The sequence below is a fragment of the Nymphaea colorata genome, chromosome 5 (genome assembly GCF_008831285.2).
Source record: "Nymphaea colorata isolate Beijing-Zhang1983 chromosome 5, ASM883128v2, whole genome shotgun sequence".
NCBI classification, from domain to species: Eukaryota; Viridiplantae; Streptophyta; class Magnoliopsida; order Nymphaeales; family Nymphaeaceae; genus Nymphaea; species Nymphaea colorata.
The window spans coordinates 23794070-23908878 of NC_045142.1; the positions used below are offsets into that span (position 1 = coordinate 23794070).

Here is a 114809-nt window from a genome sequence, read left to right on the forward strand (position 1 = left end):
AAGCCATCCAAGCAACCGACAGCACTTTATCATGCTCCTGGTGCACAAAAATAGGCATAGAATAGACCGAAGTTCCATCGATCCACATTCATTAAAGCAGACAGCAGCTGTAATCAACTTGCTTGTGCATTGATTGCCTAAAATATATGCATGTACCATTGAACTACATTTGCATATACATGGATGTGGATGTGTATGTGTTATCTACATGAGATTCTCCACATTTTTTCCATTTTTCAAAAGAAGCATTGATTTAGTCAACCTACTAGTATTGCAGAGCAGTTAAGGTGGCTTGACAAATCGGTGACCTAGGATCGTAATTCTCCCATGCGCCAATGGTGTGGAAATCTGCTTCCAAAATTTGCTGCTTCAGTATGACAATCTCAAGGTAATGATGAACTCATAGTAGGCCATTTTGCATCCTATAATCATGCCCAGGTAATGCTCGAAGAGCCTTCTTATCTCCGTTTGGTCATACATCTGCTTCTAGAAAAACTACATACTTTTTATCTGTATAACTTATCTCTCCATCATGACACCAACAGTTCTTTTCGTCTTTAGCAAATCATCCCCTTAAAATACCCCAGGTTCTCAGCAACCTTGGTTTTCCAATATTTTCTAACCACGTATATCCAGAGGGCATTCTACAATCTGGTCTAAGTGGCATTACTGCAAGGCACGAGATTTATGTGATCGTTGCAATAAGAAATGCAGCAAAGAAAATTCCAAGCTTGCATAAACTCAAAATACTGTACCTCACCTTGGATAAGTCAATAGGAACATCAAGATAGTGATCAAGAAAATTTGCATTTTGCTCCGGATCAAGAAGCTCAAGCAATGCGCTTGCTGGATCCCCAGCATGACCCCTCCCTAGCTGTTTAAGGATTCACAATTTCATAGAAGAACCAAGGTCACCAATTAAACATGGGAACTCAATCTGACCATGCAGATGACAAGAAGAAACTAAAAGAACGAATTCCAAAAGAAAAAGTAAAGAAAGACATCAAAGCGAAAAAGGTAAAAAACCTTGTCAATTTCATCAATTAGAACAAGCGGATTAGCTGTTCCAACACTTTTCAAGCACTGCACCATTTTTCCTGGCATAGCCCCAACATATGTACGACGATGTCCCTGAAGAAATTATACCAAAGGTGAATACTCCATATACAGCAATGTTGTCAAAGCTTAGAGAATTAAAAAAGGAAATTACCTTAATTTCAGCAACATCAGCTAAGCCTCCCACAGAAAATCGGTAGAACTTCCGATTTAGTGCACGTGCAATTGAATGGCCTATGCTAGTCTTACCAACCCCAGGAGGTCCAGAAAGACATATGATTTTACCTGTATGACATGAACATGAAACCAATGGCCGGTTAGGGGATTCAGGTACTGTAATATTAAAAAGTAACAAAAAATGGGTGTTATTTAGGGTTACATGAACACAAGCACTGATGGAAGTACTCTAAAGTCAAATTGTGCAACTATCTAAACATTAAGGTCTCCATGAAACATAACATTAGATCTTTTTGTGCAAGTCAAACTTGAGATAGTTTAATAAACAAAGAAAGATAAATGATCGCAAGTATTGCCTAAGCTATCCAAGAAGCTCCTTTTGAAGGACAGGTAAAGAAAATCATTCTCTTTTTAATCGTCAATTTATCATTATTCATTACAAGTGTAACTGGTCTCAGAAGTCCGAGTGTAGAAAATGAAAATGGAGATTGACATTTCAAAGTTTCAGTTAGCAATTTACAGCAACTTTATAATTGACTTTAAAAATCACATCTGAGAATTCACTTGCAAAATTCAAACTTCTTCAAGCAACCTATAGAAGAAATATGTGAAAAAGTTGCTAGCATATTGATGTGCTTGTTAAAGTTAACAGGTCTAATTCTGCTCATATCAGTCAAAGTTTATTTATGCCCACCCTACTCTAAAATGTTTTAAAACTTAGTTTAATGTTTTAGCCCTTGTAAGTGAGGTCAGTCTTTTCTTAAATAAGGGTAGCCTTGTACTTACTGTTTTTAGTAGAGTATTAAGTTAGGTTTTGTCCCCTATTGCTGTAATCTTTTCTTTCCTTCAGAAGTAGAGTATGGCGTGAAGAACAGCTGGTGCTGATGTGCACTTGTGCAGAATGAAATAACATTGAATCTTCTTGTTTTCTATGTTTGGGTTTGTCGGTTTTAACATGAGATGGATATGCACTAGCTTCCAATAGTTATTATATGTTTCAGTAACATCCTTATCATATGTTGAATAACCGCCTCCCTAAGAGTTATTCAATGACATGAGATGGATATGCACTAGCTTCCAATAGTCATAGGAAAAACCAAAATATTAAGAAGATCCAGGTTACACATTCTAAAATCATTCTTCATTCATTATTTTCAGAAATGTTATCCACACAAGTTCAACATTTAAGATGTTAACACCCCAACTTAGGTCGAGTTTTGAAGATAAGACAGTCTGTATAGAACTTTCATGTTTTGAATAGATTTGGCACCATTCCATGTAACTTTTTAAAGAATACTCATGATCTAGTCTAGCAAATTCAAGTAAATTTCTTAGTTGTCAAAAACCAACTAGTTGAATGAGTGTCATCTACTGACTTGTGTTTCAACTTTCAACCCAGCAACAAGTTGGTCAGACTAGTCAATTAATTTAACCTAGAGATTCGTCAGTCAACTAATCCTTTACCTATAAATATATATGTGTACCCTTTGTGTAGATATATATGTTTCTGTATCCATTTCTGTATGATAGGGTATTTATTCATTTGTAGTGAATAGACTTGGACCAGGTTGAACTAGTCCCTATCAGTCTTCAGGGTCTTGAAGACTCTAATTTTGATAATTTAGCCAAATTTCATGCCAAGTAACACCAACACTATAAAGAACTTGTGAAATTTCATATCCAGATGACATCATGAACAAAGCATCAAAAAAAAAAAAATCGGGATGGATTCTAGATTATCATATGCAAATTTCAGCAATGGACTGTAAGCTTTAATCTAATGACCAAAAGAGGGACAAAAAGGAATGATCATGTGACATGCCTAAAAGAGAAAAGCATAACTAAAATAAGGTAAACCTAGTGTAGCAAAATTTGCACAATGAGATATAACAGTAAACCTTGTGAGGTCCCTCTGAGTTTTCCCACAGCAATAAACTCCAGTATTCTCTCCTTAACATCAGACAATCCATAATGATCCTCATCTAATATCTTCTGGGCGTGATGAACATCAAAATTTTCGTCACTGCATAACAATGACAATAGTATTAGTGAGAATTAAATTGCACCAATATAGCTCCACCTAAGCAAACAATTTTCTGAAAGGCATGTGAAAGTTGATTATCTGCAACCACAATATGTTCTGCACAGCAATGGTACATCTAAAATGGCTGACAAGAGGTAACTTGCTTTACAGAGATGGAAAATCAAAGCTTCCAAATATCGATACTGTATAGAAATACAGTCATAAGAAGAATAAAAATGTATGCTTTCTTTGAGAATTTGCTCCAATCCAAGAGATGGAAACATGTACTAGTCAAAAAAGGGAAAAAAGAGAGAGAGAAGTATGACCATATTCTGCGGAATGCTGAAAGCCCACAAATTAAGTTGTGACAGACTCTAGACAATGTTGAGCTGACATAAAATTCCAGTGAAAGTGCATTACCATAAGATAACCCACAATTCAACTAAGAATAAGCGCAATAAGTAAGATACTAGGTCTATTTCACCCACCATTCAACCTTAAAGGAGGTAAATATTTTTGACTTCAAACCCCAGAAGACAGAGACACTAGCACCCAACTACTTTTGGAATCAAAAATGTCTTCCATCTGTTTCTAGTAAGTAATAAATAGAATTCATTCCCTCACTACATTTATTTATACTGGACTTCCTGAACACCAAAATGCCACCTAGATCTACTTTTTATTAACAAAATAAAACTCCGACGATCTGCATTTGCATATAAGATCTGACTACAGGGAACATATATTGGGTCAGACAAATGCAGGAATCTAATGCTCATAAGTTCCTCATGCAGCAATGGGCAACTAGCAGCATGTTCAATGTTAGTGTGTGGGAGAGAGACAGAGACTTCCAAACAAAAGACATATAACAAATGCATGGAGAAAATATATTCCACAACTGCAATTGGATACATTTCATGTGCATGTTGAAAAACATTCCAACCCCTCACAAACATAACATCAACACATATTGCAGAAGTCTTGAGCATGGAAACAAAAAGTTGCCATAGACGAGTATCACAGCCAAAATACAGCACAGAATGTGTGAGTCAGAAATAGAAGCGCCATAGTGTCCAAGATATAAATACATGTACATGCACCTCCAGTTGTACATCAGAGCAAACAAGACTAACAAACACCAGGCATCCATCAGAATATGCATTTGCAGGAACCTTGCGACACAAATGAATTTTCTGCCAAGAAACTAACCTATAGTCTCCCCATGGCAATACAGTAAGCCAATCTAGATAATTACGGGTTACATTAAACTCGCTTGAGCTAGCTTCTAAAAGTTGCAACTTTGTGAGTTCCTCTTCAATAGCTTGAAAAACATGAGGAGGACACTTGTCCTTCTTTTGTTCAATTCTTTCCCTAAACTTTGCTGCAAAAGGTTAAGACAGGAAAGGAAAGGAAAGGGTGAATAAAAGGATTGAATGACAACATATCCCAGGAAAAAGAAACGTTAGCTAAGACAAACCAGAAAGTGCAGTCTTGTCATCTGTCTCCAAACCAAGCTCCTGTACCAAGAAACACATAGTCATATTTGTAACTGGGTGCATATGGAACAAGAACCAGAACATAGAATTACCATAGGCAACAACTGCATGTAGTTCCACAATTTTTGAAAATAACAATCTACTAATAAAAAAGAAATTAGTAATAAAATGCTCAAATTGATCATCTTAGTAAATTCATTGGCCAACAAAGGTAATGTTTCTAACCAAAGTAAAACTGTAAAACTAACAACTACAAGAACAAAGAAAAGTAACAAACGAACAATCAATGGAAACAAGAATTTGAAGAGAAAACAACCACTAGCATAGACTATACAAACACAACTGACCTTCTTTATTGCCTTCAGTTGCTCATTAAGAAGATAACGTCGCTGTTCACCGCTTATTTTTTCCTCGATTGCCTTGGCTATTGATTCCTAGAGAGCAGAATTTGAAAAATGAAAATTTGACATGCACCAAGCAAGAATGTTAAAGAGGAAACCATGCGAAATTTTTTGTTCACCTGTATTTTGCTTATCTCCATCTCCTTCTTTACAAGTTCTAATGTAAGACTCAGCCGTTTATATACCTAGGTTGGCACAAATAATACAGTTATAGCATATAAAGATAAAAACAAAGTGAACAGAATCTCAACAAGGGACAAGTGGAACCAGATACAACAGTATATACAATTAGAGAAACCCAACATCTAGTTTCGTCCAGTGTTCCATGCATTATTTCAAAAATCATATCTGACCACATGTATGCAGAATGTTTGAAAATATAGGAATGAGAAAAAAATCCAATATCTAAATCAGATTTTATGAGCCAAGAAAATTAAAACCATTAATCTTAAAACCTTATAAAATCCAATTTACATCCAGTGTTTTCATGGCTTTATTTTATTATACAGCTCTGGGCATATACCACATCCATCTATAAGTTGGATTTGTGAAAACCAACCTAGGAAACCTGGCTTGGAGGCCCCCAGACGGCAGATAAATATGGATGACACCATTGGTGGACTCCATATAGTTTCATACCTCATAAAGACGACAACTAAATGTTGAACAAGCAATCATGGATAACATTCATTTATCCCACGGTATTCATGTTTGGTGCAATTTTGTACAAACAGAAAAATCAAGCAATTTGATCGTAAACTTATTTTTAGAATTGCCTAAGAAGCAGAATACCAAATGCAGACCGAAAATTTCTTCCACTGAAAATATGTTCTCTAAGATTAACACATTAGCAACAGACTCACAAACTGAGCATACCAAAATCATGCTGTTTTTAGATATTTAGATTAAGTAGTTCAATGAACAGTTAACAAATTCAATTGGTAGAGAAACACTAACATATACTTTTGTAAAACCAGAAAGAAGGTAAAGAATCAAGAAAATTAGCTAAATAATATGATAAAAGCATCAAAAATTTTCTGCTGTGATTTTCTGACGTTAGTTGCTAAACCTCAGGTATAAGTGAATATGATACAATTGAAATATCATTTCCCACTCCGTGAACAACCAGTACAATAATATGATAAAAGTTTCTGCTGTGATTTTCTGACGTTAGTTGCTAAACCTCAGGTATAAGTGAATATGATACAATTGAAATATCATTTCCCACTCCGTGAAAAGCTAATAAAGCATCAAGTTTTTATCAAAAGACGCAATTCAGTTTAGGTCTTTTTAATAGTTTCAGACCAGCATGCAAGAACAACAAGCTTTTTTAAAAAGCACAAGATATAAACAGATTTTCTAACCATAAAAAGTTGCCTTACATCTAATTCTTCAAGCACTTGCTGGCACTGCAACTTGTTTGCACCAGAAAGAGCAGCACCAAAATCAGCCAACCTTGGATAATTAAATTCGCCAATATGCTGCACAGCACAAAAAAAGTAACTTCAGCAACTCCCAAACCTTACAAGAGAAACTTGCAAAAAGTTGAACATGTCCACAAGTCACAATCAATAGACACTTCAAACTTCCAAAGATAATTTTAATAAAATATAACTACATAGAGCAAACAATGAAAACGTTGTCAACCACAGAAGCTGGAAGTATCTCCATTTTCTGCCCAAGGTGGCAATTTAGCATATCAAGTTCATATATATTGTATCCCATATCTTCATCTCTTTTTATCAATGTGGGTCAGGGCTCATAGCCATGGATGGGGCAAAGAACACTCAACAAAGCCACTGCTCGCTGCCGACGTGTTCTTTTCTTGGTGATTAAATTGTGGCTACGGTGGGTTTAGCTGATCAATATGTATGGCTGTCACCAGCTTAGGCCATTAAATGAATTTCAGGAATCACTTTACAGACTTTTGGAGATTTAAACAGTACATGATTCTGCAGAGATCTTTTGGTGCCCTCAGCATAGCCCCTACTCCAGTTCTCTCATTTTCAGTATATCTTGCAGATTTCAGTATATCCTTATTCTGCAGGTTAAGATTCACCAAGAAATTATATTGCCTAGATGAACACAAAAACTGTTTTCCGTGTGAAACTCTGAACAATGACTAAAAAATGAAGCTGGAGTACAAAAGTTAATAACCTTCAGCTCTTGTATATTACTCCAAGTTTGTTGAAATTACCAAAATGGCTTGCAGGAAGGACAAGCAAAGCAAGTTAAACATTAAATGATCATCAATTCATAAAATAGTTATCCACCTGAGTGTAAGGTTGAACATGGTCTTTCCAGAGAGAACCTGTCTTGAGAATATCACGCAATGTTGCAATGACTTCGAATGAAGTTGCTTTTATGACATCATCATCCTTATTGTATGGTTTTTCCTGCACAAATTAGCAAGTTGACACCTTATAATCATGAAAACTGTAATTCACTAATGGCATCTTCATAGTACAGTAGAACAACTACAAGCGTCTAAAGCACCAGACTTTGAAAAGAAAAACTTGAGGACATTCAAAAAATTATTGAACATTATGACAAATTTGAACAGCATATTTTTTTGTTTAAAATGATTGATAATCAGAAATTGCCACTTGCCCAGTCAATGACCAGTTGACCATAAAAAACTAGATCTCTGAAACATGCAACAAAGGATTATTTTAGTTCACAATGTACACAAAGTACAAACTTCTTGTGTTGAATGCACTGGATGCTACCAAACAACATTGTCTCGTTTTCTTGGAGTCCTTTTACTTTGGCTGAAGAGTTTAATGAACAAATCAATAGTTAAAATAAAATGCATCACTAGATCAAATAGGTGGCTTTCACAAACATGCATGGAGTCATTTCCTCTTATTTTAAAAATATACCATAAGCATGTCTCAAACTTGCAACCAAAACAAGTCCTCTTTCCTGACAATTTTTCGTATTGTGTTCCAAACCACAAAGACAACTAGACAAGCTATGAGCAGCTCAATATGTAGGGAAAACTCTCTTCATAATGTGCTTAGCTACTCATGAACAGTTATAGCAGTTGATTAGGTGGTTACTTAAGTTCACTTAAGGCATTCTAGGATCCAAGCTAGAGTCAGTTTTAAAGCGCAAGAAAGGCAAACAGCTGGTCAAATGAGAAAGTAATGAGTCAAATTTGTACTTGGAAAGTTTATTATATGGGCTTCAACTTGAAGACTTTCTGAACCTTACATGTACAATGAAATTGGAATAATATATCAAGACAGTGACATTTGACATATTGCATTTCCTTACAAGATATGTTGGATTTTTGGTGAGCATCATGATAACATCACAACAATCTCAAACTGTTAGAATACCGTGTAATACGGAACCCGGGTCCGGATATGGACCCGGTACCCATGGCGCGGGAACCGAGGACGGGCTCGGTTCCCTAGCCGGGCCTCTCTTCCTCCCTCTTTTATTCTAATCACTTATTGTAATTGTTGATTAAGTGAATTAAGATTTCTCTCTCCTATGGTTGCGGTTTTGCCCCTATGTTAGAGCTTCCCCGTGGTTTTTCACCTCGTTCCGAGGTTTTCCACGTAAATCCTGTGTTTGTTTTCCTTTCTCTTCTTCCGCTGCGTGTTTCTACACAAACTATTGCTGATAATAGATAAGATATAAAATAGAACATGGAAATACATGACAAACAAAGGATATTTATACACATTAAACAACAAGATGAGAAACAGTCCCGTGAGACCTGGGAACTGATGAAGGAACTTGATGAAGCAATATCTCTACCATCAAGTTGAAAATGTCAATTAGATGCAATTGGAATAATTGGCTGACTGGTTGTCAAAATCAGTGCATAGCAAACTTGATGCATTGGTATAATGGCCAGTTTTAGGAGTTTATGTGTGATCGTGTCATTGTGTGGGCAAAAGATACGATGAACCTCGTCCGACAAAGGGGTAAAGAGTCCCGTGAGACCTGGGGACTGCTCAAGGATGTGGATGAAGCAACGTTCGCTCCATCAAGTTAAAATTGTCAATTAGTTGCATTTGAAATAAATGGCTGACTAACAGACACAACCAATGCATGGCCAACTTGATGCATTGGTATAATGGTTAGTTTTAGGACTTTATGTGTGATCGTCTCATTGTGTGGGCAAAAGATGCGATGAACCTCGTCCAACAAAGGGGTAAACAGTCCCATGAGACCTGGGGACTGCTTAAGGATGTGGATGAAGCAACGTTCGCTCCATCAAGTTAAAATTGTCAATTAGTTGCATTTGAAATAATTGGCTGACTGAAAGACACAACCATTGCATGGCCAACTTGATGCATTGGTATAATGGCCTTTTTTATGATGTTATGTTTGATCTTCACGTTATGGGCGCAAAAGATGCGATGAACCCTGTTCAACAAGATGGGAAACAGTCCCGTGAGACCTGGGAACTGATGAAGGAACTTGATGAAGCAATATCTCTACCATCTAGTTAAAAATGTCAATTAGATGCAATTTGGAAAATTGGCTGACTGGTTGTCAAAATCAATGCATAGCCAACTTGATGCATTGGTATAATGGTCAGTTTTAGGAGTTTATGTGTGATCGTCTCATTGTGTGGGCAAAAGATACGATGAACCTCGTTCGACAAAGGGGTAAAGAGTCCCGTGAGACCTGGGGACTGCTCAAGGATGTGGATGAAGCAACGTTCGCTCCATCAAGTTAAAATTGTCAATTAGTTGCATTTGAAATAAATGGCTGACTAACAGACACAACCAATGCATGGCCAACTTGATGCATTGGTATAATGGTTAGTTTTAGGACTTTATGTGTGATCGTCTCATTGTGTGGGCCAAAGATACGATGAACCTCGTCCGACAAAGTGGTAAAGAGTTCCATGAGACCTGGGGACTGCGAAAGGATGTGGATGTAGCAACGTTCGCGCCATCAAGTTAAAATTGTCAATTAGTTGCATTTGAAATAATTGGCTGACTGAAAGACACAACCAATGCATGGCCAACTTGATGCATTGTTATAATGGCCAGTTTTATGATGTTATGTATGATCTTCACATTATGGGCTCAAAAGATGCGATGAACCCTATTCAACAAGATGGGAAACAGTCCCGTGAGACCTGGGAACTGATGAAGGAACTTGATGAAGCAATATCTCTACCATCAAGTTGAAAATGTCAATTAGATGCAATTGGGAAAATTGACTGACTGGTTGTCAAAATCAATGCATAGCCAACTTGATGCATTGGTATAATTGTCAGTTTTAGGAGTGTATGTGTGATCGTCTCATTGTGTGGGCAAAAGATACGATGAACCTCGTCCGACAAAGGGGTTAAGAGTCCCGTGAGACCTGGGGACTGCTCAAGGATGTGGATGAAGCAACGTTCGCTCCGTCAAGTTAAAATTGTCAATTAGTTGCGTTTGAAATAAATGGCTGACTAACAGACACAACCAATGCATGGCCAACTTGATGCATTGGTATAATGGTTAGTTTTAAGACTTTATGTGTGATTGTCTCATTGTGTGGGCAAAAGATACGATGAACCTCGTCCAACAATGGGGTAAACACTTCCGTGAGACCAAGGGACTGTTCAAGGATGTGGACGACGCAACGTTCGCTCCATCAAGTTAAAATTGTCATTTAGTTGCATTTGAAATAAATGGCTGACTGAAAGACACAACCAATGCTCCCAAGTTTTGTTTTGCCTTAGAGTTTCTAGCTCTTTGTTCACAGCCTTCCTCCAATTAAGATCACCTTAATCCTAATGAAAGGACTTGGGCTCTTGAATGCTATCAAGATTTCTAGTAAACTTGGCAGGGTAGTCAGAAATTTGATTGTACGACACATACTTGCTGATTGGGTAGGTTTCATAATCAACTAGGCGTGAAGGAGCTCGCCTAATCCTTTTTGATCTTCTGATAAGTGTTGGCTTGTTCTCTACATCTTCAGTAGTTGTTGCAAGTTCATGATCATTTGTGAGGCACTCATTCTCAGCATGAGTTTCATTAGTAGCTTCATGTGCATCAGCCACAGACTTATTTTTAATGCATATTGAGTTTCAATCATTTTATAAAAGGTTTAAAAGTGAGAGAGCACTTCAGACTTATTTTTCATAAAATAGACCCATGTAGACTCAGAAAAATCATCAATAAACAACACATAGTAACAAAATCTATCCATAGAATCAATAGGCGTAGGGCCCCAAACATAAGAGTGTATCAAATCAAATGGTGTTTGGCTAATGGAATCAAATAAAGTAAATTTAGGTCTAGCCATTCTAGCAAATTTGCACATTCCACACTCTCTACAATTGAAGCACAGATTAGGAAATAAGTAATCTAAAACTCTAGAAGATGGATGACCCATTCTTTGATGAATTTTGTGCAGGCATGTCTATCTTGTGACACCAAAGGCACCTTGGGCACCAGCCTTGACATGGTATATTTGCATGTTTTCCCACATATGAGGATGCATGAACATGTCCACCCAGGCCACCTATCAGACTTCATAAACATGCATCTAAAATACAAGACCAGGTAATCAAAATCTGAAGAACAATCCCCAGCCAATAGAATAGAGAATGTCTATGAATATAACATGCCTTTATATGGTCTACTTTGACAGTAAGTGGATCCTCATCAACCTGCAGCCAAATAAAACTGATAATAAATTATCACCTTAAAAAATGGAGTGTGTAGTAGAAGGTCTTTTCATGTACTAATTTTATTGACAAACCATTTCAGTTATCTTCAGCCGTCGATGACCCAAAAGCACCACTTGCTCTCCTTGTATGTTGGTAATCTGTTTAAGAAGCACAAGTTAAAATTGAAAAAAAAAATTATTAGAAGTCCTCTAGCCAGAATGGATGATGGGTTTCAACTTTCCACTAAGAAATAATCAAATATGACATAGCATCAACTATGTGCTACATAGGAAAAACTATTTTGAGACTTTTCTGGCCTTTCCAAATGATAGATACCTGTGCTAGAGTACCAACTTCATGGAGACGTTTAAACAACTCTTTTCCCTTCAAGTCATATATACTTTTTTCAGTCTCAGAACTCGTCACAAGGCTTGGATCAGTTCCAGGCTCATCTTTTACAAGAAAAGCACCAGCATATCGTACTGATCTCTTGTAGTTTTCCACCAAAGCTGCTAATAGTTTTGGATCCTGCGGAAATCCATAAATTTTCACTGAGGCTTCATTTAACAAAAACGAAGAAATCATTTGTACTTGTGTCTAAGATAAATGACCGTAAAAGCAAAACTAATTCGTTCCATTCAATAGAGTTGTTAGATAAATCTCAAAGTTATGTGATATATGGCAGGATAGGACAAACAAGTTTGAAGGAAAAATATATGTTTCAACATCAGAGTATTTATGAATAAAGCAAATAACAAACCATTCACTTTAGAAAATCAAAAAGAGTCAATTTCAAGTAAACATCCAAACCAGAATATAATGGAAGCCCCATCAAAATTTGTATCAGAAAGATTGCCTACGATACCTTCACATATATTGGCATGTAAAATCCAGGAAACAACGGCCTATGTGCTAAGGGCAACGCCAAAACCTGCCATGAAAAGACAAGTGACATTGAGATCTTTTATACCTATTGAATGACAGATATTTTATACCTACTGAATGACCAGATAACAAAAAAACGCATAAGCAACAGCAAACGTCGAACTAAAAAATGCCACACAGGAAAAAAAATATTACATAATGCAGACTTGGCAAGAAAGCGTGCTGGAATGGGCACAAAGCCCTTCATGAACAAGAGAACACGCAAGCACACAAAAGCGCAAATAAGGCAGGCTTTGTGTTACATGACACTGTGCTACAGCGAACAGGATTACATACAGTTCAGACACCAAGATGACCAAATCCAATCCCTCTACATATCGAAGCCTCAATTCAAACCACACATTTACCCAATGAATCCTTCTACGTAGACAAATACCAGTTCAAGTCTAAAATTTATATAGGTTCAATCCCTCTGTATCAGAGATGCCTACTTCAAATCCCATATGTCAACAAATCCAATCCATTTACACAAAGAAAAACCCAATTCAATCCTGAACTTTCCCAAATTCAACCTCTCCACCTAAACAACCCAAATTTATCTATCCCTTCCTTTCATACACACAAGATAGAGGGCAGGACGGCCAAAGGCAAACTTTCCAACTACATCAACGATAGACGAGAACCAACTAACCGTCAAGTAGTCCTCTGGCTTTGGATTAGTGGGCACCATTGCAGTCGACGACTTCGAGGCCGCTTCCTCGGCGCCCTCGGCCACCGGTTCCGCCTTCGCCTCGGCCGTCTCCGACCCCTCGTTAGCATCAGAACAGAATGCCCTCACTCTAGAAGCAGGAGTTACGCCATTGTTGCCTCTCAGAGCTCCCAAAACCCTAAATAAAGAACGTTGGCCCTGTCCAACATTGCTCGTATGAAGGGAAAGGCCGGAAGGGAGCCTCTGCAGACGTCCCCGCAAAGAAGGGGCAGCTAGAATCTTCAACATCGCCAATGGCTGCTGGGTTGTGGACGCCAGGGAGTGAAAAACAATACTACCCACATACAAAAAAATCAAAAACTCCGACTTTGACAAGCTGGGGCGGGTGGCAAACTTGACTGTGATCCCAAAAACGGGATTCAGAGGAAATGGGGAGCTTAAGAAACCTTGAACGTGGGTTCTCAAGGAATCTGCTAATTTTCTTTATAGTAACGAACATCGGCCAACCATAAAGATGACGAATTTCCTGTTGCTTGCTCAATTGGAAATGCAGGAACTATGTTTTTTTTGGAGAGATTCAGAATTAGCAGAGAATGTAGAGAGAGAATGAGAGTCTGGGACTCTGGAGTTCCAAAAACTGCCATCTCTCTCTTAAACCCTACCAAAAAAGCCTTCCCATATTTGTGATATTTGACTGTCCGGATCCTTCTTTGTCAACGAGCTCGCACAAACGGATCGGATGTGATCGTCCAGTCGATCCGAAAACTCCGGCCCGTTCAAGATATCAAACTCACGCCGAATAACCCAATTCAGGATCCAAGTCCAATAAGGCTTGGAGCATGTAAGAGAGCAAATCCGAATCCGATGGTACCACAAACCTCTAACTTAGTTTATGATGTGTACGAATTGATCCTTTGATTGGCTGAAGATTTGGATCTCTTGAGATATCCAAATCTTTTGATGCCAAATGCTTCATGATTAGAACTCAAACCCGATCCAATGGCTTTAACTGATGTATCCGATCCAGCAAACTGGCACCAGATTTTCAGGCTGACCCGATCCGTCCCGAGGTCATGTTGTTATTCAAGTAGCCCTCGTTCTTTTGTTAATTACCTTTCCACCTGCTCCTCGTAACAATTCGGTGGGCACGTCCCTCGTCTTAAGATTACTCGGTTCTTCTACGGCTTTGGCACATTAACCGCTTTTGATTGTCGGAGGACTTCCTTTCTTGCCACTCAAGCAACAAAAACTAAATAAAAATAAAAAAAACATCCATCCCTAATTTTTTATTCAAAAAATAAAAATGTCAATTTTTCATATAAAATAGATATTGTCTACATAATATATTTATTAACTTAGTATATAATCGTGTTCATTAATATCTATATAAGGAGGCGATGTATCGATGTACATATAAAATATCAAAAATCTTATAAGTATTCCATAAGAATTGTTCAATGATGTAGAGCTTTTTTTTTTTTTTATTCAACATTAAAGATTTGATTATTTGTAGACATGTTCTTCAAGATTTCGTATCTAATTTTAAATTATCATTGTTTACCTAAAAGTTAAAACCATTCCATACTTTAAATGTAAGTAGGGTTGCTAATTTATGATTTAATGGAATGGTGTAAAAGCAATTATATATAAGCTTATGTGAATAAATAATACTGCATGCATACCTTTCTAAGTCACACGCTATTGAACAATTTTATGAATGACGTTCATTTTATTATAAGGTACTATAGTCTGTAACAATTAGCATTTTATTTTGAAATATTTGTCTTTAGATATAATGTGATTTATATGTCACCTATATGTTGTTGCATTTTTGCCCAACTTTGAATGTTAATGAGTTTCGAACCAAGTTCCTCGTCTTCTTGCAAAACTTAGATATGTGGGAAAGGTCGGACCACCCTATGTCGAAGATTTCGGGTCTTTTTGAGGATTTGAAATCCATGGATTTTAGTTTCTTCGTTTGATGGAATCGTAGATGAGCAGAGATTTCAGACTTTTTTTGAGGATTTGAAATCCGTAGATTTCAGTTTCTTCATTTGATGGAATCATAGATCGACAGATATTTTAGGCCTTTTTGAGGATTGGAAATCCGTGGATTTCAGTTTCTTCGTTTGATGGAATCCTAGATGGCCAGAGATTTCAGGCCTTTTAAGGATTTGAAATCCGTGGATTTCAATTTCTTTGTTTGATGCAATCATAAATGCAATAATAAATCGACAGAGATTTCAGGCCTTTTTGAGGATTGAAAATCCGTGGATTTCAGTTTCTTCGTTTGATGGAATCATAGATCGACAGAGATTTCAAGCCTTTTTGAGGTTTGGAAATCCGTGGATTTGAGTTTCTTCGTTTGATGGAATCGTTGATCGACAGATCTGTGATCGGAGTGTAAGAAATCAAAATGAAGAAATAATTAAAGGGACAAAATTTTTTAAAGTGGTTCAGCCAATAGGCCTACGTCCACTAATCTATCGTTTCTTGCTTGCCTTCCTTTGGTGGAGATGCTCATTTATATAGAGGAGTTACATAAGGGGTCTCTAGTTCCCAAGAGACATGACTTTTCATCTTTCAACATACATGACTTTTCATCCCTCAAGAGACATGACTTTTCATCTCTCAAGAGACATGTCTTTTCATTTCCTAAGAGACTTGACTTTTCATCTTCCAACAGACATGACTTTTCATCTCTCAAGAGATATGACTTTTCATCTCCCAAGTAATACACATTGAGAGCCTTTTTAGTGTTTCTGTTAACATCCCCCGCAAGCTCAATGCTCCAACAATGAGATTGAGCTTGTTAATTATTTGATAATGGTGTTGCTTACTAAGTGGCTTAGTTAAAATATCAGCAACCTGATCTTTGGAAGAGATGTACTGAATTTTCAAATCTCCTTTAGCCAATTTTTCTCGAACAAAATGAAGGTCAATCTCTATGTGTTTGCTGCGACTATGATACACAGGATGAGCTGCAAGATACGCTGCGCCAATGTTGTCGCACCATAATATGGGAGGTTGTGATTGATCAACACAAAGTTATTTTAATAAAAATTGTAACCACATGATTTCAGCAGTAGTATTGGCAATGGATCGATACTCAGCCTCAGTGCTAGAACGAGAGACAACTGACTGCTTTTTAGCACTCCATGAAACTAGATTGGATCCAATAAACACTGCATATCCACCTGTAGAGCGTCTATCATCAAGACATCCTGCCCAATCTGCATCACTGTAAGCATTAATATTTAAAACTGAACTAGGTCTAAGAACAAGGCCATAATCAATAGTGTGCTTCAAATATCTTATGATTCTCTTTACGGCATCCCAATGGGCATCAGTAGGATGATGCATGTATTGACAAACTTTGTTGACAGCATAAAAGATGTCTGGACGAGTCACAGTAGAGTATTGAAGAGCGCCAACAATGCTGCGATAAAGAGTTGGATCATAAAAATTTGATCCAGTTTGAGCAGATAAAGCAGGGGAGCATGCCATGGGAGTTGAAACTCCCTTAGCTCCAAGCATATTTGTTCTTTTGAGAAGCTCGAATATGTACATCCTTTGAGACAATATTAGCTTATTGTCAATTCTTTTTGCTTCTATGCCCAAAAAGAAATGAAGCTCACCCATATCTTTAATGGCGAACTCACTTTTGAATTGACAAATAATTTTATGAATATATTCTGGTGAGCTTCCTGTTATGATCATGTCATCCACGTATACCAAAACATGTAGAAGTATTTCTTTTTTTCTCAAAATAAAAAGAGATGAATCTGTTTGAGCCCCTTTAAAACCAAGATTTTGGAGGAATTGACTAAGACGGGCAAACCATGCCCTAGGAGCCTGTTTTAAACCATATAAAGCACGTTCAAGCTTGCATACATGATTTGGGAAAGAATGATTTTGAAATCCGGGTGGTTGAGCCATATAAACTTCTTCTGAAATAGATCCATATAAGAATGCATTTTGAATATCCAGCTGATGTATTTTTCATTTGTGACTAATACAAATAGTCAATACTGTCCGAATTGTAGTAGGCTTCACAACAGGGCTGAAGGTTTCAGTATAGTCAATTCCTTCTTTTTGACTATATCCCTTAGCGACGAGTCTAGCCTTGTATCTTTCCAATGATCCATCTGCCTTTCGCTTGATTTTGAACACCCATTTACATCCTACAATGTGTTTGGCTTTTTTCTTTGGAACAAGTTTTCAAGTATTGTTTCGAATAAGAGCATCATATTCTTCTTGCATGGCCTTCCTCCAATTTTCATCTTCATATGCTTCATTGAAACTTGAGGGTTCTTTGTCTTCAAGAAGAGTGGAGACAAGAGCTCTTGGAAGAGAGTGTTTGCTAGAAAAATATGTATGGAACTCATTGTATTTAAAATTAGGTTTGAAGATTCCCACTTGAGATCTAGTAGTCATAGGATGGACTCGTTCTTGATTTGGTTCATTTTCATTGGATTGGGTAGGCTCCTCATTTTCAAGAGTTTCAGGTTGAGATTCACTATTTGTTTCAGATTGAAGTAAGGGTTCATCTGAAGTTGTGGAGGTACTAGATGATGGTATTGTAGGGTTTGAGAACTGATATTCATGAGGAGAGGTTAAAATTATAGCTTGGTTTTGAGTTTCTAGATCTTGAGTTCTAGTTTCTTGAGTATCAATAAAAGGAAATTTTTTTTCATTAAATTTGACATGTTTCGAAATATAGATTTTACGGGTTCGTACACCCAAACAATAATATCCTTTATGTTGAGGAGCATAACCCAAGAAAACACATTTTTCAGAATGGTAATCTAATTTATTTTTCTGATAAGCTCTTAAACAAGGAAAGCATTCACATCCAAAGATTTTGAGGAAGTCATAGTCAGGTTTCTCTTTGAACAATTTTTCCAAAGGAGAAGCAAAATCAAGAATCTTGGTTGGCATTCGGTTAATCAAATATACAGCAGTACAAAAAGCATATGACCAAAAGTTCTTAGGAATATTACCTTCTGCCATTAGAGATAAACCTGTTTCAACAATATGTTTATGTCTCTTTTCAGCTGCTCCATTTTGTTCAGGGGTATGAGGACATGATATTCTATGTCCAATCCCATTATCGACAAGATATGATTGAAGCCCTTGAAATTCTCCTCCCCAATCTGAGTGAAAATATTTTATCTTGTGCCCAGTGAGATTTTCAGAAAGTGCCTTGAAAGCTTTAAAAACATGACTGACATCTGATTTTTTTTTCATCAAATAAATCCAAGTATATCTTGAAAACGCATCCATAAAAATCACATAGTACTTAAAACCATTCACACTCTCCACTGGAGCTGGACCCCATACATCAGAATAAATGAGTTCAAGCGGGCGTTTCACCTTACTTGAAATAGCATTAAATGGAAGTTTATGACTTTTAGCCTTTTGACAAGCTTCACACAAATAATTTAAACAATCATCATAATAAGACAAATCATACTTGTTCAAAACCTTCTTAACAATGGAAAATGAAGGGTGACCAAGTCTTTTGTGCCACTGCCCAATAGTATGTCTTTCTCCAAGTTGTGCTTCCTTTTTTCTGCTACTAAGGTCTATCTTATATAGCCCATCACTGCTCGTTCCTTGATGAAGAATTTTTCCCATTTCCTGAACGTTGTACAGATAACAAGTTTCTTGTTATTTTGGGCACATGAAGGAGATCATTTAAAACTAAATTTTGAGATGTCTTTGAAGAACCAATATGAAAAATTCTCAAACCTGATCCATCTCCGATTTTTACTGCATCTCCACCTTTGTATTTGGCATGAATGGACAAGTTATTGATATCATTGGTGATGTGATGAGTCGCACCGGAGTCAGGATACCAATTGTCATCTCCAATGTCTTGATTCAGAGTGCTAGAAGAAACGGCATGATATGCTTGAGGAGGCGTTGTCTCTTTTTCTTTAAGCAAGTTAGTATATGACCAACAAAACTTTGCAATATGACCAACTTTTCCACATATTTGGCACACAAAACGATCACCTTTGTATTGATCACATATTTGGCACACAAAACGATCACCTTTGTATTGATCACTTTTCCGGACTCCTCCTCTAGATTGATAGTTGTTTCTACCACGACCTCTGTAGTTGGTTTGCTTGTTGTAAACTTGTTTTGAGGCAATATTCGCAGCTGGCATAATAGATTCAAAAGTTTGAGAATCATCTTCTTTTAAGTTGGCTTCTTGTATGAGAAGAAGCCCATGAAGTTCGTTCAAAGAGACAGGATCCTTTCGAGTTTCCATACTGACTTTAAAAGCAAGATATTCACTTGGCAATCCTCTAAAAATTTGAAGAACAAGATCATCTTCATCAACAGGTTTGGATGCAATGGCTATTTGATGAGCAATAGATTTTGCTTTGTTTATATAAACATCCATAGAACTAGACCCCTTTTTCAAATCTTGAAACTGTGATTTTAACTGCATTATTCGAGCCCTAGATTGAGTGACATATGACTGCCTAAGAGCGCTCCAAACCTCTAGAGAGGTTTTTAAACCAATAATTTGGGTATGTATTGCTTCAGATAGAGATGACTTAATCCAACTCAAAAGTAGTTGATCATTTCTCAACCATTCAATATATTCTGAACTAATTTCAGTTGTTCCACTTCTAAACATTGATGGAGCATGTTTGCTTCCATCAATATATCTCATGAGATCAAATGAGATCAAAATTGAAGTAAATTGAGATTCCCAAATAAGATAATTTTCAGCATTTAACTTGATGGTGAGGAAATGCTGTAAATTGCTTGGGCACTGAAGAGGAGAAGCAAGAAAATTCATACTCGTATCAGAGTTGACTCCTGTATTTGATGATGCTTATTGATTTGCCATGAGAATGAAACGCGGCAACACAAGATGTAATCCTTAGGATCTAGCAGCAACACTAACAAGGACCAGTGGCTCTGATACCATGTAAGAAATCAAAATGAAGAAATAATTAAAGGACAAAAATTTTTAAAGTGGTTCAGCCAATAGGCCTACGTCCACTAGTCTATCGTTTCTTGCTTGCCTTCCTTTAGTGGAGAGGCTCATTTATATAGAGGAGTTACATAAGGGGTCTCTAGTTCCCAAGAGACATGACTTTTCATCTTTCAACATACATGACTTTTCATCCCTCAAGAGACATGACTTTTCATCTCTCAAGAGACATGTCTTTTCATTTATTAAGAGACATGACTTTTCATCTTCCAACAGACATGACTTTTCATTTCTCAAGAGATATGACTTTTCATCTCCCAAGTAATACACATTGAGAGCCTTCTTGGTGTTTCTGTTAACACGGAGATGGGTTATCAAACGTAAGATAGAACGAGTGCTCACATTCCAGAGCCAGCATTGTAAAATCTATCCGACCCGAAGTTTGACTCAACAGGTCCAGAATCGAAACCAGTGTTTGGATATGGATATCCGAACCAGACGCTGGGAGATGCGTCCGGTTCGTACTCAGATCGAAAGACTCGGAACCACACAAACTTGCGTCTCAGTAAAAGCAGTTCAGTTCAAAAGTTCAAATCCATAAAAAGGGTTCCCGATCCGATCCATCTCTCAGTTTTTTTCGTTTCGCGCGTTTTGCTTCCTTTTCTGTCCGAACTAAGAGGAAAGCGGCCGCCCGTCTCTCCCGCGCCCGGCTGGAAAACTTCTGGCGAAACTTCCGTCGCCGGGACGCCGTCACTAACCCCGCTGCCTTCTCCTCGCTCCTTTCATCTGATAACGAGCTGAAGGCCAAGAAGAAGAAGAAGAAGAAGAAGAAGGCAAGGAATGGAAGACGAGGCAGTTTCTTCGACGATTCCTCTATCGTCAGATTTAACCGACGAGTCCACCCGAATCCCTTCGTCTACTGCCATGTCGGGAGAATCAACTACAGACGCCATCTTGCCCATCTCCAATGGAGGTCCCCATCCCAATCCCTCCGTTAGCCGCAAGGAAAACCCTAACCCTAACGCTAACCCCCAGGGCAATGCCGCGCCAGCAGAGACGTCGCTTCTTGATCGAAATCCTCGTCCTTCTTCCTTCTTCTCGAGTATGTTCCCCGATTTCCAGAACCCCACGCCATTGGCGATCTTCTCTCAGAAGGTCCAGAATCCTAACTTCCTGTTCCCCTCCCACCTCGCCAACCAAAACCCTTTATTTCACAATCCCAACCCTCTAGAATTCTTCAACTATAATCCTTTCAAGCGGCCCGCTGCTCCGATTAAGTTACCCGACGAAACGCCTATCTCCAAGCCCGCCAAACTGCAACGAACGGCCCTCCGGAACGGTAAAATCAGTTCAAGGATCCCTGAGCCGTCTACTAGTTCCGTGAATCGGTATCCTGCTTCCAAGTCTCCCTTCCAACCGACGACTCTTGCAAATCGCAATGCTGATCAGCAGAACCCAGCCAATTCGCTGGCTGCATTAGCTCAACCATTCTTCACGAGTAAGCGCAAGCGGAGCGGCCTTCGGCGAAGAGCTGCCTCTCTGTTGCCGCCTTCCGTTCGGGCAGATAATCAAGGTGCTTCGGAGTCTTCTGGTTCTGCAAATGGTGGTACTTATTTTCTTAGTTCCAGCATGGTTTCAAGTAGAACTACTAGAGCAGCTAAGATAGAGTCAGGCGACGAAATAATTGTTATAAACAAGGATCCAACTGCAGAGGCACTCATTGCGTTAACTGCTGGTTTTCCGGCGGATACTCTCACAGAGGACGAAATAGAGGCGGGAGTTGTCTCGTTAATTGGTAGCCTCGAACAAGTCAATTACACTATTATCAGAAACCATATTATCAGTAAATGGAGAGAAAACATCACCAGTTGGTTGTACAAAGAGGTTTTTGATGCTATAATTCCTGCCAAGTTCAAGAAACTGTTAGATTCCGCCTATGACTTTTTGGTTTCTTATGGGCACATAAATTTTGGAGTTGCTCCTGCAATCAAAGAGAAGATTCCTAGCGAGCCAACTAGATCTAATGTAGTCATAGTAATTGGTGCTGGATTGGCTGGATTGGCCGCAGCGAGGCAGTTAATGGCGTCGGGCTTTAAGGTTGTAGTTCTGGAAGGTAGGAAGAGACCTGGTGGAAGGGTTTATACCAAGAACTTGGAAGGCAACAATAAGTTCGCGGCTTCAGATCTCGGTGGCAGTGTGCTTACAGGGACCCTAGGAAACCCACTTGGGATATTGGCGAAACAACTATCCTACCCTTTGCACAAAATTAGAGACAAATGCCCTTTGTATAAACCGGATGGCCTGCCTGTGGATCCTGTTGCAGATGCAAAGGTTGAGGGCTCATTCAATCGTTTGCTGGATAAGGCTAGCAAGTTGAGGCAGTTGATGGGCGATATATCAGTTGATGTCTCATTAGGTGCAGCTTTGGAGACGTTCAGGCAGGTATATGGTGGTGCAGTCAGTGAGGAAGAAATAGGTTTGTTCAATTGGCATCTTGCAAATCTTGAATACGCCAATGCTGGTCTACTGTCAAAGCTGTCTCTTGCGTTTTGGGATCAGGACGATCCTTATGATATGGGTGGCGACCACTGTTTCCTTCCTGGGGGGAATGGACGCTTGGTACAAGCTTTAGCTGAGAATGTGCCTATTCTTTATGAGAAAAGTGTGCATACAATTCGATACGGTGATGATGGTGTGCAGGTGCTCGCTGGTAATCAGGTGTTTGACGGAGACATGGTCCTATGTACAGTTCCTCTTGGTGTGTTGAAAAGTAATTCTATCAAGTTCACTCCGGAGTTGCCTCAGAGGAAACTTGACAGCATAAAGAGGCTGGGATTTGGATTGCTCAATAAGGTTGCAATGCTCTTTCCAACTGCATTTTGGGGAACTGATTTGGACACTTTTGGTCACTTGTCTGAGAAACCAAATCGTCGAGGGGAGTTCTTTCTCTTCTATAGCTATGCCACTGTTGCTGGAGGTCCACTACTAATAGCTTTGGTTGCTGGGGAAGCTGCAGTTGAGTTTGAAGCTATGGATGCTACTGATGCTGTTACCCTAGTTCTCCAAGTTCTCAAGGGTATGGAAATTACTCATGATGTATTTTATGATCTGACAATGTTCTTCGTCTTACATTTTTGTTTTTCATGCGATCTCATGGTTCACTGTTTGACTTTCTTTTTTGGGGTAACGGATGCTAGGTATCTTTAAGCCACAGGGAATCGAAGTTCCTGATCCCATCCAAACAGTTTGTACAAGATGGGGTAACGATCCCTTCAGCTTAGGATCCTATTCAAATGTTGCAGTGGGTGCATCAGGGGATGATTACGATATCCTTGCAGAAAATGTTGGAGAAGGAAGGCTTTTCTTTGCAGGTGAGCATACCACTAGGAGATACCCTGCAACAATGCATGGTGCATTCTTGAGTGGCGCACGAGAAGCTGCTAATATATCAAACTATGCAAATGCTCGCACTTCAAAAATGAAGGTTGGGCATGGTCTGTCGAAGAACTTACAATCTTATGCTTCTCTTCTTGCCGATCTGTTTAGACATCCTGACCTAGAATTTGGGAGCTTTTCTGTCATATTTCGGCCACAATCAACTGAACCAAAATCAGAAGCTATCTTAAGGGTCACACTTGGAGGTTCAAGAAAAAAAGGTAACAGTGAGGGGTCAAAGCCGGACCAACAACAGCACTCCAAGAAGCTACTCTTTCAGCAGCTTCAATCTTACTTCAATCAGCAGCAACAACTTCATATTTATGCCTTATTGTCAAGACAACAAGCACTTGAACTGAGAGAGGTCAGAGGTGGAGATGAAGTAAGGCTAAATTACTTATCTGAGAAATTAGGTGTGAAATTGGTAGGAAGAAGGGGCTTGGGGTCTGGTGCAGACTCCCTTATTGCTGCCATCAAAGCAGAGAGGGGAAATAAGATATCTGCTTCTTCTACTACTGCATAGGTCTGTGGCAGTTTCGTCTTGGGAAATAGATTATCTCGTGTACTTCAAGCTGGTGTAGAGGATGTTGTTTTGGACCATTTATTTTTAACAGCTTGTCCAGAACCAGAAAACAGTTGGAAACTCAATCAAAACATAGTTTCATGCACATGAGTGTGGGAGAAAAGAATAGCATTTGGACCAAGTTTCTGGAAAATGGGTTCAGGAGCACAAATCAAGCAAGACCCAGTTTTTTAGGCTCTCAGACGGCCGGAATATTTGATCCGGTGTTCATTTCCTTATTTGCTCCTGTTATTTTTTTAAAGCCACCTAAGCCTGTGTTTTAGTAGCATAATGTCAAGCTGGCAAGAAAAGTTCTTCTGCCTATTGGAGTCCGAGGAGTATATGAAGATGAAATTGAGATTGGAAGATCAGAAGAGGTAAATCATATCTTTTGATGGATGACAAAGAATTCTTTAGTCACTTGTCTTTGGTGTTCATTGAAATATTATGACCTAGAAGCTGGTTTTTCTCTATAGAGGAATAAAAAAGTTACTCCATCTGCATATTTGTTGGATTTGGTGTTTGTTAATGATGTTGAGTTTCAACGATCGTGGAGACCCACCTGTTGTTGTTGTGCATGGTTGTTATAAGGAAAGTTGCTCATTCAAATTTAACCTGATTCCTGGGTTATTATACTGTTAAAATTGTCTACATTCTGTTCATGATAATGCCTCCATTCTAATCTCCTTGATTCATAATGTGTTGGGCTATATAAGACCAGCAAGCACATGGGTTGCAGTAAGTTGGTAATTGGTATGGCTCTTTCCAGTAGCTTCATGCAATGAGGGATTCCATATACAATCTGGTCTGGTTGTGTGCTTGTTGCTTGATCACACAACTGAACTTTGTGTTACTATGCCATCTGGCGACAACGTAGAAACCACAGAATGCTACCATGGCCTTGGCGGTTTTCTACAACCGATCAAGAGGATTAATCTGACAATAGGTTCTTTTGTAAGGCAAAAGTTCTGCCTTCTGAAGCTCATCCTGGACATCATAATGGTCTTGTGCATGGACTGAGTTCATATAGAGAAATATTTTTTAGCAGACTAGCAATCTCATTCATTGGACGCATGATTTTATGGATGATTTTCAGTTGGTTTAAACTTTAAACTATAACTTAAACTTGAGTTATATATGTAGTTTTGAGTTGTTTATGCATATTCTTTGAGAATGCTGCCAAGGCAGATTGAAGTTTTAATCACTTGAGTTCTTGGTCTTCTTTCCCCTCCCTAGCTAGCTTCAGTGAGGTGCAACAGAAGTGGGGACATGGAATCGCCTGGAGTCAGGTCGGATTTTCATCTGGTTGTATAGGAAGCTTACAAAATTATTGGGCAAATGTATCTTTGATTCTTTGCTTGTGCTTTTCGATCCTCTCTTGCGCCACATAACTACATGTAGTACTGCAGATCCATAACAGAATCTTCTGTTTTTAGACTTCGAGATATGAGGCCGTTTATCAATGTAGGCATCACCTTTATTCTCTGGTTCACATCCTACTTTAATCACTTACATAAGATATTCGTGATTTTATGTAAATGTCATATATATATATATATATATATATATATATATATATATATATTGCTATCTTGCTGAATCCTTATCTCGTCTGTCTTATTGAGTATTAATTGCCTAATGTGTGTTGCCTACAGTCCTTGACTATGCTTTCACCAGCAGGAATGCTATATATTCATTTTTCATAACCAAGCAATAGAGGTCAAGTTAGTTGTCAGAACCTTCATATAGCAACCTCTGTGACTCGAAAACTTTATTGCCTTCCTTTGGAATTTGTGCTGTTCCTTTACCATGATTACATGTGCAAATCTTTGCTTGTCTTTCACTCCACAAGAAACTGGAGGTCATTGTTTAACTGCCAAAGTCATGGGACAACTGAGAGTTGGATAATGGTCCAACTGTGGTTATCTGAAGTCTGAAGCCATGCTTCTGAATTTAAGGAAAAACTGTGAAACTAGGAACGTGAAGCTTGTGTTAAAGCATAGATAGCTCTACAGGACTGGCAGATTGATTGCCAAAGTTGTGTTTGTCAAAACTCAAAAGCTTGTGAAATGTTGATACATTTTATTTGGAGGATCATAACAATGATACCCCCTATAGTCGTCGGCATATAAACTTCCACTGAGAGTCTGCATCCTGAAACTGTTTTTCTCCTGGAGCTCTGGATATGAACATAGCATACACAACAAGAAATTCACAATTCATTGTAATCTGGTCTATAAAGTACTAACGCCGGAGGACATGCAATATAAGGCTATAAAGTTTCAAAGAAGTTCATGACAGTCACAGCTATTGTCTTGCCAACTGCAGTATCTTTCTGTGAAGTTTCACTGTATTGTTGATGTGCTTTTATCATTTGATTATGGCATCTCTGGTTTGCTTATGCCTCAATTGCTGCCTCTCTTTGAAGAAGGATAAAATAGACAATCTCTGCTAGTGTTCTACATTTTCATTTCTGTATATTGGAAATTCAGTTAGTTTCAAATTCTTATTCCTGAAAATGAGCCTTTCTTTGGGTTCTTTTAAGTCTAGCCTTTTTACCTTTCTGGGTTTCCTACTGACTAAAGAAGGGTGTACATGCATAGCTCAGTCTGTCTAGAGCAGGGTTTGCATGCATATCTCAGTCCGTCTCTGAGAGAAAAAGGATGAGGTGCAGATGAATCACTTGATGGCATTTTCTTCTTGACGAGATTCTGTCTCAAAAGTGCATTGCATCTCGAGCTTTTCATGTTCTGCCATGGTGACTCTTAATGCTCTTAGCCTTTTACGCGTCTGAATCTCATGTTTGCTTTGAAGTTTGAACAGTATCTCTAGGATGCTTGTACTACAGCTGCATAAGTGTATGAATGTATGCATCCCATAGCAATCATTCGGATATATTCAATATCGAAGATTAATTATTCTTTTAGAATTTGTCATGTGGCATCTAACACTAGGTAGTGAGAAATTCATTTCATTCAATACGTTATTTTTCATTTTAGCATACAGGGAGACGTTTATTGGCAGGTAAGAAAGATGGTGGTAAATATGTAACTGGTTGTTCTTGGCAGGTTGAAGGTGAACTTTTGGAAGTGAAGAGGTACAGAAAACAGTTTTCTAGAAAGAAAGGCACGTGACATGGGCAAGAGGGTGCATCTAATGTGAGGTTGCCAGCAGACTCGAGTCAGTGACTGTACCAGATGGGCCTGGACTTGAATGAGCTTAGTTCTACAGGAACCGGGGACCTTGATCCTGAACCCTGGGTGGGGCTGATGCGCGGGTTGGTGACAGGCCAGTCAAAGACAGTCTGACCTGTTCAGCCTTGGCCCGTGCGGGGGGAGAACCAATGGGCCGGGACAGGGTTTTCAGTCTGCAAGTGATGTCCTTTTGCTGGCATCCGAACTGTAGACGTTGGTTTTCTTGATTTGAAAACCTTGATTTATAACATGGGCAATTATCATTCTTTGAAAGAACTTTCTAACACTTCTTGTCCACTATTTTGGCCTTCATTTGCAGAAAGGGCGGCTGATTTTGTTTATATCTGAGACTTCATTTGGTATGCTACTTTTTTTTGGAGTTTTTTTCCCCTAATAATTTACACTCTGTTAGCAATTTTTTAAAGTACACGTTTTCTTGTAATTTTTTCAAATGCCCATTCAATTATTTTTAAATGTTAGAGTCCCAGTCACATCCATACTTCTGACCGCCATCATTGAAATAACTCTGGGTGAGAGGTCAAGCTGGCCAGGCTGATAAAGAAAGGTTTTATTCTTCAACCAATATTAATACATCTGAGTTTTTTTTTTTCGTGAAAATAATGGCACGGATGTGATCTTCGTGAATAAAAACTTAGGATTTAATTTGAAAACGATCTGTCTTGATGTACAAATAAGCATTTTCAAGTTGAAAAATTGGATAAGTGATAAGGTAGCGCTTGCATGACACACTAAAAAATATTAGCTGTATGAAAATTAGTTTTTTAAAAGCTGCTTTCTAAAATCAGTTTTTGTTTGAAATTCTGGTTTGTGGTTCACAAGCAGGTTGGGTAGGCTGTTAGTAGTTTCTGTTTTGAATCTTCAGAGAGTCAATTCTTTGTGCTGCAAAAGAAATAAGTTTCATTGGCGTGTAAGTTTGGAGGTGCCTTTTTGAGGTATCAAAAGCAGATCCTATATTAATGGGATGTTTGGGTGAGGGCTTCAGTTTAATGTTACAAATCTTTATGATACTTTGGGTCTGTATATTGGTATCCAGATAAAATTACAATCTATTCCTCGATTTAATTTTGATTCTTTCCGACCAAGGTTTTAAATATTAACTGGATCTGGACTTTTAATCGAATATAAAAGGACCAAATTGGTTTCAAATAAAAAGTTTGCTACCATATCTAATGTATCAGATCTGGATTGATTTGTCAATCCTAGTAAAAATCCAAGGTCAAGTCTAAACATTCTCCTTTTTTATGCTTTGGGGCCCAAACAGTTTACACCAACTCGTGTATATCTAGAGTTGACGACTTTCTCTCTTTTTCTCCCTCGGTACTGGTTGGTCGAACCAGTCCTTGAAGCTTATCGTGTTTGTTACTTCGTTCGAAGGGTTTTTGTTCATGTTCATCCAACTTTCTGGTTATTGCTACGTTCCTTCTTGCTTTGTAGCTTTCTTTTTCTAGTTACCCATTTCATGCCGGTCGTTGATAATCCTAAATGGGTTAAGTATAGAACAAGCAAATCCCGAATATGTTTTACTAATTATACCTCGGGGGGGGGGGGGGGCGCCTAGGTCATGGTCCCACCCCAGCCAATGAAAATTTCTTTTTTATATTAAATTTTTTTTTTTTAATTGCATAATGTATTTTTTTATTACAATTCAGTTTGGTTTTACTCGGATCTAGAGGTCAGACTACCGACCCGCCCTGAAAGAAAATCCTACCTCCGCCTCTGACCTCACATATGATTGATTTGATTTGAACAGATTTGGCTTTTATTGGAGTTTGGCTTAATCATCTCAGGTTTCAACTTTGTTTTTTAATTTGAATTTGGATTCAATTAGCATCTAGCGGGGAGGCCTACCTTGAGGAGGCACCAAAGCAGCTTTGGACCTTAGGGGCTTGGCTGATGAGATTAGCTCTCAGTTACCCGAAAAAAAAAAAAAAAAAAAAAAAAAAAAAAAAAAAAAAAAAAAAAAAAAAAAAAAAAAAAAAAACCATTTTTCACCCAAATCTGATCAAATGGATTTGAATCTTCTACTCACACAACAATATTGGTACTCAACTTGAGTTTTCCTCGTTTGACAGAAACGATGAAGACGTTAATAATAAATAAAGAGGCTAAAGCCCTTTGACTGAAGGAAAACATAAGAAGTTAACAAGGCATCTTTGACTACAAATTCTCTAGGAAAAACGTGGGCGGCTGTAAAGGACGATGATGTTTGGGGAGCCTTAGACAAAGAAAAAAAAGTCTTTTTCTAAAACAGGCTGTTCAAGTTTTTTTTTTCCCTTTAAAAATCCAAAAAACTCCATCTTTTTTATGGACTTTTAAATTTGAATAGTTGTTAAATGAAGAAAAAATAGTTGGGATTGAAAAAAATAAAAAGAGTATTTCATGTTACCTTTCAATAGAGGGCAAAGCCTAACCTTTTCCTGGTATTTAGGATTCATTTGTGTCTTTCAAAAAGCGCCTTATTATGCTTTAAATGATATATCAGTACCTCCTTTTTGCAGCACAAAGAGACCGATGCACCAACTCCTCGTGTTTCCGTAAAAATTAACCTGCTTGCTCCTAGGTATTTCAAGTGAGGTTAATTTTTACCTCTAATTTTTTTTTTACTTATCATCTAAACATCCCAACCAAGTTTGCAAAACTGAGTTTTGAACCAGGTTTTCAAAAACTTGGTGTTCCCTAAACCAAAATTGTTGATAGTGTCATCTAAACGCACCCTTAAAAGTTAGTGGGTAGACAGGAAGAAGAAATGTATCCTAAAACGTCATTTTAAATTAACTGATTTTATAATGTTAAAAAATAAAAAATTTCACGCGCGCATAACATAAGCACGCATACATATTTATAGTTAAGGAATTATAAAAACAAGGAGGCCGTTAGTAAATGGACGGTTTAAATCATGTTCTAGGTTTTAGTAAAAATTTTAAACTTTTCGGCAATAAAAAGAAAATGTCCTGGAAACCAAATGCTTAGATTTTACTCAATATTGCAAGATAAACAAATTCTATCAAGTAGATATTACGTATTACATGTTTTATTAAATTATGTATTAAATCTATCAAGGAAATAATGCATATTTTACTAAATACGAGGAAGGGTGCCTCGATTCCGTGGCTGATCAAGAGTCATCGTGTGTGGATTTCTCATTATTTTTTAAAATTATTTTAATTAGTTTTACACTTTTCCCACTGATTTGATTCTTTTGAAAAGCGACTTTTGATTTATTTCTTTAGGGCCGATTAATAACCTTTTCAGTATATTGGCGCGTAACGGATAGGTGAGGCTGGTAGCTTGTTGGGCATCAAAAACAAACAACAATGAGTCTACTCGAGCTCGACTGGTTAAAGTTTGGCTCTTGAATGAGTTTGAGACGAATCATTTATTTAACGAGTCGAGTTCGAGTTCATGAGTCGACTCATTCAAATAATCGAGTTGAGTTCGAGCTCAACACATAATTGCCGAGTCGAGCTCGAGCTGCTTTTGTCGAGCTATTCTCAAACTCGAACCGAATCGAGCTCGAGGTTTCACTAGTCGAGCCGAGCTCGAGCTCAACATGTAATTGTAGAGTCGAGCTCAACATGTAATTATAGAGTCGAGCTCGACAAACTCGATTAAGGCTTGTGCTCGACTTGACAGTTACGTGTTGAGCTCGAACTCAACTCGATTATTTGAACGAGTTGACTCATGAACTCGAGCTCGGCTCGTTAAGCAAATGACTCGACTCAAATATTAAAAATATTTAAATTGAAAAATATATACAAATCAATAAAAATATTTCTCAATACCTTAAAAATAATTTTGAAAATGAAACATGTCACTACCTACTGATTAGAATCATTTTAAACCAAATTAACCGAATTTCGATAATATTGGTTGTCACAATCAGTCAAAGGTACCCTCCATTAAGCAATCTGTCTTGTTTACATGGGAATATTCCATCGTATTCTTCCTGACACAAAGGGATATATTTTTTTTTCTTCAAAGTTACAACCAAGTTTTTTTTATATTATTTTTCACTATAGGAAGGTGGATTGTGACATGTGCACGCCCATTATCAAGCAAAGGAAGTGCATGTGCTTACGAGTCTGTCTTTTTGGAGCAAGTGGGTGGATTACACACGCAAAGTGGCGAGGCTTAACTTAATTTGGATTTGGATCTTCCTATCATAATATCCAACATTTATACATACTTAGATATTGGTCGAATCCACGTTAAATATCAAACTCATTTAAATTTTATTAGGTTATTTTTGCGGGCCATGTATTTTAAGAGGTTCTTTTTCCTTTCATTTTCTTTCCTCGGACCTTAGATTCATACTTTTTTCCATGTAGCGTGGATTTGAGATCTATGCGCTTAAAATCAGCTTTAAAACTGAGATCCGACGTTATCAAACACTATGATTATCATAAGATTCAACATTCGGAGATACTTCTATTTTTGCGGCATCCAAGTTCAATATTAGGGGTGTTTCATGAGGCTGGAATTATGGAATTCTAAAATTAAAATTCTTTTTCTTTTAAGAAAAAATTAAAATTGTCTGATTCCATAATTTTTATAGGCTCATTCTTGATGCAAAATTCTGAAATCATGATTTTGAATGGGTGGAAGTTTGCTTCCAGAATTTTATAATTTTGTCATCTTTTTTTACGGCACACGGTTTTAATTCATCAATTCTAGACTTTTAATTCATGTTTTAGCAAACAACCCATTTTTAATTCTGGAATCAAAATTTCATACTATCAAACACAAAGAGAAACTAAATTTTGAAATTTTGCCAATTTAATGTGGAATTAGAATCAAAATTCAAAGCCGTCAAACACACTCAAGTTTACTCAAATTCTTCTAGAGCGTGCTTTTTTAGACAAGAAATATGCGGTCCGAGCCTTTTTTCCTTTGATCTTAGATCCACACTTTTTTTTGCATGAGTGTCAAATCGATGCTATTGAGATCTCTTCTTCTTTATTTAGACAGTGAGTTTTACTAAACACAAAAAAATCCGAGGCTATCAAACACTAATCCGTGAAACTGCACACATAATCTGACTTTGATTACTAATCAAATTTGTTTGATAATCCATGAAACTGCTCACATAATCTGACTTTGATTACTAATCAGATTCAAAATTCTTGGTACAGCTGAGACAATCAAACACGTTGGTCCCAGGAGTCAAAATCAATGGGTGGACGGTCAGAGAGCTCTATCCAAAGTGTCCTATTTTAAGGGTTCCTTCCGTCACCCCCATCCCTTCTTTATGGGTTCTTCAATCTTCACCTTATAGGCTGTTCATGAATTTATGTCATACTTTATGGTGTCGTGACCAATAAAGGTGTCCGCATTGGGGGGACTCTTGAGTCACGTTCCACCTCTCGACTGTTCTTCAAATTAAAAAAAGGCGTCTCGAACAACTTTTCCCACTTTTTTTCCAAGAACGGATGCGTTCCAAAGCACGTCTGTTTCGATAATCATAGTTTGGCACAGCGAGTGGAGCTATTCGAGCTCGACTTGTTAAAACTTGGCTCGTGAACGAGTTCGAGCCGTGACACTTGCTTAACGAGTCGAGCTTCAGTTCATGAGTCGGCTTGTTTAAATAATTGAGTTGAGAGCTCAACATGTAAATACCGAGTCGAGCTCGAGCTTTAATCGAGTTGATATATTCAAATAAGTTTACAAGTTTGTTGAGCCTTAATCGAGTCGTCGACTTCGTGCTCAACACGAAACGATGGATATCAATTCTATTCAAACGAGTTCGTCGAGCCTTAGTCGAGTCAAGCTCGAGCTCACTAGATGACGATTGACTCAAGCTCGAGCTGCTTCTGGAGCCGAGTCGAGTTCGAGGTTTCACTAGTCAAGCCGAGCTCGAGCTGACTGAACTCGGGCTCGTATTCACCCCTAACTTGGATTGAAACTCAGATCGGCAAATGACCATGTCATAAGGTTAGCGAGTTAACTCGTCGACTCGATCGAGTTTTAAAATAACCTGAATCAGGCAAGTCCAGCCGAGTCAAGAGCGAGCCATGCCAACCTTGACGCGCAACCAAGTTTTCTAGCAACCCAAGGTAACTCGAGTGATTTCTCAGCCAACTTTGCCAATAACCGATTGACATCGGTCTATTAATGCATATGAGCTCACCCCTAATAAAAGGGATATCTTTTATCCTTTTCTATATACATATATATCACCTTGTACGGATCACTTCTCCTCAAGTTATTTTTATGAATGATCTTATCATCTAGATTGGTCCACTTACACATAGGGGGCGGAGCCGAAAGGCTAGAGGATACTAATAGTAAGTTTTCAAATTTGGACATCAATATATAAATGATAAAATTTACCATAAATATCAACATGAAAATAAGCATTTTTTGTGGGTATGTGAATAATTGCCCATATATATATATATATATATATATAACTTATAATTAAAATTATGAGTAACATGAGGACTTCCAGAGGACCATTTTCTTTGTATTTTAGCTGGTCATATAGAGATTGGCTGGCTGCTGGGGAGAAAGATGATAAGGGAGATTGCTGCCTTTCTCTGACTTTAGGACACAGATGATGTTCTTATCCCTTCCCTTCCCTTCCTTCCTTCCTTCTCCACCCTTATCAGTCTCACTATAGTACTCTCTTTTTTTGACCTTCTAGAAGCTTCTTTTCTTCCCTTTCTTGGTCAATGCAAATCCAAAAAAAAAATTGAGCCTTTTGGTTAGGTGCAAGCTCACTTTTGCTCTGTTGTGGTGATTTTTTTTTTTATTTTTATTTTGTATAAAAACAAGTTGAGTGCCAATTTATTACTTAAAACAAGTAGGGATTCAAAGAAGTTTCTCAAAAGTAAGTCTTTAGATGTTTGGGTGCCATTTTTTTAAAAATGAGTTTAACGAAAACCCTGCTTTGACCAAACTAGGAATTCCAAAAAAGAGAGAAAACTTGATCCATACTTTTATTCATGGAAACTCATTAAAGAATCTTAAAACCTAGTTTTGGAGGCAAAACCTTATTTTGCCTCCAATACTTGGTTTTTGGAGTATTAGCCAAACACCGTTTTGTTATAAATCCGAGTTCTTAGAAAATTTACATGAGGATTTCATCCAAATTCCCCATCAAAATTTGGTTACGACTTGAAATTGAATTAGTAGAAGAAAATGAGTTCAAATGCATATTGAATTTAGGGGTTTGTTTGGTTCACTTTGTGAGTATCTCATGAATCTGTCTCAAAAGTTGAGGCAAGTACATAGAATAATAATTCTAGTGTTCTTGCTCTCATAAGAAATATATTTGAATAACATCATTTTTTTATTTAGAAAACATGGTATAATTATATCTTTATATCCGTTTTACATCCCTATTGGTGGGCTTCAATCTTCATTCGAGCAGTGGAATTTCCTCTCGTTCACCAAATCTAAAATACCATGTCGCTCGGCAAAATGACTTGAAGATATCATAAAAAAGGTTTGTATTTTTAACTCTTTCTTTTAAAGGGCAGTCATTCATTTTATGAAACAATTTCAGTTGACAAAACTAAAGCAAAAAAAGAAAAAATTGAAACAATTAAGTAAAAAAGAGGAACAATTCATGGTAGCAGCAAGGCGTTAATCAATTGACTTTTCAGGTAAGCAAGATGTTATCAACATGCCACTCACAAAACAACCCTTTATTTCCCTTGCCTTTGAGGTCTTGAACCACATCAACTTCAATGATAGAAATACATTACTCGTGAATAGGGACGTCAATACATCCGACTTGAATCGGATATCTGACCGAACCAAACCGAAAAAAATGGATATAAAGAAAAAAATTAATATTCAATTGAGAAATTGGATGAGATTTGAATTTAAGAAATGACATTAGATCGAATTCATATTCAAATTCAAATATACATAAATATTTGATCGGATTAAACAGATATCTTATATCGAACGTGCTTGTATTTTGAAAATAGCAAAATTTGATTTTAAATTCAGATTTGGATTTATATATGAATATAAAAATCACATTCAAATTGTCAAATTGAATTTTCGGTTCGAATTCAAATGACTTTTTTTTATTCTTACTTGAACCCAAACTCGTGAATATTCGAAAAAGAGATATAATTTAAGGTATATTCCATGGGAATCGGATAATAAAGTCGAATTATAAACTAACTTTTTCATAAGTTCATAACGGGACCAGCAGCTACGCTGTAATCCTTCAAGTACAGAATTGATTAAAAAAAAAAAAGTGAAAAATAAAAGAAAAGTTTTGGAGTTGGCTTGACGTTTTTGGTTTGATCTAAGCGCTTACGTCAATGCGTGGTGGGACCACCTTTCGTTTCCTTCATCAAGCAAAGGAAGGTGAATCGGAGGCGAGTGGGACCCACAAAGACCATGAGACAGTGCCGTACGAATCGGCCAGGCTGGTGATTCAGTGAACCGCCCGATTCTGTTACTCATTCGAATCGGGTGTGAAATGAATGGACTTCAAAAAAAATGTTATTTAAACAATAATAAAACTTTAAAAAATATTTAAAACCGAATTAAATTTACATGGAATCCGCGTTATCAACAAAGCGCTACTTATCGTAGCCAATACATTATTTAAATTTTTTAAGGGTCACTCATATGTAAAAAAAAGACGGAGTTAATAGAATTTTTGTATGTAAATAATGTAATTTCTTTTGGGCTGGTGTGGGCAATTTGCCCACACCAGCAATAATGTAGCTCCGCCACTGCATTATAGAGACAACACAATCTTTTCTTATCTCTTACTTTTTAAAATCAAGTTTAAATATTTGAAATAATTTTTTATATTTAAACATAAAAAAAACTAAACAATTGCCGACAAGCAGAAGGAAATGGATCTCCATATGATGTATGACAAAGGATGAAGAAGGGAAAAAAGACAGTGAAAACCCCACGAAATTAGCTACCAGCTAGCAACTCTCAACCTAAGTCAACACTCATTAATACCAGCACGATAGGACCACTCAACTCGATCAATTGCACTATCCATCATTTGGTGAGGAATGAGAGGTAAAACTTCTCCTCGAAGAAGGAACTAGATTGTAAGCAGGAGCGGAGTCAGGATTTTTCTTAGGGACGGGCCGACAGCCCAACCTCTGGATCTGGGTAGGGCCAAATTGAATTCAACTCTAAAAAATACATTACACACTTAAAAAATTATATATTTTTTAATATAATTTTTTTTTTCATTTTTCAAGGTGGGGCCATGGCCTAGGCGGCCCCCCCCTTCCCTCTGCCCCTGACTGTAAGCAACCAAGTTCTGGAACTTGGTCACTTATATCATGATCCTAATGGTAGTTGGATATCTACCCAACAATCTTCGGTACCGTCCATCTTAAGGATGGAGGAGTCTTAGTTTCCTAATTATTCTGTTCTTGTTTCAAACAATTTTGTCTTAATTAAAACTAGGCCCACTAGGGCAAGAAGTAGGGCCGAAAAAGTTGTATACATGATGGCTTTTAAGAAGCCACCAACCGTCCATCTTAAGAATAGAGGAGTCTTAGTTTTTCGATGATTCTGTCGGTGTTTCAAACAATTTTGTCTTAATTAAAGAGTAACTAAGAGGCCCGCCAGGGCCGGAAGTAGGGCCGAAAAAGTTGTACAGATGATGACTTTTAAGAAGCCAGCAACATTACGTTGTCCAGCTTCATTTTTTTTGGAAGATGACAGCTTAAAACACGTTTTCATCTGCTTATCCACACAATAGAAATTGAGATGTGGAGCACTACCAAGTGCAGGGTCATGTGGTTGGAGAAGCGCGTGTTCGGGACCTGAAATGACTAAATTTGTCCTTTTAGAGCATGACAACAATTCATTTTATAGGGGTAAAAAAAGAAAAAAATAATTTTCAAAAGACAAAAGTACCCCTTCTAGTGTCGGCTTTGCCTTTTCCTATCACTTTTGCCGCATAGCACTATATGATTGAAGATTGAAGAAGTAGTTTCGGGGTATCCCTTTTCCTATCACTTCTAGTGTTGGAGAATGCTCTTGTTTGTTAACAAGGATGGGTTATTGGCCAGCATTTTCAAAGTATTTAATTTGGGTCCTATAAAAATTAGAAAAATATATTTGGCACCTGTAAAAAAAGAAAATTGAAATTTTTTTTTGAGGGCCCCTTTGACTACATAGAATTTCATTGTAGAGGTGAAACTTTATTTCAAATTCAATGAAAACATCAGCTGACAAAAACAAGATTATATAGTATTGACTGTTTTGGAGCTATGTTTTGGAGCTATTATGGAAATTTTTTTTGCCGTTGACTTTTTAATACTGGAAACGAAAGTTCTATCAAATCAAACAAATGGGATAAAGGAAAGGTCCAAAAAAATTTCACTAAAAAAAAAAACTTTTCTTCTAATTACTCAGTCCATATATTCAAACAAACCCTGCAAAAGTTTCACTTAAAAAAAAAAAAAAGGAATCCTAGAATTAAAAATTTTCTCTGTTTTGTAATAAAGAAAAGCATATTTAGTCAACTACCTTGTCTAACTCTTCTGCTTTTCTAGAGAAAAAATAAACATCAGTTATGTCCTCTAATGAATATCGCGAAGTTATTTCTTAAAAGAAGTTTTACCTTTTAGTGTACCTAATGATGCTATTTACTAAAAACTTGATTTAAAAATAAAAATATGTTTTAAAAAAAGAATATGACGGAGGGTTAGCATGCTTCGGTAATAAAAAAAAAGGGTGTTGAATAAGAGTTCTTCTCATGAACATATTAATATAAAAATAAAACATGCACAGACGATTAAATTATCCCTTGTCTTCACGTCAAAGCAATTAAAAAAGACTCTTCAAAGATCGTGTTTAAAGATGTCTGCATATACGCAAAATAATAGATAAAGTAATGCGAAGAAATATTATAGTGCCCAAAGGCTTTAGATCTCAATGCAGATTTAGAACAAAATTTATAATATTAAAAATCAAATATAAATAAACTTGTTTCTTTTGCCTAAAAAACTTAAGAAAAAAAGGAAGCGAAAAAAAGAGAGTAAAAGATTAAGAAAAAGGTGAAGTTTGTCTATGGGATTATGATAAAAAGAGAGGTCCACATGGAAGAACTTTTATAGTATTAAAACCGCACGCCTTTTCCCCAAAAAGGCTCCGTCTCCGGTGGAGTCTGCTCTATGGGCAAAGTGGAGTACGGTTTCCTTTTTCCTTTTTTCTCCGGTTCTTTCCGACCGTTTCATTCATCGGTTGAATTCATTTTGTAGTTGTCCACCACCACCAACAATGGAACAATGGGTAGATTCCGTGTTGCTTCCAGAAAAGTTCCTTTTTTTCTTCCCTTTGAACTATAAATAGTTATTATCCAAATCACCGCTACCAAGTCCCGATCTCGAAATATCATTTCTATATAAATAGGTGTTGCCGCACCTGTTCTAACCTTCTTTTCCTTCTTGGTCTTCATCTCTTCGCAGCCGCTCTGCCACCTAACCCATATTCCCTTCTTCTTCCTCTTCTTGGTGCCCTTGGTTTGCCCATTTTGTCTTTCAGGCAAGTTTTTTCATCTCTTTTGTTTGTTTTCCTGAGTTTTCTTGTTTTGTTTCTGATCTTGGTGTTTGGCGCAAGAAAAAGGAGAAAAGACCCAAGTTTCAGAGATTTTGAGGTTTTTTTTTTTCTTCTTTCTCTTGGGGTTTTGTTAGAGGAAGAAGGCCCTGCTTGGCTTTCTTTTGTTTTTCTGGGTGTTATGGTTCTGTTTGTTTTTGTGTTTGGCGTAGGAAAAAGCTGAAAAGAAACCAAAGCAAAAGATTTTGCAGGTTTTTGTGTTTTATTTCAACCCTCTTCTTGTGGTTTTGTTGGTCGTCTGTAGATTTCTGTTTCCGAAGCGAAGACTTTAACTTTCTTCATGACTTGTTTCATGTGGTTCTTCGAATACCTACGTTTTCTCTTTGGTCTTATTTATAGATCTTGCCAATGATTTCCTAGGTTTCTTCTTATTCTTTTTTTTTTTTGTTTTTTCAATAATTTTGTTATGTCTTTGTTTTTTCTGGGTTGGTTCTCTGGATTTGCTGTCTTTTCTTTGATATTTTTTGTTTTTGAGTTTTTTGTTTCTGCAACATCAATCTCTATTTGTAGATCTACTGCATTAGATGCGTAATTTGGCCACCTACTTGATATTTTTGTTGATTATGTCATTTTCTCTCCCAGATGCATTAATTTATCCATCTCTCTTTCATACTATTTGAATTGATTCATCCTTGTATGAGTATGGTGGTTTCCTTGGCAGATCTTTCCTTGAGAAACCACATTTGCTCTTTTCTTTTATTACTTTTCAATGTTCAGTCATCTATTTTCCTTTTGTTTGTGAGATCTGCTAGATTCAAGATTTTGCAGAACATTTTCCTTCTGTTTGTGAGATCTACTAGATTCAAGATTTTGCAGAACCTGGAAATTGACATGCCCCAGTGTTGTGCCTTTGGTTACACATTGCAGAGCAGATTTCCGGATGTTCCTTGGAAGAGCCTACGCACCTGCAACTTCCTACTCGGCTTTATGAACCTCCCCAGTCGCATACGCAGGGCCCATATGGTTCAATCCTTCTCTGTTGTCTTCCTCTATTGGTTCTACGTCTTCTCATGAACTAAAGCTGCACCAATCTGATCGAAGCTTTCCATCTCCTTCCTGTTGATCCTGCAATAAATCATTGAACATTCTTCTCTGAGATTCGGTCATCTATATTCGATGTCTTCCGGTTTCCAATTCAAAGCCACAGATTCTGCAAAACCTGCAGCATCCCCTCCTATGCAGAACAGTTCTGGATCTGAAGGGGATCCTCAAATTGACGACAGGAAGCGGAAAAGGATGATATCGAATCGGGAGTCGGCCAGGCGGTCAAGGATGAGGAAGCAGCAGCGCTTGGATGAACTGTTGAACCAAGTGACTGCGCTTCAGACTGAGAACAATCAGATGATATCCAGGATCGATGCAACAGCACAGCAGTACCAAAAGATTGAAGGCGAAAACGCTGTCTTGAAAGCTCAGCTGGATGAGCTTACTGAAAGGCTTCAGTACCTGAACTCTGTGCTTCATTTCGTGGAGGATTTCAGTGGGATGGCCATGGATATTCCCGAAATTCCAGACCCCCTTTTGAAGCCATGGCAGCTTCCTTGCCCATTCCAGCCCGTTTTTGGATCTGCTGACATGTTTCCAGCACTGATTGTTTGATCTTTGAGTCAGAAAAATCTGAGAAGTTGGTATTTGTTCAGTCTGGTCTTAATCAGTTGTAGCACTGTTTGTCTTCTGTCATTCCTTTTGTTCCCGTGTTTCTTGTCATGGTTTGATGTTAAAAATGAGAATGTACTCTCTAATTGGTCAAGTTCATGTCCTGTTTTTGTTTGTCATTCTGGTTGTTGCACATTGGAGTAATTGGTTCTCTGCATCTGCTGTATAGTGGTTTCTTCTTGGTGATGTTGAGTCAAGTGATTCAGTTTCTGCAGAATTCAGTTTCGTTGTTTGGGAGATGATTTTCAGGTTTTATCCTGCTCAAATAGTTGGTGTATGCATCAGGTGGAGATTGATAAAGTGATTGCAATCCATAAAAGATTAAATGAGAGACATGAAATCTGAACTGCTTCTTGATAATGTAGAACAAGCAATTATTAGAATCAAAATTTTCTTTCTAGTAACTTATGTTAGGCAGATCCCAACGGGTTATGTGAAGAAACAAGCTCGGTTGTCAAACTTTCGACTTCTTCCAAATTGAAGGATATAAAAGCTGATTCTCTTAGGGGGTGTTTGATGATTTAGAATATCTATCGAAGAATGAAAATTTCAGAAACATAGTTCTTTCTCAAATTGAAATGAAACCAAACTTTCAGGTTTCAGTTTCCTAACTTTTGAAACAAAAGTGCCTCATTTGTCTAATAGTTTTAATTTCTTAACAATCGAGCATTGTGATTCTAAAATTCCATGATTCCAGGTATATGAAACGCCTCTTAACTGGATTTATGTGGAGAAATTTGGACCAAATTCTGAACAAAGATCCTGCCTAGGTTGTCAAAGAAAAACTGATCAATCTGCAAACGCTTATTGATTGAGAGGACACAAGGGATTCAGAAAAGAACTGATCAATCAGCACATGTTTAGACAGCTTACTGATTCTGAGGATGTAAACCATTCAAACGAAGATAATTCACATTTATAATAAGTTGGGTCAGTCAGATTCACTGCAACCAAAAGAATCAGAATCTCTAAATCATATTTTAATTGCTTACATCCTTAAGTACAGTAACCCTTCTGCAAAGCTAATCCCAAAATCCCTGGCAACATATGTTCCAATAGAACAAGGATTTCAGCCTTGAAAGATTTGCAACCTTAAAAGGATTCATACGCGAGCTATGTTGTTTCTCTTCCTTGTAAGGACAGAATAGACGTCCGCCGGAATGATAAGGAGAGAGTAAGCAGTTACGACTCTGTCCGAATGCGTCGACGACATTGAATCATAGGGATGCCATGTCTCAATTGTTGGCATTTTTTGAAATATTTGAAGACTTATTGTTTTAAAATTAAGTTTTGATTTTATTATTTATTTTTAAAAGCAACTCTTTAATATTCTTGGCCAATTCACAATCAATTCTGCTGAATTTGTCGATTCAAGGAATCAACAGCCGAAGTGATTCGGTTCAGGAATTGATTTTCACAACGCAAAAATATATATCCATGATGTTTTTCTTGTTTTTATTTGTCTTCGATAAAAGAAAAAAAAAATCTACTGCAAAACAAATTAAGCCGACATATATTACATCCACTCCTTGACAGTACACCGATATGAGTTTATATTTCTTTATAGCTTTTCTTACTTGATTTTTAGTTCATTACTAAGGTCATAATCTTCATCAAAGGAACTAATTCTTTTACAACGTTAGTTTTATAATTATATTGTCATTAACAATGAGGACAGAATCTCAAAGTATGGATCCCAACAATTTTTGACATTGATTAACACGATATATTTTTTATGTTTGGTGGTTTCTAAATTGGTTTTTGACAGTAGTACCCCACTAAGTTTCACAAATTTCTTTGTTTATGTATTGGTTGACTTAAAATAATTGGCTGCCCCTATGATTGGTGAAGAAGGCCTCTCATGACATTTTTGTCCCAAAAATTTATTTCTTGCTATTGAAAGGGCACCTATGACAAAATACCAATTTTTGTTGAAATGTTCTTAAATTGTATTTTGAAAAGTTTTGTCGCTTATTGAACATTGAAGTGATCTTTAATGACTTATAAATGAGGTTGTTAAGTGGTTGTTTATTCCTGTTCATTGCCTTCTTAGAATTGCAACCGAAGCTGTTAGGGCACAAGTTAAGATCTACCAAAATAAAAACTCAAGCCCAGTTAGGAGTGAGTGAGATTGTTACATTTGAGATCAGAGGGGTTCACGACATAAGCATGTGTCTTAAAAGAGGGTGGATTCTAATTTTTCACTTTGAAAAGTTTAGTTATATATTAAAGATTGTGAAATATCTTATAAAGTTGTCAAATGGTTGGTTGTCTTGTTCTATAATCATAATATGTTGAGTTGAAACCAAAACTATTAGGATACAGGTTGGGATCTACGAAACCAAGGGTTTGAACTTGGCGTGAGAGTGAGTCAGGATGTTGCGTAGATAACTAGACAATTTTTTAAAAAGGCGCAGTGTAATCAGGTGGAAAGGCGGATCAAACTCAAGAGGCCTGAGATTCAAATAATGTAGTCATTGTCACACTTACACTTGGGTGTGTTAATCTTTCAGAGTTCAAACGTCCATTCAAGCCCCGAAACAACTCAGGTTAACGATAAAAGTGGTTTATCCTAAGTGAACATTTTGAAAAAACTAGACAATGAAAATCTAGATAAGCATAAATCCCGCCAAAAAACTTGAATAATGGGAACTTGTAAGATCTCAAATTTTCAAAAACTGATCAATTAATTAATTTTATATATTTTCAATTACTTTGAAATACAATTGGTTCACTTGAATTGGCTGATTCACCCAATTGGCATTTTACCAATTCAATTCAAGGCTGCTTGAGCTCAGCTTGAGCTTCATGATCAAGTCCACCTCTGCCATTGCCCAACTACATATAAACTGGTCTGGCAGTTGCCGACACTTTTTTTTTTTCTAAATATCTTACAATTATTTACTTATTTCTATATACTTTAAAAAAATGAAAATTTTTACCGAACTCAGGTCCGCCAGTGAATGAGCTCGGTTCGGTTGGGTACACAGCCCAAGGGCTGTGACCCATAGAATATATCGCGTTAAGTCGATCGATATTTTCGACCAGCTGCACGTGCCGACGGACAATTCCGTCGATTCCAAAGTTCTGGCCGTTTTCCTTCTGCATGAAGGTGTCCTCTTTCCCCGGTGGCTGTCGATTCTCATTCTCCCCTCTGGCCTGTTCTCTTCTCTCCCTGAGGCCGATGAGGGTTTCGTCTCCATTTTGATCGAAGATTAGGGGTTAGGATTTTTTGGTGTTCTGATAGTTCGATTTGGAGGAGACAAGATGTTGGATATCCAGAAGCGGAGGGTCCAGTTGTTTCTCTTCGTCACGGGCCTAATCGCTCTGAGCATCACTGGTACTTCTACCCTTTCCCGATCTTTTCCTGTCTTTACGTTGTCAATGTTTCAATTGATTGGTTGACTGTTACTCTATCTAGTTGAGTATCCGTTTGCTCGAGTTCCTATTTGTTTGGTCTTGAAAAATTTGTGAATTTCTTTGTGATCTTTTTGGCTATCATTTTGTTGAGTAAGTTGTGGAATTGGGTATTGTGTTTCTCGGGAATTGGGAATTGGCTTTTGTTTTTTGTTCTGTTTATGATTAACTCCGTGTCCAATTTGAGGGAATGGTGGCAAAGGAATGAATAGTAATCTTGTGCTTTTTGGTGCATTCGAGTGGAATCGTAGTGCTTGAGAGATAGTCTCGTGGGGGCATGAGGAAGATCTTCACTGTTTTGATTGTAGACCCCAACTAGCGAGGCGGTCGATCTCTTTCAGTGAATTTATTGTCTTATTTTGGTTTTCCAAAAGCTGATTTTGGGTCTGACTTTTTTCTGCTACTTCATTTGTCTATGCTTCCTTGAGTATTGGTAGATTTGAAGAAAAGAATTTATTGAGAGGATTTTGAGTATTCACTCTCTTAGCTAAAGGGGAGCGTCCTTTGTGGGTGGATTCCTGATTCCTGTTTATGTTTGGATTCCTGTTACTTCTCTTCAGTTTTCTGCGGTTCTTTATTCAGTTTTGTGGCCTGTGGTACTTCCCCAAATTCGTTCATTGTCAGATTCTCGAAATGAATATAATTGATGGTGTCATCTACATGCTGTTTGTTTTATGTTACTAAGTCTTGGTTCTTTGAAAAGTTATTTGAATTGGAAGACCGGTTGTCTTTTCTAGAAGTTCTGCTTGACAGTTGTCACTCCTTCTCCAGTCTAAAACATTTGTCTTCTGTTTCACGTATTGCCTCTCATGTGTTTTCTGTTTACTGGTGGTAACGATGGTTCTAGTGGTAACAGCTTTAAACTTTTGACAGTTACTGGCATATCAAGTCACGATGTTTCTTGTAAAATTTTAATTATTTGTCTGCTTTTACTTTCGTCACCACATTCTATTCTTTGAGTTTCTATTTGAAGAGTTCACACCGCGCTGTTTTTGATAACTGCATATTTGGGTTTTGGCCCTTTCTGTTTGATCCATGGTGCATTTTGTGCACAGTCCTAAGAGATGTACAATGTGTAAGTGTAATCAGTGAAAGGTTATTCACGTTCTGCAATTAATGCCTATAGTTAACCCCATCACAAGTCCTTCCCCTTAGCAAGTGCCGGTTTTGAAATGGCAGATGGTGTTGTGAATTTTCATTTCTGAGGTTCCCTTCTATGCCTTATGTGCATCATTACCGCTAGTAATCTACATTCCTTGTGGTTTTTTCTCATTCTTGCTGACTGGCAAGTTTGTTTATTGCGGCAGGAGGCTTCATGAAACTTATTTGGTAGTGAAGTGTCCGAGCTTGCAGGTCATTAGTGTCAGAATGCTTCTCTCTCTCTCTCTGAAAAATATTTGCATATTTCTGGTTCTTTCCTTTTTCCACATTGACTTCCATAGAAGTGTATTTGCAGAAATGTATACAGCTCCCACTAATGGAGACATTGGTGACTTAATGCATAATACCAGACCATTTTCCATCTCTAAGGTGGTCAGCAATTTGCTGCTGGTTTTTTTCCCTTGAACTTGTTTCCAACCACTTTTTCTTTGTCCTGTGGCTGTTAGAGCAAGCAGTCATGTTTTGAAGTTAGGCATGCCTTCTGAATCGAGGAAAACCTCATCTTTACTTCTGCTGTCATGAAGTTTCAGACTAAATCGCTGGATTGGGGCTGGAGTGTTGGGTTGTGGGGTTGTACAGGGTGCATTTAAAAGATCCTCATTGGTCATGGACCTATACTTCTATTTTTGTGGGAGTACCGATGATGTTTTGCTTAAATTTGTATTTGAGCTGGTAATTACCCTTGAATTGTATAGATTTTTGGGTCCCAACAAAACTTTTTGCCCTTCTCTGTAGAGTACAGATTCATTGCAGAATCTAGCTTATAGGTGACAGTTTGAGTTGGAGATGGTTGGATTTACTGTTGCAGAGACAAATCTTGCAGGTGCTTGCTCCATCTGAGCTCGTTGTCAAAGCTGCACGTATTTCTTCCTTTTTTTCTCTCCCAGCATGCACATCCATGATTAAAAGAAAATTATCTCGTGTGTTTGTGCAGCAAGACCTCATTACATCACTAACTCATGTTGTTCTCCAATTTTCCAGTTTGACTTTACAAACCTTTGTACTAATAAACCATAAATTATGGAGAGAAACCGTATAGCTTTCTTGTTAAACTGCCTGAATGTTTGGCTTTACTCTTGAGTCTTGACTATGCTGCAGCTTGGGGCATGAAACTTATTCATTTGAGGATCTCCCCTTGTGCTTTCGGTCATTCCCTTGTTAATCCATGTCCATTGCAGAAGTGATTCAATCTTCTCCTGTTTCACAGCTGAAAAATGCAGACAACTGGTTGGGGAGGAGTCATCATCTAAGAGTGGGAAATTCACGTTCTTAAATTGCTTAGACATGGGTTCTGGAAGTCTGGCATGTGGTGTGAAAGAAGGTGTGAAGCTGTACGTCTACAATATGAGAGCTGCTCATGTGGAAAAGGTCAGGCAGAAGGCCATTGAGGATGCCCTTAATGAGGCACTCTCTGGGGGTCTAAGCGTCAAAGAAGCAACAAAGCAGGCACAGAAACAAGGGGCCAAAGCAGCAAAATTGGCGACTCGCCAAGCGAAACGAATCACAGGGCCAATCATTGCTTCTGGTTGGGACTTCTTTGAAGCAATCTACTATGGAGGCAGCATGACTGAGGGATTTCTTAGGGGCACTGGGACGCTGGTTGGGACTTATGCCGGAGGCTTTCAAGGAGAGCAGAGACTTGGAAGACTGGGTTACCTTGTTGGCAGCCATGTGGGTAGTTGGTTTGGGGGCAGAATAGGGCTGATGGTCTATGATGTAATTAACGGAGTCAACTATATGTTGCAGTTCGTTGTGCCGGAGGACAATGCTGGTTATGAAGCATCATACGATACGCCTACAGATTCAGGAGCTTCTGAAGAATCCTATGACCTATGACATGAGGATATTGAACATATATTAGTCAACTGCCGGTTTTTCTTTTTCCTTCTCACAGTAAAATCACACATTGATATGGACACACACTGTTTGTTTGACAGAATATATTATCTGAATCAGTTGTAACTTCCTTTAATATAACAACCAAGGTTTGCTAACAAGAGCTCCATCAATCTTGGATAAAGTTGCCTAGCAGCTGTAAAACAAAGCCAAAAAGCGGTGTTTCAATTGTGGAGAAGAATGTTTGAGACAGGTTATAGGTTCTATCTTGTCCCTACTCCCTTCACTCAAACACGATGTTACATTTTTCATCAGACCATGTTGCATAAACGGTTTATTTCACAATTTTAGTTGAACCTAGAAAATGGGACAGAAATGATGAAAGAGAACGTTTTAATTGTATTTTGCTTCTCCTTGACGCGCCCTAAGGTTCAACATTAATGTGCCTCTTTGCTATGGAGTGCTCTTTATATGAGAGAGAGAGAGAGAGAGAGTTTATTTTCTTTGTGAGTGAGAAGAAATCCAACATGTCGATTTTATTTCGCTTCTCCTCCTTGATACACCCTAAAGTTCAATATTTGTGTGCCTCTTTTGGTATTATCACTTTCCATATAAGCGAGAGAGAGAATATTTGTTCTCTTTGTGAGCAACAAGAGATCTCACTGCCCGAGTGCAAGTCCAAGCACTCTTAAACTCCAGAGCTGCATTAGTGCCTACTAACTGCTTTGGAGCTTACAGTGCGGATGCGTGACGCCCATGTAGAGCCGTACAACAAGTCGAGCCAGTTCGAGTTTGACTCGAACACGCTCATCAAAGCTAGACTCTAACTTGTCTAGTTTATAAACGAGTCGAGTTCAAATTCAAATATACACTTGAGATGTTAAAGAAGTCGAGTTTGAGTTGTAATAACTCGGCTTGACTTGGCTACATAATGAATGTTTAACTATAATAAGAAAATAGTTAAATAAGCAGCAACTAAACGAGTTAAACAGAATTAACAAGTTAAAAGAAACTAGGCATGCTTGAGTTAAACAAGTTGAGTTCGAGCTCGATGTCATATTGTCGAGTCATACTCAAGCTTGTTCTATTAATCTCTACTCGAGTTCAAAATCAAGTTACTGAGTCGAGTAAAGCTCAAGCTGGCCCAACTCGAGCTCGACTCTACTCGTGTGCAGCCCAATGCCCATGTCACTTGAACTACCAACCAACTACCTACTCCCACTGGCCTAACCAGCTGCACCAACACCCTTTACAGAGATTTGCATTTGGTAATAAGAACAATGGATTTTTTTGAAATGTAATGTTCCACAAATGTGCTCCAATTTTGTCCCACATTCTTGGAATGTTAGGTTCCAAAGAATGCATTTTCCTACTACCAAACACACAGAGAGAGAGAGAGAGAGGAGAGAGAGAGAGTTTTCTTTATTAAAATCCTTGAAAAGGAACAGACAGCTTTCTGTTCCTGTCAAAATTTAGAAATTTAATTTTTCCTTCTCTTATGAAAAATTTTTAGCTCCGCCCCTGGATCCATCCGAATTGAACCAACTTTCAAAGAATGAGTTCTTTGGTGCTTTTGCCCCCACGAAACCCTCACCTATCTATGCCCGTGCTCACCATTGTAAACTGCAAATTTCCGGTGGCAGAGAAGATCAGTATTGCTTCAAATCTTACATACAAAATTTTACAAGTTCAATATTTCTGAATAAAGATCGTGACTACCCGCTACGGCCCGAATAACTCTTTGAAGGCTGGGATGCCAGAACTTGTAAAGAGGATCGTCGACTTTTCGGTACAGAGGAGATAGTGTTGAACCAATTGAATATTTCATCAATCATAGTTTTTCATTTCCTGTCAACTTGAGACGTTATTTCATTTAGTCGTGCTGTGAGCTAAGGGCTTCGGTCATCTATAAGTCGACCTTATACTTGTGCAAGAATATATATATATATATATATATATATATATGTTCATTCTAAAATTATAGGTCAAAATACAATGGCATGCTTCATCCCTGTGGCCCTGTGAATTAATTTTAGTGCTTATAAACATGAATAATTTAAGAACATGTAGCCCTGTGAATGATACCCTAATGTTTTTAAATCATGTTTTAGTTCAAGTCATTTTGTAAGAGAAAAAAGAAGTGAACCTTTTACTATCAAAATTTTGATGTTATAAGAGCTGTCAATTTTTTGATTATTAAAAACTAAAAAGACATTATTTAAGTAAGGTAACTTAATATATGTTTCTCACCAAATTCGTCTTAAGATCATATCTATAAAGTTAGATTGTAAAAGAAAAAAAAACAATTTTAATGAGTTAAAAGCCTCCCTTTTTGCCCTTGGGTCTAACCTATCTTAATGCTTGAATAGAAATTTATGCTCTCTCTCTCTGTTTTTATATCTAGGGGACCTCTTGTCCCCAAATTTTGTTATATATTCCCATTTTATCCGCCCTCTCTCTCTCTCTCTCTCTTCTGACTAGCTCTCTCTCTCTCTCTCTCCCCCTCATCTGGCTTTTGTTCTGGTTCTTGTCCTTCTTGTTTTGTTTGCGAACTTTTCTCTAATCTCCCTCTTATTTTCTTCTGTTGTCTTCCTTGATTGGTGACTCCTTGTCACCAGAACTTGTTTCTCTCTCTCTCTCTCTCTCTCTCTCTCTCTCTCTCTCTCTCTCAATAGCAAGACGATCGCCCAATCTTGTCATGTACTAAAATACCAAATAGTCAATATGAAAGAAGGAGATCCAATTAAGTTTTTGGATCGGATTTGTAAGATTCGACTCATAAATATGTCAAATGTGGATTCAGAAATTTTATGCCTTGCTGAGATGCGTGTAGGGGAATTGATTAAATCCAAAACTTTTTAACGTAAGAATCCTAAAACGTGAACTCACATATTCTATAGCATAGAGCATTAAGAGCTACTCAAGTCAGCCTTGTTGGTTTGGATCCAACTAAAATTGTACCTCTCTCTACCTGCACAAACGGATCAATACATACGGATAAATTCCAGGTGAGGCCCGAACTGATACAATTACATGTAGCAGATCATGGTTTTGATTTGGATCCAGAATTAGACTGATAATTAACTGGAAAAGCAAAAGAAGTTCCCCTAACATTGGATCCAGCTTTCACATGAGTCTGGATTTATATTCCAGTTCTGGATTCAGATACTCAGATTTTGAAAGCAAAGCAGCACGACAGACCAAGATCCAGTTAATCAAGGCTCTTTCTTACATATCTGGAATTCCAAAATTATCAAATCTAATTAAGTTGTTCGAATCCATATCCGACGGGGTTGTCTTGAGATTTACCGTTCATATCTAGCTTCTTCTTTTCCCTCGAGAGGCGTAGCATAATCGATCAGTTTGAGTGTGACATTGGCGACACATCTTCAATTTAATTTTTTGGTATTTTTTTGGACTACAAATAGTGATATGCACGACACTTAAGTTAACAGATGTATCGTAGAACCACCACTCAAATCACGAAGCAGCCTGAGATAAGGAGAAGCGGGATGACTTCACCTCTTACAAAACACCATATCTTGCTTCTCCTTATTTTGTGCCTAAATATTGGATTGAAGATAATGGATTAAATATTCAACAAAGGTCAGATCTATCTTGAACTGGAGATGTGGGGAACTGTCCATGGAAAAGAGCCTTTATCCGTAATGGGGATTTATCATTTGGATCTACTGTTTTCTTTTCTCCCTTTTAATATTAGCCTCATATTTGTTGCTTGGCTAAACAATTTTAATTGAAAATCAGTTCAGTGTAATAAACACCCTTAATTAAAAAGAAAAATGTCGAAAATTTAAAAGTTTTAGATCTGCAAAAAGATATTATTTACTGCCAGGTTTACGTTGTGCAGTTGTCAGCAAAAAAAAAAAAAAAGGAAAGAAAGGAGACCTGCGACAAAGATTTTAAAACTGAAGCTATAATTTTATCAAAAAGATTTTCTCCCACAATGAAAATTTCTACAAAGTATTTTCGTCAGCAGTTCACCATTTCCATGCACCTTTCAGAAAGTGCTGCACTGTGATGAGAACAGGCATTTTATAAAAAACCCGCCAAAGAAAAAACAGAAAAGAAGATAAATATCACCAAAGAGCTGGTAGAGCCCCGGGAGAGGCGATTGGCCATCGTACATTCCTTTCCTTTTGCTTCTTGTCATAGATAACTGACCTCGGGAGAGGGAATCTGCGTCACGGTCGCAACTCAAAAGGGAAGAAGGAAGGCGTCCTCATAATTGTTTTGTTTTTCGGTTTTTGTAATAGGCCTACTTCTCCCATGACTCACATCCTAAATATATGAGAGAAGAGACCATGCTGGCTCACAAAGTCTACCTTTTCTCTCTCCTGCCTTCACTTTCTCCTCCTCCAATCAAGACGCAGATTCTCTCCCTCAATCATCAAGCCCTCAGGTCGTTTACTTTAGTGAGGCGCCCAGGTTTTCCTTTCAGGAGGAGGCCAGCAACAACCATGAAAGGAATGAGGTTCAGTTCTTATTTTGGGGCGTCTTCTGTATCAGCATCTGAGAACGGGGTTAGCTCAAATGGGTCTGTTGGGTCTCTGTCCGGTGCAACTCAAGAAGAAGGTAAACTGCAGAAACCTGTTCTGTTCCTGCCACGGTTTCATCTTTTATGGGTAGTGCCCCTTTCATTTTCTTCCATCCTTTTTGTGCTTTTTGCTGTATAAGTTTTGTATATCGGTACTAAATTAAATGACTTAATTCATCTTTCTTTTTAAGTTTGGATAGTTCTTATTTGCTGATTGCTGTTTGGATGGAGGTCCATCTTTTAAATCTGCTTTTCGAAGCACAGAGTGAAATAATTTTCTTTGACCTCTGTTGTGATTTGCTACTTTTCTTTATTCATTGCCTTCTGCTGTTGTTGAATTGTTAAAATGCCGTGTCGTCCAGCGGAGCTTAGAAGAAGGCGACTCGGAGCCTAGTGTTCATGTTTATAGCTTGACACTATGAACTCCCGGCTAATCCTTGAGCGAGAAATTGTACTCAAACCCTCTTGGCTTTTATTCTATTCTCGGTTTAAGATGAATGGAGGAAGAGTTAGGAGGTTACTAATATCAACCGTTGCTGGGCTGCTTCATTGAACTCAATTTGAATGTTTTCTTCAGATTCCTTACGGTTTATTTGTTTATTGCTGATCTTTACAGTGCCATAGTGGTTAGGTGGTCCTTCGCAATTAGGCTTTAAGTAACCTTATCTGGTTGGAACAGAGCAGGGGTATGACCCCTCGAAATTCTTATTTGCCGTTATATTTTAGCATATGCAATTAGATTGAAGAAAAGGTCCATGAAACTGAGAATTCATTGCTACACTGGACGTTCTTTTGAATGCTTTCGACCAATTCACTTTCTATAGAAGAAATCTTTTACTTCTTGAGATGTATATTTTATGTGTATCTGAACTTGGTTATATACAACCCTCATGTTTTGCTAATTATATTCTATTGGCTTGCTGCAGAAAATTCTCCATTGGGCAATCTATATCGCCTTCCTCCACCTGAAATTAGACAAATTGTTGATGCACCACCTCTTCCCGCATTGTCCTTTTCTCCGCAGAGGGATAAGATACTGTTCTTGAAGCGTAGAGCTTTGCCTCCACTATCTGAACTTGCAAGACCAGAGGAAAAGCTGGCTGGTATGCGCATTGATGGAAAATGTAACACTAGAAGCAGGATGTGGGTATCAGCAATATTGTTTATTTCATTGAAACATCTTAGGAGATAGAAAAAATTTTATTATCTCGACACTTTGTCATTTTTACATTTAATGTTTATTTGCAGGTCATTCTACACTGGAATAGGAATCCATGAGCTAATGGGTGATGGTACTCTTGGACCTGAGAAAGAGGTGCATGGCTTTCCTACTGGAGCAAAAATAAACTTTGTTAGCTGGTAACCCCTGAAATCCATATACTGGAGTGTTACATTTGTAACAAGTTTCTGTGCCAGTGCTACTGATTATTTTTGTTCCTAATTTTCAATTTTTGCTGTATTTTAATTCAACAAAGCCACCTGGGACTCACTAGACGTCTTCTTTAGGAAGTTATTTATATCTTCTTCATCTTTGTTTGAATAACTTAACCGATTTATTGCCATGGCGTGGTAGTATGACTAGGTATATATTTCTTTTCTGGAAAATACCTTGAGATAGTTAGATTGAAGAATTGTCCTTTTGAGATGTGCGCTTGGCAACCTGTTTGAGTGGCAAAGGTTTTCCTTACATATAATGCCTGCTTTTAATCATAATCAATAAATCACTACAATAGTTTTATAGCCAATGAAACTCGATCCACATTAAATAAGATGAGCAGATAGTGAGTTTGAATGTTGATCTGTTTTATACCTGCTTAAAATCATCGTGTCTAATATGTTTTCGTATAATTGGCAAGGTCTCTGGATGGACAGCATTTATCCTTCAGCATTAGATTTGATGAGGTGATCTCTGATGCTTTAGCAATAGCGCACCAGTTGTTTTTTATTGGATATGGTATATCTACCAAACTAACTTGTCCTTTTCAATTTATTTTTTCCTCTTTGACATTTTAGGATGAGAATACAAGCAGCAAACTGAGAGTATGGGTTGCAGATGTGGAGACAGGAAGAGCTCGTCCATTATTTCAGTCACCTGATGTATATCTAAATGCAATATTTGACAAGTATGTGCAAGCTGTGTACACATGATTTATGATATATAAAACATAAAACTTGTTTAATGACTGTTCTTTTCTTGTGGCTCACAGTTATGTTTGGGTTGATAATTCCACACTTCTGGTTTGCACAATTCCTATTTCTCGTGGAGAACCACCAAAGAAGCCCTTGGTCCCGTGTGGTCCAAAAATTCAATCAAATGAGGAAAAGAGTGTTGTACAAGTAAGAACTTACCAGGATTTGCTTAAGGATGCATATGATGAAGATTTATTTGACTATTATGCCACCACACAACTGGTTTTGGCATCTTTAGATGGTTCAGTGAAAGCTATAGGCCCCCCTGCTGTATATACATCAATTGATCCATCACCTGATCACAAGTACCTTCTGGTGGCCTCCATTCATCGACCTTACTCTTTCATTGTTCCATGTGGAAGATTTCCTAAAAGGGTTGAACTGTGGACAGCTGATGGGAAGTTTATAAGAGAAATCTGTGATTTGCCACTTGCTGAAGACATTCCAATAGCCTTCAATAGTGTGCGCAAAGGAAAGCGTTCTATCGGTTGGAGACCTGACCAGCCATCAACACTCTACTGGTATATATGATGTGAATCATTAGAATTATTCAGAGGAAACTGATTATTGTGATTGCTTAATCTTGGTGCTTGATAATAATTATTTAGAATTCTTTACGAAAATTGTGATGTTCATCGGTCAATTAACCATTTTCAGATAAGGGACATCCAAATTGGAATTGTAAACAACCATAATCAGCATTATTTTTGAAATATGTGCCTTGGTCAGAGATGGTATAGGCATGGTTCATGCCCCAATAAAAGAACTTAATCTTACCTTTTTATCTAAGTGGTAATAAGATGATCTAGGTTGGATTGCTGGATTTATTTTATACTCTCAAACAATCATGTGCAATGTAACGACCTTTTTCTTTCAGTGAAGAATGACACTCACATGCCATCATCCATGTGACTAACCTTTCATCCAGAAATGTGAAGGGTAAGTTCTCCCTAATAACTTGAATCCACAATAGCAGAAACATGGTTCTGTTATCCATATTTGTTCCAGTAAATATTTCATGTGATTGCACATTGGACAATCTTTTATCAAGCCCATAACAAAGTACAAGCTCCGATGAAGGTCAAGGAATTAAATTGGAGAACATGACATGATGAAATGCTGAATAGTCACTGTATACAATATCTCAAATATAACAAGGATAACTGTTAATGTGTAACCAACAAAAAGGGTACCCGTTATTCCTCATTGAAAAAGTGGTGAATCCTATAAAATTATAAATAGTTTCTCATTTCTGTGCTTATTTGCACTATTTTATGTACTAACTTTACCAGGGCAGAGACACAAGATGGTGGTGATGCAAAAGTTGAAGTTTCACCTCGTGATATAGTTTATGCGGAGCCTGCTGAACCATCAGATGGGGAAACACCACAGATCTTGCATCAACTTGACCTTCGTTATGGGTATGCACTGGAGTTATTCCTTCTCTTCTTTTTTCTGAACATGTGTTTTCAAACTTTCAGCAAGCATTCTTATGAAAGATCGTCTCATTGGATTTTGCTTCTTTTTTAGCACAAAAAGTAGTTTTGTTGCTTTGCCACTGGTAATGGTTATGATCAACAATCGGTGCATTGCTGGTTCTACGCCGTTGCTCATGTCTATTTTCCAGATCCATTCCACTTGACAGATTCAGTTGATTGGTGACACGGGTGTTATGTAGTTGATATGAGATTGTGTTGATGGCTATTTTGATTGGGTTTGAAACAAATTCTTTTGTTTTTGTGTCCTCTCCATCCCTCAGATGCAACGGTCCGACCAATCCAATTATGGTGCTACTAATTAATGTAGACAAAATTATTAACTTTTTCCTTTTTGGAAGGAGCTAAATTGTTCTTGTATATTTGGCCAGCCTACAATACATTTTTTCTCTCATTATATATATATATATCAGTGTCACAAAAAATGCGTTTTTTTAAAACATTAAAAATGAAAAAAACGTGAAAAACATTTTTTTTTGCTTTTTTATGTTTTTAATGCCAAATATTTTTTTTTCATTTTCTATTTGTTGCAAATCTACTTATTTTTATCTTTGTGATATTATTTTCCCACTTGTTTTATTTTCCCTTCATTTTTAGTTTTTTTTTTTAATTTTACCGTAATTTTTCCCTTTTTTTGAGCTTGCTATATTATACCCGAGAAAAACCTTACCGTTTAAAACTTTGAAATGTTATTTGTGAATACACACACACACACATGCCTTTTTCTATAGAAAATGGTATTTCAAAGTTGTTCCTCCATTCAAAACATAATAAATTATCATTCACCACATCTCATCAATTAACATCATGGTTCGCGCTGCAGTTCTGAGTCAAAAGTTGCTAAATAACACACATTGGTTGTCAGTCTACCATTTTGAGCAAGATGAAATGACTCAAGAAAGAAACAGAAAGTTAAACACCAAGTTCAGGTGCCAAATATGTATTTCAGAAAAAGCTGTAACACACGGATTGTGGGGCACAAAGCTATACAGTTCTTAATACTGTAAAAGGGTTTTGAGAACTTTATGGAGTAACCTTATTTTCTGCCTTTGAATACACATCATATGTGGTGTTGCGAGCCTAGGATAGTTGGTACTCTTTAGTAATGCTACATATTATAATTTTAAGAGGCTAAACTTGCATTTGCAACATTAAAGAAGACAATTGCATTATTTATTCTCTTGTGCATGTTCATTTATATATGAAGTTACTAGCTATAATGCATTGTCACATAAAACACTTTTTATTCAAAAAAAACGCGTATAAAACATGAAAAACAAGTCAGCCATATAAAATGTGAAAAAAACACCAAAAAATAAAAAACACGAAAACAACGCATATAATACACGTTTTGCTCGTGTTTTTGTATTTTTATTAATTTTTATTTTGTTATAATTTTCAGGATTTATTAAATGGTTTAAATTTTTTAAGAATTCGCTGAGATTTTTACGAGATATTCCTGAGATATACAACTTTGCCGTATTATACATGAGAAATTCCTCGCCATATAATACCCGTACACATTTTTTGTGACAATGCTATAATGATCCTAACAATATTTTACTGAGTGAAATGACCACAACTCTCTTAATTGCTTCTTTTCGAGAAACTTTTTTTTTTTTTTGGAGGAAATCTAAAGTAACTTTTGACATTAAAGTGTATATGACTTAACAAATATCATTTCTTTGAGGATGTTAAATCAGTTTTTTCAGCTAATTTCGATGGTCTGCACCCAAAAGGTGCAGATGACGTCCATAAGGTTGTCTAATGTGACATCATGGTGGGAGTCCTCAACAAAGACATTAGGTTTCTAAATATATTTTTTCTTTTTTGTTTCTGGAATCTTGTGTTCTGATGTTTCTGATATTTTCACTTTGCAGTGGCATTTCATGGTGTGATGACTCGTTAGCATTAGTCTATGAATCCTGGTACAAGACAAGGCGTACTAGAACATGGGTTATCTCTCCTGGAAACAAAGAAGTGAATCCACGCATATTGTTTGACAGATCATCAGAAGATGTGTATTCTGATCCTGGCTCCCCTATGTTGCGGAGAACATCTGCTGGAACCTATGTTATAGCAAAGATAAAAAAGAATGATGAGGGGACTTATATTTTGTTGAATGGAAGTGGGGCAACACCTGAAGGAAACATCCCGTTTCTTGATTTATTTGATATGTATGTTATTCTTGCAGTCATAGATTGAAATAACTGTTGCATTATAAGCTTTTCTTACATCATAATGGGAACTAATTTCCTTCTCTTCTCAGAAATACTGGGAACAAAGAGCGGATATGGCAGAGCGATAAGCAAAAGTACTATGAAACAGTTATAGCTTTGATGTCAGACCAACATGACTGTGATTTGCACATTGACCAACTGAAAATATTGACATCAAAGGAATCAAAAACTGAAAATCCTCAGTACTATCTAGTTAGTTGGCCAGATAAGCGAGTTCACCAGATAACTCATTTTCCTCATCCCTATCCACAACTTGCTGATTTACAAAAGGAGCTGATCAAGTACCAACGCATGGATGGTGTTCAGCTTACTGCTACTCTTTATTTGCCTCCAAATTATGATCCTTCTAAAGATGGGCCTCTACCTTGTTTGTTCTGGTCTTATCCTGGAGAGTTTAAGAGTAAAGATGCAGCTGGACAGGTCCGCGGTTCCCCTAATGAGTTTGCAGGAATAGGTCCAACATCAGCACTTCTTTGGTTGGCTAGAGGGTACTGTGATTTGTTCTCTTCATTTTTCATGTATCCTTGTGTCTCTGTATATATTTTAGTAGGATCGTTTAAGTTCTTCTCTTACTGTTCCTTACGCAATACATAATTACATATTGTCCACATATCCCTAGTGCCGATTATCCAGGACACATGATAGAAAGTTTTTTTATTTCTCTTTACATTTTTGGATAGTTCTTGGAGATATTTATAGATGTATCTTACAGGTTTGCTATTTTATCTGGACCCACGATCCCAATCATTGGAGAGGGTGATGATGAGGCAAATGACAGGTAAAATTTCAAGTTGATACCTTTGGATTCACTTTTCTGTCACAGTTCCGAAATGTTCCCCCCTTCTGCTGGTCTCTTCCTACTGGTTTTGGTCTTTCGTATGAGAATAATTCTTGCTCTTTTTAAATCTAATTTCCTGTCCTATGCAAAGTATAATAACTTCATTATGGATGTACTTTGGATTTTAATTTGTTTTGTGTTATTAGATACTTTTAACTGTACATAGTAACTGGCTGCTCTTGTTTATTATTGCTTGCTTTTAGGTATGTTGAACAATTGGTTGCTAGTGCAGAGGCTGCTGTGAAGGAAGTTGTGCAAAGAGGGGTAAGAATTAAAGTATTTCTGTGTCTTGCATCTCAAGTCCGTTATTGCAGTTACTGAAAGGGGCCACTTTGCATAGGTGGCTCATCCAAGTAAGATAGCAGTTGGTGGGCATTCTTATGGTGCATTTATGACAGCAAACCTTTTGGCACATGCCCCTCATCTTTTCTCTTGTGGCATTGCTCGGTCTGGAGCCTACAATAGAACTCTCACTCCATTTGGTTTCCAGGTAGTTTACACATCTATGACCAATTGACAACTTGGAATGCAAATTTTCCATTGAAAAAAAATGCTTGTAAGTTACTGTTCTGTAATATGTATGTGCTAACCATGTGACTCGACAGAATGAGGATAGAACACTCTGGGAAGCAACCAGCACATATGTCGAGATGAGCCCCTTCATGTCTGCTAACAAAATCAAGAAGCCCATTTTGCTTATTCATGGGGAAGAAGATAACAACCCAGGAACACTAACAATGCAGGTATGGATGTTTTAAGACCATTTCTCATAATTAATGAATATTGTAATAATAATTAATTGCACATTGGTTTATGTTTTCTATTTGTAAGGTTTTTCTTGCCTTTATCTCAATCTTTTTGTTGCTTTATCTCTTGCTTCTATCTCTTTAGGAGATATCACTGATCTAGGCAACCATATCCGACTTCCTCATAATACAATTCATGAATATCACAAATAAAATTACTCTAAAAGCATAGTCCTTTCACTTTGATGATGTATTTGTCATCTTATCATTGTGACCATTCACTAGAAGCTCCTTTGATTTGCCTGGTGGAGAATTTACTCTGCACTTCTTGAGTTTCTCTTTCTCTCTCTCTCTCTCTCTCTCTCTCTCTCTCTCACATGCACACATCCACACACACACTTTCCCTAACACGGGCTAGCAACGCATATACATGTGCTTGAATTTAAGCACCCAATTGAAAGTGGACACGTGGTTTCTTATATTAACTATCTGGTAGTCGCAAATTTTATTGTTACTGTTCTAGTTATGGTTATCGTGTACTTGGTGGGTGAAGCTTATTATTTTATTATGTTTTGGCTCAGTCGGATAGGTTCTTTAATGCTCTGAAAGGTCATGGTGCACTTTCCCGGTTGGTGGTTCTTCCATTTGAGAGTCATGGCTATAATGCACGTGAGAGTATTATGCATGTTTTGTGGGAGACTGATCGGTGGCTTCAGACATACTGTGTCAGCTCGTCAGATAAAACTACAGAGGTTGTATCTGAGATTGATGAGAAGAAAACACAGAATGATTCTCAAGGGAAAGTTCTTTCAGCCAGTGGAGGTGGTGAATCTGATAAGGAAGGACCAGAACAAGTAATATTTTCATCTCCAAGGGCTTCATTGTGGTAATTGTAGTTGAACCTTTGGTATTTCCTGTTTCTTAGGGCATAATTCTCCTTCGTGTTCCTTCTTCCTACAAAAGAAATTGTATTGCTGTTCAGTATCATGCTTATTTTTCCCTTTTGATATTTCTGGATGCCCATTCATATCAGGATTTTAAACTTGTCTCATCCTTATGTTGGTTTCAGCTGCAAAGGTGGTTAGCAAAATCCACTTCGGGTCTTAATTTCCATTAATTTATGGTTTCACATAACCAAATTTACATTAAATGGTGGAAACTTTTTTTTTGGCTTGTTCGTCTCATCCTTATGTTGGTTTTAGCTGCAAAGGTGGTTAGCAAAATCCACTTTTACTTTGTTTCACATCCCAGGTCTTAATTTCCATTAGTTTATGGTTTTACATAACCAGATTTACATTAAATGGTGGGAACTTTTTTTTTTTTTTTGGGCTTGTTAGATGAACATAGGTTATGAAATACATCAGAGAAATTAACGTGGAAACAAAAGTCTAAGAGGTAAGGAGTGTAATAACCAAGACTTCATCGATCATATGGACTTGAAGTGGCTTCAAGTAGCAGGGATGGTTTCCATCTTAGGAGGTGTTACTATAGGCATCACGTCCAGGTCCCAGCGTTAGTAAGATGTTACAAGAAGTTAAAAAATTGTGAATGGTTAGCATTTGTACCTCTCTCTCTGTCTCTGTCTCTCTCTCTCTCACCGACACACCTATTACATGCTTACGATATTACAACTTGAGGTCCATTGCAATTGTTGACTCTGAAATCTGAACTGAGGTATGTGTTTACAGATGCTATACAACTATAGGTCTGCATGATTAAAATAAGGATCACAGCCTTTGTCTAACTGATTCATCAGCGAAAATATTTTTGACATGAATTTCCTGTCCTAGGTACCCTATGGGGAGTTTTTGGGGTTAGGTTGGGCATAAACCTCAACTCCTTGGTTACTGCCCATCCTGCTGTTGAGAAATTTGGCCCACCCTGAACACCATGAGCCTTTGCCCCTGCTTCTTTATATTCTACCAATCAATCGCTTGCAGTCTATTGACAATAGTATTTTGAATTTGAACCAACTAGTTAGGCTACTGTTCTCTTTGTGTAATGTTGTCTTTTTCTCTGTTTAGATAAGCTTGCTGTTCTAGTAGCCGCTGGCCCGCTGCAACAACAAGAACTATCGAGATCCTGGTTTGACCGTTTGAACTGGGCAGAAGAACCAAAATGCCAAGTCAAATTAAAAGCGCGGACTGCATGCTGATCCAGCACTTTGAGATGGGTTGATGGAACAATTTTTCATTTCTGTGCTGATTCGATAATTTGTACATTATATATTATTGATTGATCTTATTCTTTCATAAGATCACTCTTGTACTGTCCTGCAGACTGCACAATCAAATAATATCAAACATGTAAGATGGAATAACGATCAATTGTCAGGCTGCAGCCATGTTTCTTTCTTTTTCCAGTTGCTTAGTGCACTGGCAGGCCTGTGGCCATCTTTTGAAATAAGATTGTTAAATGTATGACCTACACAATCATAGTTGCAGGTCACTTCAAGAGTTTCCTTTGGGGACGTGGAAGGTGTTCTCAAGCACTTTTGGTTGAACGAGTTCAAAGGGAAACAAAGGCTTGAACTCACTTGTGAGCAATACCGCACTTCAGGTGTCTTCTTGACCATAGATTGTAAACCTAGCTTTGACTTATGCAAAGAGTGATGCCCATTCACAAATGGATCACGACTGCTTGCATGACAACCATGGCCAAGGCCAAACTGTGCCGACACCGTTTGGTCTATGATGGTAGTCTTCTGTGAACAGGAACTTCCTTGATTCCAACTGTTCAATTTATTTTTTCCTTTATAGCTATGCAATCTCTTGAGGAATATGATGAGGGAGAAGCTTCCTAGAAAAAGGAAAAAAGCCTGATTTGCTGCTTATTCATCAATCTAGGACAAGAAGATTAAGTGAAGATCACAAATGATCAAATTTGACACACTACATTGAATTGACAAATACCAATCAAAATCTCATTATGCAAATCAAGTCTGACGTAAGGGCACAGTGAGGTCCTTTATCTTAGGGATCCCACTGAAAAAAATGTGAGATTCGGATTGCATATTCAACCAAGCTGAACAAGATATCCTTATTGTCAACCTTCTGCGCTATTGCTTCCGGTGCAACTGTGCTGGGTGAGGGGCTCCCGTCCCTTCTTATTACCAAAAAAATATGAGAATACAAGAATGTGCAGCGAAAGGAAGACAAGAAAAAAAAAACATCAACAGCCTCCAGTCAAGAAACACTACGGTAGAAGGGAAGATAATCCCGCTTTGCTGTTGAGTCAGGCTGTTCAACCAAACACAAATGATCAAAAACCTCCTTAACCGGATTACAGTTGAGCACTTTTACAGAGTGCACCTTCCTACCAAGAGGACTACAACCCAAACCTTCTGCACAAAGAAGTTTAACAGCCGTAAGTAAGCTGGAATGCCACTTCTTAGGTGCAACAACCAGCTTAATACTGCCGTAAACTCGCCTGGCCATATACAAAAAAATGCCACCCCATATCCCACCAAGGTAGGGCCTGCTTCGGCCTTGGCCCCACCTTAAAAAAAAATTAAATTTACATACAAATTTTAAAAAACTTCACTTGTTCTATATAAAAACTTTGAAAAATGATATTTCGACTCTAGTCAAAATTTTGAAACTTTAATTCAGTTCTCCTTATGAAAAATTTCTGACTCCGCCCCTACATATCTGTGATGTTTATTCTAGTAGCTCGTGATATCGTACTAATGCTTGCCCTTAAGATGAGTCCTTTCTTTGACTTAAAGATATAAGCAATTTTCCGCCAGCCATTAACATTGACACAAACCACTTGAATCAGAAGTCTGTTTCCTCAAACAATGGCCACGGATCAGGCCTAACGCCCCAAGTAAGGCATAGCTTAATGTCAGATCTAAACTTTACAGACCAGTGTGCATTAAAAGAATCATCCTTTATATCCTCCCATATAACCAAACACAAATGCATAGAATATAGACTGTTAGTATCATGCAAAAAGTGAGTTTCTATATTTCTTGCTCAAGAATATGGCCAAGTTATAAAAAACGGAAGGAGTTTCTATGATCTTTAACTTGGTGTCCGTTGAACATTGTTAACCTTGTGTAGGATGACCATATTGGGGCTTCATGAACTGAGAAAGAAGCATTTCAGAGTGATCATGCAACTGATGCCTTTAAGGGCAAACTACCGGGAGAAGTATGGAGTCAAGCATGCATCATCAGAGCAATTAATGATTGGGGTTAAAGTGGGATGTGCACTCAACCCACATACCTCGCATATTATAAAGGTTGCAGGTAATCATATTTAATAAGCTATCCTTAAGAAAAAGTAACGGCATGATACACTTATTCACAATTTTTTTTTCATAGTGTTCTGTTCTTTTATTCGTTTAACCTTATAGGTACGTTCTCTGTATATTCTTTAGAAAATAAGTTTTAGATAGTGCAATTCTAGAATAAGTATGAGAAGTGCCTACAATGTTAGTTCTTTAGCTTTGAAATTCTACATATTTTATGTCCAAACAATATGGTGCAAAAAGATCATTCTTACCAAACAAACACGTAGATTGCATATATAGAGACTATTGCAAAGGAGGGCCTCCAAGCATGGTTCTCTTCTCTCTCTCTTTCTATATATATATATATATATATATATAAAAGAAAATTGAATGATGACTTAGCTCACTCTAAAAGCCATATGATCCGGACAGTTGAGAAAAAAACAATAAAAAAAAAGCGATAGAATTTTTGGTCATCCTACTATTAGTTCAAACATGCTTTTCTTTGTTTTTTTCTCAATCCCTCATTCACAATCAATCATACAGCCCTCATGATTGAGTGAGGTGACTCTTAAAAAGAATCCGAGTGCCTAATGGGTCCACCTTCTTGGGAAGGGAAGTAGAGGCCAGTGAATGTGCCCTTGACCATCTTGCTTTATGTGCCCAATCCGCAAAATAGCACAGATACATCTGTGTGGCTGTGGGATTTGATCGGTGGTCTTCACATCTAACAAGTTTGTGCCGGCCACGCGCTCGGTCAGAGCGCCTGATGGCTGCCACTTTCACTGCTCAAGTGATGAAAAGGAAACTGCCTTTCTCTTTTTTTTTTTCTTTTTCTCCCACTTTTTTCATATGATGAGTGCAACTTTGAGTGGTGAAGTGATGAAACAAGGACTTTTAGGAAGATATGGTGTAGCACATTTGGGAAAGCTCTTCCTTCTCAATCGCATCTTAGGCGGCACTTTTCGATATTCTTATTATCTTTTCAAGGTAGTGTAGGCCTGTGGCCTTATCAGGTTGTGCTTGTCTGAATGTGTCGGGAAACAAGCACGGCATGGAGAATCAAAGACATGGCATTGACTGCTGAGGAAAAGGATGGCCTCTTCACGACTTCAAGAGCTACCCATTATCTGATGGAAGAAGAAGGTACATAGTCTGCATGCCACTCTCATGATCGAGAGAAAGAGAGAGAGAGAGAGTGTTTCTATTCATACATTAATATATAAAACTTTTATATTTTTGCATGGAAAAGTGCTTGCATATATAAATGAGCAGCCATATTGAACGGAAAGGAGAATTAATCCTTCCTTTGTTAGTTTAACAACAACTGTTGGCATTTAAGCAACTGGAAACTCATTGAATGCAGTTATTTTAGAGAGAGAGAGAGAGAGAGAGAGAGAGAGTGCCAAAAAAAGAAAGGTTATATGCACACTGGAGACCATGCCAGTGATGCTGCAGCCAAATGTGCAAAACCTCAAATACAGCAAACTAAGCAGTTTCTTTGGCGATGAAGTCGATCTTTATTATTTTAGGGCATCTTGCGGAGTAATTACTGACCTGAAGCCTCTCAAAAATCCAGACACGATCTTCTGAAACTTTGTTTACTTCAAATATAAAATCATACTTAAATTCATGATGTTGGAAACGCAATTTAAAGAATTATGGTATATTTTATTTCAAAACTTTCTACATGACATATACAAAATTTATGTAACTTTCGCGTGGTTTCATGCGGTTTTTAATCTTCTTTTCCTATATGCTTCTAAGTGTTTCACACAAAATACTTCCTTCTACTTCACACTTAATTCTTATGATTGAAAAGAGAGAGAGAGAGAGAGAGAGAGAGAGAGAGAGAGAGAACCTATCACGACAGGAATCTTGAAAGGTCAGCAACAGCAATTTCCATCCCCAAGAAGTCACGTATATGTGACTTTGAAAAAAGCAAACGATTTTGAAAATGAAAAGGGAATAAGATAAAAATGGAGAAACCCAACGGTCGGGCGAGATTTTCGAAAATTGTATACGAGACTATTGGTCACAATCACTTGAATGTACACCTCCACTACAGGTGACCAATAATTCTTAAAAGCAAGCCATGACACGCACTGCAAATGGCAATAAAGAACTGCCAAAGGATATGCTCTAGTGCATCTGCAGTCATATGCAATAGAACTTTATATCATTCACTTTCTTTTCCACCCTTACTGCCCATTCACCGCCTTCACTCACACACAATATGCACACAAAGTTTCAGTGGAAGAAGTACCAACTTTATTGAGGAATTCAACACTATGACAACATGAGACCAAGGTTATAGGGATCCAATACGATGCCAACGTGAAGCCAGCGTATATGATAATGTGTAAAATAATCGATTGCATGAACAGTCGATGGTAGATGACAACATTGGTGAGTGAATATATGTCAACATGTTGCATTCAGAAAGCAGATCTTCTGACCAAAGGCTCTTTTGATGAACTAGGCTGCCAAGTAGGCGTAAATAGTGCATAAGGAGAATTTCCATTTGGGAACCAGCCTTTTGTCACTAAACTCAGACTTCGAGTGCTCGAATTTTTCTGTTTTTTACTTGGGTTGTTATCATCCTAGAGAATGGAACCCACTTCTGGAAGAAGTGCTTGTTTTGCATCGTTATGACAAAAGGAAGTATATTGCTATAATTGATTCAATTAAACTAATGTTAGCTGGATTTCAAAAGGTTATGAAAAGGATAAGCATCTGTCTATATTTGATTGATGTGAGTCAGGACTAGAGACAGATTTCTGTCACCATTTCCACCAAGACGCCAAATTCGCGGGATGGAAGTTCAGGTGACCCGAACCATACGAAAGTATGGAACTCATGAAGGCAGGTTCGGGAATTTCCAGGATGTGTTAAGGCTTGGATAAGAAGATGATGGAAAGAGCAGCACAAACCACAAATGTGGTTGGCGGTTTAGACAAACCAAACAGCAGAAGGTAGTTTTGAGCAGAACAAAAATCAGACCAGAAAAATTCAGGAAAAAACTTTCAGCCCTTTTCTTGAGATTTTGGACAAAAGGTTGTCCTGTTAGTAAAATTTCCTCTAACCTTAACCAACTTTTGTCATTAGCACTAAAGAACAAGAAAAGTATCACTGTTATGGTAGACCTTGAGCCAGTACATGATATGACAAAGAATCAAGTGCTACCCAATGGGCCCTACCCCCAGCACCTCTCTTATATAGGACCCTTGTTGATGGTATGTCATTGTGTGCTTCTGAGTGATCCCTTCAGTCCTTAACTCCTTACCCTTTTGCTCACACTGTCAAGATGGGTTTCCATGAAGACTCATTGGTAGACACAATATGTGAAATCTATGTGGACATCTCAAGGCTAGAGTCACTCAAGCCTTCAGTGGATGTCAACATTTTGTTCACAAAGCTTGTCTTGACATGCATTCCTCCATGCTCCATTGATGTCAACAAGTTGAGCAGAAGGGTTCAAGAAATAAGAGCAAAGCTCATTAAGTTATGTGGGGAGGCAGAAGGGCACTTGGAGAGCCATTTCTCTGAGATCCTGACTTCTCACAGTGAGCCTCTGGATCAGTTAACTATCTTTCCTTACTACTCCAACTATCTAAAGCTTAGCCATCTTGAGTTCAATATTCTGTCTGAGTATAGCACCAAGATCCCAAACTCTGTAGCCTTCGTGGGTTCAGGTCCTTTGCCACTCACATCAATTGTGTTAGCATTGAATCACCTTAAGACCACTGAATTTCACAACTATGATATCAACCCCAAAGCCAACTTGCAGGCGAGTCGTCTCATTGATAACCATCCTGACCTCTCTGAGCGCATGTTTTTCCATACTACTGATATTTTGGCTGCTGGTGATCAGCTAGGAGACTATGATGTTGTTTTCTTAGCAGCTCTGGTTGGTATGGATAAACATGAGAAGATGAAAGTTGTGAGTCACTTGTCTAAGCACATGGCACCTAACTCGATACTGATGCTTCGAAGCGCTCATGGTGCTCGAGCTTTTCTCTATCCTGTGGTTGATCCATGTGAGCTTCACGGCTTTGAGGTTCTCTCGGTCTACCATCCAACAGATGAAGTCATAAACTCGGTCATCATTGCGAGGAAGTTGGACGTCAATAATAGCAAGTTAGATGTCAATGATTGCAACATGGAGATCATGGCCAGTGCTGCACACAAGATTCTTCCGAACAAGTGCTTGGAGATTGAAGCTTTTAATCCACTGATCCATGGTGGCATGGTGGAGGAAGTTGCAGTTGAAGAAAGGGTTTCTTGAATGTTTTCCTCCCACGGAGGTAGCATGTCTTGAATGTGACCTATGAGTTTCGTTACTGATTGAATAAAATGTTTGCTTGTGTGCTTGCTTTATATTTGAATACCAATGTCGCTAGTTTAATCTCAGCTTGTGCTTGAGCCTATCAAATGAGTCGAACCTGAGAATTAGCCTCAATCATTTACTTAATGGACTCAAGTTATCAAGCAGCTTCCCTTGAGCCCAGTAAAGTTCGTTCCATGAGAAATTCATCACTTTACACTGTTGAATTAGTGGTTACGTTCTATCTTTTGAAAGAGAATTTATGGATGAATGCCTTCCTGCACCCGTAGCCAAGTTTCTTTTTCTCCTTTTTCTTCCAGCTATTTCAATGATGTAAGCAAAACTGAGCTATAATTTGACTTTGTGTGTGTGCGTGTGTGTGTGTGTGTGTGTGTGTGTGTCTATATATATATATATATATATATATATATATATATATATATATATATATATATAGAGAGAGAGAGAGAGAGAGAGAGAGAGAGAGAGAGAGAGAGAGATTAAAAAACAAGGTGCATGGCCTGCAATGTCATGCTTTCATTCTTTTTCTTGGTGGCAACAATACATGAGTTCGATGTTTTATGTAAGCACAAGCATTTTATGTGCACAACAATCTTATAATATTTCGAGTTCGCAGGTGAGAATGGGGAGAATTTATCTGAATTACGGCACGAATTTGTTTCTAAAGGGCAATTTGATTGCAGTGATAGTTCATCCAGAGATAGCTTGTCAGTTTGAAAACTTGAAATTTACCTAAGACAAGCCATCTCTGAAGTGATTTTTTTTGTGTTTGAAAGAGAGAGTGCCTTAGCAATTGTTAGAAGGCTGGGTTAAAACTTCACCAATGTGAAAGTTGTCCCACCTCCAAGCATCAGAAGATTTTTGTACTTAATTTTGAGGTTGAATAAATGGAAATAGATGATGTATACTAGTTAACATGTGTGTCATCCTAAGAGACAATCCATGGTTGGCCCTGGCCACCATGCCTAAGAGGACAACACCATGGAAAAGCTCAGGGCGTGGAGTTGGAAGACTGAAACTTGAACAAGGGTCTTCACTTGAACACCCTGCACTGGCTGCACAACTGGTTATCAGTAATTCCAGAAACATGTATTCCAAGCACGCAGGACATACATGGGTCTCAAACTAAAAAACGCATTTAGATCTTTATTGTTCAAAGGATGAGTTTCAATTTCTAAATACCTCCCATCAAGTTGCAAACCTTATCAAATGCAAGACAAGCAATAAGAACCGAACATAAAGATGCAAGCAGCAGAATGGTGTATTAAATTGTCTAACAATTTCAAAATTTCCATTTGGCTATGAGAACTGAAGAAGCAAACAGCAAAGTGATGTATTAAACTGTCAAATAATTTGGAATTTTTCATGTGGCTATGAGAACTGAACATAAAGAAGCCAAACAGCAGAGTATAAACTGTCAAATAATTTGACATTTTTTCTGTGTTCTTCCTCAATTTTGATATTTACACATGGTGGGAATGGATCCATACATACAATTTTTTAAGCTCTACCTCACACAGAACAAAGGACATATCCAATTAACAAGCTGGTTTTTTAGTTAAGTACTTTAGGCCTCTAAGCACAAAGTCCCTCTCCATCATGGAAGATGTTCACTTCATGGTCCCAAGCATACTGTTAACTTCAAGATGGCCGATACATTTACAAATCGATGAAAGAGAAACCCGTTATTATGTTCAGTGAGTGCATAATACCAAAAATTCACGTTAACATGAACTTTTCCTCGCATCAGCGACTTTCCTGGGCTCCATTTGGAGGGAAAGCTCGAAACCCAGCAGTGTGTTTGCCATTCAATCATGTTTAGCCCTGCAGTATCTAGCAAATTATCCACGCCAGATCCATTTCTTGATGAGCCAAGCTTGAGACCAGCAATAAGCTTGGCGACTTGAGACTGGACATGATAATCTGGTCATGGGCCAGAAAACATTCTGAGTCCACCGATGAACGCCCAGTGAAACCGACCAAGGATCAATCTCGATGGAGTCAGAAATGAAATTTAAGTATCTGATGCAGCTAGGCTGCAATTCAGGAGACATTTTAGCTGGACAAGCCAGCTAGCACCAATCTGACGCTGTGACTAGTATTAAGGAAAACATTTCAAGCAAAACCATGATGCAAATTTTTGTACGTTTCCATGTTTATATGTTCTAGGACAAATTAGATTCCTGCTAACTGTCAATTTCTCTCATAAATCGCTTTTTTCCATATCCCAAATCTAAAATAGTGGAGGAACGTAACTTGGATTCTCAAACAGATCTTGATTCAATCAGAAAACTGAAAACAGAATTTTCATTTCCATTAGTAATGCACAAAAATTCAACCGTTGTGTTCGCAACCAGCGTAAACTAGGCCTTCAAGAAATTTATCTTCAAAAATTTTACAATTTGCAAAAGTCTGATGCTTTAGCTACAAAACTAAATACATAATTGACATGTTTTGCACAATTGGGTACTTCCAATATATTCCCGCATATATGATACAGTCAAGATTTACAATGATCCAGATCTTCTATATGGGCATTGACTTTACATCTTCAAAACTTTGGAAAGAGCAAGAACCAAATAGCAAATCAAACATGTCATCTGGGCTTAAAAGAGTTGTACCACCAACAAGTAGTTCCGCACGGGTATTTCCACTTTCAACCAATGCTTCCCGGGCTTCCCGAACCTAAAAGTAAGAAACAGGACGTTCAACAACAATTCTCTAGGGGGCATTTGATGGGCTGAAAAAGAAAAGTTCTTTTATCGTAAGAGGTTTCTGGGAACAAAGGAACTAGAAGACCCTACAGATTTCATGGTAAAAAGAAAGATATTTCAACAAGAAATTTTTCAGTGCTTGAAACCTGGGTTTACAGTTGAGATAAACTTCTCTAACCAAGTACACTTGGAAAACTTTTACATGCTCATTAAACAACCCTTAGAGGAAATGATAGCTATAACTTTTGCTTGAATAGAAGTTCGGTTTTTCTAATGCAGATTGAAGAACTAGAATTACAAAGAGCTCAAAGAAATCTTCATGCATATTTTATGTCCAGCTCCAAAATCATACCTCCCTTGCATTAACTCCTCCCACTACAAAAATTATAAGAATGCTCTGGTCTCCAAACCTCGGTTTTGCCTGAACTTACAATGCATTAGTTTAGAACCACTAAAACTAAATTACAGCATCATAAAAATCTATTTGGTGAAATGCTTACCTGTACAAGCCCAAATCGACCAAACCCACTTTTAAGAATCCGTCCGACTGCTGAAGAATGGTATTCCAAACCAGGTATATCATGCTTTCTGAGCAGCAGGCTAAGAAGCTTGTAAACTAAGCCTCTATCAACGGACGAATATCCACTATAGTCTCTGATTAGTTGCCCTTCTCTGAAAGATGACTCCCTCTTCAACCTTGATAATTTGTGAAAAACCTTGAACATGTTATCTATTCGGTCCCGCAACTCTAGCTTCAACTGCATGTCTCCGTATAGCTGATCTTCATTATTTTCGGTCTCATCATCCTCCCAACTACCCCACTGCTCATCAAAATTAATAACTGGCTGTGCTGTTTGAGTTTCCTCTGGTTTTTGAGATTTCAACTTCTCGTGGTGTTCATGCAGTTGTTCTTCAATGTCATGAAGGAACCTAAACTTGGCAATATCTGGAAATTCAAGTATTGCATCAACAATTGCTTCTTTCAGTGAACGCTCCTCTTCCCAAGAAAAAGGACTACCTAGCCCAGATGTAGTGAAGTTTTCACCAGCTAAGATGTAACCAACAACAGTTAAAATAATGGCATCTTGAAATGAAAGAGGTCCTGACGTAGCTCCAGCATGTCTTCTCTGAGCATGAGAATGTTGAGATTGCATTGAGATGCTTTTACACAGGAGATCATGAATTTGACTAGAAAGAGTTTGACTATCCCCAGTGCTGACGCTTAGGATTCTCTCAGCACTTGCTAATGCATCCCAGTGGGAGCTTTGAGGCTCACTTAAAGCCAGTTTGATGGCAAGTGCTACCTGAATAATACCCTTGTTCCTTAATAAGGATGCTTGATTTGAAGCAATAGCTTTGATCATGGACATCAGTTCATTGGTATTAGGAAATCCTGGTCGAATTTTTACACTGGAATTTGCCCTCTCATGATACAGAGTTTCTTGAAGCCACTTCTTTATCAGCAAGGCTCCATCTTTTGTTCCTTTATCAAACATTGCTTCTAAACAATTTTCCCCCAGATGGTTTCCAGTGGAAATGAATGATCCATGCATGGCAAAAGTATTAAAGTCGCCAACACTATCACTGGTATATTTGCCGTCTTGCTGGGGTATATCTGTGCTTTCCAATTCAGAGTGTTTCAAACTCCAGCCAGAGATAAAAGACGTAATGCATTCAGACATGAACTGAGTCCCATTTGTTGGGCATTCTTCTCCACAGAAAATACTGTCAAAAGGTATTCTAAAATCAAGTGGAGCTCGCATCAAGCCAGAAGAGATAGATTTATTTTGGAGCTGGGAGCCTTTCACTTGTGGACCAAATGTTGCTCTCTCGCTCCTCGGCAAACATGAGAGCATCCGATCAACAAGAGAATCACCATGGCAACATGGTGTAATAAGATCTAGTGTGCGATCTATAAGCAATAAACCAGCTGATCTTTTATTACGACCAGCTACATCATAAAGACTTGACATGTCCATTAGTGTCTTGCCAATTGACTTGGATAAATCACCCAGAGAGAATATTTCCAGCTTCAGATCCATCTAAAAATTCCAAGCAGAATGATTTTCATGAGGAAATTTAAGAAAACAAGTGCTTAGTAAAGGAAAGCAAGTATTACAGATAGTAGTAAGGACTACCTTAGCAGCCAAATGGTAAAGAAAATGTGCTGTAAGGGTTGCACCTGGAGGCGTCTCCTCACCATCAGATGGCAAACCACTGGCTATGGGAGGCAACCCTGGGCTCAGAGAGTCCTTTTGCTGAATAGATAAGCATGCTTCTGCAACTGCACCCTCTGATGGTAAAACAAATATGTGGGGAGAAAGAGGGCACAAAATCATTGGAAAGTGCTGGACTGACACGACCAGTGGCAACCGTGCACCTTGTGAACCGTTCAACGGATAAGTCTGGTCAAAACCCTTGTCGGGTGAATCAGGCAGCTTAGAGCTTTGCTGTTTGTGAAAGCCTAACCGCAACCAACCCTCATCAGCAAAGTTCTCCTCCTGCTGATGTGTTCGTGTTGGCTGGTCTCCTGCATCATGTGAAAACAAATCATGTTTCTCAAGTCTTTGTTTCCTCATGAGTTCTTCATAGTCTTGAAGCAGTAAGGATTCATATTCACGAAAAGCATCTGGTCCCAGAGGTGTATCAATATATGCTGAATGGGCTACCTGTATATCATTGAGAAGAACCAAATTGTAACTCACAAGATGAAAGATACACAGATTATGAACCATATGTTGGCTGCAATATTAGAAGTGAAGTTGTGAGGAAAGGGTATTCTGGACGAAGGTCCAAAATATATTATAGGACTGATCAACTAAAACAATCAAAGCAAAGACTAATATATAAATAACGGATACAATCACCATATGCCTTGAATGCCATGGGTATGAAAGATACTACAATTATAAGGATTAACGTGGTTGTAACCAACTCACCATGAAAAGGTGAAAGCTGCATAAGTACAGGGGGGGAGAATCCAAGAAGAGAAATGAAGCCCATGTGTACTTCAGTAATCTATCATTTCCTTGTAGGCATGACCAAAATGGCAGTTCATGACATAGACTTGAATATCAAATACAAGAAAGGGCATTGAGCTAGTAGATCATGATTTTAAGCGACCTTGACAGGTAATATTTTAGGCATAAAAACAGAGCATACACCAACCACTTGGACCCTCTAGACAAGAATGAGACTGCAATGGGTCAAAACCAATGCAAGCTTTCAGAACATTCATAATTTTCATTCTGGAAATCTAAAGGATGATGCAAATTACAGACCATTTAGGGGATCTAAATCCAAGTGATGGTTGCCTTCCTTGCAATCCTGAATGCCCTTTGTTTAGTGAATGAAAATGAAGTTCCCAACTATCCTCAGCTTGAGGATTCTAACCATGAAGGCATCCAGAGTTGAAATTTTCAGCCCTAAAATATTGTTGCTTTAATGTTCGTTCCTTAAAATCTTCTCCACTGATAATGCTAAAAATAATCATGATTCACAAGAGATGTGATAATATTCTGCAGCATGTGGGGTCTTTAAATTGAACCTGAAACTAAATAATTGATATCTGATACTAAAAATTTGAAAAGAAGGAAAATTGACAAGTAAACCATGTTTTTAGGTCCGATAAATAAAAAATTTTACCCTGCTGAGTCGAGAAGCCAGCATTTCTGATTTTTGGTCATGAAATTATCATGGAAAACCACTATATTCAGTTATCCAAATTCATGAATTATCATGATTTTATTGGCAGACACTTTTGCATCTCTGCAGATATATAAAGATAAATTGGAAAAAATAGGTTAACAACTTAACACGATAGCCATTAAAAATATTTACCAATGCATTCTTCCAAGAAAAAGTCGACAATGAAGCAAGTCACTAAATGTCTATATCACATCATTGCTACAAATCACCAAAAAGGGGGGGGAAAAAAAGACAAACAAGACAATGTTTGAATAGAACATGAATCAGATTTAGCACCAGAAAAGCACCTCCGATATTGAAGTAAATATAGTGCAACGAAGAACATCTTGATGTATGCTTAAGCAACGTAGAATATACCGATGGGCATCACTTAATAGACGTGATGTTATGACCACAATCTTCTTTGCAGGAACCACATGACAGGAGTTCCAGTTAATCACCTAACCAAGAAGAGGGAAATAATCAGTTCATCAGTTACGCTTAACAAAAACAGCCACCAACTATTGAACTTTGTTCTTATGCTCACATCCACACAATACATACACATTCAAGTTCTCAAGCACAATCAAACAACAGATTATGAGCATCATACTGACAATTTTTTTAAGAAACTATCTATAACTATAGAATCCAATCAACCAAATACTTTATTATAGCATAGGACACCTATGCAATATCATAGATTTGCAGTTTATGAATTTCCAAAGTAAATGGTTACATTTAAGTAGCACTCTTGAAAATAGCTGGTGAATGCAAGGTCTGAATTTAAAAAATAGTCGGCATCTGAACAACCTGGGAAAGTGAAATCATGCACTGAAACACTTCTTGCATAAGGTTGCAGTCAGAATTTGTTACTGATAACTTATGCAATTTTCAGAGGCTGTACCTTTTTTTTCTCACAAAAACATAGACAGTGGTAAGTAGAAGTTCCATGAATCAAAAGCATGTGATGTATCAATTGGATTCAGAAGTTGTTTCTTCATGGAATATATTAAGTACAAAATCTTATGTCAGTACCATAGAGGTTCAAAGGCAATGAATTTAATGACACTAAAAATAGACATGCATGGGGGGAAAAAAAGAAGAGAAAAGGAAGCAGATCATTCTTGATGACCTAAAGAACGTGTGTAGTTGAAAGTGCCTGAAATTGATCTATTATGATCAATTACTCAGAACTAATCAGGCTACTTTTGCAATCCCATATAAGTGGCAAGTGAATTCAACATTTCAATTAATGGCAATTGGAAAAGTGCAAAATTTCATGCTACAACCTAACTCTATCAGATAGTATATATATCTTATGCAGCCTCAATGGATTCTACTTAAACACGATGTTCTCCAAAATCTACAATATTGGCACTTCAAATAAAATTGGCATCCATTTCCCACAACTAAAAATTGCGATTCCACATTCAGTCATAATAAGAGCAGATATAGAGGCAAAAAAAGGTGAGCATGATTTTCAATAGAATATCACAAACTTACAGGATCAAAATATGACAAGTTCTCTAGACTACAAATTGCACGTGCTCCAATTTCCATCAGTAACGAAAATGCACCCATGAATTGAAAAGCTTCAGAACAACCTGCATCCAGGTAAAGGAAGGCATCTGCCACCTCGTCCGATATCTGTATCGTTGAGAAACAGCAACTTAGACAGTGATAAGTCAAGTCCATACAAAAAAATCTGTCCTCACAAAGGATAGAAAAGCATCATGCGGAGAAGATCCGGTTATATGAACATTAATCTAAACCTCTAGAATCTCTTGTTACTAATATGTTATTTAAGAAATTGTCTTCAATAAAGCAACAAATTGACACCCGTAGAAATATTCTTACACCAAACACTTGAGAACCAGAAATTCTTTTTATAGAACAAAGGCGAGGAGTTTATTTCGTTCAATTTCAACAAGCATCACTTCCCAGATGAATAGATGCAAATGAAAATCTATCGTCCATATCTCACTAACTTGTAACTAAAAAAAAAAAAAATCAAATTTTCACTGTCCTCCAGTTGAAACGAACAGTTCAGGATGAAACTAACAGAAAGATTTGCAGGATATTGACGGAAAACGGAATACAGTGTCCCAGCAGAAAGGAAAAACAATGTCGGCGTGCCGATTGAAGGAAGAAAGAAGAAGAAACACTTACTTGACGGATAGAATTCAAACACGATTCGGCGATATCTAGAGAACCCATTTTTGTTCACGAAGAAAAGATCTATACACAACACCAAAACCAATTTTACATAAGCAAGAAGAAAAAGACGAACAAGAAAATGTCGCTATTAATATTCAAGAAAAAAAACGAACAGGGATCGGAAAAAAACGACTACCAACCATGAATCTTTTGATTTCCAAGCTACCCATCGACCGATCAAGACAGACAGAAAGAGGGAGAATCCACGCCAGCCCACATTCGACCCTCCCTCTCTCACGTCTCCATGTAAAATGTCTTGTCGTTTTTTTTTTTTCCTCCTCTGCGATTTCCCCCAAAACTGAAACATTTTCTTTTGGGAAAGATTTATGAATAATCCCCAACTTATAACTATTTCCCTTATAACGTCGTAAAGTAACAAAAATCGTATATGCGCATCCATTGTCTCATGAATTGACTGGTTAGTGCCTCTTTTGCCGTTCATCGTTTATTAGTTTTGGTCATGAGTTGAATATTTTTGCTAGCTATTGAATAAGATATTTACGAATCAGATAATTGTTTGTTATGCTGGAACAACTTGATATATAAAAGTACTTCACAAATGGACGTTCATTTAAAAATGACAAAAATATATAATAACTTTAGACATTCGTTGTTTAGAAATGCAACTGGTCGATGTATAATAATCTAAATGTATGAGCTGCTACTCCATTTCATGTTGATATACAAAGAAATATTGGTTATTCCTGCTTATACAATATATTTAAATTAATAATATTGGCAAAATATGTATCAAAAATTTTAGAGAAAGATTGGATTCCATTACGAATACATACATGAAAATCAACATATGAAAAGACATCAATCGAACACAAATGTAGCAAGGACCGATGTCCAAATTTTATTATATTCCTATAAGAGATGTTATTAATGAAGTATTTATATTAATTATTTTCATTTCAGTTGTTAACTCTTCAAAATGGATGTATTTGATTTTTATAACTATTGATAATTGATATTAATGTCATTGTATTTATTGTATAATGAACGTATGGCCGTTCAATATGTAATGTTTAACTATCTGATTCTTGAGAATCAAGTAACCTGTTGTACATAAATAAATATAATGGAGCATTATATACTTAAAAGAAGTACAACTCATTTAAAAATACTTATAATATATAATTTAAGTTATATGTTAAATTATCTTTTGAAATAATGAGAAATTTAAGATGGAATTGCATTTTTACATAATTACATTGAAAGCAACAAAGTTTATATAACAAATGTTTCTGAATTAAAATTTTGAAAAAATTGAAACAATATTAGCCAATATATATTAACTTATAACTGCATGCATAGATCCTTATTTTGAAAGAGTACGCTAATAATATGAATGAGATGTAGGTCTTTCATTTGTATAATTGTAAATCATTAAATCAAATTAATGTATAATCACATGCATGAAGGTTCAGTTAAATAATATGCACCTAACCTTTCAAGCTTTCAATTATTTGATCATGTAAAAAAGGACATAGGTGCTCAAAAAAATCTTCAAAAGTAGTTTACCTAACAAAGAAAATTAATATAAATTTACAAAACTATTTTTTATGAGATAAAAATGTGTCTCATTAGTACAAGAAGAGTGGTTTTCTATGAGAAGTACTTTTATTATTTCATATATAAAAAATATTTTATTATTTATATGCACCTCTTTGAATTTTTTTCCCCAAATGTCGAGCTCCTATTTATTAACTCTTAGGAAATTGTACAACAATTTGTTATTTAATATTTTTGTGCTTTTCATACATTTTTAATTTTTTTCTGTCAATTAGTTATAAGACTTGAATAGATTGGAGAGTTTAGATTATTTTTGACCAGATGAAAATACATATCCCAGTAAAAATATTTTTTTTCTTTAGCACTATATTTCATACATTTAAAATTTTTTTCTTTCAGTTAGTTGTAAAATTTGAATAGATTGGAGGGTTTAGATTATTTTTGACCAGATAAAATAAAAATAAAATTTTAACACTATATATATATATATATATATATATATATATATATATATATATATATATATATATAGTTTATTGAGTTTAGTTTAACTTTGACAAAATAGGTAATTAACAATTAATTGAAAAAAAGAAAAAAATGGTTAAAATTTACAAAAAGTGCCTCACAAAAAAATAATATTTCTAAAACTAAGAACTATCGATGAAAATGTATATTAAAAATTATGCACCCAAGTAAGAAAGCTGCAGAAACCAATAAATTTCTTGGTCCCCACAGATTTAAATATTCGATACCCAAGACCTTGGTTTCATCGATTGTTAACATGTCGAAATGACATTATTTAGTTTTATAAATAGTTCGAGGCCTTGTATTTAAAAGGGGGAGAGGGACACGGTTCCACTGTGAGCTTCTCTCTCTCTCTCTTTCTTGTTTCTCTCTCTAGAGATGGCTCTCGCCATGCCGTCTGGATCGTTCATGGCTCTGCTTCTGCTGCTCACCGCGGTCCCTATGGCGTTCATAGTCTCCCTGGAGCGATCGGCGTCGTCCGGACCTCATATCGGTTACCACAGCAAGTGGTGGTTCCGGGAGTCCGTGGAATGGGACGATCGAGGCGGGAGGTTCATCGTGTCCTGCTTTGAGGGAGGGCTCGGCCAGATCGTGGTGCCGGACGGCGAGTTCTCCGGCGCGTTGGAGGAGGAGACGGCCGTCGCCGCTCTCAAGGAGCTTCCGGGGATCTCCTTCCTCGGCATCCGCGTGGACCGCCGGCGGAACCGGCTGCTCGTGGTACTTGCGGACGTCCTCCGCGGCCGATTCGGCGGGGTCGCGGCCTACGATCTCGACTCCTGGCAGCAACTCTTCCTCACGCAGCTCAGCGGACCAGGTTAGAGAGAGAGAGAGAGTGAGAGGAGATTTCGATTCTCCCGCTCTTGGTTCCCCCTTGGCTTCGTTGTCTTGTAACATCGCATCCGCGCTTCTGCGCTTCGCGCCTCGCTTCCTGAACTTTGTCCGGAAATTTTCAAAAAGATAGCTAAAATACTGGCCATAGTAGGAAAAAAATTAATATTTTCACGTTATGAAGGGCGCACTTCAAGTTTTCTATAATTAATAAAAAAAATGTATAAAGAGATTACTTTTAAAATAGCGAAGTTTTTGCCATTTTGCTCTTTAAAAATAACTCAAAAAATGCTTACTTTTACTAATAAAATTGAAAAGTTTTCTTGGACAACTTTCTAAAGTTGGCTACAAAAGATTATGACAACTGTTTGAAATGTTAATAGAAAAATATGTTGCTTAAATAAAATTAATCATATATTAATGTTATTATATTTATATTTAGTTACTAATGCAAATTAATGAACTTGTAGTTTGTCTTTAGTAAGTCTATTTTAGTATTTTCATGTTGTTAAACTTAAGTTAGTAATTACTTTAAAGTTAATTGGCAAAAAGTTGTTTGTATTAACCATTTTTGTCTGTTTGAGAATATGAAAAGGATAGGGCGCTTCATGTGATTTCCTGCTTAATAAGTGTATTCATATAAGGTTGTAGTTTTGTTGTTTACTGACTGGACTTGGATTTAGCTGTCATTGGTTTCATATTGATCCATTTGATTTCAAACTCTGGGTTTATGGTTCGGTTCGAACTTAAAACTTGGATTTAATGCAGATTTTGGTACAGTGAGATCAGACACTAAATAGATGACAAGCATTAAGGGGAATTTCTGTTAAGAAAAAAAAAATAGAGGGATGAATTTGCCTTAGAGATAAGAGCTTCAAAGTCCATGAATTTGTGAATTTTTCAAATTCCTGTTAGCGAGATGAAACTTTTTAAAATTAAAAATTTGAAAATGTGTTGCTTCGTAATAAATATGAAAGGGACATCTTTTAATTGGCATTGTTGAATTGCGAATCTCCCTCGTGACTTGCAGCTTTTGCAAGCCTCAGACCTTTTCCTATTGTACAGCTTTCATAAATGTCGGCTTTTTTTAATATAACTTGTACATATTTAAATATACTTGTATATAAGAATTAAAAATCAGCCGGTTTCGGATGTTGGTTGATAGCCAACAAATTTAAACACATTGCCAGAGGACTAGAAGCACCCTAAATCGCTCTATCTAATGCCCTTATAGCTAAAGACTTTTTAACAGTGGTTAAAAGTTACTAATCATTTGACAACATTGGGCAGCGTTGATTCCAATTCCCCTATGTATATATAGAAAAGGAATCGTTTTATAATTGAGATTCTTGTTTTTAATCTTCCTTTGTTCATCTTATAATGTCTTGCTTTTCTTTCTCAAACAAGCAATTCTGATAATTTTACCACATTGAATTTTACCGCTTCTGCTTGCTTGACAACAGATGTGAAGACGCTTGCCGACGATGTCGCCGTCGATGACGATGGAAACGCTTATGTCACTGATGCCAAAGACTCCAAAATATGGAAGGTTGGTGTCAATGGTGAACTGCTCTCAACCATACAGAATGATCTGTTCACTGAAAGAAAGGAGTGGTATCTTAACTTCGTAGGGCTCAATGGCATTGTTTACCACCCGAGTGGGTTCCTGCTAGTTATTCATACTTCCACTGGCAGTCTATTCAAGGTTGATGTAGACAAGGAGCTGGTTAGTAAGGTTGAAATTGTTCAAGGCTCATTGATGCTTGGGGACGGCATGGCGCTCCTGTCTGCGACCCAACTGGTAGTTGCAGGAACACCATCAAGCAGGCTGGTTGAGAGCTTAGATGGCTGGAAAACGGCGAAGGTGATCGGAAGGTACATAGGTCCGATGCACCGGATTGCTTCTGCCGCGACGGTAAAAGACGGTAAGACTTATGTGAATCACATCGTTGGGCTGGGGCTTGGGAAGAGTAGGCATCTCATCACAGAGGCAGTCTTTTTGCCTGTCAATGCTTCGTCTGGTTGGTTATGGTAAAGAGTAGGCATCTCTGTTGTATGAAAAATGCTTTTCCAATGTGTTCAGAATTATTGGCATCTTTATGAACATCAGCTTTGAAGGGCTACCATGCAGATGCCTCCTCCCGTCCTCTCTTAATCAATGGTCATTTATGTCAGCGCTTTAATCCTAGAGAGCAGATCAGGTCACTTGTGAAAGGGATGGCAGCAGCTAATTCCTAGATTAGCAGCTGCCACTTATGAAATTGGGTTCTTCTGTAAAATAGAATAGGGTAAATGATTTCACCTTCTTTCTCTAGTGCCCTATACGCAGGGCTTTTTTATCTTCTGTGTTAGTTTCCTTTTTTTTCTTACAGTTCCTCTCTTTCTATCGTAGTTTCCTTCTCTTGGTAGTCAAAGCATTAGATATAGTCTTCCAAATTCTATGTGGATTTTTTCTTTAGTTATGGCAAATCCGTCCCTTGGGTTGTCCGTAATTATAAGGATTGTACAAACTATGATGTGAAGCAGCATATATCATTATAAACTATGAAGTAAAATGTCGTCAGCCTCCCGAGTCAGTTCAAAAACCGACTTTAATATACTGGTTCTTGGTATTCTTTGTTTGATAGGGCATGTGTATGCAAGGCCATTGGTGTCACAGGAACACCAACATGAAGCAACTACTTCCAGTCTAAATTTCGGAAAAAAAGCCACATTTATGAGAATTGAACTATGACCACCATCCCAACACCTTTAGTTTTATTTTTGCATTATTTTGCAGCAAAAAGGTTTCGGTTGAATACAAGGCTTATTCCATTGCAAACAAGAGCGGAAGTGCCTTTCTTCTTGGATCTTAAATCTGAGACTGCATTAAAAAGTGTGATTTAATAGATCTGATCTCAGTAACGTGGAACTTAAATTCATGCTACATATTAACACCTTAAATCCATGGATTTGATAATCTCAAGTCACCATGGATCTTAGATCTATAGTAAAACAAACGCAACCCTAGGCAGTGAGATCTTCACTTGCATGTAAAGACCTACTTCCTCTCTTTTGGTACAGAAGCATAACCCCTGGCAAGTAAAACTGTAGGTACACCGTATATTGCATGCCAACCCTTATGCCCCTCATGCAGTAAAATAGTTTGCCCCTCATGCAGTAAAATAGTTTAAAGTTGAAAGATTAAAAGCCCCTTTGTTTAAAGAACACGTGATCATGTGTGTTGGAGAAAAAGAGAGTACGGGACAGACCCATGTGCAAGTCATAATTTATGTATTCTTGGAATACAGCCCTAACTTCAAGGTAAAAGAGCTTTCCCATGTGAGTTGTTACATAAGGGTAACTTCAGTGCATATATAATGGTCAAATTTATGCAAATCCAAAAAAACCATAAATTGGATTCTACAAAGTTTTTAAAATTAATTATTCTTTGGTTTCTCGGCTCAAAAAGTTCACTATCTAAACAATTGATTTCAAGTTTCTTATTCTTATTTTTCTATGTATTTTGTCCTCCCTCATTCTATATATATGTGTGTGTAGAGCGAGAGGGAGAAAGGGAGAGAGAGCTTACATATATATATGAGAGAGAGGGAGAGGATGAAATCCTTTGGACATCATGATCTCCATACAATGATAGCCAAAACAAGGAACATAGACATTGTGAACAAGGTATACATGACTTTCGTATGTTGCAGAGTTATAATGGTGGTCCATTAACAAGAAACATAGTTATCATGATGAGTAAACAACAGAAATCATGTGGACACAACTCACAGGTAGAACAAAACATGTCTTCACCAGGCGATCCAAACAAATTGAAAGTAACATATAGTAAAACCTCCTGAGATATCCCAGACCCCCCTGCAGTAGTGGGGTCTGACACCTGTATTACCCGAAGTGACAGATTGGCTCCTCTAGGCTCTCGAGTTGAGGGATCAGGAAATGCCTTACTCTTCAAACAAAAATTTAACAAAACCTTGGGCCTTTTTGTGCTGCCCAATACCCTATGGGCCATCCAATACAGATAAAGGGTGTATGGCTACAGTATTCGCAGCTTTAGAACAAAGCCAATCACTAAACCCAGCTCACACTCCCATATGCCATGGTTGGTATTTTCTTATTATGCATTAACTTTTAGGATTTTCCATTATCTCTTAAGCTATGATAACCATCATAAGCAAAAATCTTGGATACTCAACCTAAGACTATTCTCGTTTGCCTATCCTACGTCCACAAGGACACGATGACCAAACATTGTAGAAGTCATCTATTAAATAAGAGCTTTAAGAATGTAATTATGTAATATTCTTTATTGGTGTATTGATGTGCAAGTACTTGTAGTGAGCGTACTCGCACCATCGTAGTTAGGTGGTTAACACTAACCTACAGTTCTATACATATACATACATATATATACATTTATATGTGTATTTATACATATTCATACCCTCAATCTGTTGTTAAACTTTTATTGTTAACAATGTCATCACATCTACACTCTTATTTATATCATCATCTAGGACCAATTTCATCTCCAATGTCACAAATTCATTCATATAGATGTTTAGATTTCAAATGAAGAAGGAGATTATATTCAGGTAAATATATCCAATTTACTGTACCTGACATGATTGAGCCACCTGAATATGAGGGCAGACATCTACTTACTAGAAACTGACCCACATTAGGGACTACCATTGAATTAGAAGCTCTTTTTATAGAAAGTAGAAATTTATACTCTTTATTTCATTAGTTGGATAGATACTTAATTTGGTTGCCTCTCTATAACCCTGCTTTCAGTCCAGCCATTACACTTAGCATCAATTCCTTGTGTGATTGACTAAACTATCTACAGAGGATAACATTCAAATACACTCGCAAAAACTTATGCTAACAATCCTATTATGTTGTTTCTAGGACTGTGAATTTATTACAAATTTCTACCATATGAAAAAAAACAATTGAAGCAATGAAAGAAAGGATGTAGTAAGTGTAGTAATATAAGACAATTTATAGAAATTGGTCCAATTAACCAGTATAGATACCATCATATTGTAAAGCCATTTGTTCATGATTACATTAGAAACTTTAAAGACTTGAAAGACAAGTTCGTTAACCATAAGAGAGCAACCCTCTCATATGACATCACAAAATAGCCATTTTTAGGTGTACATGTCCATTCCACTCCAATCCCCTAACATTTATTGCATACTTGTATATATATCTATACGTACACATAAATATACATGTACATATACATACATACATATTTATTTATTTATTCTTAGAGTTTCTAGCTCTCAAGGTTTGCAAATTTCATATGCTCCTCAATCTTCTACTTCTCCTTATTTTCTAATCCATTTTGATCCTTCTTTGCATTGATTTACGTTTCAATCAAAGCCACAAGTCTTTCCATGAAACTCATGATCCAATTTAAAAAAATTTTTATTATGTTTTTTGGTTTCGTTACTCTTAACTACTTTAGGAGTAGAACTGAAACTAACTATTTTTGCTTCAAGTCTAAATGACTCATCTTCCATACTCTTCTTTGTACTTTCAACTTCTGAAACTGTTCAATGTAAAATAGGGTTTATAAGGCAGGTGTTACGGTCTAGAGCTACTAAGATCAGTTTAGAATCAGTTCAACTTTATTATATTCACACACTCATAGAAATAATCAAAGTTTTTTTAGGTCTGGTTGTTGTGTTATCAAAAACAAATTTGATCCTACAGCCAGCCAAATGGAGACTTCCTAGTGAGTATTCACATTGGGACTCTCCTGCAAGGTCCTCTTTATAGTCAGATCTAGTTCATGATCAATCTTTGTGAACTGCAATCCCTAATTTTGCATTTCAAGCTTTAATCCATGCATTCATGCAAATTCTCATTCATAAACCACTCTATACTTGCATGGTATCAAAAAATAATTCAATAGCATAATAGGATTTGGATTATGCCATACATAAATTGAACATACAAACATGTTCATTTCTTTCAAAACTACGCATTATATTTCAGTTGAATACTTTATGTAACATCTCTATCAATAATATCGATCACTAATTTCATGAAAAAATTCAAAGACACATAGGCTTTCAAAGCAACCTTGCTATACCCCCATCAAGGCCATTTTTCATCAAGAGACATAAACATACAAGGAACCCATTATAACTGGTTTAATCTTCTCATAAATCATAGATGACAAGTTATGTTGGAAGATATGTGTTTTGAATTATAGCATGCAATGCTTCATAAATTGATTTATGCCTAGGCACATAAATACTTAGATTCACTAATATAGACATGCATGTATGCATGTATATGTGATCACATATATACTGAAGCAACCAAGGTACAATGACTATATGCTGCACTCATAACAGAGTATTTTCATACCTGTCAGGTCAAAAATGAATTTAACTTCGATGGCTTGTTGTACTCTCATTTCTAGGAGACCCTTTGTTCTCTAGGACTGATTTGTGCTTGCTTTCTTGCCTTGCAATACATACACAAGTCCAACTTATAATCTACCCAAACATATACATAGTATATATATATATATAGTTTCACATCTCATAAAATGTAACACTTACCAATGTTATCTCATATTAGAAGCAACCTTGAGTTTCTGTCAACAACCCTCTATGCTTCTTGTTTATCTCAAACAACCATGAACATTGATCTCAACCAAAAAGAGAGCAGAAATGAGGATGTATCTCTTTCTCACTTCCGAAATTCTCAATTGTTGGTCATTTCCTTCTATGAATACAACAAATGGAAGGTTTATTTGCTGCAAAACAAGATTAAATAGAATCTCTTCAAGGCCTCCAAAACTACCATCCAAATTTGTAGTCTCTCATAAGAAAAATGACTCAACAATTTTCCCTTAATCATTTTTTTTAATGCACCTATTAATGTATTTTGTTAACTCTCTTTTTCATGGCAAAGCAGTAACCTCTCTTTAATACATTTAAATTACTCATCTATAACTGCTTCATTATGCTTTAATGACAAGTTTAACTAGGCCCAATATTATATTGAGCGCTGTTTACATATATAAATATATGCATCCATACAACCATATTCAATTACATATAATTAAAAGCGGTAGACTTTACATCTTCCCCCTTTTAAAAAATCATCCTCAAAATTTGATCATATAACTAAAGGTAACTCTTTCTCATGTCTTGTTATGGCTTCCATGTACATTCTTTGATTACATGGTGCCGCCATTCCACTTGAACTAATAGGATGGTCTTCGTTCGCAACACATGTTCCTTTTGGTCAATGATCCGAAGTTGCTTTTCTTCCATTGTCATATGTTCTTGCAAATCTACCTCTTTGTAGACTATTACATGCAAGGGATCAGGTACACACTTTCTTAGCATCACACATGAAACACTGGATGAACATGTCTATATTGAAGTTGTAGAACAATCTGATAGACAACACATGTTCCTTTTGGTCAATGATCCGAAGTTGCTTTTCTTCCATTGTCATATGTTCTTGCAAATCTACCTCTTTATAGACTATCACATGCAAGGGATCAGGTACATACTTCCTTAGCATCACACATAAAACACTAGACGAATATGTCTATATTGAAGTGGTAGAACAATCTGATAGACAACACTTTCAATCGTGTCCAAAACTTCAAAGGGTCCAATGTATCATCGGCTCATCTTTCCCTTCCCAAACCTAAAGGTACTCTTAGTAGGTGAAATTTTGACAAATACATCGTCTCTTACATCAAATGTCAGCTCCCTTTGTCGTTGATCTGCATAACTTTTTTGATGGCTTTGGGCAGCTAAAAGCATGATCAAATTAACCTCATCCGTGTAGTGTTGGATGACTAAAAGATCTTCAATTTTGTTATCTTCCACTTTTGTCCAACAGGTTGGTGAGCTACATGGTCGCTCGTATAGAGCTTCAAAGGGAGCCATTCCAATACTTGAATGGTAATTATTATTGTAAGTAAATTCTGCCAAATTTCCATGCTTCTCTCATTCACAATTCTATTCTAACATAGAAGCTCTTAACATATCTTCAAGAGTCTAGATGGTTCACTTTGATTGCCCATCAGCTTAGATGAAATGCATACCTAGTTTTAATTTTGTTCCTAAGGCTTCTTGTAACCTTCTCCAAAACTTGGATGTGAATATCAAATCTATGTCTAAGATGATCTCTTTAATGTCATTTATGGACTTGTACTTTTTAATTTCTTTACAACAATCTCATTCAGAAATTTTTTGTTGCTTGTTGCATATACACTTTCATGTAATTTCCTTAGCTATGTCATGTTTTTTTGTTGCTTGTTGCATATTCTCAGGTATTATGTGTGTTCTCCTTAGGTACGTCATGCTTTTTGTTTTCAACTTCCATAGTCATGCAGTTTGCATTATAATTTTTACTACTTCTCGTCTTACTTATTCGCAAAGGCTCAAAAAGATCATTCTTGGACAAACTACGTCAAATAAGTTTTTGTTAACTTAGTTATCTTATTTATATTCACAACGAGCCAAGTTGATTATAGAGATAGGAGTCTAGCTCAGCGGAACCATGAGTTAGACAAGTTTATCTCATTTTATGGTGTACATTACATATATAAGGTTTATCTCATTTTCTTCATAGTGATATAGTTCATGCTATACATGTTATTTGTAGACACATGAAAAGTTCAAGTACAACAGTAAATAGTGATATCAAATATTTTTTGAGTGATGAAATAAGATAGAAAACATAAACTGCTTTGGACTTCTTACGTAAATGACCTAAACACGTTTAAAACTTTTATGGTGTATCATGGGTTGACACTATACTTCATGACCATGAACAATTGTCACATGATGTATTTTGCATTGAAGCAAAAATTTTCCTTCTCTCAATTCAATTTTTCAAAGATAAATATCTTTTACAAGATACAAGACAAGTAGTTACTAAAGAACAATTGACAACATTTATGATAGTCATTGGACAAAATAATCCAAATAAAGTTTTACATGACCATTTTCAACATTAGGAAGAAACCATTTCAAGACATTTGTACAATACTTTAAAGGAAATCTTACACTTAAGTTGTGAGTTTACGAAGAAACCCAAACCCAATTTATTAATATGCTATTGAAGATGACAACTAATCTAAAGTTTAAACGATTTAAGATAAATTCGTAACATATAATACATGTTATTCAAATATAGGAAATAATGAAATTTTTTTTATTGATTGTATTTTAATTATAGGATTGAATCTGAGCCATTGATGATACACATATTCCAATGATAGTTGTAGTAAAAGATAGAATTAAATATCAAAATGAAAAATCACAAAATGTAATGTGTGCTCATACATTTGATTTACAATATTTTACACTTATTTATACATGATGAGAAGGATCTGTAGCCAATTCTAGAATATTAGTTGAATTTCTAATAACTCAAGTTTGAGTTTTTCACCAATTCCAAAAGATAATGTAACTTAACCACTTATTAGACTCATAAATAAGATGTTCATTAGTTTATTATGTTTGACTTTAAACATGTTCATTAGTTTATTATGTTTGACTTTAGTTTCTATAACATTTGTTATATGTAGGTAAATATTATTTTGTTGATTCAAGATATGTCAATGCCCTCTAATTTCTAACTAATATTATTTCTTAAATAAGCTGAACTAATTTCTTAATCAAACATTAATTTTAATAAAGTGATTTGATCGCAATATCCAACCCAAATAAGATACATTGATATCCTTAGCTCAAGGGAGAACTAAATTACGGCCATATATTTTATGGCTGGCCCTAGTAAATTTTGACATGCTGATAACCTTTTCGGTCATTTCAGTTGAAGTAAAGAACAAGCTTCCGCTGTCTTTACGTACTGACTCGTCCAGACTTTTTCCTTTAACGGCAGAAGACAATTAATTGAAGAAATTTGGACTTACCAATATACCCCTATGATTTCTGTTTAATACCCATTCAAAAAATTTTCCCAATTACGATCTTTATATATATATATATATAAAAGTCTACCAAAAATCCCTTTTTCAGTTAATATTTATAAATTAGGTTTGCCATTTTTTGCAGGATAATCAAAATATAAAAGAAGATGAATTAATTTTCTTTGATAATTGTAAGATGCAATCTTGGTATCCAAAATTTGGAGAATCATACTAAAATTAATTTCTATCTCCAAATGAAATTTTGGTGTCCAATTACCTAAATATCTGAAATTTTCAAAAATCTAAGCGTTTGATTGCATTGTACCTTAAGCCAAAGGTGACCGGATATTTTGAGATCCTTAGATTTCAAGATTTCAAATATTTGACTTTAACCAATATTTTTTTTTGTTATAAACACTCAAGGATTATGTCACGAGTTGATTGCTTTTTAATTTAAAGATCATAAACGTCAAGTCAAAAACCAAAAAAGGGAACCCAAAGGTCAGTCAGGTGGACATTGTTTTTAGTTTACAAATAGAGATTGGTTATCCGAGTGAAACTTTTTCAATACAAGTTTCACCTTTAATGCTATTCACACTCATATAACGTTTTATAATCCTTAGGGCTGGTTTCTCAATCAAAGTTGAGTTGTCCCCTTTCTCTTTTCAGAAAATAATTATATGGAGGTATTTAGATGACACTCAAAACCATTTTTTAGAGGTAAAAATGACAAATAATTTTTTTTCATAAAATAATAAATTTATGATTAACAAATTTTCAATTAACAGTGGAACAATAACCCGAATTTCGTGAAGCTGCTCCATATAACTGAACTCAAGTTCGCCCGAAATTCCACATTAAATCAAAGTTTCAAAGAGTTTTGCCAAAATTCATTCTTTGACAAAGCCTGTTTCTGAAAATGAAGTGGATTACTTGGTACCCTTATGTTATTTAAGAGAGAGAGAGAGAGAAAAAAAAAAAGAAAGACTTGCAAAAGATATTTGGTTGACACCTGAAACCAATTAAATTTTTTTGTTTTTAAATTTCAAGCGTCCAAAGAATGAGTTTTTCTCAAAATTCATACTTGGCAAAACCTGTTTTTCAAAAAATGAAGTGGATACCTTGGTACCCCCATGCCATGGGTAATATCAATTTTTTTAAAATTAATTAAAGTTTGCAAACTTTATTTTCATAAAACCAAAATTTCGAGTGTATGATGCAAACACGACAAAAAAATTGACATTGCAAATACGTTTTAGTTTGTTTGTTAAAGTGAGGACAAGTGGTTCATTGGGTATTTGGTTATTCCTTTCTTATAGATCGGAAAGAAGTAAAGAACAAAAGCATTACTAAGCAATGATAGATACTAAGCAACCGCAAAACTTTGTAGAGATATTATAATTGTCGGTCTTACGGAATTGAGGGATGAATTTCATTTTTATTGAATGATTTTTTATAATTAGAATGAATATTTGATTTTACAAATACAATGATATGAGAAATAAATTTGCCAATATAAATAAGAAATATATTTGAATGAACCTCTTTGGTATGTCTTAATGACTTAACACTATACGATTCAACACGTTTCAAAATTTTATATGTAGAAAAATAAATCGAAACAGATTGCGTAGATTAAATTTTGTAAGGATAAGATGGTCTTACGAATTACATCCCTACGTCCTATTAGTTAATTCTGTCCACTTATAAATTTGAACGACCTGACTTCATTTATGACGCTGAAGATTTGGAAGTCTCTCTCTCTCTCTCTCGCTCTCTCTCTCTCTCTCTCTCTCTCTCTCTCTCTCTCTCTCTATATATATATATATATATATATATATATATATATATATATATATATATATATATATAAAAAGAGAAAGAAAGGGTGTTTTAGTAATTTGGCGTCTTGAAACAAGTCCGAGGGACAACTGCTCCACCGTATTCCAGCTGAGCTACTCAGAAAATATTCAAAGTTCCAGCTAAAGTTACTAAACCCATGTTCTCCAGGTTCTTTCAACCTGTGTTTTTTACTTCTCCAATCTTCCTCCGTTGCTTTTGTCTTCGCCATCTTCAGGATGTGGATGTCCTTCAACAGCATTTTCAAATGGAGGATTGGCTTGAGTTGTAAGAAACCCCTCTGTTTCACAAGCCGCCCTGAAAACAGAAGCTGTTGACTGTTCTGCACCATTTGCAGGCACCGTGTCGTGGAGGTGACGGCTTCTAGTTTTTTGAATGAGCAAAACGAGAGAAGGGGAGGGTCATGATCGATCACCGTCGCTGCCAAAACATGATTTTCTTGTATACCTGTCGGAAACAAAGAGGAGAATTCACCGTTTGTGGTATTCGTGATAGATTTCCCTTTTCCATCTTCTAATCCAAAAGTTAGAGAGTTTTTCTGCCTTCTGTGACCTGCTGTCACCATTTTCGTCAAGACTCTGTTTTCCTCTATTTCTTGTTAAAAAAGTGGCATCTCTGAGATGAAAAAACCGGATAAAGGAATACCCACCATTTGAGTATTTGTGGTAAGTTTTTTCTGCTATTTTTAAAGTAGTTGATATTTATTATAGTGAAATCCTCACTTCATTCTTCTTTTCACATGTTTTTATAGCTTATTTCCTTGTAAGATAATCAAGGTAGGAAATGGAGTGCCAAAAATCCGTGTCCTTAAAGCCGAGGCCCTTGTTTGTTCTGTCACTCATCATGTCGTCCTCTCTCCTCTTGTGCTTGTTCTTCTGGTTCTACATTGACCTCCCATTTCTAGCACCCCAGGCACATATTTCTTTCAACCAGCCATCATTGACTCTTGATTTGACGGCCCCCCAAGTTCAGAATCTTACAGCTTCTGTGGAGAACATCAGAGTTACTGACGCCAACTTCACTACCGGCGTTCGCTCAGATGTAGGGATTGGAGTAGTTGGTAGTCCTTCAAATAAGAGGTTGAGTTCTGTTCAAGCCAACTTGAGCGACAACCTTCACTCAGATGTGGAGTTTGACATTCTTGGTGGTTCTTCAATTAAGAGCGTGGATTCTATAGAAGCCAACTTGAGCAGAAACCTTCATTCAGACGTGGGGATTCAAACAGTCGATAGTTTATCAAACAAGAGTTTGGAGTTGGCAGGTGGTGAGGACATGAGCGAGAAGGGGGATAACATCATTGAAGAAAAGAGCCTGGATACTGGAAAACTTGACAGTATATCAAACAAGAGTTTGGAGTTGGCAGCTGGTGTGGACATGAGCGGAAAAGGGGAGAACATCATTGAAGGAAGGACCCAGGCAATGCAGAATCCCGACTGTGATATTTACAGTGGAAAATGGGTTCTTGATGAGGAGTATCCTCTCTATTCTAATGAATCATGCCCATTTATAGATGAAGGCTTTAACTGTGGCGGGAATGGGAGGAGGGATAAAGGCTATATGAAGTGGAGATGGAGGCCGAACGACTGTGAAATCCCAAGGTACCCTGTTTCGAGCAGTATTTCTTTTCTTTCATTTTCTTCTGCAGCCGAGGTCCTTATGAACGCATTTAGCAAATGAGGGTGGTCTCTGTTCTCCGTTGGCAGATTTAGTGGTGCCAATATGCTGGAACTGATAAGAGGAAAAAGACTAGTTTTTGTTGGGGACTCCATTAATAGGAATCAGTGGGAATCTATGCTGTGTTTGCTGTTAGGAGCTGTGAAGGACCGAAGCAAGGTTTTTGAGGCACGAGGCCACAGAATTACAAAAGGGAAAGGGAAATACAAATTCATATTATTGGTAAGAGAGCCAGAAACTGTTTTTCTGCTTCTTGTTTTTTTCAGCATGTATCTGGGTTTTAGTTCCTTGATTTTTTGAGCTGGGATATTCAGGATTACCAGTGCAGTGTTGAGTACTATCTTAGCCATTTCTTGGTCCATGAAGGCAAAGCTAGACTAGGACAGAAGCGACTTCAGACGCTGAGGATTGACACGATTGCTAAGAGTTCATCCAAATGGAAAGGTGCTGATATATTGGTCTTTAATAGCGCACATTGGTGGTCGCATTCAAAAACAAAATCTGGGTGAGGGATTCTTGATGTGTTTTATGTGCTTCAACATTTCTTTGTTAATATAACGTCTCTAGCTAAATTTTGGTTCTTATGTTGAAATCGGAGGAAGTAATTTAATCTACAATTAGTCTGATCCTTCATGTGATGTGCTATTCAGCAAGGTTAAGTCGGGAGATATTCATTTATGCACGAATCACCAATTGAGACAGGACCTTATTTAAACTAAATTGGTTATGATATGTTGCATCATGAAATTGAGAAGACATTATTTGTGGAGATTAGACATGGAAACCGACTTATTTTGGTATCATATGAAAATAATCCATACAATTACTGAAAATTAATTTTCAGGAAGCACTTAAACCAAATAGTGGTGGCTTGATCTCGAGACCATAGTGGAACCTTCATAGCTACGATTTCAAAATTATAAGTTTTTTTGCTTGTCTTGGTTCATGCTTTTAAGGCACACTCTTATTTCTAGACCTGCACTACAAGTTGAGAGCTCAGTAGGGAAAAGAGTTATTTTTCTGCTCAAAGGCACAGTCAGTAGGGAAACATAATCAGAAAGAGTTAGGTGGTTCCATGTCCATGAAAAAGAAAATTTCATCCTCTGGAATTTTCTGTGCAGAGAATAAGGAATCCTAAAACAAAAAGCTGTCAAATGGTAAAACCAGAGAACCATGTGCCTCAGGCCTCATGAAAATGTTAGCCTTATGAAATTGTTCAGGTATAAAAGTTGGACCTCCTAAACCTCAGTGATAATCTCGAATCCTGGAAATACTTCATGTCAAAGTCTTTCTGTCAATATTAGAAACCTAAAAGCTGGTGTGGTGACATAAAAGAAAAGCGTAGGTTTTCCTCAGCATAGCTTTTAAATCCAAACAGTTGGTTAGCAGATCCTCAGAATCAAAAACTGAGTTTTTGACGAATTTGAGATGCTTTGCTAAGGAAGGGTACCATTTCAATTCTGATTGTGAGTGGTATTCTTTTTATGAAGTTCGATATTGACTTTCCTTGTAGCCATTAGTCGAAACGAGTGCATGTCACTGTACATACAACAGAACCTTGTTCTTGCTGTAATGGTTGGCTTTCTCATCTCGTTGAGAAATCTTGAATTTCTCATGTCTCCAAAGGGATTTTCATTTTCCAAATGCTGATACTGCCCGAGAATATGGGAGAGGAGATTTACTGAGTGGCTCACTGTATGGTTGTGCTTAATTTTTCCTATTATTTCTTGATCATCAAAACATGTGCTAAATTACATAGGGTTCTTGAAACGTACAGTGCATGCTATTTTTGTTGCCTTGTTTTAGGAGACAACATTCTTATAGAGGACATGAAGATGAACTGTAATTTCCTTGATGTTGTAAAACTGAATGAGGGATAAATGTGAAAATTTGCTAAGGAGTTCCAAAACAGTCGCAGAAAATTAAACAAGAGAACTTACTGCCTGTTAGATGAATTTTTGTGGTAAATGCTTGGCTAAATCAGCCAAATTAAACAAGTCTCTTGTTCGTAAAGCTCTCCTGACTTCTCTCTGGTTCATGGAAACAAAATTTCTATTTATATGCACAACTCAGCCAAATTTTTTTACATTTACTTGGGGATCCAACAGCAAGAATTACTACCAAGAAGGTGATCAAATCCATCGTCATCTCGATGTTATGACTGCTTTTAGGCGTGCACTGATGACATGGGGGTCCTGGGTTGATCAGCATGCCATCCCAGGAAAAACACAAGTTTTCTTTAGGAGCTCGGCACCATCACATTTCAGGTCTCTCTCTTTCTCTCTTAGTTGCAACTTTCTTGCTTATGATGCATCTTCCTTATGCCTCCGAAATCCCTAACAAGTTGCTGAGAATGATTAAATCTTTTGTGATTCTATGTTTATGAATGATTTAAGCTGTAATATGCACAGGCTATTACTGTCTCTCTGTGCGTATATCGTACTTATCTTTCTGTATTTAAGCAGGGGAGGCCAGTGGAATACAGGAGGAAGGTGTGATCTAGAGAAAGAGCCCATTCAAGACATCACCTCAATTACAGACAACATAGATGAGAGCAGACTGGCAATTGCAGAAGACGTGATTAAGCAAATGAAAACACCTGTAACCTTGTTAAACATAACAAGTTTGTCAAAGCACCGGATAGATGGACATCCATCCATATATGGCCGCAAACCTCGGCAAGGTTCCCCTGCCAGTGGTCGTCAAGACTGCAGCCACTGGTGCCTTCCTGGTGTACCAGACACTTGGAATGAATTGCTGTACAGTATCTTATCTAAACAGAAAACAGTTTCTGCAGTGTAATAGTTGATGGTTTGTATATGGTATAATCTCTTCCATTTTTCTATAATATTTCTTGAATTTCAAAATTGCTATTATCTTCCATGTAAAGCAGTAAGTAGTTACCATTGGCAGGAAATTGCTTTCTGCCTGTTTAGGGGTTTAGACTTGAGATATGTTTGAATTTGAAATATATCTTTTACCTGCCTATGAGCCGCAAGATATTGACAATGGCATTTTTTCATAAGTTATTAGAACCAACTGTGCTTCGAGGGTGAGCAGGAGGAATATCTCATTACCCGAGCAAGTGTTGAAGCAACACTTCATTCCCTCTGTTTCCTGCCCCAGGGTCTATGGTTGCGCTGGTGTCTAGAGTGAGGATAGTGTACCTTGAACTTGGTACTGCATCCCATCCATTGACACATGAGCATAAAACACCCATGAAATTTAAATTTATAACTGATGACTGGAATCTCAATGGCCAGCCAACTGACTGACTATGTAAACCTTCCCTGATTTAGGGGGTAATGACAAATGTAGTCCCTTTTCTTTACAATTGCAACCCAAAGACATGTTTGTATCGGAAAATTTAGGAACTTGGGAGACTATGAACAAAGGGTGGGTCTTCCAGTAAGAATTTATAACAAAAAAGGAAACAGAGAAATTGCTTTGCTTAGGAGAGATTGTCAATCACGTGAGGAAGCATCAAGTTTGAATGATGCCTTTCACCTGACAACATTATTTTATGCACCAATACAAGGAAAAGACCACTTGATGGGATTCAGTATAAATTATAAGATAGAGTAAAACTCAAGCTTTTGTTATTGAAAATTTCTACAGAAACACTTTTGGATTTTAAAGGGGCAGTGAATATGTTATACTTAAAGTACCTATAGTGTATCGTAAGAGGGACGAAAGTAAAAGCCCACCTCCCCTACTATGAGGTCTGAGGGCCCTGAGGCTTTCATGGCTGTTCTTCTTATGCCCATCTATATAACCTCCATCAAAAGTGAAAGTTTGATGAAGATAGGTAATGTTTTTCATATACCACCAAATGTTAGTTATGTCTCCGTAAAATTGTCGTTAACTCAAGCTAAATTCTTCCGCATGTATATACAAGTGTACGAAAATAGGTAGGTACTACACCCTCATATACGAGATTTTGATGAGAATCACCTAAGTCATCGATTGCATGGTAAAGATTCACTTGTAATGCACAGACTAAGTTATTTATTTCAATATTGAAATACCCTTGAAAGGAAGAAAAAGAGAGAAAAAGAAAGAAACAAATAAGGTTTCTGAAATAACTCACTGTCTCTTTCGAGAGGTATTTCTAATTCTTGAAAAAACAACTGCATTTTTATATTTGCAACTTAATCTCCATACTCTAATCTCATGAGAATTGAATGATTTGCATCAAGTGTAGTACATAAGGTCCCGTTTGATGGCAAAGTGAAATTTTGAACGGTAAAATTATCATGGAAAAAAAATAGATGGTAAAAAGTCGGGACCGACTTTTTTCCAAGGTAAAGTTGCCATGATCCATTGAATTTGGCAGGGTAATTTTTGATGTGTTTGATTTAAGTATGAAAAGCCGTACAAAAAGGCCAATGCATTGTAAAATCTCCATGCATCAAACGGGGCCTAAAAGCCTGGCAGCTACTTATTTTCTTATATATATATATAACTCATCCCATACATAAGCGCGAACCTTAATCAAATCAAGACATCAACCCTAAGTCGAAACCAGTTCTTCCAGCAAGAGAGGAAGTGCTTGAGATAACTGATAATGGCACGACTCAAAATACAAAATACAACAATTTAACATTACAAGTCTTAGACCCTGTAATCAACTTTAAGAGGGCATTTGGTGAAGGTTACCAAACATAAGATAGAAGAACGCGGAGAACAATTTGTCTCTTCTTTTGTTTGGAACAAGCTTGACCCACGGAACAATGTGTTATTTAGCGCTATAATAATTAATGTGTTGTAATAAGTTTTGACATCACATTTTCCTTCTTACCAAAAGCCATCACTAAAATGTAAGAATTGCTGAAGAAACCCTAAGAGGCTAAAATCCCTATCTACCTCTTTTCCTTTTTTTTTTTCTTTTTTTTTTTCTGTGTTAAAAGCATTGGAAGCAAAGATGGCACCGTCAGTTTGGCTAGAGTTCAGTTTTCCCTCGGGCGGAGATATAAAACAAATAATAAGGCACAAAAAAGGATGATGCAAAATAATTTTAAAAAATTGCCTTCTAGTAAGGTAAAAAGATAATTTGAAAAAAGTGTGATATCATTAAATTTATTAATAGTTTAAGATTTTTTTTTTTAAAAAAAGTGATGTACATGCATGAAAATATTGAAGAGTTATGGGTTGACATGAAAAAATATTTAATAAAAAAATGTCTGCTTTTATCAGTCAGATTTTTGTGTCAAAGCTTTTATTTAAACTGGGAGAAGAGACTTTTCACTTCATTTTGAAAAACGAGGCTTTTTTAACAGTTTTTTCACTTATTTTTCTTTTTGAAAAGCAAAGTTTTGTCTAAAGGGACTTTTCTTAAACCCTAGTTTGATGTACTCCAAGAACATATTTTTTAAAAATAAAACAAATGCAAAAATGTTATTGTGAACTTCTTTTTTCTTGGTAACGCAAACTGGTGGGCTTGAAAGCGGGTTGAAGGTGCACTTTTAGTTCAAAACCTAGCTATATTTTTGTAATGCTACATACAAGTAGGGTTCGGTCCCACCTCAATTTTTTTTTTAAAATTTACTTGTAAATTAAAAAAAAAATTCACATATTATATATAAAAATTTTGAAATATAATATTTCAGCTTTAATTAAAATTTAAAAATTTTAATTTGAAAAAATTCTACCTCCGTCTCTTTTCAAATGCCGTATAACTCTGAACCCTAGAAGCAAAGGAATGAGGGCTTTTTGCATGGGTGGTGGAATATTAACCCCCTCGTTCATACAAAACAAAAATTTTTAAGATTAAGACGCGGGCAAGTCGAAATTAATGCAATTTTTTTATACCTTAAGAGAAATTTCCAAAATTTAAAAATTTACTATTCTAGCCGGTTTAGCTGCGTCATATGTTGTGGGTCCCATCTTCCAACGCATAAGTAGCAACGTTGCACTGCCACGTGGCCGTCATTCATACGGCGCTGTTTTCCTCCCAACCAATGATGTGCGGACACGAAGAATTAGAAGACTACATCTTCTGGGTTCCAACGAAATCACGAAATTAAAGTCCAAACAGGAGCGACCATTTCCCAACCTACCGTTGTTGAACTCCCTCCCCTGCCTACTTGACTATTATACCCTCAGGGAACTGCCTTTAATATGGCCATTGCTTTCATTGGATGGGTGAAATTTACTCAAACTTGAGGGTAATAGCGTCAGACAGTCCCACCGAATCTCCGTCTCAGTCGGCCTTTAAAAGCGCGTCGCAGGTCGCTCTTCGTTGCCCTCGATCTTTCGCGATCTTTGAAGTTCTCGATTTCAAAACCGGGTTCTCATATTTCAGCTTGTTCTTCAATTTTTGGTTGGTACGGTTCCCTGTAAATCAAAATTTTTGGAGGAAAATACCGGGAGCTCAGAGTATCGAGCATCGTGAGAGAGAGAGAGAGGGATGGCGGAGGAGAAGTACAATCGGAAGAATCCGGCGGTGAAGCGGATCCTTCAGGAAGTGAAGGAGATGCAATCCAATCCCTCCGATGACTACATGAGCCTTCCCCTCGAGGTATGATGCAGTACGAAATCCTAGTTGTCGCCCAATTTTTTATGCCAATTCTAGTTCTAGGGTTTCAAACGATCAGTTGTTCCTTCTGTAATCCTAGAATATGAAATTTACGGTATTTATTTTGGAGTAGGAACCTGCGAACTCGTGAAGTTGTAAATTGGTGTCTCTCTGATGCATCTGCCTTTTTTCTCTTGATGGATTGCGGTGTTTGGATCATGAAAGACGCATGAATTACATTGCACTTTTTGTTTTCTAAAGGACCTCTTGATGCATCCACTTATCCAGCAAGGCTGATGTGGAAATCTGGACATGTTTGGAAAGTGAATTCTTCTGTCGCGATGCAAATTGCCAATGGTTCCCGCTTTTCCCGGATAATCGCTTTCGTCCGGCCCTAATATTCTGTTCCTTTTGCTTGTAACATTATCTTCTATTGGACATTCTACATTAAATGATATCAACCTTAGTTATGACTTATGTGGCATGAGCTTCTTCCGTACCCGGTGATGCAATATTTTATAAGTAGTCGATTTTTTTTTGTTTTTCTCTATTAGTGGCGTCCTTCCCTACATGGTGATGCAGTACTTTATTGATATGGGTCATTTTCCCGTTTCTTTGTACTAATTAGTGTCTGTTGTGAGGGTCCATTTGCGGTTTAAAATTCAAGGGATCGGCTGATTTGGTCCTTGAAGGGTTTCTCGTTGTCATCGTAGAACGATGGAAGATGAGAAAAAAGATTCTTATATCATGCTATAAAACCTATTATTAGAAGCCAATATGAGCTCGGTTCACTTGGCTATATAAGTCAGCTTGAGATTTTGAGACCTTCAAGTTGGAGAAGGTCGAGAGCTTGATACTTATGGTGCACGACTCCTGGCATAGTCTGGCAGGTCTCTGCTTAAATTTAGCTTGCGAAGTTGGTTGTCACTTGTCAGGAACAAGTAGGCCTGCAGTCTGTTACCTTTATTGATACATTGCAGCCGTATTGTTTTCTTTCTGGCCTGGGATTGATGTTTCAGAAACATGAATAGACACCGATTAGTTTTCAATGTTCATTATGTGGCATCGCAAAGGTTGCTTGCTTTTAACACACACCAAAAAAGTTAGATTATTCGCTGTGCAGTTTGAATTTGATTTGGTGAAAAAATATTCATCAATATTATTTCAGCTTGTGTGTTTTTCTGAATATTAACAACTACTGGTTGCTGCTCTTTCTTCTAATAGGAAAATATATTTGAATGGCAATTCGCAATTAGAGGGCCTCAGGATAGCGAGTTTGAAGGTGGAATCTACCATGGAAGGATCCAACTACCAGCTGATTATCCATTTCAGCCACCTGCATTTATGATGTTAACTGTAATCAGTTATAGTGCTTACAATGCTAATTTTCATTCACTGGCTGCCATAGTTATTCTTGTCTTTTTGCATTGCAGCCAAATGGTCGCTTTGAAACACAAATGAAGATATGTCTTAGTATATCAAATCATCATCCGGAACATTGGCAGCCGTCCTGGAGTGGTATGTATTGCTTTATGACTTTAATTTTTTCTGGGCAAGTTGTAAAATACATTTTACAAGATACATAATAGGCACACTATAAATAAGACAAACACATGGATTGGAGCATTATGTGTGATAAGCAGACGACTTTGATTGTCTGAACTCTGAAGACTGAAAACTAAATTAGTTGGAAGCTGATGGTCTGGCCTTGTTGGATCCAATTTTCTCAAACTACTTGGTTGGGATCAGTTAAGAATATTTTGAAGTATGGGCAAAATTAGGATTAACTGATGCTGTGTTCCTTTTATCCTAATAATAGAACTAGAGAAGGTTTATCCTAATAATAGAACTATAGAAGGTTTCAATGTGAACGGTAGCATGGTACATTACTATTGCTTGAGTTGGTAACTTTTTGGTCTTATTATCCTCTTAGCCATGGGATGTGCATACATATTACCCATTACTGGGAAATTGCAGAGGGTAAGTGGCTTTTAGTAGTTAGCATAGTTTTCTTGGAGTATTGGGTTGGTCACCTTTTTCCATCCTATGTGCTCAATGTTTTGCATTTGTTTGGTGTCCTTCTGTTGGTTTTTGGGAATTTAGTACGTCAATTGGTCTATACTTGAAGCAAGGACAGAGATACCCAGACACACCAGTTAGGTGCCTTCCTTGACCTAAAAGGAGAAAAAAGAAATCTTTTGAATTTCATTTTTTTCTTCTCTTTCACTCCCCAAGCCCTAACTCCTCTTCAGTCATCTTTTCCATTCCCTGGTCGATGGTGGAACCTGAGGGACACTGGAAAGCCCCAGATGGCAGACGTGAGAAACTATATTGGTCAACACAAACCCAAACCCGCACCCCCAACCCCCAAAAGGAAATGAGCTAGAGAAAGAGAGAGAGAGAGAGAGAGAGAAGAAAAGACCTAAATTTGCTGCTCTGCCATGGACTTGAAGCATGTTTTGTTGAGATATATCTAAACCTTGCCATTCAGTTGCTAAGTTAGTTCTTGATACACAAAAGATGTATTGCTCAATGCTCATACTTGGAAAATATTGCATCAAATACAATCATATTCATAAAAACCTTGTGGACATCTTTTTGTGCTTTCCTAAATCTTATGAATCTTGCTTCAAAGACATCTGTCTTCGTGTTTTATTTTTATAAACCATCTACTTTCAGGCTTTCAGCAGATGCATTTGTGGTGACTTGTTATGTAGTCTGTGACTCTGTCCATATACTGAGCCCTAGCCTTTGTATGCTGTTCATGTATTTTAAGGTTGCTACTAGGCATGCATTGTTGTGTTATCCTTAAGTTCTCTTTCACGTTCACCTTGGATACTACCATGTACATATATTGGAAAATTTTCTTTAGCTTGGCTGATAAATTAAAAGTCTAATGGTTGTACTAATCTGGGCAGTGCGAACGGCTTTGGTTGCATTAATTGCATTTATGCCCACCAAGGCTGATGGGGCTCTGGGCTCTCTAGAATATACAAAGGAAGAAAGGCATGCTCTTGCCATCAAATCACGTGAAGCACCACCAAAATTTGGGAATGTGGAGCGACAAAAATTGATTGATGAGGTTTCACTAAAAGAAAATCTATTACTTTGAGAATAATATTGTGATCTCCTAATTTCATCTTTGCTGAGACTTTTGTTCTTTTTCATTGCCATTTGCTTACTCTGACTGTAGATTCACGAATACATGCTGAGCAAGGTGCCTCCTGCCCCACCTCTCTGCTCCAAGCATGAGAAGCCTGAGGAGCAGCCTAATGTTACTGAAGAAGCAACAACAAACCCAGAACATGCTGCTGTAGCAGCTCCAGCTACAGAACAGCCAAATGCAGTACCTAGAGCTGCAGAGGGACATGGGACAGTTGAAAATGTAAGAGAGGTACATATGAATGCAAATGCCGGTTCCTTGCGTGTGAGCTTCAGTGCAGGGTTGAGGGTTTCAAGAAGAGTTCCAGAAGCTGCAGAGACGAGCCAACCACAACAGAGGCCTGAGGTCAGAGCACGTAACCTGATCGACGATCGATGGTTGACGTGGTTAGCAATTGGTCTGACAATTGCTATCATGGTGTTGATATTGAAGAAATACATGAAATCTACTGGGTTGGTTCATCATCGTGATGAATTGTAATAGCTCATTGATGCAGCTTAAAAATTCTAATTGATGGCACCATATTTTGTCTGTGATTCACTATATGCATGGGGTCTTCCTGCAAAGTGAAGGTTGGTCTGTGACTCTGTGTATAAGTTGCAGTTTTGCAGATCTCATCACTGCTTCCTAGTATGTCTGTTTTATTATGTAGACAACATTTTATGATATACAAAATTGGCGAGGTTATATATAAGTCTATATTCTTTCTTTCTTAACCATCAATGCTGCTAGACATAAAAAAAAAAAAAAACGTCTTGTGTGGCTTGACAAATGTTTGTTCATTAGCTCGATTACCTCGCTTGAGCAGGTTTGTTTATCTGCGTTCCATGTAATTTTAATATATATCATACAATGAAATTTAGATGATTAAAATATAGTTTTTTTTTAACGGAAAATGAATCTAAGTACCTTGTACTCAACCGGGGACTTGTCAATTACTCGCAGGCCTTATGTACATTTTGTGGAAACAGCTTGTGAATACAGACAATAGACTCAAACGTAAATATACGCATTTAGGAACTGGTAGGTCCCCGACAACTGACACGAGGGACAAAGCCAGGTACCTCAAATGGACGCTTACGAATGTTTTAACTTGATCCGAGTATATAAATTTGTTTACCGCTACTTATTATCACAGAACATAGTTTAGTTCAAGTTCATTTTATAAAAAGTTTTTTATTTTTTGCCATCAACTTTTTTAGTGTAAAAAAGGGATCTCAACCGGAAAGATGGCCGATTTTAACAAGTGTTTCCTGCCAGGTCAATTGTAACTTTCAGATTGCACAAAAAAAAAAAAAAAAAAAAATCACTAAAAGTTAGTCACTATTTGAGCATTACTGATAATCCGTGGTGCAACAATGGTTTGGGGTTTAGTTAGCAACTATTTGCGGTTCTCTTTTTAGCAACTAATTTTAAAGTTTTAGCAATTTAATAATAACAAGCATACTGTGGCAGAAAAGTATATATATATATATATATATATATATATATATATATAGAGAGAGAGAGAGAGAGAGAGAGAGAGGAGCATAGATTCAGGTAGAAAATGGCTTTCCAACTTTTTGTTTTTCTTTTTTTCCATAATTTTCTTTAATACATTTTTTTACGAATACAAGAAGGAAATTTGTAAGAAAAAATGGTGAATTAACCTTCTTCCCCCATGCTTTTGCACCTTACTAAGTAACATGTTATTCCAACGAGCCAAATCTATGAGTAGATCAGCCCAAGCGAGCGAGGAGATATCCAAAAAGAGATGGAACTTCATCACCAACATCCAGTCGTTTCAAGTGCACCATCCATGCATTCGCCTTAGCATTTGCTGGTTAGACGCTGCCCACACTCTCATCTGGCAGGACCTTCCCCCAGAACCAGTGCTGCCTCCACACCAAGACCATCTCTTCAATCGGAACGTTCTTCGTCTCCGGCAAGAAGAAGAAGATGAAGACGGTCATAAGGAGGACCCACCCGGCGAAGAAGAAGAAGAGGCCAAACTTCAAGTGGCAGAGCATTGTAAGGAAGACCTGCGCAATGATAAAGGTGCAGAGGAGATTCACAGACACATTGATGCTTTGCCCAGCAGATCGGACCTCCAGCGGGAAGATTTCACTGGGAACCAACCATCCGAGAGGACCCCATGACCAGGCGAATGCAGCGACGTACGCACAGATCAGGAAGAGGACGAAGTCGGCCGTGCCCTTGGTCAGGTGGCCGGTGCCTGATATTCCGAACGTCTTGCCCAAGACGATTCCTACAAGGACCTGCAACAGCCATGAGAATCCAGAGCTACCGGTAGAACCAATCAACATGGGAACTAAAACAGGGAAGGTTATCAATATGAACCCTGTTTCGTTACCTGACATATGAACATCTGGGTGCCTCCCTCAAGGAACAAGGCCCGCCGGCCGAATTTGTCGACGGTGGCGATGGACACGAAGGTGGCAATGACGTTGACAAGGCCGGAGATGACCGCCGACATGAGGGAAGCATCATCTCCGAATCCTAGGGTCTTGAAGAGCACCGGTGCGTAGAACATGATGATGTTGATGCCGGTGAATTGCTGGAACAGAGGAATGGCAATCGACATGACAAGCTGAGGCCTGTACTTCTTCTCAAGGATGTTGGCCCATGGGTGCTTCACTTGCTTGGAGGCCTCACTGGCGTCAACCAGGTCCTGCAATTCATCATCCACATTGGTGACCCCCCTGATCTTCTGCAGCATGGCCTTCGCCTTCTCTTTGTGGCCGCGCTCGATGAGGGAGTTGGGTGTATCCGGCAGGAAAAGTGTGCCGGCGAGCATGATTATCGCCGGAACTGCTGCTAATGCAAGGGAAATTCTCCAACCGTACCCGCCATTGATCTTGCTGGTCCCGTAGTTCACCAGGTTTGCAGCAAAAATTCCAATGGTGATGGCTAATTGGAAGCACATGTTGAGTGCACCTCTGATCTTGGTTGGCGCCATTTCTGAGAGATAAACTGGAACAGACTGCAAAAATGGCAGACCAATGCTCAAACTTAGCTACCAAATGAACTGGTCGCTAAATGCACATGCTGAATTACAATGTGGCTACATGAGTTGGTGGGGAAGATTGAACTGCTGCCTACCTGGTTGGCGAAGCCGACCCCAACACCAAGAAGAAGACGACCTATGATGAGCATGGCAACATTCTGAGCAGCTCCATTAATGGCTGCACCAACCAGAAAGGTTAAGCCTCCGAAGATCATGGATGCCTTCCTGCCGGACACCCTGGTCACTGCCGAGGCGGCGAAGGACGCCACCAGTCCGGCTACGTATAAGGATGACGTGAAGACGGTGAGGAGCTGGCTGTCGAATTTGCAGTACTGGTTCTCATGGCTAGCATCAAGCTGCTGCTTGGCAAACACCGAAGGGAAGAAGGTCTTCAAGAAGACGTCCATGGAGGTGACCCCACCCGAGACCCCTATGTCGTAGCCAAAGATGAGCCCACCGAAGGCGGCCATGATGCAGGTGAACACCACGAAGGAGGTGACCTTCCCTGCGTAGTGCTTCATTTCTCCTCCTTGATGCACCATTGCTCCACCTGCCATCTTCTTCTTCTTCTGTAATTTTTAGACTTCTCTTCTTTCTCTGATCTTTGTGATCAAAGGCTCTTAGTTGGGAGTTTCTTACTCTTTACAACTCCTGGTATCATTCTCCCTGCTTGCTTCCTTATATAGACCTTCCAACAATTTAGTAGTACACTCAAAATTTTCTCTTCTCTATTTCGTTTTTTATCCTTTTTACCTATAGATAGTTAATAATACTCACCTATGAACTGTCCACTTGATCTTAATCCTGAGCTTAATCCTAATTTTTTGTCTCTGTTCTGGCATTTCCTGGTCTTGAGATGACACAGTCAAAAAATGGAGATGAAATGAGTTGGGTTCCTCTTTGGGTTTGGTTATCTTGATCCAGATTTGTTTTGACAGATTGGAAACCTCAGCTTTATCCTTGTTTTTGTAAGGATAAAAACTAGCAAAGCCCTCGCAAAACTAATTTACAGGCACATGCTTCATGAAAACGCACTGACCTCCTTATTTGAATTAGTTAATATGTTTCAAGAAGCAACACACCACAAACAGAGCATAAAAACGATTGGCATGACATGAAGGGACTCTCGGAACTAGTTTTTTTTGGGAGAGGGGAAGCCACCAAAAAAGGGCCGCGCCCGAGGGTCCAAGGCTGCTTCAGGAGGGTCCGAATGGACTTATAGTTCATCAGTCGATTAGAATGTCACACTGCCACGACGTGCCATGTAGAAGGGTAATGCTATAGTCTTCAAATTGAAGACTGTGCTCTCGCCAAACTTATTATCCATGCATGACTGCAGCCCTTGCTTTTCAAAGACCAAGTTGATCGGCCATATTTTTTTTTTTCAAGGTGAGTGCATCCGAAGAGAGGCAAGTGCCTCTTTCTATGCCCATTACGCTTTAGTTTGCATCGTCGGAACCTATTACGGTTCAGAGGATGAGCGCACTAGGCCGTGACACGATGACAGTGATCACACGATCTGAACTTCAAGCCCCTTTGATGTGGACCGCTGCCCAGTGTGACAAACTAAGTTCTATGAGCAGCTCCAAACTGCTGAATTCCTAAAATACACTAGAAATAACCCACTCTGGCTAACATAGACCTGCCGATGTCAATAAATCTCATTTGGATGTGATATGTGGCCAAATTTCTTTCATCAAATTGGTTATGGAAAAAAAATTTGTAGACATCCCATTAGGAAATCAAATCCGACATGAATGCTAATTAAAGATCTAAAATGGCACATGGTGATCCGACTGAAAGCAACAACTGAAAGGATCATCGCCCTTTTTACATGCATTGAGCATCTGTATCTTTGAAATTAATGGGAGTACTGTTATTTTTTATTTTTTTTTTCTCCCCAAATCTACCAATCAGGTTAGAATAGAAAAATAAAAAAGGAAACAGGTGAAAAAAATAAGTAAAAGAAAGAAAAAAAGTTTATAGAGAGAGAGAGAGAGAGAGAGAGAGAAAATCCACTTTGAAGATTGTATGCTATTCAACAGAAAACTGATACATGCAAATAATGCAAATAAAGTATCATTCGATCATTCAGCTAAGTAAATTGACGTGAAAGTGATTCATGAAAATTCTCAGAGGTTGCACCCAAAACGCCCTCTCTTGAAGCGATCTTGAAGGCAGAATGATTTGATCTTCAGTTAAGACTGAGCACCTCCATGGCTTGTTGGGTACAACACATTACGTAGTGCCGCCATGCACAAGACCAGCAGGGCATCAATTGGCCGCAAGGACTCAGATGGCCGACCCCTTCAAGGCACCACTGGCAACGTGCCGGCAGTGTCGTGCATCTTTCTTCCTCGACGTCGGTTGCAATGTTTCTGCTCCTGTCCACCGGAAATGGTAGAATTGGCCCGTTTCCCAAGCGAATGTTCTCCCCAGAACCAGCCTGTGATTAACAAGAGACAATACTAATGGAGGTATATATATATGTGTGTTGATCTATCAATCTTCAATTACAGTAGATTAGACAGTCTTGATCAATGAGCTGCCAAAGTTACCATAAACTTTTTGTGAATCTTGCTTTAGACAACATGGGTATAGATAATGATTTTTATCATATAATTAGCTAGAGATGTAGGACATCTATGGTTTCTTGTGTGTACAGATCAGTTTCGTAAGCAATAGAGCTGTTTACAAAACAATATTATTTTCGCCTTATATTTAATAAATTTTTTAAATAAGAAATTTTCTTGTAATGAAAATTCACGGGCAATCAAGATTGCGTCTGTTTTAATTCACAAAGCGAACAAAATCAAATGTTAACTCGACTAATGAAAGACAATATAGAAACTAACAATAGTACGTTTCATCAGGCCTATACATAAATTTGATACAAGCAGTGGAGGTTCCCGGTGCTAACCTCCACAGCGGCACGGCCGTCTTCTTCCTCCGGCTGCGGCAGCGAATTCCAAGGCGTGAAGACGGAGGGCTCGCTGTGCAAGAAACTCAAGAGCCTTGGGTGCACCCATGTGTTCGTAAGCAGGCTCTCCTCCGGAGGGCTGCCGGAATTAGATATTCTCGCCGCCGCAGCCGCAGACGAAGATGTGGCCGGAGCGATCGGGTTGCTGCTGCATGGTGAAGGTTCAGCAGCACAAGAAGGACTGTTGGGCGGGGAAGATTGCATGGTGGTAGGAGTTTGGAGCAGCTCTGTGATAGAGAGAGAGGGAGATGGGCTTGACATGAACGTCGTTGAGCTGGCTTCTGTTGATGCAGGAATTCAGGCATATTTCCCCATATAAGAGAGAGAGAGAGAGAGAGATAGAGATAGAGAGAGAGTAATTACCAACATTATCAAAGCGAAAAATGATCTTCATTGTGATAATTTCTTGGATAATTACCGACATTTTCTTATTTAATTACTATTATTATTAATATTATGGTAAAGACGGCAAAGCTAGCTATTGGCGACGTAAAAAAGTAGTTGAATTTTGATTCGATTTCAACTTAAAAGACTTGACAAGTAGTAGACACAGCTCTTGATAATTTGTAGCTGCAAAAATAATAATTGTTATTATCTTTTCCTTTGAGATTTGAGATGGGCAGTAATTTTACCAAAATCGATTATACAAAAAAAATTCAAAAACGTAAAATATCAAAAGTATTTCCAAAAATGAGAAGTACTTAAAACTTGGATAGTTAATAACAAGTAGCTTTCAAATTAAAAAAACCCAGCATTGTAGCTATTTTACAGGTGAACAACGAATTAAACTGGTAGCGGATGATCGATTGTAATAACATGAAACTAAAATTTGCGGGAAAGATAATTCTTTGAGGGGACGTTTAATATCTCGAAATTAATTTTTAAAGTGCTGTGATTTATCTTGCTATGTTGGTGCTGAGAATATCGCAGGAAAAATGTTTAAGAACCAAAGGAACGACTTTTTTCATGATTTTTTACCCCTTGATGTATGGTTGAAATTTTAAGGTTAAAACTATATGGTGCAAATTTAATTCAAATGGTGTGGTAAGAAGAAAACATTAGAAGAACTCTCTCTCTCTCTCTCTCTAAAACTATATGGTGCGAATTTAATCCAAATGATATAGTAAGAAGAAAACATTAGAAGAACTAATGAACTCTCTCTCTCTATAAAACTATATGGTGCGAATTTAATCCAAATGGTGTAGTAAAAAGAAAACAGTAAAAGAACTAATGATCTCTTTCTCTTTTAGAATGGTATAAAACAAATGTGCAAACATATAATAAGTGAATACAATTTCGACACAAGCGATATTCATGTTTTTTGCTTCACATATTGTAGAATTTTTAAGATACACACACATACATATGTCACAACTACTTTTTATATATATATATATATATTTCCTTTTCTCATTTTCTTTTTAAAACTTACCATATGAATGTAACTTTTATTTAACTGGAATACTCCAAGTTTGTATAAAAATTTATATTTTTTAAGTCTGTAACTAAGATTTTATAAACGATTGATCATGAATTGTCGAAATGTTTTAAACTAGATATTCTTGTATGTTTAAAAATTACAATATTTATGGTTATTTTCATAGATTTAGGCATGAAGATTACGTGCATGTATGTAATTAGAATATAAAAAATGTATCTCCATGGGACGCTTGACAGGTAAACAAATTCAGGGTCATTGGGGCTTCAGAGATACACATTGGACGCAACAAATTCTTACCGATCCTTTTGGAGGAAAAAAAGGAACCGACAATAAGATAAAGCTAAAAAAAAAGGTACAAAGAACAAATGAAAGATAATAAGCAACAAAGGAGAATCGGGTAAAATAGAAAGAAATTACCATGTTAAAATTTAAAATATTTTTTCAATATAAAATATTTTTTAATAATAAATATATATGATTAATAAAGTAAAAATACTATTAAAAAACGTATTGGGTCGAACCGATCCCCATCAGGCTGACCCAAAACATTATCGAGCCGGTTTTCTTTAGATCCTAACCCAGGTCCGGTCGAGACAGGTACTTGGTACTCGGCCCAACGCCCACCTCTAGTGTCAAGGGGGAAGCAATATATAAGAAATTAACTAGTAAATGGTATGACTTATCCCTTAGGGCCGTTTGGGTAAAGGTTTCAAATGATAAACCATTGCTCCACAATACATAACACATTGCTAATACTCTTGTAATAACTAATTTTGGTTGGAATATGAACATCAGAATTGGTGAAAGCCTCTTAGTTCAGACCAATTGCAGTTTTATTTAATTACAATAATGATATTGATATATAATAAATTAATAATGCTTGTCCGCTGTTTTTTCTCATCTATCAAACTACAGGCACGCCTTATTATTTTATGCTGTTAGATAACTGGCGATCCATATTTTGTCTAATGTCTGGAGGACATGAGTGCATTATTTTGCTGCGTAAACAAATTAAAACCAAACACGTATATATTATAAATTAGAAAAAAACATTGTCTAATCTCTTTCTTCTCTTTCCTTCTCTCTATTTTTTATTTTTCTTTGTTTTTAACTTTAATTTTCATACTCATCTTCTGCACCCTTAAATTAACTAACTTTGTTAGAAAAAACGAGATATAAAAAATCTTATCTAATAAATACTGAGTTTAGAGAGATAGACAGAAAGAAAAAGAGAGGGCAACAAAACGGGAATTCATTCAAGACAAAAACAGTGACAAGGTGTCACCAAACAACAAGTAAACAAAAAAAAAGAGAAAGGTAAAAGCAGAAAAAAAGAAAACTAACAAAGAAAGCAAATGCAAAAAACATGCAGAAACAGAAATCAGAACATATCAACCAAAAACCAAGACAGGAAGACAGACTAAACGAGCCAGGCCGCACCATCGGGCCGGGGCTGGGTACCCGGCCCGTGGCCCAGGCCTACTTTTATCTTCTTCTTTTCTCTTAGGCAAGGGTATTTTGGTCATTATATACTCTTATTTCCAACTTTTTATTTATTTATTTACCGGTAACCTTTTTCGAGTTGGGAGCATCTGGCGTGCGATAGCTTAGTCAAGTCGGCATGAAAAGTGCTTAGGCACCCAGTAGCGAAGCAAGTTATGGGCTCCTTCACCAGCCCATGAATGGACCCAGGTCCAGCCATGTGCGGCGCCCACACCGGAACTAGGTCAGTCCCGGCAGGCACCCAACCCACCAGGGATTCTTTTTTCGTTCATGGCTTTGCATTAATGTTTTTTTGGAAGCTGTAACGATCGTTTCAGTTTCAACTTTCCTAGCTTCCCAAGTGCTCATAGTGCCAAAGGGATCGTCTAAAAATGGAGTTCATGAACTGCAAGAGTTCTCACATTGAAAGTCAAATTGGTTTAATTTCAAATAGATTTGTATTCTATATTTAATGTCCATCCATTTTGAAAGTCAAATTGGTTTTGATTTAAAAGTCGGATTCAGATTCATTCAGATGTTGACTTACCAGATTTGGATAATCTATGGATTGTGACTTTAGATTTGGAAAATTAGATGCTTTTATTTGTTCAAATGTGAATCTGAATTTGAATTCTAATATGTAAATATCTGAAAAAGTAGGTATAGTTCAAAGCACATCTAATCTCTGTCCCCAGGGTGCGGCATAACCTGGTGCTGCACCTGCATCGATGCGACGCTGGTGCGACCTAGATTTGTACCCAAACTGCACTCTATTTATTTCAGTCTGCTTTTTTAATTTTTTTAATAAATTTGATATTATTAATATATTATAATAATAAATTAATATATAATAATAAATACCCTCACTGCACCGCCGCACCCCAATTTTTTGAGATGTGCCGCACCCACAACCCGCGCACCGGTGATATAACATCTAACTCGAACCAGATCTGTTGACATCCCTAATTGAAATAACAGGCAAGACTGAGCTCTCAGACAGGTGCAGCTTTAGCAAATGATGATAAGAAACGAATAAAACATAGTTCTCCTTATCAAATCCCAAAAAGAAAAAGAGTTTCTTTTACCACTTAGGTGCACCTTAAAAGCCCAAGACCAAGCAAATCAGATCATAAATGTTTCCGATCCAGATCATCCAAACGCATTGGAAATCAGATTTAATTGTCTGAATTTGGTGTCCAATTCCATACGTATTCTACCTGGTTCAGAGTGATTTTGATATGGAAACATCTAAAATCTGATTGTGATTGACCAAACAGTAATTTAATATCTCTATTTTTCTTGGATCTAAGAAGATCATGCTGAAGGTTATATGTTGTGAGCAGCCAAAAATTTTTGAGTCATTGTCATTTTTCAATGTCATGTTCTGATTGATAACATGAGCAAGCAATGTAAATTTTCTCACATTGTTTTTTACTTACATTGTTTCTCTTAATTTTAATGTTATTTTTATAGATATTATATATTTAATGATCTTTGGTCCTAAAGCTTATGCTTCTTGACTTCACCTTAGAGCACTCCGCCTCGCTTCACTGGGCTAACACTTTAAGTAGGAAACTGTTCCTACTTAAAAGAGAAGCATCCTGGCCGGCAAAGATGTCCACCTCTTTTAAAGACTCTTGTTCGAATCTTGAAAGAGTCACTTCACGTTTCAGTACGTACTATATCGAAGCATGTTCTATGAACCTAAGAGAGCAGGCAAGGAGGATAGTGACTTCTCTTAGGGGCGGTGGAATGAACTTCACCTGTTAACAAAAAAAAAAAAAAAGGTAAATTCTTGCACATAAAGAAAAAAAATACATTTTAAACAGTCAAAGATGTGAGCTTTAGAATAATGTCCACCATATCATTTGAAGTTTCATAGATGGCTTTTGATATTAATGTAATTGTTGTCAGACGACACCTAGGAGGTTGTTTGGCATTAAGAATACCGTGTGAATTTTCCCTAAAATTCGGGTATATTCATAAAACACAAAGAACATATGTTGTATGAATTTAGTTCAATTTTGAAGCATATTCATGAAACACTAACATAGTGTTCTTGATGCCAAACTCCTAATTGACCACAAAAAAAAACTTGGGCATTTAATTTATTGCTGCCAAATTATTAAATTCTTTTTAAATTTTTTTCTTTCTATACAAAAAATATCAAAACAATACAAAATGTAGATTTAAGATTTGAGGCTATCAAATGCGGTTTCCACCAAAAATTTATAGGGAAAAAGATTTTGATCGCTTCTTACGAACAAGATTGTGCCAAATTGGAGTTACTATCTTCTTTATTAACAAGAAAATCAATTAGCTTGTGCTTTGTACTTCGTACAACTTAGCTAGTAAAGAAAATTGAGGCCTCCTAGCACGGCCAACATCCAGACCACAAGGTCTAGGCGCCCTTCCTTGATATCATTGTTCAAGTAAAACACAATCCCCATGGTCAGTGACATCATCACCGTGTTCGTAAGGGACGCCAGAAATTCTTGGCAGTACAAATTCATTTGGCCGGAAATGCATAAAGCCGAGCCGGCTACGATAAGTGCAAGCGGTGGGACTAGCCATAGGGCTGACATTAGCGCCGCAAGGTCAGGCCGGTTTTCGAGCCCATGAAAGCACACCATTTTGAGCCTTGTTGACTTGACATAGTGGCCAAGCCAACAATATTTACTATATGGCCTATTCTTAGGGCTGAAGCTCGAGATTCACTCAAAAATAAATTTGAATCTTAGCAGATGAAGCTTGTTGAACATGTCCTTGGATTCAGGTTTAGTGGTTATGCAATTGTATTTTTGAATTTACCTCATTAACTCTATGTCTTTTAAACCAATTATATTCCTGATTTTATGTATATACACACAATTGGAGAATAAAATTAGCAAGGTTGCCGATTTGGTGGATATGCCAGTTTAACTTTATAAATCTACCTGCAAAAGTAAATTCGGGGACAGAAAAAAGATAATATGATTCTCAAGATTGTTGATTATAAAACCAGTGTTATTAAAAATGGTCTACGAACAAATAAACAAATGGAAAAATTATATACGCAAATAATAAACAAATAAAACATTTTAGATATGTTAAAGATGGCCAAAACATCACATGTGGTGCCCACGAAAACTAACTAAAGACCTGCTATTAGAGGCAAATACCTTGCCTTTTAATTATATCATAGATTACTTACAACTAATACTTATCTCCAATTATGCAAGGAGTTTGTCTCAACTTCGTATCATGTCAATGTTCGTTTTAGATGCTATTAAGAATTATTATTGTAGTAGTTTTTTTGTTGCACTTTTTTTTTTAAATTATTAAACTTTATGTTGTTTTAAAATTCATAGTCACAAAAAATGCATCTTTTTAAAAAATGCTGCGAAAACAAAACATGATAAATTAAGTTGTCGTTTAG

At 37.3% G+C, this 114809-nt stretch overlaps 11 protein-coding genes across 17 annotated transcripts in view; 8 read left to right on the forward strand and 3 right to left on the reverse strand.

The window, feature by feature from the left end:
- LOC116254827 (lon protease homolog, mitochondrial-like) overlaps positions 1–14035 on the reverse strand; it is a 17009-nt gene extending 2974 nt beyond the window's left edge. The window contains exons 1-15 of the mRNA XM_031630429.1: positions 13364–14035; positions 12653–12718; positions 12124–12315; positions 11880–11945; positions 11746–11787; positions 7427–7549; positions 6536–6634; positions 5273–5338; positions 5100–5186; positions 4734–4773; positions 4466–4637; positions 3132–3256; positions 1211–1341; positions 1027–1131; positions 761–874 (exon numbers count right to left, since the gene is read on the reverse strand). Of these exons, the coding sequence (XP_031486289.1) occupies positions 761–874; positions 1027–1131; positions 1211–1341; positions 3132–3256; positions 4466–4637; positions 4734–4773; positions 5100–5186; positions 5273–5338; positions 6536–6634; positions 7427–7549; positions 11746–11787; positions 11880–11945; positions 12124–12315; positions 12653–12718; positions 13364–13669 (1734 nt within the window). The 5' untranslated portion in view covers positions 13670–14035. The remainder of the gene's footprint in view (positions 1–760; positions 875–1026; positions 1132–1210; positions 1342–3131; positions 3257–4465; positions 4638–4733; positions 4774–5099; positions 5187–5272; positions 5339–6535; positions 6635–7426; positions 7550–11745; positions 11788–11879; positions 11946–12123; positions 12316–12652; positions 12719–13363) is intronic.
- Positions 14036–20996: 6961 nt separating this feature from the next.
- LOC116254826 (protein FLOWERING LOCUS D) lies at positions 20997–27874 on the forward strand. Of its 2 annotated transcripts, XM_031630428.2 has the most exons (4): positions 20997–23418; positions 23540–24716; positions 25576–25628; positions 27408–27874. In XM_031630428.2, exons 1-2 carry the CDS (start codon positions 21183–21185, stop codon positions 24298–24300), a joined length of 2997 nt encoding a protein of 998 aa, XP_031486288.1. In that variant the 5' UTR covers positions 20997–21182; the 3' UTR covers positions 24301–24716; positions 25576–25628; positions 27408–27874. The 2 variants fall into 2 exon arrangements, with proteins under 2 accessions (XP_031486288.1, XP_031486287.1); XM_031630427.2 differs by lacking the exon at positions 25576–25628.
- An 11179-nt stretch (positions 27875–39053) lies between these two features.
- Positions 39054–40894, forward strand: LOC116255072 (bZIP transcription factor 53-like). Its single transcript, XM_031630814.2, has one exon. The coding sequence runs from the start codon at positions 40236–40238 to the stop codon at positions 40716–40718; it is 483 nt and encodes a 160-aa protein (XP_031486674.1). The 5' UTR covers positions 39054–40235; the 3' UTR covers positions 40719–40894.
- Positions 40895–43820: 2926 nt separating this feature from the next.
- Positions 43821–47305, forward strand: LOC116253891 (uncharacterized). The gene is made up of 2 exons (XM_031628877.2): positions 43821–44115; positions 46561–47305. The coding sequence occupies exons 1-2, from the start codon at positions 44043–44045 to the stop codon at positions 47187–47189; spliced, it is 702 nt and encodes a 233-aa protein (XP_031484737.1). The 5' UTR covers positions 43821–44042; the 3' UTR covers positions 47190–47305.
- A 3989-nt stretch (positions 47306–51294) lies between these two features.
- LOC116254264 (probable glutamyl endopeptidase, chloroplastic) lies at positions 51295–61720 on the forward strand. Of its 3 annotated transcripts, none has more exons than XM_031629527.2 (15): positions 51295–51782; positions 52671–52887; positions 52993–53103; positions 53601–53646; positions 53758–53867; positions 53952–54455; positions 55227–55355; positions 57311–57607; positions 57700–58158; positions 58383–58448; positions 58712–58772; positions 58849–58998; positions 59114–59251; positions 59836–60140; positions 61279–61720. In XM_031629527.2, coding segments are annotated over exons 1-15 (2880 nt in total). In that variant the 5' UTR covers positions 51295–51496; the 3' UTR covers positions 61280–61720. The 3 variants fall into 3 exon arrangements, with proteins under 3 accessions (XP_031485387.1, XP_031485388.1, XP_049933838.1); XM_031629528.2 differs by having other exon boundaries at positions 59836–60108; XM_050077881.1 differs by lacking the exon at positions 61279–61720 and having other exon boundaries at positions 59836–60144.
- A 5031-nt stretch (positions 61721–66751) lies between these two features.
- Positions 66752–67931, forward strand: LOC116254804 (nicotianamine synthase-like). The gene has a single exon (XM_031630386.2). The coding sequence runs from the start codon at positions 66798–66800 to the stop codon at positions 67776–67778; it is 981 nt and encodes a 326-aa protein (XP_031486246.1). The 5' UTR covers positions 66752–66797; the 3' UTR covers positions 67779–67931.
- A 2248-nt stretch (positions 67932–70179) lies between these two features.
- LOC116254850 (sec1 family domain-containing protein MIP3) lies at positions 70180–76745 on the reverse strand. Of its 3 annotated transcripts, XM_031630458.2 has the most exons (8): positions 76600–76745; positions 76412–76480; positions 75746–75889; positions 74548–74700; positions 72691–73221; positions 71053–72594; positions 70905–70973; positions 70180–70523 (listed from the first exon to the last, which is right to left on the reverse strand). In XM_031630458.2, the coding sequence occupies exons 2-8, from the start codon at positions 76457–76459 to the stop codon at positions 70365–70367; spliced, it is 2646 nt and encodes an 881-aa protein (XP_031486318.1). In that variant the 5' UTR covers positions 76460–76480; positions 76600–76745; the 3' UTR covers positions 70180–70364. The 3 variants fall into 3 exon arrangements, with proteins under 3 accessions (XP_031486318.1, XP_031486319.1, XP_049934019.1); XM_031630459.2 differs by lacking the exons at positions 76412–76480; positions 76600–76745 and having other exon boundaries at positions 74618–74700; positions 75746–75801; XM_050078062.1 differs by lacking the exons at positions 75746–75889; positions 76412–76480; positions 76600–76745 and having other exon boundaries at positions 72691–73082; positions 74618–74700.
- Positions 76746–78802: 2057 nt separating this feature from the next.
- LOC116254056 (uncharacterized) lies at positions 78803–81669 on the forward strand. The gene is made up of 2 exons (XM_031629110.2): positions 78803–79316; positions 80794–81669. Exons 1-2 carry the CDS (start codon positions 78881–78883, stop codon positions 81363–81365), a joined length of 1008 nt encoding a protein of 335 aa, XP_031484970.1. The 5' UTR covers positions 78803–78880; the 3' UTR covers positions 81366–81669.
- A 9555-nt stretch (positions 81670–91224) lies between these two features.
- Positions 91225–95789, forward strand: LOC116255066 (protein trichome birefringence-like 6). 2 transcript variants are annotated; one of them, XM_050078069.1, is made up of 6 exons: positions 91225–91792; positions 91879–92725; positions 92831–93023; positions 93116–93306; positions 94910–95068; positions 95267–95789. In XM_050078069.1, exons 2-6 carry the CDS (start codon positions 91911–91913, stop codon positions 95601–95603), a joined length of 1695 nt encoding a protein of 564 aa, XP_049934026.1. In that variant the 5' UTR covers positions 91225–91792; positions 91879–91910; the 3' UTR covers positions 95604–95789. The 2 variants fall into 2 exon arrangements, with proteins under 2 accessions (XP_049934026.1, XP_031486663.1); XM_031630803.2 differs by having other exon boundaries at positions 91225–92725.
- A 3238-nt stretch (positions 95790–99027) lies between these two features.
- Positions 99028–103180, forward strand: LOC116255304 (ubiquitin-conjugating enzyme E2 32). The gene is made up of 5 exons (XM_031631093.2): positions 99028–99321; positions 100543–100674; positions 100752–100836; positions 102237–102400; positions 102512–103180. The coding sequence occupies exons 1-5, from the start codon at positions 99211–99213 to the stop codon at positions 102959–102961; spliced, it is 942 nt and encodes a 313-aa protein (XP_031486953.1). The 5' UTR covers positions 99028–99210; the 3' UTR covers positions 102962–103180.
- A 1124-nt stretch (positions 103181–104304) lies between these two features.
- LOC116254709 (sugar transport protein MST6-like) lies at positions 104305–106045 on the reverse strand. Its single transcript, XM_031630254.1, has 3 exons — positions 105584–106045; positions 104835–105464; positions 104305–104739 (listed from the first exon to the last, which is right to left on the reverse strand). The coding sequence occupies exons 1-3, from the start codon at positions 106043–106045 to the stop codon at positions 104305–104307; spliced, it is 1527 nt and encodes a 508-aa protein (XP_031486114.1).
- Positions 106046–114809: the final 8764 nt, after the last annotated feature.

Coding starts and splice junctions, on each gene's coding strand:
- LOC116255072 (XM_031630814.2), top strand. CDS start 40,236: ATGTCTTCCGGTTTCCAATTCAAAGCCACAGATTCTGCAAAACCTGCA.
- LOC116254804 (XM_031630386.2), top strand. CDS start 66,798: ATGGGTTTCCATGAAGACTCATTGGTAGACACAATATGTGAAATCTAT.
- LOC116254826 (XM_031630428.2), top strand. CDS start 21,183: ATGGAAGACGAGGCAGTTTCTTCGACGATTCCTCTATCGTCAGATTTA. Junction 23,419..23,539: donor AGTTCTCCAAGTTCTCAAGG/GTATGGAAATTA, acceptor AACGGATGCTAG/GTATCTTTAAGCCACAGGGA.
- LOC116254264 (XM_050077881.1), top strand. CDS start 51,497: ATGAGAGAAGAGACCATGCTGGCTCACAAAGTCTACCTTTTCTCTCTC. Junction 53,647..53,757: donor TCAGCATTAGATTTGATGAG/GTGATCTCTGAT, acceptor TTGACATTTTAG/GATGAGAATACAAGCAGCAA. Junction 54,456..55,226: donor CAGCCATCAACACTCTACTG/GTATATATGATG, acceptor TAACTTTACCAG/GGCAGAGACACAAGATGGTG.
- LOC116255066 (XM_031630803.2), top strand. CDS start 91,911: ATGGAGTGCCAAAAATCCGTGTCCTTAAAGCCGAGGCCCTTGTTTGTT. Junction 93,307..94,909: donor CATTCAAAAACAAAATCTGG/GTGAGGGATTCT, acceptor GGGATCCAACAG/CAAGAATTACTACCAAGAAG. Junction 95,069..95,266: donor TCGGCACCATCACATTTCAG/GTCTCTCTCTTT, acceptor GTATTTAAGCAG/GGGAGGCCAGTGGAATACAG.
- LOC116255304 (XM_031631093.2), top strand. CDS start 99,211: ATGGCGGAGGAGAAGTACAATCGGAAGAATCCGGCGGTGAAGCGGATC. Junction 100,675..100,751: donor CTGCATTTATGATGTTAACT/GTAATCAGTTAT, acceptor TTTGCATTGCAG/CCAAATGGTCGCTTTGAAAC. Junction 100,837..102,236: donor TTGGCAGCCGTCCTGGAGTG/GTATGTATTGCT, acceptor TAATCTGGGCAG/TGCGAACGGCTTTGGTTGCA.
- LOC116253891 (XM_031628877.2), top strand. CDS start 44,043: ATGTTGGATATCCAGAAGCGGAGGGTCCAGTTGTTTCTCTTCGTCACG. Junction 44,116..46,560: donor AATCGCTCTGAGCATCACTG/GTACTTCTACCC, acceptor CCTGTTTCACAG/CTGAAAAATGCAGACAACTG.
- LOC116254850 (XM_031630458.2), bottom strand. CDS start 76,459: ATGGGTTCTCTAGATATCGCCGAATCGTGTTTGAATTCTATCCGTCAA. Junction 75,890..76,411: donor GTTTGAATTCTATCCGTCAA/GTAAGTGTTTCT, acceptor TCAACGATACAG/ATATCGGACGAGGTGGCAGA. Junction 70,524..70,904: donor GAGGAGTTAATGCAAGGGAG/GTATGATTTTGG, acceptor TCTTACTTTTAG/GTTCGGGAAGCCCGGGAAGC.
- LOC116254709 (XM_031630254.1), bottom strand. CDS start 106,045: ATGGCAGGTGGAGCAATGGTGCATCAAGGAGGAGAAATGAAGCACTAC. Junction 105,465..105,583: donor GGGTCGGCTTCGCCAACCAG/GTAGGCAGCAGT, acceptor CCATTTTTGCAG/TCTGTTCCAGTTTATCTCTC. Junction 104,740..104,834: donor CCCAGATGTTCATATGTCAG/GTAACGAAACAG, acceptor TGGCTGTTGCAG/GTCCTTGTAGGAATCGTCTT.
- LOC116254056 (XM_031629110.2), top strand. CDS start 78,881: ATGGCTCTCGCCATGCCGTCTGGATCGTTCATGGCTCTGCTTCTGCTG. Junction 79,317..80,793: donor CACGCAGCTCAGCGGACCAG/GTTAGAGAGAGA, acceptor GCTTGACAACAG/ATGTGAAGACGCTTGCCGAC.